Source organism: Lepisosteus platostomus, chromosome 9, assembly GCF_059453375.1.
Source record: "Lepisosteus platostomus isolate fLepPlt1 chromosome 9, fLepPlt1.hap1, whole genome shotgun sequence".
In the NCBI taxonomy this organism is placed as follows: domain Eukaryota; kingdom Metazoa; phylum Chordata; class Actinopteri; order Semionotiformes; family Lepisosteidae; genus Lepisosteus; species Lepisosteus platostomus.
This window is the reverse complement of record NC_142619.1, coordinates 5,673,386-5,817,019: the sequence shown is the minus strand read 5'-3', so window position 1 is coordinate 5,817,019 and position 143,634 is coordinate 5,673,386. Positions and strand designations below refer to the sequence as shown.

The 143,634-nt window shown below is 42.2% G+C and overlaps 4 protein-coding genes across 13 annotated transcripts in view; 1 reads left to right on the top strand and 3 right to left on the bottom strand.

The window, feature by feature from the left end:
• The window catches only part of kdm5a (lysine demethylase 5A), a 52,000-nt gene extending 8,872 nt beyond the window's left edge, over nt 1–43,128 (bottom strand). The window contains exons 1-28 of one of the 4 annotated variants that reach the window (XM_088646659.1): nt 41,601–43,128; nt 38,391–38,468; nt 37,412–37,534; nt 32,225–32,395; nt 31,694–31,876; nt 31,167–31,245; nt 30,167–30,258; nt 29,012–29,170; nt 27,400–27,519; nt 26,571–26,729; nt 25,093–25,274; nt 24,014–24,176; nt 23,279–23,398; nt 22,266–22,460; nt 21,652–21,833; nt 20,991–21,115; nt 20,639–20,789; nt 19,767–19,881; nt 17,571–17,926; nt 15,579–15,717; nt 13,971–14,150; nt 11,394–11,549; nt 9,939–10,490; nt 9,185–9,328; nt 6,205–6,258; nt 4,754–4,916; nt 4,164–4,387; nt 2,850–3,266 (exon numbers count right to left, since the gene is read on the bottom strand). In XM_088646659.1, the coding sequence (XP_088502785.1) occupies nt 2,850–3,266; nt 4,164–4,387; nt 4,754–4,916; nt 6,205–6,258; nt 9,185–9,328; nt 9,939–10,490; nt 11,394–11,549; nt 13,971–14,150; nt 15,579–15,717; nt 17,571–17,926; nt 19,767–19,881; nt 20,639–20,789; nt 20,991–21,115; nt 21,652–21,833; nt 22,266–22,460; nt 23,279–23,398; nt 24,014–24,176; nt 25,093–25,274; nt 26,571–26,729; nt 27,400–27,519; nt 29,012–29,170; nt 30,167–30,258; nt 31,167–31,245; nt 31,694–31,876; nt 32,225–32,395; nt 37,412–37,534; nt 38,391–38,468; nt 41,601–41,747 (4,929 nt within the window). In that variant the 5' untranslated portion in view covers nt 41,748–43,128. The remainder of the gene's footprint in view (nt 1–2,849; nt 3,267–4,163; nt 4,388–4,753; nt 4,917–6,204; nt 6,259–9,184; nt 9,329–9,938; nt 10,491–11,393; nt 11,550–13,970; nt 14,151–15,578; nt 15,718–17,570; nt 17,927–19,766; nt 19,882–20,638; nt 20,790–20,990; nt 21,116–21,651; nt 21,834–22,265; nt 22,461–23,278; nt 23,399–24,013; nt 24,177–25,092; nt 25,275–26,570; nt 26,730–27,399; nt 27,520–29,011; nt 29,171–30,166; nt 30,259–31,166; nt 31,246–31,693; nt 31,877–32,224; nt 32,396–37,411; nt 37,535–38,390; nt 38,469–41,600) is intronic. The other 3 variants (XM_088646660.1, XM_088646661.1, XM_088646662.1) reach the window with 3 other exon arrangements.
• Nucleotides 43,129–45,903: 2,775 nt separating this feature from the next.
• rad52 (RAD52 homolog, DNA repair protein) lies at nt 45,904–63,192 on the bottom strand. Of its 4 annotated transcripts, none has more exons than XM_088646670.1 (12): nt 63,109–63,192; nt 62,531–62,635; nt 61,893–61,994; nt 60,504–60,597; nt 59,512–59,579; nt 57,614–57,732; nt 55,148–55,223; nt 54,088–54,308; nt 52,910–53,103; nt 51,085–51,180; nt 49,047–49,286; nt 45,904–46,727 (listed from the first exon to the last, which is right to left on the bottom strand). In XM_088646670.1, the coding sequence occupies exons 2-12, from the start codon at nt 62,597–62,599 to the stop codon at nt 46,660–46,662; spliced, it is 1,347 nt and encodes a 448-aa protein (XP_088502796.1). In that variant the 5' UTR covers nt 62,600–62,635; nt 63,109–63,192; the 3' UTR covers nt 45,904–46,659. The 4 variants fall into 4 exon arrangements, with proteins under 4 accessions (XP_088502796.1, XP_088502795.1, XP_088502797.1 ...); XM_088646669.1 differs by having other exon boundaries at nt 62,822–63,158; XM_088646671.1 differs by having other exon boundaries at nt 62,882–63,158.
• Nucleotides 63,193–72,370: 9,178 nt separating this feature from the next.
• Nucleotides 72,371–86,938, bottom strand: LOC148654447 (aldo-keto reductase family 1 member D1-like). Of its 3 annotated transcripts, XR_015941452.1 has the most exons (11): nt 86,756–86,909; nt 85,449–85,565; nt 83,418–83,585; nt 82,909–83,025; nt 79,945–80,022; nt 77,242–77,364; nt 75,761–75,870; nt 74,459–74,624; nt 74,272–74,329; nt 73,461–73,543; nt 72,371–72,503 (listed from the first exon to the last, which is right to left on the bottom strand). XR_015941452.1 is itself a non-coding variant. In XM_088646657.1 (10 exons), the coding sequence occupies exons 2-10, from the start codon at nt 85,539–85,541 to the stop codon at nt 72,461–72,463; spliced, it is 981 nt and encodes a 326-aa protein (XP_088502783.1). In that variant the 5' UTR covers nt 85,542–85,565; nt 86,798–86,938; the 3' UTR covers nt 72,371–72,460. The 3 variants fall into 3 exon arrangements, 2 of the variants coding, with proteins under 2 accessions (XP_088502783.1, XP_088502782.1); XM_088646657.1 differs by lacking the exon at nt 74,272–74,329 and having other exon boundaries at nt 86,798–86,938; XM_088646656.1 differs by lacking the exon at nt 74,272–74,329 and having other exon boundaries at nt 86,756–86,908.
• Nucleotides 86,939–96,133: 9,195 nt separating this feature from the next.
• trim24 (tripartite motif containing 24) lies at nt 96,134–142,024 on the top strand. 2 transcript variants are annotated; one of them, XM_088646655.1, is made up of 18 exons: nt 96,134–96,972; nt 106,305–106,423; nt 111,476–111,623; nt 113,442–113,574; nt 121,887–122,003; nt 122,610–122,724; nt 124,234–124,380; nt 126,693–126,807; nt 127,810–128,207; nt 132,061–132,219; nt 132,749–132,863; nt 133,248–133,308; nt 134,455–134,575; nt 137,204–137,442; nt 138,382–138,514; nt 139,204–139,278; nt 139,938–140,090; nt 140,753–142,024. In XM_088646655.1, exons 1-18 carry the CDS (start codon nt 96,687–96,689, stop codon nt 140,936–140,938), a joined length of 2,820 nt encoding a protein of 939 aa, XP_088502781.1. In that variant the 5' UTR covers nt 96,134–96,686; the 3' UTR covers nt 140,939–142,024. The 2 variants fall into 2 exon arrangements, with proteins under 2 accessions (XP_088502781.1, XP_088502780.1); XM_088646654.1 differs by having other exon boundaries at nt 132,058–132,219.
• Nucleotides 142,025–143,634: the final 1,610 nt, after the last annotated feature.

Here is a 143,634-nt window from a genome sequence, read left to right as displayed (position 1 = left end):
TGTTGTATGGCCTTTTCCCTGATCAGGTTGGTTCGAGCTGACTCAAGTGCACTCATGCTAGCTTAAATGTTTCAGCACCTGAGCTGCAAAAATGGCATCTCTAGTTTCTATGTGAACTAGACCAGTTCCACTGATCTTACACCAAGAAGTGAATGGATGTAGCTAGGCAACCACAGTGTAAATATTATCATAATATGCTGTGGCTTACCGTCAAAACATTGTAACACTGTAATCTACTCACGACTACGGATACTAAAACAGTAGCGCAGAAAGTCTTGCCAGCTTGACAGTTCTTATTTTATACCTGATGTACAACCGCACCTAGTCTGTAATATTAAACTTCGCGAACTGGAGAAAACAGAAGCAAGGAGAAATAGCCGATGAGGAAAAGAAGATGCAAAATGATTCTTTTGCGGCCACTGTAGTAGCAGTTATAAGGCAGATGTAAGAATTACTATTAATTCTAATTATTTGTCATAGATATACCTGAAAAGTGTCAATACGTAACTGCACAACTCAAAGAAATGTGTGACTGAATACGTCGAGATGTTTTGTTTTAAACTTTAAAAGTTATTACAGCATAAATCATAGTACTAATACATTCTCTTACTAAAGGATACTTAATAATTATTCCTTACATTTCTCCATATTGCACTTTTCTGGACAGTCTACTAAGAGTGCTTTCCATGTAAGGAGGACACTCCCTCACCACCATCAGTGTGTACCCCCACCTGAATGATGCGCCACAACACTTACCACACATCAGCTATTAATGGGGAGGAGAACAGAGTGATGAAAACAGTTCAGAGATGGGGATTATTAGGAGGTCATGATTGGTAAAGGCCAGGTGGAAATTTGGCCAGGTCACCAGGGTAACACCCCTACTCTTTTCAAGAAACACCCTGGGATTTTTAATGTCCATAGTCAGGACCTCAGTTATACATCTCATCTGAAGGATTTTTACAGTATAGTCTCCCCGTCACTATACTGGGGCATTAGGGCACACATAGACCACAGGGTAATCCTATATCCCCTACTGGTCCCACTAACACCTCTTCCAGCAGCAGCTGTAGCAAAAGATGCTTGGACCAAGTATTAAAACGAGTGGCGTGAATACTTAATTATGGTTTTGTTTTTTTATTTGACATTACACTGCCACTACAGGCCAAGTTCCAGGACTATCACTTTCTATAATCTCTTACCCAGTTCAGGGTCAATTCATGTAGCCTGGAGTCTATCCTGACAAGCATTGGGAGCAAGGAAAAAGATACACCCTGGGTGGGACACCAGTTCATCACAGGGCACACACAGACACAAATACATGCACACATTTACACCAGGGCCAAATTTACAGAAGCCAATTAACCTACCAGCATGTCTTTGGACTGTAGGAGGAAACTGGAGCACCTGGAGGAAACCCATGCAAACCCAGGGAGAACACGCAAACTCCACGCAGATGGTGCCCCAGGAATTGAACCCAGGGCACCAGTGCTATGAGACAGCAATCTTACCCAGTGCACCACTTATGTTTAAGAACTTATGTTCTAAAATACAGAAAAGCAGCAAAAGCAGGACCAATTAGTGTATACACTTGAGATAGCCTGTCCTTTCAAATGAGGTATAATTGCACCGATTTGCAATTATTGAGTTACTTACATTATCCTTTGGATCACTGCTCATAAAGCTTGCACTGCTGCTAAAACGTTTCACCAGTGAAAAAACTGCCCCTGCATGTAATTAAATCATTGCACCCCCACCAAAAGCTCTCTCCACTTAAGCATTTCAGATGCATTCCATTCATTCCAACGCTGTCTGGAACGAATTTGCATCTCTTCAGGCTAAGGTCTCTCATAACAAAGGCCTAAGACATAAGAGAGGTAGGCGGCATCGTGGCGCAGTGGTGACTATTGCTGTCTCACAGCGCTGGGACCCCGAGTTCAATGCTTGTGGTACTGTCTGTGTGGAGTTTGTATGTTCTCCCTATGCTCACCTGGTTTATGTAGAACTGATATGGTGGCATGGAGGAGTAGTGGTTGGAAGTGCTGTCTGCATTTGCGTGTTCTCCCTGCGTTTGCATGGGTCTCCTCCGGGTGCTCCAGTTTCCCCCCACAGTCCAAAGACATGCTGGTAGGTTAATTGTCTTCTGTAAATTTGGCCCTGGTGTAAATGTGTGCATCTATTTGTCTCTGTGTGTGCTCCGCGATGAACTGGTGTCCCACCCAGGGTATATCTTCTTACTTGCTCCCAGTGCTTCTCAGGATAGACTCCAGGCTACATGAATTGACCCTGAACTTGGTAAGAGATTATAGAAAGTGGAAGTTCTGAAACTTGGCCTGCAGTGGCAGTGTAATGTCAAATAACAAACAAAACAATAATGGATTATATAAGCATTCAACAACAACACTATCCATACCATGAAGGAGGGACAGATGCTATCATGCCAGAGGGCATGTGGTAGACCCTCAAACCAAGTGGAAGGAGATCCAAGCGGGCAGAGCAGAGGCACTGTGGCTCAGGATCTGCGCCTGTGGCTGGAAGGTTGCCGGTTCAAATCCCGTGGCCAGCAGAGGAACCCTACTCTGTTTGGCCCCTGAGCAAGGCCCTTAACCCCAACGGCTCCAGGGGCGCTGTACAATGGCTGACCCTGTGCTCTGACCCAAAGCTTCTCTCCCTGTCTGTGTGTTTCATGGAGTGTGTGCCTCTCTGTCTGTGTGTGTTCGTGCCCTGTGGTGGACTGTTGTCCTGCCCAGGTGGTACCCTGCCTTATGCCCACTGTGTGCCAGGATAGGCTCCATATATGGATAAGGAAGTTAGAAAAGGGATGGGTTTGATAGCAGGAGTCCACTCACCTTGTCCTTGCAGGGCCGCTGGCAGTTCTTGGCGGCACAGACGGCGTTCTCGTCGTCCGAGTCTTCGGCGCCGGACCAGTCGTACTTCGAGGGGATGTCCAGCACTTTCTTCTCCCGCTTCTTCTCTGGGCTCTCCCTGGCCGCTTCTGCCTTGGCGGCGACCTTCTCCTTCCTCTTCTTCTCCTTCTCCTCCTTCGCCAGCCGCTTGGCCAGCTGCTTCAGCTCCTTGGACTTCTCCGGGCTCAGCTTCAGCTTCTTCTTCTTGGGCTTGCCCTCCGCCTTCTTCTGCTCCTTGGACTTGATCCGCCCCTCGCTGGCCAGCAGCAGCTGCTCCGCCTTCTCCAGCCTCCTCTTCCTCTTCTTCTCCGGGTCCTTAGCCTTGAGTTTCACCGGCTTCTCCACCAGACCTTCGTCCTGCTGCGGGGACGAACCACATAAGGTGAACGGGACGGCAAAGAAAATGGGGAACGAGAAGGAAAGCTACTCATTTAAAGAGAGGCTTTACAATCCCTCGCACAGAAAGGCTGAGCAACAGATTAGTTGCATTTCTGCACATCACAGATGTGGGATGCGCTTTGTAATCTCTGAAAATGCTCTCTTATCAAATTCCCCCTTACATTTAAATTACTTCAGCAATCTTGGACATTTAATGTAATTTTTTCCCCACAGTTTCAAATGAGTACTATACCACCACGTCACTTTGTGGATAAAAAAAGCCAGCAGCTATATCACCCTACAACTCACAACTGGCAGCCCCACTAAAGCTCAGCAGTTGTGCGCCTGGCCAGTACCTGGATGAGAGACCTCCTGGGGAAAACCTAAGGTTGCTGCTAAGGTGTCAGTGGTGCCAGTAGGGGGCGCTCACCCTGTAGTCTGTATGGGTCGTAATGCCCGTAAAAAGGCGCCGACTTTCAGATGAGACATAAAACCAAGGTTCTGACTCTCTGTGGTCATTAAAAATCCCCGGGTGTCCTTGAAAAGAGTAGGGGTGTAACCCCGGTGTCCTGGCCAAATTTCCCAATGGCCTTTACCAATCATGGCCTCCTTATCATACCCATCAATGAACTGGCTTCATCACTCTGTTCTCCTTCCCACTAAGAGCTGGTGTATGGGGAGCGTACTGGCGCATTTTGGCTGCTGTCGCAATCTCCAGGTAGTACTTTGGTAGTGGGATTCCAAATTACTTATAAACAACTTTGGGTGGAGTGCCCAGAAAAAGCGCTATATAAGTGTTAGGAATTATAATTATAACACAAAATCCCGATCTCTACATCGACCGGCTTGCGTCAGTATCGCCAGGCAGGGCAGAGTTACCTCCATGACCTGCAGGAAGCGCTCCTCCGAAGGCGGGTGCGTGGCCTGCAGGATCCTCCAGATGTGCTGAGTCTCGTCCAGGGAGACCTCCAGCAGGTCGCCCACCATCATCAGCTCCTCCAGCTGGGCTTTGGCAGGGGGGGACAGCTCCAGCACCGGCGGCTCCAGGCTGCGCGGCACCAGGGGGGTCTTCCTGGGCTGTTTCCGGGGGGTGCTGCTACCTGCTGGGGGGCCACACGCCGGGATCATTTATCGCTCGCTTTGAACCGCAGTAGAAAACCCCCTGCGATCCCCTGTACTAACAGCAGACCTGGTTCTCCACCAGCGAGAAATTTAAGAGAGCTTTATTTTAAGCTCCCACAGTGGTGGAGGGGAAAGGACGGATATAGTTTTATAAAAGACTTTATAAAAAGTCTTTACAGGCGTCTGACTTTCATAAATCCATCTAAAGACTACATGACAGGCCTGATTTTGTAGCCTGATTCTTACTTGTGTCACTGAAACTCAATCACAGAATAAGACTTTGATATTTTTGACTCCCCTGTAGGAATGAGAGAGAGAGAGAGAGAGAGAGGGGTGTTGAGCCTTACTCTGCGTGCAGGACTTGGAGGCGGAGGAGTAGGCGTGCTCGGCGCAGAAGGAGGGCGTGACCGGCCACATGTGGCTGACGACCTCCTCCGATTTGACAGGGATCTCCTCGTCGCAGAACAGGTTGGGCTCCAGAGCGCTGAACGGCTTCATGCTTCCAGGATCCTGAAAGGCAAAATACATCACAGTCCATTGCGTCTCGCATGCAGGGGTTATACAGCAAAACTGTCCAATTCTGGCCGCTGTGTTTGCAGATTTTCTAAGGTCTAGCAGCAGCTCCTGAAGACCTGGGAGAAGCTGTTAAATTGATCAATTTCCTCCATTAACCCGCTGGTTTAGCTTTTTCAGATCTTGTTTGGAATGAAAACGTACAGATACACCAGCCCTACTGGACACCCCTGGTTTAATATAACCTTGTCTAGTCACAAATTGCACAATCGGGAAGGACAATGAACAGGTAGCCCCCACATTCCAAGTAAAAGAATGATGCCTCTGAAACTTCTCTGAACAGCTCCAGGAATTTAATGTTGCTGTAGTAACATAATGATACTCATCTTTCCTCTTTGTCTGCAACTATATAATGAAATAAAAAATGCTCCACCTGGGCATTTTTTATAATATTATATTATAAAAAATGTGTCTATAATATTAACGTTTTACTTGAAATAATCTACACCCAAAACATTTATGTCAGTGTGCATAATGAAGGAAATCAGGGCAAAACATTGGTCATATTTTAAATCACTTAAACTTCAATTTAAAGTCAGTCCTTTAAGTCTCAAGCTATTTTAATGCTTGCTTAAAACCGAAATAATCTTACTTTTCCCCCTGAATGCTAGATGTATACACTTAATGATGTTAAATGTAAACCTTCCCAGGTGGTGGTCTAAACTGGCACTTAATAACAAAATATCTCAGGTAGACTCAGCTAGGAGAAACAAATTTAAGACAAATGAAGCAGAATCCGAATTTGTTGATGAGGAGTACTCCACTGAGTTTTAAGTAACCAGATGTTTTTTTTTGTGTGAGGTCTCACTGAAGAAGATATAAAAACCAGCTCAAAATCCCACAGAGGAAGGTTGAGGCTTCTCCAAAAAGTTGCAGGTTGGGCTCTTTTGAGTAATAAAAAACAAAATTCAAAAAGCACGGTGATGTTTATATTCTAAAATTCGAAACATAAATTCATTAACTTGGTTTGACGTTGTAATTCATTCAAGAAGTACTGAGCCCAGTTTTGTTTTTTGGGGGTGGAATGTAACGAATGTAATGAGAAGTTCATGGTTAGCTTACCCTATCTTACACTGTAACCAATCTAAGAACTGACAGAAGGGGATGGAAAACTCCAGGCCTGCCTGAGTGTCACCTGGTTTCATGGCAACGCTGATCTTCATAAAACTAATTCTTGGGATACAAAACACTAGCGCCTGTTTTTTAGCTCTTAATCAAAAAGTACCTGTAAGATGTGAAGGACTCCTGCCCTCAAGCACTGGAGTTCCCCATTCCTGATCTACAGCGACAGACAGGCAGGGAACAAAATAATTACAGGACTATTAAGGATGGCGCACAAGCTGAACCTCTTCAGTTCTGTCACACGAAACGGTCCGGTCCCTCTTCGGTGCCAAACAAATTACACAGCAGGCGAGTTGACCCGGTTAAAAAAATCTTAATTTCTGAAACTATCTCAATGGAAGCTACTGAACAAAGACAGTTATTTATTTGTTTTTCATGGCTGGAAACGTCAGACTAGAGGGCACGTTTAACTGAGTGGAGTTCACATTCATGCTCAGTTGAAGCAACAGTTTCCACAACTTTAAAAAAGGCAGGTCAACAGTATCCATGGCACCTGATGCCTAGGGGCTGTGAAGATAAAAGCCAAACCAAACCCCACCCTTGGGATCGAACTGAGTCAAGGCTATAATCTGTAGGACGGAGATCGGCAAGCCTGGTCCCAAAAGGTCTCATCTCTTAATTGCACCTATCGGTTTTCATAATGGAACAAATACCAATAAAGCATTGTATCCAGGGTTTAAACTGGTGGAGATTTAAAGTGATCTAACTACAATTAGAACTGTGGCTCTCCAAGGGCCTCAAAGGTTCAATCTGAAAGGAGGTCAATGGCAAATTTTAAACGGCAAGGTACAATCAAACAGGCAATGTTATTATAGTCCTACGGTTTTCTGCAAATCTATATCAGATGTAAACTGAAATATATATAGTATGTCAACTATATATATGTAACTGACCATCTTCCACATGCTGTTAACCAAATGACAGGTGAAAACAAAACATGTTCGTGTGACTTGTTAAAAAGTTAAATCTCTCATTTGCAAAAGAACTAGAATAGTACAGTACATATGAATACTCAAGTTAACTACTAAATAGTTAGTACCGGACAAACGAATACAAACAACCATTTCTAACTATTTCATCCAGGGTCAAGGGGGACTCTTAGCAAGCCACTATCCCAGCAAGCAATGGGCCAAAGGCAGGATACACCCTGGACGGGACAGCAGTCCATCACAGGGCACACACACATCTAGCGTCAATTCTCCCAGAGGCCAACTAACCTACCAACATGTCTTGGGTCTGTGGAAGGAAACTGGAAAACCCAGCATTAACCCACATGAACACGAGGAGAACATACAAACTCCACACAGACAGCACCCCTGTCCAGAATTGAACCCAGGACCCCAGAGCTGCGAGGCAGCAGTGCTAACCACTACGCAGCCCAGTAAAAAATAAACATGAAAACTTAATTTCAGGATAAAAAATTGTCCTGTTTCCAACATTACAGTTCATGTTAAATGCTTTGTCTGAAAAGCATTTTACAATTGTCCCTTAATTATCTCCACAGCTACCAATGCTGACCTAAAGAGACCCCAGGCACCTTCAAGTATTTCAAAACAGGTCACCCTATAATCAAGTTCATCCAGAAAAAAAAACATTCTCTTACTCCGTTTAACAGATGTGCACATTTAATGACATTAGAGACAGAGGACATAATGATGTAGAAAGAGTTACAGAAAACTGAAATCCCAAGAGTAGATGAATTAAGATTATGTGTGTTCCTTCAGGTCAGCGTTTGCCCAATCAGTTTGCCTTCAGACATTAACAGGAAATTTAGGAATTTAGGAAAAATCATATACATCTGAGGGGAAAAAAAAACTATTATTTATAAATTATATTGTTTAGATTTGGAGCAATCAAAGCGCCCTGTAGTACAGTCGATGTATACATTCGACACGGGTGACACTCTCTGAGACCAGTGAACTGTGTATGGTGTGAGTCTGTCGTGTTTGATGGACATAAAAATAGAATGCCTGACAGTCGCTGAGCGAAGAGTTTCATGTTTCCTCCATGACATCGATTCCTGCCAGGATAAAGCATAGTGCATATGCACTTTGATGCATGTGTGACAAATGCAGCTCTCACTGACAGCAGATGACTTCAGTCCAAAAGATCGGGTCTTCTGCAGTGGCAGTTTGCCACACCGTCTACGTTTCAGAAGGGGTGACCCCATTAGGGTAACTGCCTCAGTGCATAAGCCATGCTACACACACTCAGATCATCTAAGCAAGCTTGGTTTATGATGGTTACATGCTCGGGCGTGCACATCGACCTGATGGGATTTGATTGACGTTCTTGTGAAAGAATGGCACCACACCCTTCCGATAGAACTCCAAACACTGGTAAACTCTATGCCATGGTGTTTAAGGACCTTTTTGGTTGCAGGAGTTGGCCAAGCACCCTATTAAGCGACTTTAATTAATTGCTTACACTTATATAGCGCTTTTCCGGACACTCCACTCAAAGCGCTTTACAGGTAACGGGGACTCCCCTCCACCACCACCAATGTGCAGCCCCACCTGGATGATGCGATGGGAGCCATAGTGCGCACAGTACTCTCACCACACATTAGCTATCAGTAACGAAGCCAATTCATAGATAAGGATTATTAGGAAGCCATGATTGATAAAGGCTAATGGGAAATTTGGCCAGGATGGAAATTTGGGATTTTTAATGACCACAGAGTCAGGACCTCGGTTTTACGTCTCATCCAAAGGACGGCGCCTGTTTACAGTCTAGTGTCCCCATCACCATACTGGGGCATTAGGATCCACATAGACCGCAGGGTGAGCGCCCCCTGCTGGCCTCGCTAACACCTCTTCCAGTAGCAACCTTAGTTTTTCCCAGGGGGTCTCCCATCCAGGTACTGACCAGGCTCACACCTGCTGAGCTTCAGTGGGGCTGCCAGCTGTGAGCTGTGAGCTCCAGAGTGATATGGCTGCTGGCTTTCCATTTTTTTTTTGGTACCTCCAGCAATACGGCTTCCTGATTTGTTCAAATGAGTGTGCGCCTCGGCCAGAACCGTGACAAATAAGGTTCACGGGCAGGCTAAGAGCGACCAAATCGGTTGAGTGCCGTCAAATCACCTTCAAATCGTAGCCGTACGTTTCCCGTATGTCTTCGTCGGAGTCGGTCTCTTCGTCGTCGTAATCTACAGACTGCCGCGGTGAGGTGGACAACCCCCCCATCACCCTGCTGAAGCCGGCCTGCTGGAAGGTCTGGATGTGTCCCTGGGGAGGTACCACGTAAACAACACGGTTATTCGAAGGGCTCGATCCCAGGAGGCGAAAATAACAACAAAAAAAACCCAGCCCTGCACCGAGCAGATTGGAGCCAGTACAGTAGCTGGCTTGAAGCTAATAAGAACGGCCGATTATCGGAATCCTTCCGGAGCTGAGGGATAAGCAGACTTCCTCGTGAACAAGGGAAAAAAAAAGAGATCGTACAATTGACCAAACAAAAACCCACTGAATAAATTAAAATTTCGCTTGGGTAAGGATGAATAGCTCAACCGGATTAACTAGACGTAGGTCATGTGGGCCAACTTGCATTTCCGCTCACCACTGCTCACCCGATTGCTGACCTAATCAAGTGCAGGGGTTACTGCGGCATATGCCTCAAGAGTACTGGTATGTGCCGAGTGCTCTGGCTCAGTGCTGCCATGGCAAGCTTACAATAACGCACTCCGTTCTCACCCAACAGAGGTAACCGTTTACACGGCTAGGTGGACTAGAGCTATGAGGGTAAATTCGCCAACTCAAAAAACTGAGCAGCTCCCACAGCTCGAAACCCCAGAGCTCCAACGATCGCCTGCTAATGCATCTGGGAAGAGAGTCTCACCTGGAGGTCTGGGTTGGCAGCCGCCTTCTGCAGCTCGGCGTTGATGATCTTCTCCGTCTTCTCCCGAGCCGCCTGCTCCACCATCCGCTGGCTCAGCACGGAGAGCTTGGCCAGGGCCGACGAGAGCTCCTCGGTGGCCAGCGCCTGGCGGGCCCGGTCCTGCCAGCCCATGGCCCGCTCCGTCAGGCACTGCAGGGCCTCGCCCTCGGGCAGCCGCACCGGCAGCTTCTGCAGGGACACCAGCAGCGAGAGGATGGTCTCCAGCCGGGGCCGGCGGGACCGCTGGCAGAGGGGGCAGAGGAACTTCACCTCCTTGCTCTGCCAGCCCAGGCCTTTCTTCTGGGAGCCCGTCTTGGGCAGGGGGACGCAGGCGCTGTGGAACCAGTCCTTGCACAGCTCGCACTGCAGCATGAAGCCGCTGGCCGTCTTGCGGCACAGGCAGAACTTCACCTCCTCGATGCGGTCCGCCATGGCCATCTTGGCCAGGTTGGCCGCCCGCAGGGAGTGCATGGCCTCGATTTCTTTTTGCTCCTTGGTTTTGAAGGCGGCCACCTGCAAAGGGGGGGGGGGATAACGCCAAGCGTGAGAAGGGAGTTGCAGCCTACGGCGATAAAAATTACGAATCCCAACGGGCGCGTCGGCTGTTGGGTTTCACGCGTGGGTCTCCGAACCCAAAAGAAGAAGCCTCAGTACTCTGAAGACCAGAAACAAGCAGACAAAGAAAATACTGAATCCAACAGCAAACCTATGGCCAGCAGCCATATCACCCTGCAACTCAAAACTGGCAGCCCCACTGAAGCTCAGCAGGTGTGAGCCTGGTCAGTACCTGGATAGGAGACCTCCGGGGAAAAACTAAGGTTGCTGCTGGAAGAGGTGTTAGTGTGTTAGTGGGGCCAGCAGGGGGCGCTCACCCTGTGGTCTGTGTGAATCCTAATGCCCCAGTATAGCGACGGGGACACTATACTGTAAACAGGCGCCGTCCTTCGGATGAGACGTAAAACCGAGGTCCTGACTCTCTGTGGTCATTAAAAATCCCAGGGTGTTTCTCGAAAAGAGTAGGGGTGTAACCCCGGCGTCCTGGCCAAATGTCCCATGGTCCTTACCAATCATGGCCTCCTAATAATCCCAAACTATGAATTGGCTTCATTACTCTGCTCTCCTCCCCACTGAGAGCTGATATGTGGTGAGCGTTCTGGTGCACTATGGCTGCTGTCGCCTCATCCTGGTGGGGCTGCACATTGGTGGTGGTGGAGGGGAGTCCCCATTACCTGTAAAGCGCTTTGAGTGGAGTGTCCAGAAAAGCGCTATATAAGTGTAAGCAATTATTATAATTATTATTAAACCTAAATGTGCAAATAAGCAAATTTAAAAGCCAGTGAGAGAAGCAGTAAGGATGGCTCTTCAGAGGCCATTAGATGCTTATTAAACCAAGAGTCTTGCGGCGACTGGGCTTACCACGGTAGCAGGATCCCTGGCCTCCTCTGTTCCTTCATCCAGATCGCTCAGGCCTTCCAGGTCGAGCTCCCTCTCCTTCTCCAGCAGCTCCTTGGCTCTCTTGCGCTTGCTCTTGCTGTTCCCATACACTCCGATATCCTGACGGGGGCTCAGCACCTGCGTGGATCATAAAGCACCTGAAACCCTCCCGTTTCACTGTTCCGCTCTGATCTGCGCATTCAAGGTCACAGTGTCAGCTCGCTGCCCGTTTTGCACAAACGTGTGTCCATTTCCGTGAGCTGTTCAAAGGGGACCCGCAAAGGGTATTTTTTATATTTTGGGGTTAAAAACAAATCAGCATTGAACAATGCATTTCAGACTGCAATGAAAGTAAAATGTACACAGTCATTTGCAAAACCTAAGATGAGATAAGATGAAATTTACAGGTATGTGCAATGCCATATTCTGCGGTTCAGAATGAGTCAACAAAACTTCCGCTGAGGTGTAGAGGCTTTATTGCACTGTAAACAAGCAGGCTTGTGAATACATCTCTTTTAATCCAAACAGAAATACTGTTCTCGACTTTTCCCAACAAATACTACTTGTTAGCTCTGCATGCAGATCACATTGGAACATTTCTGAGGTGAAATGTCTGCTGTACAACCTGTACATCACATTACATTGTTACATTAGTCAGTAGGGTTACTAGTGAGCAGGAAGGACTGCTTCACATCGCAAGTTGTGCGAGTTAGGACAACATGGCGACTTTCACAAAGTTCTCGCTTTTGTGCTTAATTTGAAATTTGTTAATTTTGTCTAGAAAAATTAACAAAAAAAATTTGATTTAATAACCCGTCTGAGAAATTGGGACTGCAGTTCCCCTTTAATACTAGTCGAAGTCCCAGAAACCTACTAGTGGTGGTGACACGAAAGACCCCCTTTGTTCTTCCTAGCTATGGACTGGTGTTAAATAGAATAGGGGCTCCAGACTCAAATCTGAAAATTTAAAAACGTTGGTTTTATAAATATCAAAACAAGTTCATTGGAATTCTCCGAGAGAGACACTCAAAAACTCAACTCAAAAACCCTTCCGCCACGAGCTTATTCTTCCAGAAGACCGTTTCCTTGAGGAAAGAGCTGTGGAAGCTCAGTCTATCCTGTCTAGAGGGACAACACTGTAGACAGGACGCCTAAAGCACACGGGAGCAATTTAAAAAATATGCTGGATAAAATGGTGTTGCCAAAATAATTACTTAATATTAGATATACGGCGCAATGAATTACTTAACTGTGAAATTCTCTGGGATAGTCTAACAAAAATTGAATATTGTGTTTCCGTTTTCATATGCTATTAAAACATTTCTGAAACAATTGAAACCCCCAAAATTCCAATTGCAAAAATGCATAACATAAAGCACCAAAGGGATATATTTATGTATAGAACCATGAAAACTCCATGAGTACTTTTTTCCCCGTTTATGAACAAACGTACGATCCTTAAGAGGATCAACATAAGCTCTTTTGCCCATCTTTTGTCCGGGGTAGATGCAGTGCCGGATTTCCCATGAGGCCTAAGGCCTATGAAATTTTGAGGGCCTACAAAGGAGGGAAACTCTAGTGACTAACGAAAAACGACCTGAAACAACATGCTTGCGATCGACTCGAGGTGCTCCAAATCGACAGTCATACGCTATCCAACGGCTGTTCTAGAAACTAGAAGTATCGAAGTGATGGTGGCTCGACTCGCTCCATCAATCACGTGGTTTTAGCATTAGAATAGTGTAAAGTCAATCGAGGTAATTCAACTGAAAGAAATGCAGTCTGGAGAAGCAGTTCCTCATGAACTTTTACCGCAGCACCACAGAAAGTATCCTCACTAGTTCCAATCAATGTGTGGTACAGCAGTACAGTACAGTACTACAAAGGATTGTGGCAACAGCAAAGAGGATCATAGGATGCGATTTACCATCAACCGGTGAGATTCACACCATCCTCTGTCTCAATAAAGCCCAATCTATCAATCAGGGTCCCAGCCATCCCAGACACAGACTGTTCTCCTCCTGCACTCTAGCAAGCGGTACCAAACTATTAGAGCACAGACCACTAGACAGAAGACCAGCCTCTACCCTACTGCAGTACGCATCCCCAACAACAGCTAACTGCAGGGCAGTTTTTACATAGTCTACCCTTTTTTTCCTCCCCTCGGTCTCACTACTACATATTTATTTATTTTTCCACAAAATATTTGTCGTTCCCGTTGTCTACATTGTGTGGTGTTGTCTGTTGTACTGTGAATGTCCGGAGAGATCAGCGTGATTAAGAATTCCAATGTATGTGTACATATGGCAATAAAACTACTCTACTACTCAGGAAGAAGTAATAGGTTTATTCCATGCTGAAAAGAGAAGAAAGAAAACACAACGTTTCAGCTGTGGAGCCTTCTTCTCTTTTCAGCATGGAATCAACCTATTACTCGTTCCTTTGTAGCCTACGCATGCTGACGCAGCTACCCACCTGAACTACTTACTCTACGCCGTGGCGATGCGTTAAGCATTTCACACGAACGCAACGTTTACCCGCGCCTGTGCTCCGGCCTACCTGCAGGAGGTTGTAGGTGGAGTTCTTCTTGAGGAAGGTCCGCGCGGTCCTCTCTCTCCAGGCGCGGGCGGCGGCCACCTGAGACTCCACCTGCGGCAGGGCGTCCAGGCGCACGGGGATGGACCGGCCTCGCGCCAGCAGGCTCTCCAGCTGCTCCAGGTAGGCGTAGTTGCTCCCGTTCTGCAAATCGGCAGCGGGACGTGAGAACGGAACCGTGCAGAAGCAACCAGCCCCGAGAGGAACAGATCGTGCGTGAACATCGCAGTACGGCACAGGATGAACATAAGAGGTCATTTGGCCTGATGTGCCTTTTTGATAGTAGCTAATTGATCCAAAGATCTTTTGCATTTTTATGTTCTCTTTCAGCCATTTCTTGAAAAAAGCATTGGAATCAACATTGCCAGATTAGTTTGTCCCATCCTATCTCACCTGTTTGCGTAAAGGGCTTTGTATCACCCTGCAACTCACAACTGGCAGCCCCACTGAAGCTCAGCAGGTGTGAGCCTGGCCAGTACCTGGGATGGGAGACCTCCTGGGAAAAATTAAGGTTGCTGCTAGAAGAGGTGTTAGTGGGACCAGTAGGGGGCACTCACCCTGCAGGCTGTGTGGGTCCTAATGCCCCATTACATTGATGGGGACACTATACTCTAAAAAGGCACCGTCCTTTGGATGAGACGTAAAACTGAGGTCCAGACACTCTGTGGTCATTACAAATCCCAGGGCGTTTCTCTAAAAGAGAAGGGGTGTAACCCCGGCATCCGGACCAAATTTCCCCCCTGGCCTTTACCAAACACAATCTAATAATCCCCATCTCTGAATTGGCTTCATCACTCTGTTCTCCTCCCCACTGACAGCTGATGTGTGGGGAGGGTTCTGGTGCACTATGGCTGCCGTCACATCATCCAGGTGGGGGCTACACACCGGTGGTGGTGGAGGGGCGTCCCCATTACCTGTAAAGCGCTTTGAGTGGAGTGTCCAGAAAAGTGCTATATAAATGTAAGGAATTCTTAATTATTATTGTTGTTAAGTGGTTTTAAATGCACCTTCACATAGTTCACACTTATGTCCTCTGGTCTGTGTTTCACTATTCATGCTGAAAACGCTTGCAAGAAGCTCTGAAGAAATTTGCAGGGTTGAACAATGCATTTTAGGATTCTGAATACTTGTATCAGATCCCCTTGAAGTCTACCGTGTTCAAGACTGAAAAGGATTAGTCTTCTTATGAGTTTCAGTGGGCTCCCAGTTGGGAGCTGCAGGGCGATACAGCTGCTGGCTAGGTCTGCTGACTTACATGAAGTTACTATTCCTAGAACATGCAGCACAAGGGACCTGAAGTCACACGAGCCCCAGGAAAGTCAAGTCTCGTGGGGAAACACACACATATATGCCAAAAAAGCAAACGGAAAGAGGTCAAAGCAAAATGATTCTCTCCGTAAATCACTTAAAAATTCCAGTACACCAAACAGTTCCCAAGCCATTACATCTGGACTCGGGGCAACCGCACTGAACCATCAATTTCCTGAATAAGCGCGATAACGGAAAAGCAAACGATTTTGAGGAGCAGCGTTTTTCAGTACAGCGTGGAGGGCAGACAGCTGCTACTCTCACCTGGATGGCTTCCACCTTGGCACTCCACTCCTTGGCTTTCTGCAGGGCCTCTCTCAGAGCCAGGACATTGGGGAGGTAGGCTGGAATGTTTTTTGCTTCCATCACTATGCTCTCCAACGTGGACAGACTGTGGCGCGGTCTATAGGGGAAAAAAAACAAAGGAACTAAAAGCTATGCGTTTCTGTCTAAACAGAATGATATTAAAAATATCCCCATATCACTCTGCTTGGCGATGTCCTGCATTTCAGATATACCGAACACCGACTGGGCTTTGTAAAATCAAATAATTATTCAGTAACAATGTGTCCTTTGATTTCAGCCATATCAGTATGCATATTCACACAATCCTGGCAGTTTTCCTCTTTATACCATTAAACTCAATTCTTAGGAATTTGAAAATTACCAAGGAAAAGAACAGTGCTAGAATACTCATGGTAATATGGTAAGAACTGATTTAGGAGAGGAACAATATTGAGGAATTCAAGAAAAACGTCAAAGAAACATGGAATAAAATGTATATATTTTGTTGAATTTTTTACAACTCACTTTTCTTCTTTTTACTAGTTGAACTCTTTTAATTACCCACTTTATGATGCCACCTTTTTTTATTGCTACTTTTGACCAAGTCCCTTATATGGGTGTATAAAGAAGGATTACAGTACAGGCACAATTAGCTTACACAGAGGTCACCCATGGCATGACTATATTAAGCTGTTAGTGGTGGGTCTAGAATCCAAACCACATTTAATCAAACCACCAGTGTTTGCAGTGAGAGTACCACCTGGAGGCAGACTGGAGAACTGCAGAAAGTCTCAGGAAAAGCGTTCAGGTTAAGAGGCAGATTTCAATGCTGAGAGCACTGGAGGTTGGATGAAATAAATGAAACAAGCACCACACATGAATGCTTTATGTTCACTCAGACTCCCTTTATACCTCACTAAGGGCCCACAGGAAACTCTAATAACATTCAGAGGTGAAAATGTGCAAAAAATTCAGAAAACTGGAAAGAGGGCAAACACTTTTTAACAGCACGCAATATACTCAAAAAAATCTCATCAGCAACCGTATGACTTGTGACAAGCCTCACGATTCAAGTGCAACAGCAGTTCGGGCTGAGACACTAACTTCAGTAATGAAATACTGTGCAAGAGCCAGGCTGGAGAACATAGGTAGAAAATATGGTCGTCAAGGTAAACGCCAGAAGGGCACAGAGCCGCAGGTAGGCCATCGCCATTCTACAAGAAGCACATGGGCGCAGCTGGTTCAGAACTGTAGCAGAAGACAGGCATTTTCTGGCTAGAAGAGTACTACTACTTGCCAGCAGCCATATCACCCTACAATTCACAAATGACAACCCACTGATGTCAAGCAGATGTGAGCCTGATCAGAACCTGGATCAGAGACCTCCTGGGAAAAACTAAGGATGCTGCTGGAAGTGGTGTTAGTGGGGCCAGTAGGGGGCGCTCACCCTGCGGTCTGTCTGGATGCTAATGCCCCAGTATAGTGATGGGGACACTATACTGTAAAAAAGGCGCCATCCTGATCCTTGGTGGTCATTAAAAAAAATCCCAGGGCGTTTCTCGCAAGGATTAGGAGTGTTATCCCGGCGTCCTGGCCAAATTTCCCATTAGCCTTTAGTAATCATGGCCTCCTAATAAACCCCATGTATAACTGGCTACATCACTCTGTTCTCCTCCCCACTGAAAGCTGATGGGTGGTGAGTGTACTGGCACACTATGGCTGCCATCACATCATCCAGGTGGGGGGTGCACATTGGTGGTGATAGTGGGATTCGCCATTAACTGTAAAGAACTTTGATTGGAGTGTCCTACTACTGCTGCTACTGCTACATGCAGGCAGGTTTACCAACAAGCACAGCAACCCACAAGTCCAGCTTTTCATTACCGAAGTGAGTGCGCTCTACTGGAGAACAGACAGGCCGTCCCCATGGGCCCAGCCAGGAGCTGAACGCGAGCAGAACGCGGGCGTTACCTGGCCTGCAGACAGGTGCGGGCCTTGTCCTCCCAGCGCTCCGACACGGTCAGGATCTCCTGCAGCTCGGCCATGGCTTTCTCCACGGCGTGGTGGGGCGCCAGGCCCACGCCCGAGTCGATGAGCCTCTTCATCAGCTCCAGGGTGACGCGGTGGGGCTCGCTCAGCGTCAGGCGCACCTCGTCCAGCCAGCGGGCCTGCTGCAGCTCCTGCTTCAGCCGGGGCAGCTCGGGCAGCTCCACGTCCAGCCCCCCGCCCAGCTCCAGCAGGGCCTGCAGCTTGGAGGAGTCCGGCGTCTCGTCCGCCAAGGCCTCCTGCGCTCGCTCGTGGAAGTCCTCCACGTTCTCCAGCAGCTCCTGGACAGGATGCAGGACAACATCGAATCCTGAGTAAACTAACATTAGATTTTTTAACACACAAGGATACACCAAATACATACAATTTATAAATAACAGCACCCTACTTCAAAGATTGTGCACAGAATTTTTTACAGATTGCGTATTGGTATTCCTCTCCGTCCATCTGTTTTCTAACTGCTTCATCCAATTCAGGGTCATGGGAAAGCTGGAGCCTATCCCAGAAAGCAATGGGTCACAGGTATGATAAACCCTGTACAGGACATCAGGCCATCTCAGGGCACTGAGACACAACCACACTCACACCAGGGTCAATATTCCCAGAAGCCAATTAACCTGCCAGCATGCTTTTGATTTGTGGGAGGAAACCCATGCAAACACGGGGAGAACATACAAATTCCAGAATTGAACCCAGGACCACAGTGTAGTAAGGCTGCCATGGCAACCACTGCACCACAATGCTGCCCTGGTATTCAATTCAAATCAAATCCATCTGCCCGACAGGGTGACCAAAGCTGGCCTAAAAACTGTATAGTCCAGGACGACCCATTTTCTGCTAAAGCGTACTTCTGGTTAGCTTTTCCTTCATCTCAAATCAGCACCAGTCACTGATCCAATAGGTTTCAGATTACTTCTATTAATGGGAGAAAAAAATAAACAATTTTTCAGCTTTGGAGCACTTCTAGAGGTGTCAGGTGTTCTTTGACTCGGACACCACCCAGAGTAACACTCAACAATTTATCAGTAAACGAATGCTTTCTGCCATTTTCTCACTCAAATAACAAATTACTCTTTCTGATTACAATAACATCAAAGAAGGAAAGGATTTTTTATGGCTAACAGCTCCTCCTCATCTTCCATTTATAACTAACCTTATCAGATACCTCAACTCCAAACTTTACCAGTTTCTCACTGCAGAGAAGCATAAAAAACAATCTTTTCCAGAAAAAAAACATCAACAAACCCACAACCTCCACTAATCCTAATCTTGAAAGGACACCCGAAGAAGGCTACACATCCGAAAAGATGTGTTTCTTTTCAGCATGGAATAAACCTTGACTTGTTCCTTTCCATCCTACACTTGCTGACGCTGCTACCTTCATGAAATACGTCTTATCAATTTGTAGCAATAAGACCTCCTACAGACTACCCCGACGTTCTATACAAAGCTGCAAATGTTGAAGTACATTAAAATATTTTGAGCAAAGCACATGCTTGTGAAGGCTTGGTGAGAAAAAAAAGGAAACAGTACAGAGTCATACAAATCGAGTGCGTGTGCCGCAAATGTCTGAACTTTTAATCGCCCTACTCCCCACCTCGTAACCTTCGCTCTTCTAATTCTGCTCTCCTTACTGTCCCCCAAGCCCGTCTACATTGTATGGGCGACAGGACCTTCTCCTGTCATGCCCCCAAGCTCTGGAACTCTCTCCCCAAGGATATCAGAGAGTCACCTTCTCTAAACTCCTTCAAATCCAGACTCAAAACCTTCTTCTTCAGAAAAGCCTTTACTTAACTGGTTCCATTCTTCACCCCTCTGCTTTTCTTAGTACCACCATCCACGGTCTCCTCTGTATATTGGAATTGTGTTTTATCTTGTGTATTCTTCTTATTTATTGTTGTTCTCATTCTGTAAAGCGCTTTGAGAAGCCATTTAAAGGCGCTATACAAAATAAAGTTTATTATTATTATTATTATTATATAAATGCTAAAAGTTAGCAAGAAGCGGACTGTGGTCGACAAAGGTTCAGAGTCACCAAGTCAGAATGTGCCAAAAGGGCGAGGAGAGTTACATGCTCATGCTCTGGGGTGGCATGTTGAAAAGCTGGGCAGCGAGACTCACCCTGACCAGGCGGGCCTGGCTGATCACACAGGGCAGGCAGTAGAGCTGGGTGACGAAGGCCTTCAGCTCCTCCACGGTCAGCTTGCTCCTCCCCCGGCTGCTCTCCGGCCGCTGCCTGCGTCAACGACACGGCACAGCGACACGCCCGCTCACTCACGAGGGTCACGCAAGACGCAAAGCTTGCTCTACTGAGAAAACTGAGCTTTTTATTTGAATTTTTTTTTTCTCCCGGACAAAATGTCAAGGGGGAAACGTGCAGATACATTTCACAGACTCAAAGGAAATACAGTTTACCTTAACCTGCCGTTTAAAAATGGCTTATCGTATACTGGTTTATTGAAATCCAATTTTTTCCCCATATAGCAAAGGCCAAGAATGTACTTGATAAAAACCATATCTTCTCCATATGACTCCAGAGCTCACAGGATAGCACAGAAATCCCTCCTGCGTTATGATCCTAACTGCTTACAGGCAGGGTGGCTGAGCTCTAGTGACACTTGGTAAACTTTGCTTACGTATCAGTTCTGTTAAATACGAGCCGATGTGCTAAGGAAAAGAACATCCCTTGATGTAATTGTCTTGTGCTTGTTTTATCGAAATACCATCCCTACCCTTCCGTCCCCCATCCCACCCCCCCCAAAAACACAGGCATTTTTTAAGCTCAGCATCAGCTGTCCGCTTTAACATTGGAACAGGATTCGGTGCACGTGCCTTAATTTGAACAGTGCTGCATGTGTTCCAGTGTCAAAGACCCCCCTCTGTATGTGAGGCTACAGCCGTCACTGAAGAGATTTTCCTTCAGTAACCACCTAGCTGTGGGATAGCAGTGCAAGCCTGACCGGCAGATGCTCAGAAAATCCTGTCTTCCTGACCTGTGCCTCTGCTTGTGGCTGAGCAGCAGCTGGGCGACCGAGGAGCAGGTCTCTGCCTCCTTCACCATTTCCCGAAGCCGGCGGAACAGGTTGTTCTCTGGGTACTTCCTGTCCTCGGCGTCCTCCAACAGCACCTTCAGCTCAATCAGGTCTTCGGAGGGCGGAGGGGACAGCAAAAAGAACAGAGATGATGATGTAGGCCCAGGTGACTGCTGACACTTCTCCATTTTAAAATGATACCCACTCTAACCCCTTCTAGAAGGTAAAGTTTTCCTACATTCCCAGACGGCCTGATGGTTTTGTATACCGAAAACACCGAGATCATTGCAGCAGATGCAGCAGCACCTCTCACCTTTCTTGTTTTTATGATCCGCATCCAGCGCCTCAGTCACCCTCTTAGCCCAGGTGTCGTAAGACTGCGCCCGAGACTTCACTCCGTACAACATAGAGGGAAACTCCTCTAGGGCGTACCTGTACCTACAGGACAGAGACACAGCGGGCACGGTTGAGACTTCACTTGTGGAAAGGTGGATACGTTTGATCAATGGAGGAACAGTGGATCAACTTCACTTCTAGAGCACTGGCCCTCAAGATTAATATTCTGCATGGGAAACAATTTTTTGGGTCACTGTGTCTGACAGCCCGTAACAATATCATTACTTTTTTTGACCAAATTCTACATTTTCTATTAACATGCTTCAATTCCTGCTTTCCCTAGTAAATGTTTCATTTCAGACATTCAATATTTGATTAACAGTAAGTAAAACTATTTCAGGTGACTGTATTGCCCCACAATCCCCAGAGATGCCCTTGAAATTCCCTCTCTCTTCCAACACCCCTTGGCATGAACTGTTATTCAAAGTTATTCAAGACTGTGCCTTGCCATTTCCCCCATCTTTAGCCATGCTCAATGAACAATCCTAAAGGTAATTCTTCTTCAACTGCGCTGGCCCTGCGTTTGAATAGTTTGCTATTCTGCTACACGAAGACAGCGCAGTTCAAGCCAGCCTCACCTGAGGCACTTGTTGCTCAGCGGGCAGTGGCAGAGGTCGGCGGCATGGTGCAGACACACCAGGCGCTCCGGGTTGCAAGAACAGGTGAGAGCCGACAGGAAGCAGGTGGTCTTGCATTTTGCGCACTGGCGCTCGTCGTCCGGGACAAGCTCAAACACCTCCTGTTCCGAGGCCAGGACGCCCTGCCAGCCCCCCAAAAAAGACGGACAATTATAGAACAATTAGACGTCAGAAGCACTTTATGAGTGAATTCACTGCACAAAGAACAAGTAACGGTTTACTCCATGCTGATAAGACCTTTACAAAAACAAAAACTAGACCTATACAGTTAAATATTAAAACTAGGCAGATTTAGAAGATAGTAGCAGTAATTCAGATTTACTTTTTTTAATTCAAAACTTTTTCTGCGTTGTCGTCTTAACCTTACCTCATCGGATCAATAGGAAAGAAGTGGCTTAAGATATGGGCTACATTTGCCGACAGCTGATTATCTTAACAGCCAAGACGAGATATTTGGTTCATTGGCAAACATTAAATTTGTTTGAAAGCAAAGCAGAACCGCCGGTCGCTGTGTTTTCTTGCACCGCGGGGAAAAGGGATTGGGCGGCACACACCATCTGCTGGACGGCCTGCCTGAGTCGGGTCTCCTCTTCAATCGTCTCCCCCATCTCCCTGAACACAGCGGCCGCCAGCTCCACATCCAGACTCTCTGGGTCGGCCGCCATCTTGCAGAGCAGCTCCTCGTGGGAAAAGACACAGTACCGCTGGAGGCGGCGGTAGTGAGCCACACATTGTCTCCCCATCGGCAGCTGACGGGAGAGACGGCGATGGGTTAGCGCCACAAACATCCCAACTTCCTCCTTATTAATGGAACCCAGAGATCCCATTTCAAAGATCGTTCTTTTTTTAGCAATCCAGTTAAAAAAGGGCTAAACGAAAGCCAAAAAGCCTCAGAATTTCATTATCACTGCGACTTAATGGAAGAAGAGATCGGTGCCTGAATGTAAAATTCCAATGATCGCATTAAGCATAATATCAGCATATTAATTTACTGAAACAAACAGTTGGAAGTTACAGATAACAGCTGGTTAGGCAGATAATGCAATCATACTGCTTGAGAGAGTGTAATAATATAAGCATCCAGACTTTTGTACCTGGGATAATATAACTGATACAAAACAGGACATGTCTGCAGGTGTAAATGTCGCACACAATCAAATCATTTCAGTTGTCGTTATCAGCTATCTCAAACTGTGCTTTATGGTCTACTTTGTGGCAGGAAGTTAGTGTGAAAATGTATGAAGCAGTGCAGATCGGATTTTCAAAATAATTATCTTTGCAAAGGCAATCTCTTTAATGAGAAGAGCACTTCAGCTATGTGCAACCCTTTTCTAACAATGAAAGCCAGTTATGTCTTATATGCCATTATTTAATATTCAATATTCAGTTATCCAATACTCAGGTCCATAGTCAATTTTATTGAAAATATTGCATAGTACTGTTTACGGAAACAAAAGATTTAGACTAATTTATTCAGATATTTCACGTCTCTTTAGCAGTGCGAGAAGACAAGGGATGTCACTGCTATCCCAGGATGCTTGGCGGCATGGAAATTTGAAAGACGTACCCAGTCTGCAGTGCAGAAGTTGACGGCTTCAGCAAAGTTATAGCCCTGGTTAAATCCGCTGTGATAGGCCCTCGGGAAGGTCACCACAAACTCTCCTGCACACTGGTTCGTCCTGAACACCTGCCCCCAACAGGACAGCGACAGGTGAAATGCTTGGAAAAGAATAATCTGGCAAACTACACTGAAAATAGAGGCAGCCTTGGAACTGGTGAAACAGAAACACACGACACATGCACACGGTTTGCTTAATCTCACTCTCGCCTGTCAAAACCTAAGCTAAAGGATTCTGAAGAAAGATGTACACGCAGAACATGTAAGCCAGAGGTTAGCCTTGATGATGCATGCTACTACCGGATGTCTTGGGTGAATTCCTAACAGAGAAGTGGGAAGCAGGATTGGAGGCCTCTATAAATGCACTGTTTATCTGCTGGTGGCTACCCAGAAGCTAAACGTTAACATACAACATCAAGTGAAAACAAATCGAAGCCTTCGCATGTTAACATGTGGTGCGTAACTCCCATGAAAACATTTCATTGCTGGGAGAGCTACCCTGTAAATAGGAGAAAATTGTTATAGTTGTATTAAAGGTGTAGAACCGATTAATAGCGACTGACCACTTTGGCTGTGAACAAGAGTCAGATGGTTGAGCACAAGGAATCCAGAACAGCACCCTGGTACCCTGCCCCGCCCACCCACTGCTCTCTCAACCCCCCCGCGGCGTTCGCAGTGACTTACGGGCACCCCGTGCTCCATCAGGATGTTGGGGTTCATGATGGTGACCAGCTGGTGGAGCAGGTCGGGTTGGGAGTCGAAGAGCTCGGGAGCCAGCTTCTTCATGACCGCCTCCAGCTGCTCGGCGGCGTGGGCCGGCACTCCGTACCACGTCTTGGGCTCTCCCCTGAGAGAAGAGCAGAGACGGGGTGGGGGGAGGAAAAGGAGGATGGGTGCTTTTCATGTTCGCCGAACCCCCCCAAAAATAAACAGCTCAGGATGGACAACGCAGTCTTAGTTGCCTGCATGACTCGCCACATTTGCAAAGAACAAAAGTGTGCACTGTCCAGCAAAGCTGGGCAGAGCATAGAAAAAATGGGGTCAAACACGGTTCAGCCACTTATCTGTGATTCAATGTGCTTCTGCTTCTTCAGATTACTAAATTATATACTTGAAATCTCAATTTGTTTTGCACAGCAACCCTAAAATGATAAATAGATACCCAGGCCCAACCCAGGAGATTATTCCACGGTTCCATTTCTGGAAAAATATTTCCATTTCTGAGGTAACCAGTATTTAATCAGTGGGGGATAAGGAACGTCGCTGCTATCCCAGGATACTTGGCTTTATGGACATTTAAAAGATTAACCCGCTCTGCAGTACAGACGCTGATGTCTAAAGTTAACGCTGAAGTCTAAAATTATAAAAAGTTCAGCCGGCCCACCCCAAAGATTTTGAGTTCTTTGAGTTCAAGATTTATACAACTAAATTTCGGGCCCTTAGTGTTAAAAAAAACACTGCACAAACAGAAATAACGTCAAAAGATACCACGGGTTACGGAAGGAAAAAAATGATTTAGGATCAAGGTTTTTTTTTTAAAGAAAGCTGACATTTTCTTATAGTGGTTGAAACCTTTTGAATACTTAAATGTTCAACCATTCTTAATTAAGTACCATATCTATAGGTAAGACATTCATTCACTAGGTATCAGAATCCACAACGTCACCAACTAATAAAGGCTTTCAGTACATTGTCCTCAATGAGGTATCTTCTGGAGTATTTTGGTAGAACAGTTCTGCTGATTAAATATGCTGTAGACCTACCAGTGCAAGAAGTTGATGGAGTAGCTCCAGTGGTCTTCAATGTGCCAGCAGAAGGAGGAGAAGCACATGCCTACGTAGAGCCAGGGCACCTTCATGCCCGAGATATCCACGTTGATGTGGGTCAGCACCGACTGCTCCAGAACGGGCATGTTATTGAGGTTCCAGCCTGAGTTCGCATACTCCTGATGACAAGGGTAGAGAGCGTCACAAACAGTGCTCATAATCCGGGGAAGAACGTCCATGGAAAGACACCTTCCTTCCTGTTATCCTTGTAGCTTCCCTAAGAAAAGCTGTTTCATTCCCTCCAGGTAAAGTACGTTTTTTTACATGCGCTGTGCCTTGATTACTCCATGTGTGTTGAATTCACGCATCATTTTGTTCCCAGAAAAATGGAACTGGTTACTATGAATCCTATCGGATATTTACATAAAGACTGTTTTTGATTCAAGGAGGCTATCATGGTAAAATGATTAAATCTGCCTTTTCACCTCTGGGGTCCACAAAACATTTTCTCAATGCTGTGTGCCAAGAGGTGACAATTTGGTTTTTGACCTCATTTAGTTTGTGTTGATTAATTTAATGCACGGTTCTTTGCTTTGTGTTTGCAAACCCATGTTTTGTTCTTTGGGCTCCATGAGTCTGCTCTGTCTGTGTAAAACGTTGATAAAAAAAGCAACAATTTTATCTGACTTAGTAATTCAAAATGCATTATTCATCTCCAGGGGGGACAATTTAATCAGCAGGTGATGCAACGTTCAGCACCTGACTAATAAAGTGATGTGAAAAAGAAAGTACACCCCTTTATGATTCTGTGGTCTCACTTATCAAGCGCTCTTCCAGGAAACATTTACTTCAAGATAGTGCTGTTACAGGGGGTTCCACATGTTACTAAATCAAGAGCTTACTTTTCCACACAAGGTTTGAACGTTGGCTGATTTTGTTTAATAAACAGTAGTAGAGGAGTTTATTGCCATATGCACCTGTACGTTATTATTATTCTTATACAATGGACAACACCACACAACGTAGACAGAACATTACGACATCAGAAATAATACAACCAGAACGATAAATATGAAGCAGTGAACGAAAGACAAAATGTGGTAGACCACGCAAAAATCGCACAGTGCAGATGTGCATTGAGTTTAAAGACAAAACAAAACCTGTGTGTGTTGTCACCAAGTCAGATTTATCTACTGTTACGACTTGGTGAGGACTAGGTGAAGATCAGATGTCTTAATATGTAAAACCACAGAATCTTAAGAGGGTGTGCTTTGTTTTTCGCAAATCACGGTCAAACTGCAATGCAAATCTGTAATCTGTAAGTGTAATTCGAGTTTGGCTCAGCCTTATCACGTCCGAGTTTCGGAAAAGTAAAGTTTATCGTAAGCACGAATCGCCAATAAAGGATCTCAGGGACACCCTGCATAAGAGAAGTGAAAGAGGTGACGGGAAGCGATGTTGTCAGGACCGCTCACCTCCTCGTCCGGCAGCAGCTTCCTCTTCCCGTCGCGCACCGGGAACCCGCTGCCCACGTCCTTGGAGCTGATGTCGGCGCCGTACTCCACGATGACGTCCTCCTCGATGCTGCTCACCAGCCGCCAGAACTCCTTCTCCACCAGCTCGGTGGGCACCATCTACGTGCCCAACGGGGCAGCGAGAGAGCAAGAGTCAGAGGGTGGTTGTGGAGAATAAGAGGATGCTCAACCTCCTGCACAGTGTGAGACAGCCCAATCTTGAACTTGTGCACGGTCCAGGACACATGCTTCCCAAAGCCTTTATGTTCCAAAGTACAATATGTTTGAAAGAGAGAACAGAATCGCCAAATGATAGCTATTAACTCGTATAACTGACCGTTCTCCTAAGGAGCAGCAAGCAATAAGAGGCTCGCCAGATCTGTCCCAATTTTTTCGGCATCGTGTATCATATAATCTCATTTTTTTGTTAATTTGCATGTATTTATTATTATTACTTGCGATTTCCAAAAAGAACATCTAGAAGATCTCTTTGCCCTGTCTTGTGCAAAAAGCACTGTCTTGTCAATTACCCAGCGGGGAAAGAAAACCCAAACGTTTGAGTCACCGCAACACAGCTCGAGTCTGCAGACCATAAGCACACAAAACGAGACCCGAGACACATGCAACCACCAAAGACGTGAAAAGAAATGGCCCAAAGAAGATCTCCCCGCAAAACATTGAGCATTTTGGAGTGCGAACGAACGTGTGGCTAAAGGGTTATCCTGACACAGTTACAGAAAGAACAGGAAAACATACCCTTACTTTAAAAAAAGCACCAAACGGTACGTACGTGCACAGGCATGTTAAAATAGTCGGACTTGAAATGATCTGCCATTTCGCCGAAGCTCTGCAGGGAGTACTCCCTCACCGCCTGCTCGAAGCCAAATGCCTCCCGTGGTTTGCTGCACTCCTGGCGGGGGAAACACAGAGCAAATTATGTCAGCTTCAAGATCCACTGTCTTTATATAATCAGCTGGAGGTCCCCTTTCAGAAACCAGGAAAGACCGTTCAAATTGGAGCAAATGGCCTTCATTGCACAGCGTTGTTTTGTACTGAATAAACATTGACACAGGCTAACACTGAGGAGGGAGGGGTGTGCAGCAGCTCTCACTGCTACCTTGGGTTCAATTCCTGTGGAGCGTGGAGTTTAGATGTTTTCTCCCTGTGTGCTCGCGTGAGTTTCCTCCAGCTGTTCCAAAGACAGGCAGGGTGGTTTATTGGCATCTGGGAAAACTGGCCTTGGCGTTAGGCTGTGTACCTAGGCCCTGTGTCCTACCTCCAGGGTTTAACTCCCCCCATGACTGTGTACTGCAAAGGCGGATTAGAAAACAGATGAATGAATATGCTAGTGTCGTCCCAACTATACTTCTTGACTTGATGGCACGTAGCCGTTTGTGTATAACTGTAAGCATCTATTATATGTGACTATAACCAATGGAAGGAAAGGGGGGTCATCAATGAGGAAAGTGGCCTCGACTGACCACACCGGAGAGCTTGGAATTGAATGCCGTACCATTGCCATAGCATTGCTCAACCAAGGGAAAAAGCACTGCGTACTGAGCAACAGAAGACTATTAAGCAATGCATGTCTGTCTCAACTGCTTCAACTCAGTTAAGCACGCCTGCCCAATTTACAGCAATCTACTTTTGTGTGTGTTTATACACATACGCTCGGTCCGTGACTTGGGAATCGGTTATGCTCCCAAGCTTTGTTCACAACTCGAGGTCATTCTCAAGCCGAAAAATACTGGCAGAAACGCGAGAACCCCATTTGCTTCAAAGGTTACTGTTCTAAGTGTTTTTAGGATTCAATACGGCCCTGTCCCTTTCCCCTTTCTCCCGCCTTTTATCAGAGCTATTGAGGTTCAAATTGGCCACGGAATACCACAGCAAATACTGGGATGTCAAAGTCGGAAGCAAAACAAAACCAGGGGGCAAATGAATGCTGAACCCAGCAGCGATATTGGGGAGTGACCTCAGTTCATCGTTCCCATATTCCAAACACATTCGCTGTTCGCTGGCCATTTCTTAATATTTCTTAAGGGAACCAGTTCTTATGCTGTTCATATGTACAGAATATTCATATCGCCAATAACAGTGTTCTCCTACTGTTTTTATATATGTATATGAGTGAAAGAAAACTGAAATATTATGGTAACATGACTATCGATTAGCTCTAGCCGTTTCACAGCACTAGGAAGCAGAACCGTCTAAAACTCCTAATTACTGCTTTGATGTGACAAGATGAATGGATGGGCGAATATTGTACCAAATGACACAACCAGGAGCTGCAACGGTACAGCAAGGTAGGGATGTGAATGCAAAACAGTCTACCTCTGGCTGATGGACGCACGAACCCTGTGAACCACAGCCGCCCGAGCTCCTCCCGGGAATGCCCTTACCTCCGCCACGCACTTGGGGCAGCGCCAGTCCCCCTTGGGCACGTCCTGCAGGGGCGGGATGAGGCAGAAGGTGTGGTAGCTGTCGTCGCAGCCGTCGCACAGGAGCAGCCGGTCCTCCTCGTCGCCCCGGCCGCACACCAGACACACGTACAGGTCGATCTTGGGGAGAAAGAGAGCGGGGCGTGGGTCAAAGCCCCATCCGCGTGGAGGCAAGCACACCCCACCCCCCCCGCCCCCGGGCTTCAAAAATAAAGGTCGCCTGTTCGCTGCCTTGTGAATCACACGCAGCTCTTAATAAAGGCCATCTGTGATAGATCATAGCTGTCATCAATCCTCATTCTGAAGAAACAAAATGTCACTCCACGTATGCATCTAGTTTTATGGAAGTAACCGCAGTCCTTACTTTAAATAATAATTCCTTGCACTAACATAGCGCTTTTCTAGAAACTCCAAAGCGCTTTACAAGTAATGGGGAATCCCACTACCGCCACCAGTGTGCAGCCCCACCTGGATGATGCTCCAGTCCTCTCCCCACACACCAGCTATTAGTGGGGAGGAGAGCAGAGTGATGAAGTCAGTTCAGAGATGGGGATTATTAGGAGGCCATGATTGGTAAAGGCCGATGGGAAATTTGGCCAGGACACCAGGATGACATCCCTACCCTTTTCGAGAAACGCCCTGAGATTTTTAATGACCACAGAAAGTCAGAACCTCGGTTTTACGTCTCATCTGCCTTTTTACAGTACAGTGTCCCCGTCACTACACTGGGATGTTAGGACCCATACAGACCACAGGGTGTGTGCCACCTACTGACCTCACTAAAACCTCTTCCAGCATCAACCTTAGTTTTTCCCAGGAGGTCTCCCATCCAGATACTGACCAGGCTCTCACACCTGCTGAGCTCCAGTGGGGCTGCCAGTTGTGAGATGCAGGGTGATACAGCTGATAAAGTCACCAATAGAGGTGGGATTCAAACCCACATCTCCAGGGGTGACTGTGACCTAATCGTAGTGCTTAGACCGCTTGGCCACTCTAATGCGTTGAAATTCTTTACTACATCCAGAGACAAAAGAAGAACACGGCGAATAACGCCGGTAGAATTGCTTTATCCTGTTTCAGCTTATTAGTGCTTCATACAGCCTGAAGTTCACTCACAAAGTTAACTTCCAGAGTCTCCTTGCGCTGCCGCATCTTAATGGCAAAACCCTGAGACTTGAGGTGACGCTGTTTCTTGGCAAAACCTTCATCTGCAAGTGCGGGAAAAGAGAAATATTCTGTGACACAATGCAGGACAGTGACTGCTCATCAAAACAGAATTCAGAAACCTTGTGGTATAACACATTTTGAAGCTTTACATTTTTCTCTACCTAGTAGACAGAACTCTATCCAGGTTATGCATCAGTGAAGCTGTTACCAACTGCATACAAGTTTGATCCATCAAGGTTTGGCAGCAGCTTTCATATAAAAAAACAGCACTACACCTCGTCAGCTAATTGTTAGTGAACTTCAAATAAGAGCCCTTTTCTCCAGCTTCTTCACGTACCTGCTGTTTTTAAATGCAATTGTGTGGAGCAGTGAGGTCATGAAAAATCGATATCTTAATTTCTTCAAGATTGGTTAAGAAACCGGTCTTAACCAAGGCTTGCTAAGGATGAAAGAGTGTTCCGCAAAGAAATGTTGTCATTGACAAATAAGTACGGTTTAATAAACACGACATCGAAACATTACATTGTAACTACTGAATTACTACAATTTAGATACAGGGTAATACAATTATTTAATTATGGCTAAAAGCGGCGATAAAAAAAACTTTACTCAATGCAACAAGATATTTAACAGGCATTTTAGAGTTTCTTTCATCTGTGAAACCAATCTATTATGTTTTCAGAGTTTTTCATTTTATACTTGCTTAACTTGGAATTGCCATATGCTCCTTTAAAATCTTGGCTCACAGTGGGCAGGCTTCAGATTCGCTGTGGGCTTCACAGATTGGCGTCAAGAGTGGCACATAACTCACCATTCAAGACTTCTGCCAACTGGGAGCTAACTCTCATAGGTCACAGAACTCAACCTGTGCTTGGAGTCGGCCTCTTTTCTAGTTAAAGGACTTAGGAACCCTAGTGCTTTGAGAGAATCAGGATATAAAATGACATACCTGCAGGAACAATTTCCAGTCCCACCATTTTAGGGTTTGTACCAAAGATAGGCAGGTTCTTCAGCTCCTTGTTATCTTGCTAAAGGAAATGGAAAAACGCAATTAAGCAATTAAAAGGCAAACCAGAGTATCATTTCCGAAAAATTTAAAAAAGTAAGCACGCCGAGAGAACAGTGAGCAGGGATGTTTTCTTTTTCATTTTCAGCAACCCATGATAAAAACAGAAATGTTTCATATTTCAAAAACTGTTTGTGGAGAGATGTGACTTAAACATTTTAACGCAAATCTTCATGTGAGCCAGTAACTAAGCATGCATTTTGAGAAGAGGAAAAAAACTAAGCAGCAGAACAGAAAACCATCACAAAAAATAAAGGCGTCAGTGTGTCGTATATACAAATGCAACTGTCCTTGGATTCAGTGATTTAGCAACAGAGGTTTAAAGATGATCTGACTTGGGGCCGTAGACAGTAGACATTTTACAAGACTGCAGGTCTGTGTAAAATGAGTCTCGGCTTGTACTCAGTTACCTCAGCAGACTTCAGACGCCTGGAACGTCGCTCAGGGGCTGGTTGTAATGTGGGAACCAGGGGGTCTTTGGCCTGGGTCCGGTGACACAACACCTCCTCCTCGTCCTCTTCCTCACCAGCCCCTTCTATGCCCTCCTCTCCCTCCTCTCTGTCCTCTGCCTCCTCATAGAGCTTCTGAATTCCCTGAGAGAGGAAGATAGCAGGACAAAGGACCGAGATCAGAAATGCGGCAAAACATGAGACGCCCGAGACCTCACCCCTAACGCTCATCTCTAAGCAACAGACACTGTCTGGAACATAGACTGACTTCTTTCCTGACACAGTCAGTCAGATTCAAAGCACAGGAGAATCTGGTAGAGTCAGGCGGATTTTAGTGACTTGCTGGTTATGCGGAATAGAGAAAATTATTTAAGACACGATTTCTGAGAGTGATTAAAACACATCTGGGCAAGCGATCTGACAAAGGCTTCAATAAATGACCGTCCACAGTTCTTCCAATACTGGCACAATCTGTGAGGCTCCGGGCCTTACCGTCAGGGTGGCTCCAGACTGGAAAAGTTCATAGGGGTACAGGATCCTCTCAAAGTGGGAGCGTAGGAGTGACCCCGTTCCCTTTCCTGGTGGGTAACCCATCCGGTTTGCCACTTTGGACCACTTCTTCTCCTTACACACCACCTCGAAGCCGCCTTCTGCCGACACAATCTGCAAGCACAACATTGTGAAGTCCCCCAAAACAGAAAGGCTTTTATTTTCATTTACAAAAACCTTCTGCCAAACTAGTAAAACCACATATATTGCCCTCCAAAAGTATTGAGTCAGTCAAGTAAAAACTGCTATTTCTGCTGTATGATAATAATTCCTTACACTTATACAGCGCTTTTCTGGACACTCCACTCAAAGCACTCTACAGGTATTGTGGAATCCCACTACCACCACCAATGTGTAGACCCTCCTGGATTGCAACGGCAGTCAAGGTGCACCAAAGTAATGAAGCCAAGAACAGAGCGATAAAGCTAATTCATAGATGACGATTATTAGGAGGCTATGGTTGATAAAGGCCAGGGGAACATTTGGCCAGGACACTTGCATTACTACTTTTACTCTTTTCAAGAAACGCCCTGGGATTTTTAATGACCATGGAGAGTCAGGACCTTGGGTTTACGTCTCATCCTAAGGACAGTGTATTTTTACAGCCTAGTGCCCCTGTCACTGTACTGGGGCATCAGGACCCACACAGACTGCAGGGTGAGCGCCCCCTGCTGGTCCACTAACATCTTATGGTAGCAACCTTAGTTTTCTCCAGAAGGTCTCCCATCCAGGTACTGGCCAGGCCAGGTATAATCAGGAAATTGAAATTTAATGTGAAAAGATGAATATAAGGCAAAAGTACAGAATGTCACCTTTTCATTCTGGGTATTTCTGCACACATATGCTTTAAAGTTTTAGAATAATACATGTTGTCAGCAATTTGGACTTCTCTGTCCCAATACTTATGGAGAGCACTTCATAAGATTGTTGGGGTCCAGCCTTTTCTTCTCAAATTGTATAATTTTTATTATACAATTTTATAATAAATGCTGTGAATGTAAATAAAATCATTTAGGATTAACAAGTATTTATTTTGTAACATAAAAAGACATTACGTTTGTTTCTACTAATAGTAGGGCACGCACAGTGGCTATGTAAGAATCTGGTATGACCTAAAACACATTTTAACACAGCAACGTAAGAATGCTAATAAAATCGGTGTTCTGGGTTTTCTCTTAATTTTTTAATCCATTACAACATATAGGTTTGTTCCTTGGTGCATATATCATTACACTGATAATAAAATATCTTGATAAAATACTCAGAGCCTTTAAAAAAAGGAGGGGGCTTGTTATAACACTCATTTTTTTAAAGTTTAAATCTACACTGCTTCACCGATGTTATGAGTTTAAGAGGAAGAAAAAAGTTAGAAGAAAATACTTTTCAATTGCCAAGCACACGCACTATGGGTAGACTAGTAACATAAAATAACATTTTGGGGGAAAAAGGGCACCATTTTACAGTAATTATTGTTTGGTATGGCAAAAATACAAATGACAAAAATCGACAACTTAGAGCAGAAGTTCTCCCACTGTTTTTCTTGCGACGTGCATGTGGGACAAACAAACGCATGTAGAATTGGGACCAAAAATAGGTCAATACTCCTTAAATCAAAATGCAATCTATAAATAAGAAAAAAAAAATTACCAAGGAACCAGAAGTCAAACATTCGGATTTTGTTTTACAAATTGCCGAGTGGGACATCAGCATGGCACCACTTCTCCAAATAATACAGAAGTTAAAAAGTAGGACAAATTTGCTCGATGAATGAGAACAAAATTGGCACCGGAACCATCTGTGCAAAGAAATGTGTATTTTGACAATTTACTGTTCTTTTTGGCCAATTTCAATTTGTTTATTCCAAACATCACTGTCAGCACTGTGCTTGCAAGGGAAAATAGCATTTATATTTAATATATTGTGAAGCATTTAATTTAATACTATCGTCCAAGAGAAATGGTATAATTACAACCTTGTAACATCTAATTACGATATGTCAATAGTTTTTTTGTTATGAATAGAACGATGCATAAATGGATAAATCAATGTCCCAGCACTGTTGTATGGGACGTTGCAATGAACACTTTACAGAGAACAAGTGTGAAGTTCAAAATATCCCGAACCTTTAAACCGTGACACTGTAAATAATTGGTTTTCCTTTTGAAACAATTTGAAATAAATCACCACCACAATTAAAAAAGAAAAGTATGTTTAAGAAGGAACTATTTAGAAGAACAGCACTACATTTTGTTCTCCTAATACTAAAAGAAACAGACGATTTTTAACAAAATATCCCTGTCAAGTACTAACAAGTACTGAATATTTTTTACTAAAATCTCAATGGAATGACTCTGTTTTAAAAACATCAACAGGTTTTACATTTCCATAACACAAAGCTAATCTGAGGTAATCGTCTTTCAGTAATTCGGCTGATCTCTCTAAATTTTTAATTGAAGTTAAAGAACAATCACAAAACAATCTACATTTCATATGGATGTCTGTCAGATCCATGTAGGCATATTTGCCTAATCTTTAGATTTCTTCAACTGCCACACAAACCAAGCAAACATCACAAGGGCTTCAGTAAGTTTGTCTTGTATAAATGCTCAACTAACGGATTGATTTTAGCCGTAGAAATAAAATCGCATGTGGTGAGATAAGGTACAGAACAATCTGGAGTTAATCCCTACAGGAAGCTCTTACATTTACCGTTTGTGAGACAATTTTCTAGGATGAAACAGCATTCAGCCCTTCGAAAAACAGAGTTTTGTTTAGCGGCATGTTTTTCTGATGACTCAAGTCTTAAGAGCTTCAGACACTCATTTGTCAATGTTTTGCTAGGGGTGGGTACGTTGCGGAGTTTTCCACAGTAGAAACGTTACAGAAGCAAACAAAGGTTTATCTGCTCTACTCATCATCAGTGCGCAGGGCCCTGTGAAATGTTTAAAAGTGCACAGTGGGTTTAAAAAGTGCGACTGGTCTCCAACACTGCCAGTGACAAGATCAAGGCATTCAATAACACTCTTTGAGATTTGTTGCCAAATTCAATACATTTGACTTGAAATACCCTAGGCAGTAACATCCAGGCATATAATTTCGTGAAAGCAGACATGCGGATCAGAACCATTAAGAAAATGTGTAAACGTTGCCTAAAAAGAAAAACCTGCAATTTAAAACCACTTTCGAGATGCAAGCTATTAGGAAGGTAAGCCCTAACCACGTCCAACACTTTGCAGATGAATACCATTCAAGATGCATAATGTTTTACCCAGGCTTTGTGGAAAAAGAAATGGGACATTTTCAAAAACCGTGGTGGTGAATCAGCTCCAGAAATTGCAAATTACTCCCAAAAAAAAGTTAGGTGAAGCTTAGAATGTAAGACTCTCCAAATGTTCTGCAGTGTTCAAGTCATAAAGACAAAGCCCGCAAAGATGTAATCAAGTTGCAGGATGAATAGATACCAACCCAGGGTGTAAAGAGCTGCTCTGAATGGATATCACAACAAAACCTGGTCCTCTTTGGACAGCTGCCATGTGAAAATGACTTTCACAACTCAGGAAGAGGTTTATCTGATCGGTTTTAAGGATAGACATGATTTGACAAGATCACTGTTCTTGGAAAACGTGTTTTGAGCAATCGTGGTTTTCAGTCAGAAAGTGTTCCAATGACTTTGGAAGAGTTTTGTGTCTCGGAGATCTTCATAAATATTAAGACAAAATGCACCGGAAACTGTGCACAAATAAACTGAACATTCTTGATCCAACTACTTTGAAACATTGCACAAATCTCGGTCGTTAAAAAGCTCAGTTAGAGTGCGGATTGAGTCCAGAACTTAGCTGTCCACTCACTGCCAATATCCTTCACCAAGAGCAGCAGCGCAATTAACTGTTCACCATGACGGTCTGTCAATTACTATTCAATAGTGATTCCCACAACTCTCTAAACACTATGGACAATTCTACTCAGAAAGAGAAAATATTATCTGTTCATCCTCTTCCTCACCAGTGCACCCTTCATATTTACTAAAAAATAAATCAACCCAAGTCAAAACAAAAACGCGCACTTTTCAAAAGTACAGCAAATTGAAAAGTTTCCTCACCGATTCATACCTGAAACACACCTTCAAATTCAGCCGATACATCCAAGTAAGACAGAGCAACATCTTGCCCACTGGCCAATAAAAAATGCAAACAAATCCTGTACTATTACTTTGCATAGGCTTTCACACAAAGCGTGTAGTTTGCCTATATGAACATGAGTGAGAAACTGGATCTACAGTGTCAACTTACACAGAATAAGTTGTGCAAAATACTTGCTACTGCACTACTGAGGCCTACAGATTAGGAACCTGACAAAATACTGGCTGGTATACTCACAGCATTATTAAAAACTGAGGAATTATTTATTGCAATAAATATTCATGAACTTGTGCACACAAGAAGTTCAGAGCTTCTTAAACAAATGAACTTCAAACAATATCTAGTTTCATGTTCCTTCCTAAATATAAAAACCGACCTCTTTCAGATCTCTTCTGAAAATGTTACTGCCATCTTATGCTTGTTTCAAAACTGGCCTTATCTCTTAACTTTCAGTGTAATTTGTCAGAAAGGCTGGATTCTCTCCTTGAAATGATGTAAATACAATTTTAAGGCTGATGTCAACACAGAATTTTTCTTTTTGTTTTGTCGGCAGAACTCTTTGGAGTCAATCTTACAACGAAACATCTTTTTAAGTTTTTGAAACCCCCTGCAAAAGGCAGATTCGACAACCTTCACCTTTGAGACTGCATTTGATTTATACAGAGAAAGGTGCTGGGCTTTCTGTTCCACAGTCTATCTGAAAGTTCTGTCTAGAATTTCAAGGCAAATCTTACCATGTTATTACAAGTGATGCACTACAAAGTTATTATATACTATAACACGTGTTATTGATACAATTGTTATAAGGCCATGCTTTCTGTTGGGTTTATTTAATTCATTGTTGAACACATCAATTTCCAAATGGAAAAAAAGCAGTGTATTGCATGTCTAAAATGGCTTATTTGCTTATATGAGAGCTTAGCTGGCAACCTCTAAGTGGACAAGTTTACTCATCGTAATTAACAGTACTCAGTGTTAGTTAATCACGTACCTTACTGAGCATATAGAGATCCAGAATCTTTCTCTCCACATGGGGAATTCTGAGCATAGACCCCTGCAACTCCCAAAACTTGGCAATTTGGTCCAAGAAGTTGAGCTTCACTCGAGTCAAGGCCTAGAAGGAATGCAAGACAAAACATTTTGCATGAGTGAGAAAGAGAGTCACTCTTTGCTAGAGCATTCATTTCAGCAGAGATTTCAGTCTACTGCTTATTAACAATGCCCTGCATCACATTTATCCAAGCTGGACTACTAAAATACCACTACCTCACTGCAGCTTACAAACTCGTACTAAAACAAACCAGAGCTGTGTGCAAACCTCCTTTTCTCCCAGTGAGCCTCATGATCTCTTACTGTCTTATCAAGCTCTCTAGATATTATAGTGTTTCATCTGCTCTTCCAAACTTATAATTAAACCACCCTGGTTATTAACAACACCTCAGTTTTAAGTGGGGTAATAGAAGCTTTGACATGGTCTGCAGCTCCTATGTGCTTTTCAAAACTACAAATGCAAGCTTGACTGGCTAAACCTTAAAACTGCGGTGTGACAGACACACACTGAGTAAGCCGGCACACAGCAGGTCAGCCCATCTCAGTTTATTTGATCGGCATGGTCTTGCATATAACCCAAGGTCAGATACTGAACATACACAAATAAAATGTTGTCCAGTTTAGTTATTTTGCATAACCTTTGCATAAGAAATAAAACTTACAAAGATTCCGGGAGTAGTTCTTCGAAATCCAAGTTTCAAATGTGGCTGAAAGCCTATACAGCTTAACGGAACAAGACAAGTACTTATTTTATACTCGGCAAGTATAACAAATCTACAAACTACCGTATGCTGCATATCCAATAGTTCCTTGTTGGGCACATTACTCATCTTTAGCGGTTCATTTATTATATTTTGGAACTGAAAATGCAGGGTGCAGCAGCAGAAGTTATTCAGCCCGAGTTCAGTATGTGACAGTACCTCCAGTTCGTTCAGCCTCTGGACTCGAGGAATGAATCTGAAGTTCCTCACGTCACAGGCAAAGGGAGGCTGCCAGTCCTGCAGGGAACAGAGAAACAATTAGGAGCCATATCTCCAAATTGCAGTGTTTCTTTTTCAAGAGGTCACACTTGCTACACTTCTGATCAAGCACACAAGGATACGCTCTAAACTAATCCTACTATACTACTAATTCCTAATATCTAGGAAATTAGATATTTCACATGTTTAATAATATATAATATATTTAACATATGCTCCACACTAACCCTACAAGGAAAAGAAATATTTAACACTTTGAAAGCCATCCCATGCTAATTTACAGCATCAGCATCTTCCCCTTTTTGTTCTCCTTTCTTTACAAGATATCCCCTCTCTCAAACAGACCAGAAAAGACACGGGTCATTTTTCCAGTTCTTCTGGGACATATCCGCAACAAAATCTGACCTGCTGCTCACCGTGTATATCAGTCAAGGTAAGGGGTATACTGAATGTACCAAAATGAATAGCTCGCACAGCTACACTGCCAAGATGGCAAAAAGATGGCAAGAAGTAACACAAAAAAAAGGCCTGCTACCACTTGTGGTTAACATTTTAAAACTGCTGAGCTAGCTACCTACCAAAACAGACAAAAGTTATAATTTACACTCTAAAAGTGACAAACATTACCTGGACTATGGAGTTAGTCTAAAGCTTATGCAATATTAGTCTGCTTACAGAGCCAATGAACATCACTGAATGAGTACTAATGGATTACCTTCTAAAACAAGCACTGGAATGAGCACGTGTATCCAGTACCACTTTAACTTGGTAAAAAAAAAACATTTGTTTTACAATCTTTCCACAAGGCAATAACACAAAGGACTCTTGGTTTCCCCAAGCACTTCGCCCATCTCATTCAAGAGGAACTACAGTCCTAATTTCTCAGACAGGTTATTAAATCCCGGTAACAAAAAAGAAAATCACTGACAGTACAGTGAAAAAAGTACATATTTTGAATTGAGCACAAAGTCGTCAACTTGGTGAAAGGAACGCAAGTCGCCATTTTGTCGCAAACTCTTGGTCTTGCCATGGGCGAGTTCCCACGAATCGTGATGTGATGCAGCCCTTCCTGCTCACTAGTCACCGTACTGCCTAATGTGATGGACAGGCGAATAACTACAGGTTGTTCGGCACACACTTCGCCGCAGAAAGTTTCCAACATGATCTTAACATGAGTTAAGAAGCTCCGTTTATCTGCAAAACCATCTCGGAATCCAGAGCACTATTTCTGCTGGATTAAAAGAGACGTATACACAAGCCTGCTTTTTAACAGTGTAACAGGGCCGCTTCACCTCACCAGAAGTTTTGTTGCCTCGCTCTGAATTATAGAATAAGGCGCTGCACGTACTTGGAATTTCCGCCTACTCTGTGATGCAAATTGGAGGTTTTACAAGTTACTGTGCACATTTTGCTTTTATTGTGGTTTGAAATGCACTAATCAATGCTGATTCTTTCTAACCCCGAAATATGAAAATAGCGGCGCAGCACCCCTTTAACGGAGCCCAAAGTAGGTGGTTTGCCCACAACGAAGACAATGACCAAAACTATATCAAACAGAATAGCCTTTAATTTCTTCTGAATCACTACAATATGCATTTCTTTATCAACCTCCTGTAATGTGAGCGCTGGAAAAATGAGCCATGTTTTGCATAGACTTAAAAACATTGAAACATTGTGAAATGACAGCAGTAAAATAAGTGCTTTCCACCAGTGAAAAACTCAATTATATGCCATATGGCAAATTTTTAAAAATAAGACAAAGCTGCTTAAGTATGATTCCGATATACTCAAGCAATCATCTCTTCCAACAAATACATTCTGTAATTCTAAACTTTAGTGATTAGCTTTTTCTGTTGAAGCAATGCTCACTATTGACAAGTTTGAGAGCATCTTTTCTGGTATGCTTTGCAACTGTTTGGCTTTTTGAACCTAAAGGCTGAAAGCTAGCTTTTCCACCAGCTTGGAGTACACACCCACACATTTTTAAATACATTACCCAGTTTAAAAAAAAAAACAAGACATGAAAAGTTGAGGCCTTATGTAAAAAAATCTGCTCTGTGAATCACAACACTGTGGTACTGTGAAATACTATTTTTTGGATCAGCATGTCCCGTTTGGATATCAGCTACTCTTCTGAGTCAGAAAAGAAGCAGGATAGAGACAATAAAGACCTGAGCGTTTATGATCTAGTCCCTATTGATTGTGAAGTGAAAACATAATATCAAAATGGATGAAGATATTACAATAAAGTGGACGTTAACAGAATTTAAGAAACGAGTAGCATGAGGCCTGCGTTCAGACGCAGCTGTTCCCAGGGGGATAAACCATATATTATCAATGTACGTTAAAACAACCTTACGTTTGCTTAATTAATGTGCTTCTTAAAGTCTCGTTTTCCGAGTTAACATTACCTCTATTTACAGATAATGTACAGGGTGACAGTGTTCAGAAAGATGCACTTATTCACCTGAAAAGATCCAGCCCCATTTACTTGAAGAAAAACAGTGTTTTGGTTACGACATAACATTGAAACTTACATCTAAACACCGCTACTTCTGCTACGCAAACCTGAACTCAAAGAACGTGAAACCCATCTGCTGTCTTTTGTTTCAAAAAGCTGCTACATGTATTTATTTGGCTGGAAAGCGAAGGCCTGGCTTTAGATTGAAGAACCTGAAAATGTGTTCATGTTGCAATAAAGACCCAGGCAGCGTGTCCTACACCAATACGGCTTCTGAGAAGGCCTGTTTTTTTTTATTTTACGGGCAGAAGGTTTTTCGTTTCAGGCTCTTTCATTTTTTGTTTTTAATTCTACAAGACACTGAAAGTGGGTTTCATTTAAACCGCGACGATTAAACTCCCTTTTGCGTGACTGCTTCCGATACAAACACTCGAGGGGAAAGTGAGGAGAACTCGACTTCCCCGTTACCTTCACCTCAAAACACTTTTTTTAAACGTTGGAAAAAAAAACCCATCCTGTTCTTCGGAAACCTTAGGTCGCGTCATCAATCCTGAAATCAACTTTCTGTTTTTTTCCCCCTTATTTGTAAACAAACAGAATTAAGACAATTCCCCCATTTTGCGGCAATTGGCGGCTGCTTTAAGTTGAAGAGGTAGATCAGAAGCGATAAACGAAAAGGGGGGGATTACCTCGGGCGGGCGAATTTTGCAGATGCCAGTTTTCTCGGCAATGGGTCGTATCTTGTTAATAAAACCTAAAGGGTCCGAAAAATCTTCCCAACTGGGCTCAAAGACAGGACACTCCGGAGGAGGGACGAATTCAGAGTACACAGACATTACGGGGGGTGTGTGGTTTTTTTTTTTGTTCAGATTAAAATTCAAAGGCGCCCGTTCAATCTGTTTTGTTTTGTTGTTTTTTTTAGTGGAAGATACTCAATGTCTGTCCAAAATGTGCGCGATGCGTTTTCATGCCGTGTCCGACACGCTTCCTTCGAGAAACAATGGTAGCGACGACGTCGGTTTGTCTTCGCGTCGTCCTTTCTTCTTCAGGAAAACTTTATGCATTGCTAGACGTGAATAAAAAGAAGACACGTAAGGTCGGGGAGGAGAGAGCTTAACACGGGCAAACAGACCAGCAAAATGATGCAGAGGCACTCCAGAAACCGGGTGTACCCCTGGAGGTCTACATCACGACAAAATGCAAACCGACCCAGTGCTCCTCTCTGCGCATCAGGCAAGGTAGGGAGGACACGAAGATCAAACAAGCCCGTGATAATCCGGAGGAAAAAAAATAGTAAAATCAGAACAGCAACAGTTGTATCTCTTTGGTTAAAACGCCGGCACGGTTAAATGTTACTAGTATCCTTCCTGAAGGAAAATCCTATTTTAAAAGGCGCAGGAAACTCATTTTGGTGTTCCATCTGTCGTGGATGTCAAATTACTTCATAATTTCAGAGAGGGGAAAAAAAATGATCGAACCTCCTCGTTCAATCCACACGGCCAGGAAGACGTCCATTCGTTTCTTCTATACACTGAAAGTTATTCTGGATGTTGAATTATTCCTCTTTTAAGTGCTTTTTTTTCTGGCATAGATACACAGTAAGGCACACGTCCGCTCATCCCAAAAGATTTGTTTGTTTGTTTTTTTAAAACAAACCAAGCGTCGGGTTTATTAGAGGTGATATCGATCACTTCGTGTAGAGCAATCATTTTCTCGTGTTCTTCCGTTCAGCAGCCAAGCTGGTCGTATATCCATCTTTGACGGTACACCTCTATACTCCAAATAACTTAGCAAGGTGTTTGCAGAACAGCACAGGCACACACACAAAAAAAAAACTTAAAACAGCACGTCAGCTTTCAGGATGCGTAGGTTTATCAGTTGATCTTAGGTCCGTATACCGCATTCCCTTATTTGTGGTTTGTTTTCTGATTTTTTTTTGTCCGGGGAAAAAATACTACTATTCCTTATTTCGTTCAAAATCTTCCTTCTTTCTACGGCCGCCGCACCACCCCCTTAGCAACAACAGCGTATCCATCCTCCTCTTTCCCCGGTGGAAAAGTAAAAATGTTCTTTCCGGACGCTATATTATACACCCTTAGCGTTGCGATTCACTTCGATGGGGAAAAATCTGCTAAGGATTTTACACGAAATGGTTACATAAGCGGAAAAAGTGTAGGGCGATTTCAGCGGAGTTTTAACACGCGGATGGATACAGCCCGTCAGGCGACGCTCTAAGGTCAAAGGGAGGTTCCGGTGCCGATTTATTTCCGGTATGAAGTTGGCAGTCGAGTTTTGGATAAAGATGTTGTGGTTTTACGTGGGATAAAATAATGCATTTCAATCCGATGAAAGTGGTTGGAAGTGCTTATTTCTGCAACATTTTACTCGTTTGCTAAGCAGAATGCCAGTGGCTTCCTACTTTCAGTTTCTGGCGAGAAGACCCATTCCAAAATATCCAGTTCCGCAAATTCCCACATTCTCATATACGATGAGGTATAATAATAATAATAATAATAATATACCAGAGCATACTCGATATGGTTTTGGATAAGTTGTTAAATGTACGTGCTCATATACATTATCACTAGGGCTGTTTGGATTTCACTTGTTTTTTTTTGTCAACATTAACGGCCCTGAAATTGCTAGGTGCACTCAGGTTTATCTAATAAACAACAGGTCATGCAATAATCAAATAACTGGTCTGGCGGAAATAGCGGATAAAGTATTAGAAAGTGTATGTTTTCTTACAGTTATCTTATGTGTGCAATTGTTTATTTGTAAATAGAAAATCTATCAAACATGTTAACATATATTTCTAATTGATGTACAAAGTAATTATGACTTTGTCAGTCTGTATGATGTGAGCCCTGATTTGCCCTAGATAACCTCCAAGAAGTGCTTCCTGTAGCCTTTAAATAGGCTAATTGAATTTTGTATGCGGCTTATGTGACTGTTATTTTAATAGAGAACCTATAAGATGCTCGAGGTTGTGATCAGGTTGCTCAATGCAATCCATACACATTCTATCAGAGACTGCAATAGGTAATTACAAACCCCGAACTTTATTCTGTCTTAAACCATTTAGTGATTGTTCTTGATGCAGGACTTGTACTGTTATCCTAACGTAAGGTGCATTTGTGACTGAACATGAGCTTTGTAACATCGACTGGTATCTTCTGGATAAAACATGCTGGTTAGTATTAGAAACTATCAGTCCCTCGGATCTAACGAGGGTACCAGGGCCAGAGATTAACCCAAAAGCAGGACAGATCCATTTCTGCTATGGAACGAGTAAAGGTCTATTGCATTGGAGCCTTCTTCAAGTGAAGACCCAAAGAAGGCTCCACAGCTGAAACGTTGTGTCTCGTTTCTTCTCTTTTCAGCCTGGAACAAACCTTTACTTGTTCCTTTGCAGCCTACGCATGCTGATGCAGCTACCAACTCGAACCATTTCTGCTATTCCAGTTAGGGATACTATTCTTTTTTTAATCTGCTAATCATACTGCAGGTAAGAAAACATCCAGCCACGTGGCCCCATTTGACTTGGGAGACAATTAGCGTTAGGCAAATATGTGTCTTTTCTTTTAATGTTACCATGGAGGTTGGCCACAGACATCAGATACATGAGGTCAGCATTGAATGGTAGTCTTGGAGATTTTGTATGCTAATGATGACACGGTTTTGTGAAGTCCTTCCATCTGTTACCCTGTGAGTTAACATCCCAAATGACTTCCCTAACCACACATTAAGATTAACCTTTCCTCCTCTTCCTTGTTGTAGCAACCCCTTTTATGGTTTTCAGCTTCAAGATTATGTGCTCAGCCTCTTTAAATACTTGCTTGTTATCAAGGTAGCGTCTGCCAAAAGCTTCTGAAAACATTCTGACAACTAAAACACATTAGGAGATGTAATTTGTTTTTACACATATCCTTAGGAGCGTACACACTGTATAGTCACAAAGAATTTAAGTTAAACTTGTAGCTACCGTTATCTTTGGCACTGTTTGTTATACTTTGTAGTAACTGAATGAGCTGAAACAAAGTAACATGTCGTGATGTTTCATCATTACAAGGTTTAAATGTACCATTATAAGCAATGACTAGAGTTTAGCAGATTGCAACATTTGCTAAATTAAAAACAGGTAATGAGAAATGCAGGACTGTAATTATCATAAATACACCCGATTAGCTGAGAAGAGTACTGGATTATTTGTAAATCATACTTCCAAACACCGTGTTAATACTGCGTTAATGCCCTGTTTGTTGAAATACAGATTGAGAAATAAACTCCGTTTATGTGAACAGCGTTGTTTGGGCTGTGCTCACACTCCGTAAGTTTTCACATTGTGGAAATATCACATTACTGTATGCAGTGGTAATTAGTGACCAGCAGATGGCGTTATGAGTTTTGCTACCAAAAATGTACCTTTGTTTCGATGAAGATGAAGATGACCAAAAGGCTTTTGCAGTATTGTATTGCTCACACCATTCTGTTGGGTCATTGAGGCCCTTGTGTGGTCATCTGGCCTGCAATCAGTGACCATTTAAATCTCCCAAGATTTTTATAATCAGGAATTTCTAATGCAGTGTGATCAACACAACAAAAACCATTAGGAACATTATGGCCATTACTGCTCGTTGCTGGACTGTTTAGCTGTAACATCCTGCCAGGTCAGAAACTGCTGGCTGTGAATGCCCAAGCCTGATTTAGTCCATCTTCCCACATACCGAAAGAACAAAGAAAAAATTGGTTCATTTCCGTTTTTCTCAGTGTTTAAGCCAACACAGGCTTCTTTCAGGAAACGGCTGGATGAGATTCTCAGATTACTTATCTCTTCCCAATCAAACACACTAATGGAGCCGAATTCCCTCCTCTTGCCTGCAACGATTATGTTCTTATTTATGGTATGAAATTGTGCAGAACGATATAATCTCTTTAAATTTGATTTTAAAAAAGGAGGGAAACAACGAATAAGGCAAAGAGTGTATTAAGCACAATAGATTATTTTTCATTTTTATTAAGGCTTATCAATAGCATTTATAAAAATATACAGTTAACCTTAAATGTCTTTAAAACATCTCAAACAACAGAATGACAAAAAGTGTCCCTTCTATGTAAACATTATAAAATACCTCTGCACACCTTGAAATGGCCTAGATATAAAAATAACAACACTGTTTTCGGAACTATGGGTTGTTTTCAAAACATGCACTGGTGCTTTCTTTGAGAAACAGGAAAACATTCCATTTCTTACAGAGTAATTCTGTAAAGTTCAGATCTGAAATCTTTGCATTACAAAAACTTCTCCATGTGTGTAGACTATTCTAAGCATGTGACTGAACTCAAGTTAATTCATTAAAATAATTGGGCTCAATAGACTTTAAAATCCATAAAAGGTAATGATGGAGCTCGAGTAGACTGAGTATATAAAGCGTTATACATATTGTACAGTATCCCTTAACCTTCTTTCGTGAACATCCTGATCTCCGGTGTATCACTTTGCCACTATAGGCTGTTTGCAGGGCTCAGCTGTTTCACAACAAACCTATGGAGGAACTCTCTAAGGACAGAAGATAAAGGAGGTAGCTGATTACTTAGAAAATGTCACGTGAACAATGTAAAAAGATGCCCGCACGTTCTTGTTTTAGTTAAAGCAAGATCTCAGGTTCTTTACCCAGCAGTGACTTCACAATGCAAAATTAAATGTATATATTAATGGACTGAATCATTCGTACACCTTAATATGCATTATGCCAATGTTTCCAGTTTCCGTTTCTTCATATGCTGTCCTTGTCTGTATGGGCTGTGAGGTCCGCCTGTAACAGAGGGGGAGGAAAAAAATTGAATTTATTGACAGCTTACGTCCACCGCTCCACTGTGGTGTTGTCTGTCGTACTGCGTCGTCTGCTGTACTGTGATTGTCCAGACAGATCAGCATGCGGAAGAGTTCTAATAGACATGTACATGTGGCAGTAAACTCCCCTACAGCTCTACTCTACTACTACCGTCCAACGCAAGGTCACAGGGGAGCTCGGGCCTAATCCAGAAAGCAACAGGCACAAGGTAGGACACACCCCCACAGGATGCCAAGGCAGACACAGAGCCAGGGACTGTGTATCGGATTGTATTTGCCCTTTACACAGTCCCCTTTGCTTTCAAACAATTCCCGGGCTTCTCAATCCGACGTACTGAACAGAATCAGAAGCTGTTGACTGACAGAACTGCTGTGTAAGTTCTGATGGCCTTTAACAAGAAATGTTCTAGTGGGGACAAAAGCAATTACCAGGACGCCTATCAAGAAAGACGAATCATTTAAATACATGAAATGAATCAGAAGGAACGTGGATGGAAGTAAAGTTATCCCATTGCAGAACAGCTGGACATTTGCAGTGTCCTCCAGATTTATTCATACCCCGAACCAGAGGGTCCCTCAGGTATCCTCCACCCTGGACATGGGGGCTGATCTACCAACCCTTGGCAAAGACTTGCCGCCCAAGTGACATTTGACAGGGTTCCCACTCATTTTTCCCCACCCAAATTCCAAACCTTTTTCATAACGTCTTTTCCTGCAGGATTTACAACTCGCACGTCCTGGGTCTTCATCTCTTTGGAGCCACAGCTTGTATTTTTCATCTGCTAACCAGAGGTCACTGGAAACACATTTACCCGGCATTTTGACAGGCGCTAGGCTAGCTTACGGCTCACTATAAAATTCCCGCGAGAGGGTCTGACGCGACACTAATTTGAATGGCAGCACCGCAGCCTCTTTTTAAAAGTTTGCTAACTTACGAACAAAATTACATGATACAGCCATGATCATTCTGGGTCAGCTAAAAACAATTCCATGACTTTTCCAAAACTTAATGGATATTTTCTCATCTTCCATAACTTTTCCAGGATTTCCATGACCGTGGGAACCCTGATTTGAGCTCATACACACAGATGACATATATGTGGGGTTCTACATCCATTTACAAGGGTGGCTTCAGGTCTCAAACCCCTTCACAGTGGCACCACTGCTACTGCCACAGATCGGACCTGCCGCCTGCTGTTCAGGAGAGACCTGCTGCCCTCTGAACAGCATCTACACACTCTCATCTGCAGTCAGTTTGAAAACGCAGGAGAGGAGAGCCTCGTGAGGGGCCATTCACTTCTCTCTCTGCTCTCTCTGTCATCAGTACAGTTTGCTGGGTGGTTCTTCTACTAAGCTCCTTGGACTAGGTCAGGAGGGAAGATCTTCACTCACAGGACTGCAGCAACTTCTAGACAGCCTGCCTTGGCTGATTCCACTCCAGGCAGTTACACTGTCTGAAGCCTGGGGCACCCAAATTGTTAGGTTGCAGGACTGTGAGAGGGCAGTGACTACAGACAAAATGGAGATTCTCCTCTGGACCACATGCCCCAGAATGGAGAGAGATATGAATTGCTGTCCCCAGGCTGGCTAAGCTAAGAGTTTTGGAAGAGTTCTGTTAAGAGTCTCAGAGAGAGGTCACTTTGAAAAACTGGTAAGCATCTTAGCTGCCACGTTTGATAGTCAGGGACTTAATAAAGTCAGGAGCGTTTCAGTCTCTATAGTCAGGACCTTAAAGAAAAGCTAGGTTTTTGATTTTCTGTTTTGGTGTTGTTTTTTATGTTCCTGCACACTGTAATTAAACTTTGTACCTTTTGGCTACTTAGCATCTGTTTCACCTTTGCCCACCTGTTAAAATGTCTGTTGTGAGTCACCCCGTACCACAGGGTGTGTCGCAGGTCCCTGTGGGTTTGGCCCAGGAACACTTCTAGACTCTTAGCTTGTTGTCAGCGAATTCGGAGTGCAAGTGCCTCCAAATGGGCGGATCTATTCTTGTCAAAGGCAGCTGTTCTGATGCACTGCCCAGCTGCAGAGAACCTGCAATGTTTTTAATCCCTTTTCGATGAATGCTGATCGTCGCTGACTTTCACAGTTTATCCCGACGCTTTTTTTCTGTTTTTGCTCTGCCCATACTGATGGGGAGTCTTCCTGGATTGCCGGGTTTCTCCGTGGTTGGAGACACCTCAGTGCTCTGTGGTGAAGCCTGCTCGTGAGCTTGGTGCACCCTCCCTCCCCTCAGCCCACAGTTTGAAAGCCAAGCCTGTTTAAAACTCAAATAAAATACCTGTGTTGAAGCTCTGGGCTCCTGGCTGTTGCAGGTTACTGGAGGTCCTGGAGGGGCTCAACATGTGATTAGGCCTGACGGGAGGTCTCGCTGAGGGCAGTCTCTGGGGGGTCTTGCTGCGCGTCATCATGTGGTGCCCACCCGGCGTAGTGGGAGTGCTGCGACCAGAAGCCCGGCTGCTCTTTTCGGTGCTGATGATCTCGCTCTCATCCAGGGGGAAGTTCCACAGCTCTGGGTCATCTACCAGTAAGGACAGTTCTTCATTAAGCAGTACTGTTGCCGGCAGCCATATCACCCTGCAGCTCACCACTGGCAACCCACTGAAGCTAAACAGGTGTGAGCCTGGTCGGTACCTGGATGGGAGACCTCCTGGGAAAAATTAAGGTTGCTGCTGGAAGAGGTGTTAGTGGGGCCAGCAGGAGGCGCTCACCCTGCGGTCTGTGTGGGTCCTAATGCCCCAGTATAGTGACGGGGACACTATACTGTAAAAAGGCTCTGTCCTTCAGATGAGACGTAAAACCGAGGTCCTGACTCTCTGTGGTCATTAAAAATCCCAGGGCGTTTCTTGAAAAGAGTAGGGTTGTAACCCCACCATCCTGCCCAAATTTCCCATGGGTCTTTACCAGTCATGGCCTCCTAATAATCCCCACCTCTGAACTGGCTTTTTTTTCTCTGTTCTCCTCCCCACTGAGAACTGGTGTGTGGTGAGTGTACTGGTGCTCTCTGGCTGCTGTCACAGCATCTAGGTGGGGCTGCACACTGGTGTTAGGGGGGGGATTCCCCATTACCTGTAAAGCTCTTTGAGTGGAGTGTCCAGAAGAGCACTATATAAGTGTAAGGAATTATTACTATCACTAGAGTTGGCCAATAGGAACACCATTCAGGAACACACAAAAACGTCCACTGCTATGTCATTATCTGATGCCTTTCACTGCTGATACGTTGCACAGCCACTTAATGTAGGCGCTCCCTGTCCTGCTCCTTTTGAGTTCAGTGCCTTTTGGGTTTCTTGTTCCAACTGAGCGTTGTTAATGAACTCCACTAATAATTTGAACCTTGCTTGATCAGCTCATGGACATTTAAAGTTAACTTCTCCTCCTGTAGGTACTTATATCACTTCTATGCTGACTGGCTGCACTCAGATCTTCCGCTCTCTTCCCCTGACGTCTCCTTCTGTACATCCTTGTGTCATTCGACCCTCTCATCTTGGGTGTGCTCGCGCCTCCCCGAGCTCATTCTGCACCTGACCTCCTCCTCTTCACCCTCTCCATCCCCCTCAAACCCACCAGTCACGCTCCCCCTTGAATTGAGAGGGAGGAAAACAAATAGGTATCGGAACAGCCACTCGCTCCTCGAGACCGTTTTCTGCTCATATGTGCATCAGGCTTCTCAAAGAACTGTTACCTCCCACACTTGCAGTAAGGTTCTTCTCTACTGGATCGACACCTGTCAAAGGTGTGATTTACTATCGATTTCGGAGACACCGTCTTCCTCAACCTCTTCGATCAGCGGTACCCCTCACACCCCCCATCCGATGGTTTCACACATACCCTCTCCGGGTCAATTAGAATAACCTTCAAACTTTAATTTGAATTCCCTTTTCATTTAGATTCTCTCTCCAAAAGCCACGGTACTCTCCACATATTTTAAAACCCAATGGCAGTATTGCATATACTTAAATAGGCCTTAAGGCAGTGTGGCACTATCGTATATTTATTGCCTAGAATTTGTATTATATATCCACTTAATTATTTCCAATATTGTTTAGTCATCTGGGATAAGGGTAAATAAAACATTTTGCTGCATGTTGGCATCTGAAAACCCCCCCAAAATCTAATTAGTAAATGATGCATACAGATTGAATTCAAAATCTCTCTGAGGTCTAGCAATGGGACACCTGTATTTAGTGGTTAAGAGAAGATGGTAAAAACTAGGCCAGGAAAAGGTCTCAGCTCCACACCATTGTGAGGTTCTGTCAGATTTGGGGGAAAAAAAAGTTTGTGGCAGGGCTGAGAGATGTGCAGGGCACTTTCCTTACCGGTTAGATACTGTTCCTCTGCAGGATTCGCTCGGCTGCTCAGGGGCGTGCTGTGACTCCTCTGGGGGTCTTTGTGGCCTGTTGGGATTGCACTTCCTGGAGAACGACGAACAGCACCCAGATATCAAGTCTAAAGCTCAGCAGCTAACACCAGGCTAACTGATGTGAAAACTGGTTGATCCTAAACTGTTCCTCCAGAGTCTATCCTAAATCTCTTAGGACCTACACCATGCTATGTTCTCAGATGTAGATTCTGAGATATTCAGATCTTGGAAGCAAAGAAAGGCTGAGGCTGGTAGGTACTCCAGGAAAAACCGGATTACTGCTGAAATTTGTTCTGGTGGGCTAATAAATGACATCTTGCCATATGTACCACAAATTCCAGACCACTGTCCTGTGATGGGGACAGGGAACGCTTTGCTGTTGGTGAGATGTTAACATGAGATGTTAAATCCTGACTACGGTCATTAAAGATCCCAAGGTATTGTTTATATATGTAGAGGCGCTGACAGAATCAAGTTGTCCTGGCCAAATTCCACTCTGGGCTTGCATAGTCTGGCCTACCTTAATTAAATACGGGGAGCAATTTCTGGCTTTTCTATCTGATCTGCTTGTGTGGTGGAGTTTCTGGATCCTTTGGCTATTGTAAGTCTCCCACGTGGATCTTTTCCTTAAGTGGAAGATGAAGTGGGCTTCCTGCTAAAAATGTAATGTGTTCTAGGATCCTTCAGAGTGAAATGTACTAGATTAATATAAGGAATTACTAGTATGTTCTTTAAGTGATTCGAGCTATATTTTAAGATGGAGAGAAGGTGAGCATTTTCTTTGGAAATGTATAATAATAATAATAATAATAATAATAATAATAATAATAGGGCCCCCTCTCCACCACCACCCACTTGAAAGATGCGACAGCAGCCATAGTCTGCCAGAAAACTCACCACACATCAGCTCTCTGTGGTGAGAACTGAGTGATGAAGCCAGTTCAGAGATGGGGTTTATTAGGAGGCCATGATTGGTAAAGGCCAGGGGAAAATTTGGCTAGGTCACAACCCTACTCTTTTTAAAAAATGCCCTGGGATTTTCAATGACCACAGAGAATTAGGACCTTAGTTTTAATTAGAACCTTGGTCTCAACTGAAGGATAGTGCCTTTTTTAACAGTATAGTGTCCCCGTCATTATACTGGGGCATTAGGACCCACGCAGACCACTGGGTGAGCGCCCCCTACTGGTCTGACAAACACCTCTTCCAGCATTAACCTTGGTTTTTCCCAGGAGGTCTCTTATCCAGGTACTGACCAGGCTCACACCTGCTGAGCTTCAGTGGGGCTGCCAGCTATGAGTTGCGAGGTGATAAAGCTGCTGTCACAGACTCTGACAAAAGTTGCAGGTCTGATCATTTCAAACTTATCTGACTGAGCCTGACCAGAATGACGGAATACAAGATTTTCAGCAAGTAAAAGCAATGTCTTGCATTGTGTCAACCCCAAAGCCAGCACAGGTTTTCAGTCAAGCCTGAAAACAACAATTCAGTCATACATCCTCATTGGCACCAGTACAAAATGAAAGAATATTACTGCTGCTGTTTAAACCACTTGACCTCAGGCGTATCGCTTTTTCAAAGAAGCATACAAAACTATGCAAGTTATAAGAAGCTTTTTAATTATCAGTGAGTGACACTGGAAAAACCAGCAGGCTGAAAATGTTAAAGGTTGGAGAGCTCTTACTCATAATGTAGATCCCTTCTCTTTGAACTACTCCTTGAAAGCTTTCAACAGGTTAAAAGTGCATTATCTCCGCCGCATCTTTCTCTGTCCCTCTCACCCTGGAAACCGCCAGGCTTGTAACCTCCAGGGGGCGCTGTGACGTCCATGCTCAGCTGCTTTTCCTCCTGCGTCTTCTTTGCCATCATCTGCTCCCGGAACCTCTGCTGTAGCTGCTGCTGCTTGAGTTTCCTCAGCTGCTTGGGATCAGGGTGGTGAGTGGATGAACCCAGGACATCTGCAGTTTCTACTGTCCTGTACCCCCACAAAACAGACGGACAGGTTGAGATAACATTCCTGCCAAGTCATAATTCATCTCACACTCCCATGTTATGCCCAGGTTGACTTAGCTGGATAGTTTAATATGACCTGGCAAGTCTCCAACTGAATCATCTGTTATTTTGAAGCATACAGTACCAGTCAAAGGTACGAGTACACCAGCTTGAAACCAGGTGTTTCATGATTATCTGTGCTTTGAACTGAATAAACTTGTCTATAAACACTTCATATTAAATTACATGATACGTGTACTTATAATCTTAAGGGAACTGGATTGAAAATGTTCATTTTCCATTCCATAAAATGAACACCCAAAGCAAGTGGATTTTAGTCTGATGCCCAGATTAGTTAAAAGTCAGAAATGTGTATAATATGGTGTTAGAACACTTAAAGAAGTTTAAAATGCTCTTTTTTAGATGGTCTCACAGTTAACTAGCATGTTACCTCATTTACCTTTTGTCACCAATTATCGGTAAACAGGCGAGGGTCCACGTTTACTATGAATATAGGGAGCATAGGCAAAGGTTTGTCATTCCTGAATGAACACGGCAAAATGTGCTCAGCAAGCAAGGAGAAAAAGACAGTCAATAATTACTTTAAGAAACAAAGGTCAATCTTTAAGACAAATTGCAAGGACTTTGCAAGTGTCAGTAACTGCTGTGGCCACGACTAGCCAACAATAGGAAGAAACCGGCACTCCTGAAGACTGAAAAAGTTCAGGCCGGCCAAAGGTGACCTCAGAATCGGAGAATACGTTCATTCGAGTCACAAGTCTGTGAAACCAGATTAGGATAGTGTGGCCAGAACAGATGTATCTACCTGGTGGGCCAACACAGAGACACACAATGGCATGTACAGCAAGTTATGATATAAGGTGCGAGTAGGCCAGGCTGAAGTAATAGGTCTTCAGTCTGGATTTGAATACTGAGATGGACAAGATTATCATCCTCCTAGCGTCACCTGGAGGCGCTGTGCGCTGTCTCGGCCTCCTGCTGGCCGAGGCCGGGCTCCGGTGGCCTTTCCTGGGGTCCTGACCACTCCAGGTGGGGGGCGCCGGCCTTTGCTTCGCTGTCCGCCTCTCTCCGCTGGTTTCCCCGGGTGAGGCTGCCGTACCGAGCCTCCTCCACCTGCGGCTCGCGGTCCGAGCGCTTCGTCTCCGCCGGATCCAGGGGGGGCGAGGGCTGAGCCGGGGGGAGCACAGGGCACACAGAGGCGAACGGGTCAGGTTCCTGTTAGCCGGCCTCCGACAGAAGCCTAAAGCCTGAAAAACCTTAAGAGCGCTGCAGCTCGACTCACACAGCCCCGCAGTCACAACAGGTACTGAAATCAGACCAGCGGCGGCGGAAATAATACACCTCAAGATCTTGAAGGAGGAATGGCCTCACCCGTAAACACGTACAGGAGACTCGTGTTTTACGCGGTAGTTAGCTTTCCCGACATACTGCGTGTACCCAAAATCATGTATAATCACAACACCCAATATAATATAATCATAAGTGTATTAGTAGGGAGCTGCGTCAGGCTGCAAAAGAACAAGTAAAGGTTTATTCCATGCTGAAAAGTGAAGAAAAGAAACGCAACATTTCGGCTGTGGAGCCTTCTTCAGGTATTCCCAGTGTATTAATATGTGTATGTAGCTTAAAGTATTATGGATACAGCAATACAGCAAATACAGTAGTACTGTACAGCATACATAACTGATCAAATCAAATTTAAAGGTGAAATTTAAAATGCAGGGAACGCTCACCATAATCTCCTAGTGATGATGTTGAGAGTGATGCCGCACGATAAAGAAAGCACCGATTAAAATAAGGGCACCAGCGTGCTGTAGGCTCTGTAACTAGCTCCCAAGTGAACTCTGGAACTGTAACTCAGTTTGAACATTAGAATTATTTTTCTTCTACTGTCACAAAAATAGACATTTCCAATGCACTCTACAGGAATGGATATGGGAGGAGTGGAGAAGCAGAAGGACATCGTAATTGCCTGCAGAAAAGGCCAGCCCAATCAAAAAGCGCACCTGTTTTGGGATTTTGTTGATGGCCATAAGGTACTCCTTGTTGAGGATGCAGTTTCCCAGGGCATTCCCGAAGCACCTGCGAGCGAAGGAAATCAGTCCGTGAAGGGAGGTCACACCAACGGGAAAAGAAAGAAATTCCCATTTAAATGGAAAATCAGGGTCACCCGGGGAGCCGGAGCCTATCCCAGCAAGCAACGGGCACAGGGTAGGGTACACCCTGGGCGGGTCACCTGTCCCTCGCAGGGCTGGCACACAGACACACACACTGACACCAGGGCCAATTGTCCCATAAGCCATTTAACACTACCAGAATGTTTTTGAACTGTGGGAGGAAACCAGGCCACCCAGAGGAAACCCACACAAACTGAGTGAGAACATACAAACTCCACACAGACAGCACCCCAGGTCCAGAATTGAACCCAGGGCCCCAGCGCTGCAAGGCAGCAATGCTCCTAATCCCTTCCCTCAGAGAAATTGTTTTGTTGCCTTTTCAAACAACAACTCCTTGACCTACATTAACCCTAGGTAATAAGTAGAACAGTGAGTAATAAAGGAAAAAAGAGAATGTGTCTTATTAGGATCAGTAACTTACTGATGTGAAAGAGGCAGCATGTTGTGTGTAACCATGGTCAAGAAAGGGGTAAGATGAGTGAAATGCAGTACTAGGACTGTGCAACGGTTGTGAATAAGTGGGTAATGTTGGGACAGATGACAAAAGTATTAAGACTAACCTATACAAAGGGTTGTGGCAACGGCACAGAGGATTATAGGATGTGCTTCACCATCAATCGGTGAGATTCACACCATCCTCTGTCTCAGTAAAGCCCAATCCATCAATCAGGATCCCAACCATCCCGGCCACAAACTGGTCTCCCCCCCCTACCCTCTGGCAAGCAGTAGCACACTGTTAAAGCACGGACCACTAGACTCAAGACCAGCTTCTACCCTACTGCAGTGCGCATCCTCAACAACAGCTAACTGCAGGGCCTCAGACTCAATACACATCTGCATTACACACTTTTTACATGGTCTGTCATGGTTTTTTTCTCACTACTACATATTCATTGTTCTCCACAATGTTCTGTTCTTATTCTGTTCTGTTGTTATTATTTATTATGTGTGTAATGTACTGCCTACATTGTGTGGTGTTGTCTGCTGTACTGTGGACGTCCCAAGTGAATATGAATTCCAATGTACATGTAAATATGGCAAATAAACTCCTCAACTCTAGTTGAGGCTTATCTGTGCACTGTAATCTTGTCTTGACTTCATATGTTTCTTTTGTCCTTATTAGTTAATAGGTAGCTCAGACCTTAACGTGGTATGGACTGTAAAATGTCTTTTGACATATTTCAGCAAGTTTAAATTGAACTGGCCTTTTGTAATTAAAATTAACTACTAGAAAATGTCACTGCTACATACCTGTCAAAACCACAGATCAGGCCAAACAAGTAACACCCCAAATGAGTAAATTACTTTCGTAATTTCGTAAGGTTTGGTGTGAAACTTTTACAAGGAACGCTCTCCTTTACTACTAATATGTAATACTAATATTAATGCTTCTTTATTCACTCACTTTCATATACAGAAAGTTTTTAACAACCAGTTGTCCTGAGACATCCGCACGATTAAGAATTCCAATGTACACGTAGACTTGTACATATGGCAGCAAACTCCTCTACCTCTCCTCTAAGGAGAACAGTGAGCAATGAAGGAAAGATCTGTCTTATTAGGCTTGGTAACTTGCTAACTGATGTTGAGGAGAGGGCGTGCTGTGTTTAGCAAGGTGTTTAGCAGCCATATCACCCTGCAACTCACAACTGGCAACCCACTGAAGCTCAGCAGGTGTGAGCCTGGTCAGTACCTGGATGGGAGACCTCCGGGGAAAAACTAAGGTTGCTGCTGGAAGAGGTGTTAGTGGGGCCACCAGGGGGGCAGCAGTGGGGCCGCACTCACTCTGCGTTCTATGTGGGTCCTTATACCCTAGTATAGCGACGGGGACACTATACTGTAAACAGGCGCCGTCCTTCGGATGAGACGTAAAACTGAGATCCTGACTCTCTGTGGTCATTAAAAATCTCAGGGCGTTTCTCGAAACGAGCAGGGGTGTAACCCTGGCGTCCTGGCCAAATTTCCCATTGGCCCTTACCAATCATGGCCTCCTAATAATCCCCATCTATGAACTGGCTTCATTACTCTGTTCTCCTCCCCACTGATAGCTGATGTGTGGTGAGCGTTCTGGCGCACTATGGCTGCCGTCGCATCATCCAGGTGGGGCTGCACATTGGTGGTGCTGGAGGGGAGTCCCCATTACCTGTAAAGCACTTTGAGTGGAGTGTCCAGAAAAGCGCTATATAAGTGTAAGCAATTATTATAAGGTCTACAAGGTCATGTATGGTTATGTAGGGTTAAAATGAGGGAAAAACAATGACGGCGAATTAGAGGGACGGCGGGTGTGAAGGTTACTTGAGCGCCCTCTTCAGTCCATCGGTGACGGCCTCCTTCCGGGCCTTCTCCAGGGACAGGGCTTTGGACTTCAGCCCCTCGCTCACTCCATAGCCCACGTCCTCATGGAAACAGCCATCCTGGAGAAGCAGGAAAAGTACCAGTCAGCTACAGCAAAGGGAAAAGGCAGATCGAGACAGCTCTTCTCAGGATCTTCTCACTGCCCCTGGTAGGTGGCTTTCTTTGGGGAAATCATTTTAAAAAGTCTTGGATGCAAAATCTTTCAAGAACAGATAGTAGTTAATCATAATAATAATTGCTTACACTTATAGAGCTCTTTTCTGGACACTCCACTCAAAGCGCTTTACAGGTAATGGGGATCCCCTCCACCACCACCAGTGTGCAGCCCCACCTGGATGATGCAACAGCAGCCATAGTGTGCCAGAACACTCACCACACATCAGCTCTCAGTGGGGAGGAGAGCAGAGTAATGAAGCCAATTCATAGTTGGGGATTATTAGGAGGCCCTGATTGGTAAAGGACAATGGGAAATTTGGACAAGACGCCGGGGTTACATCCCTTCTCTTTTCAAGAAACGCCCTGGGATTTTTAATGACCAAAGAGAGTCAGGCCCTCGGTTTTATGTCTCATCCGAAGGACGGCGCCTTTTTACAGTATAGTGACCCTATACTGGGACATGAGGACCCACATAGACCACAGGGTGAGCGCCCCCTGCTGATCCCACTAACACCTCTTCCAGCAGCAACCTTAGGTTTTCCCCCAGGAGGTCTCTCATCCAGGTACTGTCCAGCCTCACACTTGCTGAGCGTCAGTGGGGCTGCCAGTTGGGAGTGGCAGGGTATTATGGCTGGTGGCTTATAGTTAAAGCCTATAACAGTCCTCGTTATCATCAGGCTAGTTTATCCTGACTTGACTCTGTCAAGAGACCTGAAAACATAGTATAAAAAGTCAAAACAGGGAGAAAGTTAGTTGATGTAGTTTAAATAGGGAGCTGCGTCAGCATGTGTAGGCTGCAAAGGAAAAGGTAAAGGTTTATTCCATGCTGAAAAGAGAAGAAAGGAAACACAATGTTTATGCTGTGGAGCCTTCTTCAGGTGTGAGAGCCATTAGTTTCCTCAAAATTTGTTGAAGAAGTCTCTGAGTATTACTCTGGGTGGTGTCCGAGTCAAAGTGAAAGGTGTTCAGACTAAATCCTTTAGGAATTATATTATAACGACAACACCTGTGAAAGAACAGGAGGTAGTTAGAAAGCCTGGTCTTGAAGCAGATCGCTGGGAAGAGATGGAATGCTGGTTTTGGTGAGATAAGGGGGCAAGGAGCCCAGGGAGGAGGGGAGGAATAATGAAGAGATCTGAAAAAGATTTAGCGGAAGGCTAAGTGGGTTGAAGAAGTTCAAGTAGGTGGCTGCGTCAGCATGCGTAGGCTGCAAAGGAACAGGTAAAGGTGTATTCCATGCTAAAAAGAGAAGAAAAGAAACACAACGTTTCGGCTGTGGAGCCTTCGTCAGGTGTGAGAACATCTTCACCATCATCTTCAGGTCCTCTTACACCTGAAAAAGGCTCCGCAGCCGAAACGTGTTCTCTTTTCAGCATGGAATAAACCTTTACTTGTTCCTTAGTTAAGCCAGAATACTGTGATCCTACACAATGGAGCTCAATTCTGATCTTTCAATTTGACTGTACTGTGTAACCTGCTGAAGAGAGAGTATTTATCCAAACAACCGCTGCAAACCTTTCAAGCAATTTCTCAAGGAGGTGCAATTTCTGTTGAAATCCAGACATCTCTGGGGTTCTTTTCTGAATCACCTTTCTTTTCTTTATATGTGATTGACCTAAACCCCTGTTAAAGAACACCACAGCAAATTTAACATGAGCAAGTGTTTCAGTTCTAGACCTTACCTTGAGCTGAACTTTCACAAACGCGCTAACCCCAACGTAGAACTTGCCATTGATGAGGTCCACAAAATCTAAAGAAGTTGCAGAACAGAAAAATCAATTAAAAAAATCTCGAGGACAAATGTTGAAAAAAGGCAGAGATAGGAATTTAAGGTAGGTCTATGTTGCACATTTAACTTCAGGCTTACATTAACTGAAGTTACATTTAACCAATCATGAGTGCAATATGATCTAAACACATTTAAGATTTTGCTTTTATTTTACAGTATTTCTTTTGCTTTACTCTACTTGTACAGTTTGTTTTACTTTATTATTATTTTAACTACTTAGATTTGTGTTTGCCATGTTAACTAAGCTAACCCACAGATAGCTCTTCTATAGCGTGTGGTAGGACGCATACTGTTCATTTAATTTTAAGCATATTAATATTATAAACCTCAGAAAAGAAGCATTATTCACTAGTACGCCTTGCATTAGAGAAGCTTTTTTTTTGCAGGATCAGGTAAATTGCATGTCACTCTCAAAAGGCAACAACATCATTACTTAGAACAGACTCAAGAAGATACAAATCAATAATTTAGATAAGTCTAAACTGTAAAACATGCTCCTGTAACAGAGCTCAGTGACACTTAACATGCGGAGTTGTAATTATTGCATTATATTAAGCTGTCCGCCTTCCCAGTGTTAAAAGCAACCATAAGACTAACCTATCTTTTGGCAATTTACAGATGTAGTTTTTTGGTTCTGATTAAATAAGAATATATAAACAATCTTGTCCATTTAAAGACCTTGGATATAACACATATACGGTACTTTCATGCAGGGATTTCCTTCTTCCAAATGTATCTGTTTTGCGTGCAGGTAAAAAACAAAGCTTTGAACCCAGGTCTCCAGGAAACAGGACTGATGGCCTCAGCTCACATCAGGGCAATTGGGAATTTCTTAAGTATGAATACTCTAAATCACATCAGAAAGGCTCAACGTTTGTAGCATACCAATATTCTGCTGAGAGATGCTGTGGGACCATCCGTTATAACCAAACATCTCATTGGCCAGACTTATAACCTTGTGGCCTTCAATGTAACACACCTGTAACAAGAAATGAAACAAGAATAGCCAGATTTCCCTTCTAATGAAGTCCTGGAAATCTAAAGGCAAATGTATGTGTTTAATAACATCACAAGGCTGAATTTTAGCAGTTTGTTTTCTATGAGGTTCCAAAAAAGGCAAATCTTAGTATTTTAATCATCATCATCATCACTTTATTAACCCTTTACAATTTCTTGCATGAGGAATGTGTCTTTTTGCAGACCCCAGCTTGCTCTCCATGAAACACCCAGACAGGGAGAGAAGCTGGGGGTCAGAGCACAGGGTCAGCTATTGTACGGCCCCCCTGGAGCAGCTGGGATTAAGGGCCTTGCTCAGGGGCCCAACGGAGTAGGATTCCTCTGCCGGCCGCAGGATTTGAACCGGCAACCTTCCAGCCACAGGCGCAGATCCTTAGCCACAGAGCCACTGCTCCGCCTGTTTCTCAACTTTGTTGTACAGTACAGCACAACATATGTGCTTCTAGGGCATAGGTTTTCTTGCAGTAAAGCATTTTTATTGTTCAGTCGTGTTTTGGCCAGATTGCATGTTAGCTTTTAAAAATAGCTAAATTTTTTTTCTTTGAAAATGTTCTAAAAACAACAAGAACCTCGTTCGTGTTAAATCAGCTGTCAGAAGGCTCCAGGGCTGAAACGTTGTGTTTTCTTCCTTCTCGTTTTTCAGCATGGAATAAACCTATTACTTGTTCCTATGTTCCTTTTAAGACTTTTAATGGGCTGCACGCAGAATACATGCAACCTTGCACATCTAGGCCCAAGCTAGACGAAGCCTGCAAAGCATCGTATCTAATGCTTACTTTTCACAGTAACATACAGTATATGAACTTCGAGACACATGTAACATACAGTATATGAACTTCCACCCTGATTCCATCTAAACCCCCTTCATTCGGTGTTTGTGCCACTTGAACTCCAGCTTTTAGGAATAACATTTAACTGTCTACAGTTCTATCTATATATAGGCATTCTGCTTTAACACAATTTAACCTTTTTTCATACTACCAGGCTTCTTGGCCTGGTGCAGCTTTTATGACAACTCATGGAGTCCATGAGTTACTAATAACTAGAAGAACAACAGGGACAAAATGACCCTCTCTCATCTCTGAAACCTCTGTATTTTTAACGTATGATGTGGTACAGATAGCCTTGGCTCTGTCAATTTTTATGTTTGTTATGCAGTATGTAGTAAAGCAAAAAGAGAGTGAAATTATTCTGGAGACGAGAGCACAGCACGTCAAAAATGCACCCTGCTCCAGTACATGAAAGCAAAAAACGTACCTTTTGTCCCCCTCCAGCCTGTCTGGTACTAATGTATTCCGGTCCCAGCTTCTGTCGCAATGCATTCTGGACAGCTTGGTATTCCTCTGCAGTGTACTGGTACTGGAGAGATCAAAAACACGCAGAGCTGACGTCCTCGTCTCCAGCAGAAATAAAACGACACACTGGGACATTTCCCTAGGCTTCGCAGAAGATGTGTTTTTGGAGTAATGTGTAAACCATCCATCCATTTTGTTACCTCTTCTTTCAATACAGGGTTGCTGGCGAGTCAGAGCCTATCCTGGCAAGCATTGGGCACAAAGGCTACACTCAGACTGAATGCCAGCTCACTGCAGGGCTCACACACACTCACACCAGGGCCAATGTTCGAAGAAACCAATTAATCCACCAGTAAGATGTCTCTGGACTGCGGGAGGAAACCAGAGCACCCAGTGGAAAAGCATGCAAAATAGGGGCTTACCTACAAACTCCTCACAGACAGCACCCAGAACAGGCAGCAATGCTAACCACTGCACACTTTTTTTTTAAATCACCCAACACCCGCCTTCATACCGAGGTATACGACAGCAATAATTTAATCATTAGGACAATATAACACGCGGAGTCTCGGCAAAAGTGCTTAAATTGTGTTGACGGACCTGTCCGAAATACATGGAGTTAGTGTTTGTGCTTCTGCAACCGCTGTGAGCCGTGTTATCGTGCGTCATGTCCTCTCCGTCCTCCAGGGTTTCATTTTATGCACGCTTAAACGAGATAATTCAGTTATAAAACACGAGTAATCAAACCAGCAGTGAGGGTTAAATTAAAAAAAAAGAAAACACCTAAAATATGCATTTCATCAATCCAATCATTTTCCATCATCTTTAAATTTTGAGGTATATTGATCCACAAACACAAGCTTGGAAAGGGTCTTTCTCGTTGCAACTTACTAAAATGTCAAATCTTGTGCAGATCTGTGCACGTTCAACTCTTTTGGCAGGATAACTCACGCCTAAAACAAGATGCGCACTGCTGACAACGTAAAATCTACATTTAAAGGCGATGACTTTTATCTTAAAAAAAAATGCTGGACTTCATGCAAGATATCAATGCAATGTTTTATCGTCACTGATGCACGCATTCCTTTATCTCCCAAGAAATCCGCGTATGTGGTTAAAAATAAAATATACGAGGAGTCTAAAATACTAAATATGCAGATAAAACCGAAAACTCTTACTACGGCAGCACCAGCTCTTGACTAGTCAAAAGTAAACTTTTTCATAACTTCCCGGCAGACATGACAGTTTCCTGTGAGGGTTGCATGCTGGGATCCAGAGCGATCACAGCATTTCATTTACCGCCGCCATATTTGTACAGGCATTGAGGAATTTCTCATTTACACAGATATTGTGCTGTATATTCGCGTTCCCATCTAAAAATTAAATTAGAATTTGCAAATTAACTTTATAGAATACACTTTACTCATTTAACATATTATTTTTTTTCTTTAATCAGTAAACTGTCTAAAGAATCATACCTGATATATGATCTACACTCACACATGCCAATGGTCCTCTTATAAAACCATATGAGCAAAGCTCTGCCACTTTCCTAACACTGGCAACTGATAGAAACTTCTTGCAGGTCTCAGTGACTTTCATATGGAAATTGTCAATGTATCATCTGAACTAGGGGTACATTTAAACAATTTAGAAAGTATGTAGCATTGGTCTGCTCTCTACAGTATCCCAGGGACACTTTTGGCTGAACATGAGGACAGCCTTTCCTTTTGTATCCCAGTAGAACTAGCTTGACCACCCAGATACAGTACCAATGACTTCCAACTTTTGCACGAGGAAAGTATTCTTGGTAATACATCCAGTTGATCTATTCTGAGTTAATAATCGATTGATTGAAGTTTGCTGGCAGTCACTATTTTAAATCATCAGGGCATTGAAGAGTTGGAATCTTTTCCTATATTCTGAAAACTGTTGATCTGAGATCTCTGCATTATTTTGATAAGTAGTAAAAAAACAAATGTTCTGTACTGGTTTTAATAGGGTTAATGTCAGGGTTTAATTTTTCACTCAATATCATATTTATGTACAAATTGTGGATCTGACCATAATTAAAAACAGGGTTATGTTCCATGTTGTGGCCTGTGCCTACTGACTTTGGCTCTGAGTCACTGGTGAGTGGATGATGCCAGCTAAGATTCAAATTTAAAGTTCGAAATTGTCACAAGACTACAGAGGCTGTGGACAGTATTAGATTGGTCCCAGAGATTGCTGTGGCAGGCCAGCAGTGATGAGCAAAGTAGTTTTCGCTGACCTGCCATTAGAGCTAATCGAGGTCTCTTTTGTTGGTATATTGTAAGTTCACATGAGGTGCATTGTTTGATTAATAGGATAATTGGTGAAGGGCTGAGAGCCAAATATCCACGTGGGGTTGATTTAGTTTGGTTTAGTATACAGTATAATGGGAGTCAAATGGGTTTGCTTGAGAGTAAGTCTTTAGTGGTGATCCAAGCTTATGCTTTTTGTTCTTCAGGATGAAGTCTTCCAGCATGTTGTTTTTGCTGGCTGTTGTGGTTTCCGTATGCTCAGACTAAGCTAGTAGGAAGATCATTCAGATAGGTTCTGAGGTGCCAAGCCATGTAGATCCACCAGTTTAGAGGCCTGGCACAACAGTATGTGTGATGGCACAACGTTGTGTAAATTGAATTAGGGTTGTTGAGATCTCTTCTCTTTTGACTTGTTGCAACGTTTTAGAATCCAGGGGAGTTTAAGGTGGCATTTTAGAAAACATTTTACATTTTTATATTTGAAAATTGGTGTTATACCAGGTCCCCAGCTGCTACTTCAGCTTTTGAAAGTAGTCTTCCTCATGCTTCTGACAAAGCCAGTAGTGGAACAAAGTTGAGAGTTTTACTTTTGTTTTTGAAGCCCTGGCCTTAAACTCATAGTGTAGAAGTATTTTCCAAGTAGTCTATGAAAGTAAGACAAAGGAAGATGGGAGAAATTAGCACAAAGAAACACAGGAGATTAGAAAATTAGTAGGAGAATCAAGGAATAGACACAGATGCCCATTAAATACACAGAAGAAGAAGGTTTTGAGCTTGGATTTGAATGGTGACTCATATCATTCAGGATGGCATTCCAGAGCTTCTGGGCAGAATAAGAGCTGGCCTTGTCACCCATAGAGTGTAAATGAGCTTTTGGGACAAGCAGCAGACCAGATGAAAGAAGGTTATGAGGTGGAGAGTAGGAAAAAAATTCAGATCGGTTCTCAGGTGCCGAGCCATATAAATGAGCATGAGGATTCTGAAGTCCACACAAAACCTGAAGTCTTTCAAAGGTTTCTTGGTGGATCCTGAAGTAAATGTTTTCTGTTCATCCAGGCTTATGCTATTTATGTGATGATGAACTAAAATGTTCATGAGAAGCCAAGAATCACAAACCTTGGTAATCTTGGAAACCATGGGCTCAGTTTTTGGAAAATAAATGCAATACTCCTCCAACCTACTGTAAGACATTAGAATATAGTGCATGCATACTGCAGGTAGAGCTATTTTAACACTTTTCTTTAAGTCATTTATAGAAAGTGACTTAATATATTGTCTCACCTGTTGGTTTAGCAACATCAGTACCTTTAACTGGCTGGGGAATTTTATTAAATTAAGTAGCGAGATAATGGGGCTAAATCAAATCCAGTTATATATCCTCTGCAACTAAAAGGTTGTAAAGAAGGCCAAGAGCTTTATGAAGTGCGTCTCACCTCCTCCCTTATGCATTTCCAGTACTCCCATCTGAGAGACACCTTTGTACCCCCAGATGTAAAAGCCACAGAATCAGGAAGTTGTTCATTTCAATGCAATTCAATTCAATTCAAGGTGCTTTATTAGCATGACCGATGAGTACAATCAGTCTTGCCAAAGCAAATAAAAATAATAAAATTAACATGCAACGAAACAAAAAACAAAAGTAAAATAAAATCTACAGACATATTACAGGCATTTACAACAGAGACATATCATAAAATTTACATATATTGTAAACATATGGAGCATTACTGGGAGACAGACTCACTGTTCCTCAGGCTGTGACAGGAGATCACATATTGGGCTGCCAGTTCAACTGAGTTCCCTCCTCCCTCTCCCAGTAGAATATATCACTCTCAAACAATAAAGTAACTCTCTGCTCTCTTATCTCCTATAACACTATTGTTTTCTGTTTTGTCTTCCTTGTTCTATTGAATTGTACCATAAAACAATTTGGGCCAGAGGATATTAAATTGAAAGTAAAAGATATTGCCATTGCAGCACTGTAGTCAAATCTCAAATCTGCCACCAGAGGGCACTCAAATCCTGTTGATAAAGCCCATTCTAAACCTTTCAGGCCAAAAATAGCTCTTGGGAACTGAGGAAACCAATTCACTCACGTACAGAAACTGGTATTGAAACAAACTTTTGTTGTTACTTAACGCATTGTATTTTTTTGTATATCGTTACAAACAGGGGGAAATAACAGAGAAAATCAGGAATTGAACAAGTGACTAAGTGTAAAATAATCATAAGCCCCTACTTGTAAATAGTTTTTCCAAGGACATACCTGAGCGGTTGCTATGATTAGAGGCACGTGAATTCTTTGTTCCCTGGCACAGTTTGGTGAAAACAGTGATTTAGGCACACTTGGTTAAACAAATATTAATAATAATAATTTATTAACAGTGACAAAATACATACACACACACCATAAACATAACACAGAAGTTAATCATTGTACATACCTTCAAATAAGGTGTCCCAGAGGTCTAATGCCCTAACCACCCCCCAAAAAAACCCAGACTGTTACCAAGTATTAGAATCCTTATATAATAATAAAAAGAATAATTGCTTACACTTATATAGCGCTTTTTTGGACACACCACTCAAAGCGCTTTACAGGTAATGGGGACTCCCCTCCACCACCACCAATGTGCAGCATCCACCTATGCACCAGAACACTCACCACACACCAGTTCTCAGTGGGGAGGAGAACAGAGTAATGAAGCCAGTTCATAGATGGGGATTATTAGGAGGCCATGATTGATAAGGGCCAATGGGAAATTTGGCCAGGACGCCGGGGTTACACCCTTACTCTTTGTGAGAAACACCCTGGGATTTTTAATGACCACAGAGAGTCAGGACCTCGGTTTTACGTCTCATCTGAAGGACGGCGCCTGTTTACAGTATAGTGTCCCCGTCACTATACTGGGGCTTTAGGACCTACATGGACTGCAGGGTGAGCGCCCCCTGCTAGCCCCACTAACACCTCTTCCAGCAGCAACCTTAGTTTTTCCCAGGAGGTCTCCCATCCAGGTACTGACCGGGCTCACACCTGCTTAGCTTCAGTGGGCTGCCAGTTGTGAGTTGCAGGGTGATATGGCTGCTGGCAGTATATAATATCTCCAAAGGCCAAAATAAGAGATATACTGCCGTCTAAACTAAATAGAATATAACCTGTAGTCAAATTTCTCTCAGCAAACCCAGATGTCACTAAAACGCATGGAAACTTATCTCCCTATTCTAAAAATGCACTCACTAACCAGGAGAGGCTTTTCTTAACCAAGGGATTCTTCATGCAGGAAATCAGAGTTCCCTAAAATCCACAGAATAATAAGCTCTCTTAACAGGGTTATAATACTTAGCTCCAATCTGGTTTTCCCTGGTGATCTGTGTTACGCTGTTGAACAGCTATTTGCAAGGGATGGAGCCTATGCAGGTAACAGGATCACTGGGAAAGCGAAAAGTTCCGAGAGGCGAGATCAAAAGACGAGCAAAAAAAGGCCAATCAAGCCAAGAGCGAAACGAGACAAAAGGTATCCAAAACAAAGTCTAGAAGTCATGATCAAAAAAGCAAGCCTAAAATCCCCAAAATAAACCCCAAGGAGACTATGAATAGTTCTAAAAAATCTAGCCCAAAACTGAACAGAGTTGGATCAGGGAGCAGGGCTTAAGTATGCTCGAGGGGAGACGTGTTGATGGGTCAACGACGTTTGATTAACCTACACCTCCCCAGAGTGGATGAGGTATGTACTATGGGTTTGGGAGCAAGGAGCTCTCACCTCCAGTATCTTATCTTCTGGCCTGTGGATGGAAAATGGGGCATAGCGAATTAATGATTGTCAGAGTTAGTTCAGCAGTGAAGGTTTGTGGGTTTACTGGATGATTAATGATATGATATGATATGATATGATATGATATGAATAGAAATCTGAGTAGGAGTTCATGGGAAGAGACACTCCTATTGCAGCTCAGTGTCTGAGCCCTGAGGAATGATTCCTCAGGGCTTAAATATATTTAAGGTTCCCTTAATGAAGTCTGAAAGGCCCTGCCTGATCTCATTAAGGATGGCCCTGACAAGCTCATAACACGTGTGGAATGTGTTGTGGAATTTGAAGCTGGAGCCCTGGAGCTCGTCAGGTCGTCTTGTCTAGTGGTCTCTCCTTTTTGACGCTCTGCTCCTGCACTGTTAGTTGCCATTTAATCATTTACCCAGAATGTAATTAACTAAGGTTGCCCAAAGTAGGAGCCGTGGTTGCTCAGACGGCAATGGGACATCTAGCTCCTGACCAGAAGGTCCCGGGTTCAATCCCGGGTAGGGGCAAGCGAGGTAGCTCTAAATCCTTCCAGACGGCTCCCAGGTGCACTCAGCCTGCTTTCCAAGGGAGTACCAGGGATTTATCCTTCCAGGGGTAATAGGCCAGCCGGAGTGTGATGTTGACCACATCACCTCCACCTCCAGTGTTGGATGGTCAAAGAAAAATGATGGCCCTTTCCCTCCATTCCCCATGGGCCTTTATGGCCTGAAAAAGGACCTACCTCCCTAAACCACAGTAACCTTTACAATTGCTTTGATTCTCGTCCACTGAAGCTGGGAATGTTGACACTAGCCAGGTGTCCTCATTGTATTTAGATTCAATTCATAACAATATAATAAAAAACTTTATTTTATATAGCGCCTTTAAAAGTGGCTTCTCAAAGCGCTTTACAGGATGACAACAACAATAAATAAGTAGAATATACAAGATAAAACACAATTACAATATACAGAGGAGATCGTGGATGGTGGTACTAAGAAAAGCAGAGGGGTGAAGAATGGAACCAGTTAAGTAAAGGCTTTTCTGAAGAAGAGGATTTTGAGTCTGGATTTGAAGGAGTTTAGAGAAGGTGACTCGCTGATATCCTTGGGGAGAGAGTTCCAGAGCTTGGGGGCATAACAGGAGAAGGCCCTGTCACCCATACAATCTGGACGGGCTTGGGGGACAGTTCAGAGACCAGAATTAGAAGAGCGAAGGTTGCGAGGTGGGGAGTAGGGTGATAAAAGTTCAGACAGGTACTGGGGTGCCAAGCCATGCAGAGCCTTATAGGTGAGCATGAGGATTTTAAAGTCTACACGGAATTTGACCGGAAGCAAGTGCAAGGACTCCAGGATAGGAGTAATGCGAACACTTCTACTGGACCTGGTCAAGATTCTGGCTGCTGAGTTTTGGACATACTGCAGTTTGTTCAGAGTAGATTTAGATACCCCAACAACAAACAGTATACCCTTCCCATACCAATTATCTTAATAATTATCTTTCCAACAAACATACAGGAAATCCAGTTAATATTTAAATAACAAAATATATTTTTGGTAAAATGTATGACATTTTGTAAATTAACATGTCCTTGCATGTTTCTGGGAATAATATTCACTCAATTAGTTATGTGCTTAATTGTAATTGAGCTTGTAATTGAAATTGTACCTATTTCTGTCTGTTTTAAAAGTTTGATAACTGGTACCACAATGGCTTAATTCCTAGCTGGTTTATTGGATAATATTACATTTAATCAGTGTAAAATCTCAAAGCTCCCGTTAGTTAGTTGTTTGTTGCAACACCAGTGCGTTTCATTGGAAACCTTCTTCAGAATAATAGAAAATAATACAAATTACCATTTTAAGTACACAAGCATAACTACCTTCAGGTTCAAGCACGCGTTATGGTGGTATAACATGTATTTATGCCATTCTGGAAACCAAAAGAATAAAATGTAATGTCTGATCGTATGGTTAAAATTAAAATATCCCTTAGTACAGCTATGGGTGGATACAGTTCACTGTCAGTGGCTGCTCAGTAGCAGTTGAAGTGTTTTACCAACATGAAGACTCAAAGCACAGGCAGTGATGCTATTGTAGTATGGGGAGCACTGTGTTTCTTCAAACGGATATTGAACAATTGCATCCTGATTGCATGTACAGCACTACCAGAGTCTGTTTTCTTTTTTATGTACAGTAAATAGTGGAGATTGATTTTGGCTCAATCTTTAGAGTCCTATTCTTGTTGAATAATATAACCGCCAACAGATGCATCTTTTCCAGAATGTTTTGTGATGAAGAATGGAATGATTGCTCCTTTTATTTCTGTATTTCATGTGTGAACCTTCGTCACTTCAATTTTTTTTTTTTAGCATACCCGTGTTTAACTATATTCACTACAAAAGGCTTGAAATCCTTTTCACCAGATTTCAGGAACTGAAACGTGCAGTTTGTGCTCAGAATTTCCTTCTCCAGTGCTCGCCCAATCTAATTTAATCGTTTAGTGTTCTGAAGTGATCTTTGCTTCTGAGCTCCAATTTCTCAGAACAGTTTTTCTTTACAGGGAGATATTTAATATGGAAGTTAACAGTTATAGTGGCTATCAAAAGTAATCACCAACATTGGACATTTACGCATTGAACTGTAACAACATGAAATCATAATTGATCTCATTTGGATTTTTTGCCATTGATTGATACAAAACACTGCATAGCGTCAAAGTGAAAACACTATTTTACAGATCACCCAGACAGCATCTTGTACCTCCAGCAACCTTATTTACTGTATCTCTTGCAGTAAATGCCCAGCCATCTACATTGGAGAAACAGGAAGGAGACTCGGAGACCGCTTCAGAGAACACGTCAGGGCTGTGAAGATTAAAGATCTCTCCAAGCCCATTGTTTCTCATTTCACCCCTGACGGCCACGACCACTCTAATCTCTCCTTCTGTGTTCTCAAAGACGGTTTTCCGAACTCATACATCAGAAAGACCAGAGAAACCAAAATTATTCTGCAGCTAGGATCAGACATTCTCCCTTCTCTTAACGACAGACTACTGTTCTTTTAAATTTTCTCCATTCATTGGAAGTTTCATTTCACACCTCTCTGCACCCATTCTGACTTCACACCTCTTGATTGGCCTCTCTTTCTGTCCCCTGCTCCCGCCTCTCACTCCTCCTCCCTCCCAACCTTTGTTCTCCCGCTACTTTACCTTTGCCTACTGCCCTGTCTCTCTCACACCTGAAGAAGGCTCCAAGGCTGAAACGTTGTGTTCTCTTTCTTCTTTTTTTCAGCATGGAATAAACCTATTACTTGTTCCTTTGCACTATTTTACAGATACTACACAATTAGTTACAAATATATAATAAAATAACTGTTTGTATTAAGTATAAAATGAATAAAAATTATTTATCAATTTGTATATCTATTGAAAATGAATAGAAATGCACTGATCAGTGAATTTGAGGCTACCACCCCTCTAAACTGAAGAAATTATTGGTTAAATAAAAAGGACAAATACTGCAGAGTATATAAGAAGTCAATGGGTGACAACACAGTACTCTAATGTTTATAATGTAATATAATATACATCTAATATATTTATAATGTATTTTTGTCAGGGAACCTATTAGTAGAATAGGAGGATGCTTATGTGTAACCATGAATCCCACAGAACACAGAGTAGCAAAGGGAAAATCCAAAAGACAAGATCCATAGGCTTGGTCAATTAGGGAAGCAAAGGGTCTGGTAACGATAGATATCCAAAAGACAATCCAAAAACAAAATTCAAAAGGCAGGAGCAAAGATTTAGTAACAGGAGGTCAGCGCACGCACGCACGCGCGCACACGCACACACGCGCGCACACACACACACACACACACACACACACACACACACTACAAGAGGCTTCCCAATAGTGAGCATGGGTTGGTGTGTAAGGGGAGTTTAAATACCGAAAGAAAAGGGATGTGGTTGGATAATTGGTTCGGGGGTGAGAAGTTGTGCAATCTAGTACATGGGTTCGTGGGAATGTGATGGGTTCAATTAGGAATGAGATTGTGAAACAGTGGTTCTGGGAATGCAACGCCGTTTGCGAGGGAGAGTGTGGGGTGAGACAATTTTTTTCTTTTTCTACACCAGGGGCTTTAATAAAACTGGGTTTGAAGAAAATATTAGGGATGAAGGATAAGTTTAACTCTACCTTACTCTATCTATGATTTGATCCCCTACATTACAGTGAGTCCCTAACTGTTGAGCTGCAGATAAATTAGGGGTAAACCGAAAGTTAAAATGTAAAATTAAAAGAAATTTGAGGCTGCGACATGCTACCAGGGCAGAGTAGGAGAAAAAAAGGATCACTATACAATGACACAGAAGGGTATATTTGTTTTGTTTTTATTGGAGTCCACTTCAATTGAAGTTGTATTTTCTGAAATGAGAATGTTTTCTGCAGGATGAAACTCTCACGTCTAGTAATCATCATGGAAAGGATATTCTGGGTGATCACTCCACCTGTATGGGAAAGTAAAAATGTTAGTTGAAGTAATTCAGGTGGGTAGCTGCGTCAGCATGCGTAGGCTGCAAAGGAATAAGTAATAGGTTTATTCCATGCTGAAAAGAGAAGAGAGAGAACACAATGTTTCGGCTGTGAAGCCTTCTTCAGGTGTCTGAGGTGTCACACCTGATAAAAATTGGAATTATGACAGGATTTCGTTTCCCCAGTAAACCTCAAAACCAAAAATGTTTTATAGCAGCATTTTAATAGCTTGTCACAGTTTCAGGAAATGCACAAAATGAAGCCATGGTTTTCTCTAGCGGGGTCAGCAGCAGGAAGGATTTCAAATCATCTAAAAAGCAGCATTTCCAACTTCTAGCCACCTTTCAGAAATCAAGTAAGGATGGGCCAGGTCAGTACTGGGATAAGAGAACTCTACAGAAACCAGGTTGCTGCTCTAAGTAGTGCTGGTGGACCTGTAGGTGGTGCTCTTTCTTCTGAACCACCTGCCCAATGCTTCAGTATGGAGATCTGGTTGTTTAAATTTCCACAACACAGTTTGTTATAACATGGTGTTTTAACCCAGATGGCTTTAATTGCTTTATTTTGTATTTAATTTTATATAGTAGATTGATTAAGGTTTTGTTGGCTTTCATCAAATATTTTATTCATGCAAATATGGGCAAGAAGTAATAATTCTGAAAGATTTGTTCTGTTCTTTTGTATCTTTGTTATATTTCATACATGTCGTGTGGCTTCGGTTATAATAAACTGACAAAAATATGCTTTATAGAAAAAACAGAGAGTACATTAACACACTGATTTTTGATTGAAAGAAAAAAAAATTTAGTGAACGTTCCTGTCTGGTCCAAACTAAACTGTAACTTTTCTTTCAGATGATCTATATTTAAGTAGATTTCCCTTCAGATTCTATTCTATGTAATGTACAGGGGTTATTTTTTTAACATACTTACATTAAAAGCTCCACAAATCTTACATTTTTGTTTAGTCCCTCGATCGCTTTCATTTCTTCTTCAGTAAGAGAGAAATCAAAGATCTGTGACATGAAACAATACACAGTTATCGAGAGAAATAACATCATTTATGGGAGAATACCAAAGACAAGGTGTAGGTGAAATTGTAGAGTAAAAATATATTTTAACATTTTTGCAGAGTGTAAAAATATAGCACTAATGTTTCTCTCACTTGAGTTTCTGGTTCCTCTTTTATTTAAATATCCTTCATCCCATTCATTTTCAGTAACAGCTTTATCCTTACAGGGCCTGGGTGGGTTGGAGTCTAAGCCAGCAGCTGCATGTTTAAATATCATATTTGTTCTAAAATTGAGAAAGTATGTAGGTCATTTTGTCTCCAAAACATCATTCATATGAAAAATAATTTGCATTATTTCTTGATCTCTTCTCCCCAAAGTATCGGTGAAGCAGGAGTAGATCGTAAGATTACTGTTGTGTAAGACTTGCCTGTGAGAGGCTTTTGGTAAGACCATCCACTTGCATATTTTAAAATAATTCGAAACCCCTCATCAGGAAGAGAGACGATCATGTTAAATGGGAGATACAAGGACAGGATCAGAATATTTTGTGGTGCTAGCTAGTGTTTTGATTTGATCCACCTTCTAGACCTAGGGTCTCCAACACAAGACCCCTGTCTTGTGCCCTGTAAGTTATGTACAGGTACATGGTTTCTATTGAACTACCCTGTTGAACCAATCACAGTGAAATCATTCTATTATATCGTTTTAGAAATCAATAACTTAATGGTTACCTATACCACAAAGCCTGCTGGTTAAGGGATCTCCTGATCAGAGCTGGAGACTCTTGTTCTAGATACAAAGTGGAAAGAGTTTTTCCTGTGCTAAAGAGATTTTCCCATTAGTAGGCACAGATTCTCTCCACCTTTAGGTCTTTAGGACCATAGAGACTTTACGGTAGTTACCGCAGTTCATACTGACCTGGAAGTTGTCTTTGATACGCTGAGGGCTGAAGCTTTTTGGAATGACCACAACTCCCCGCTGAACGTTAAAGCGCAGGGCCACCTGAGCAGTTGTCTTGTTGTACTTCTTTCCGATAGCAACCAGGACTTCATCTTCTAACAAAGGCGGGCAAGTTAAATTGACCCTTTCGGGGGAAAAAAATGTCATTGTGGCTTTATTTTTGTTGTTGTTGCTTTTCTAGATGGTCATATGTCATGTACTTTGCTTCATGCTGCAAGGATAAGCTGTGGACCAATAATCAAAATGGGCTTAACCTGTTGCGTAGCTCTGTATATTGAACTACAATACCTGCTGACTTCTGTCACTTCCCGCACTCGCCCTCGCAAACCCCATTACGTTCCCAAACCCACTGTTTCACGCTCTCATTTCTAACTGAATCCATCCCATTCTCACAGGCACCTGATTCCACAGATTCTCACTCCTGAACCAATTATCCTACCACGTCCCTCTCCCTTCGCTATTTAAAGTTCCCTCACGCACCTAACCTTACTCACTATTGGAAAGCCTCCTTTAGAGTTTTCTGGGGCGCGTTATTTTCTTGTTGGATCTCTCGGTTTTTGGACTTAACTTTTCCCCTTTTGATCTCATCTCTTGGATTTTGCCTTTCAGATTGTCTTCTCTGTTTCTCTCGCCACTTTCTGGTTCACGGATCTCTAGCTTCCCCTCTCGACCTTGCTGCTGGATTACGATTTTGGATTGTTTGCCTCTGCATCCTGCAGAATTCACGGCTACGCACAGGATCCCGGTTCCCTGACAACTTCAGGAGTACTCGATTTTAATGAAATTTACTGAAATTTTTATGAAACTGAATTATAGTAAGCTATAGTCCTCAGATGCACTGTTTATTTTTACATGGGTAGTAGGCTTCTCCATCAAATCATTAAAATCCTTTAATCCCTCAACCAGTTTTATTCGTATATAGCACCTTTCAATTTAGAGCATTCTCAAGACACTTCAAATAAATTATAATATATTGTAAAAAATATGGTTAACCAATAATAGAATAAAGCCCATACTGTATGTAAATGGGAAAATCAAAAGAAAGAGATTATGAGTTGAAGGCCGCTGAAAAAGAGTTTTGAGGTGAGATTTAAACACATTAACGGAGGCCAAATTTTTAATATAGACAGGAAGAGTGTTCCACAAGACGAGGGCCTACTGCTGAAATGCTTTAGTTCCCTAAAGTACAATGTGGAATCCATAGCAAAATGCAAAGAGCAACTTTTTTCTTCCCCCAAATACCTCATTGCAGGTACGTACCAAGATGCGTCTCGTGATGTTCCCAATGGGCTGTAGCCTACAATCACGATGTCATTCTGTCGACAATATTCTAGCAGCTTCGGTTGAGTGAAGTAAGGGTGACATTCAACCTGCACAGATAAAAAGTTGGCTTGTTAATTCATAATAATGTGAAACAAAGCTGGGATTGGGCTGCTTTGAATGCAACAGCAAAAATGTGTGAAGCAGGCAAGTGTGCAATTTGTGTCCCATTTTCACTCCTTATATGAACACTATATTGTACATCATTTGTGCAATATCCATCCATATTCTAACTGCTTCATCTGATACAGGGTTGCCGGAGCCTATTCCAAAAGGCAATGAGCACAAGGCAGGGTACACCCTGGACAGGACGCCAGTCCATCGCAGGACACACACAGACACACACACACCATCACACCAGAGCCAATTTTCCCAGAACCCAATTAAACTTCTAGCATATTTTAACTGTGGAGGAAAAGGGAGCACCCAGGGGAAGCCCGTGCGAACTCAGGGGAGAACGTACAAACTCCACGCAGACAGCACCCCAGGAATTGAACCCACTGCACCAGCTTTTGTGCATATGTCTTCAAAGTGCCCTTGTAAAAGATGAAACTTTTTTTATATAAATGTTAATTCCACACAGACCTTCAAAGGCATTAGAAACAAAAATAAAGGATGTAAATATTAAGTGACATAATACATTGGAAGAGCTAGAGCAAGTATTGAGTAGGCTACACAAACTACTTCCTACAGCAGCTAAGCTTAAAGCCTGGTATACATATTTTTTATAAATTTTGTCCACAAGTCTATGAAGACTGAATTTGGGCTTTAGTGGAGGAAGAGAAACTTCCCCAGGAGGAATGACTCTAGACTGCGGAATAAAGGCAGACACTGGCCCGAGCTACTAAAAATTCAAACTGGTCCACATTATCTCTGTGACAATGGAAAAAAAGAAGTGCTGTTTTGAGTTTCACGTCACATAAAATGTGTAAACACCAGAGTCGTTGTTCGTAGCTGGATCATTCTGTATGAGAAATTATCTCATCATCCCTGAGAAACAGTATGAAGCTGACTATTTTTTTTAAAATAAATGCCTTTTAATAAAGCAACGAACCTGATAACATCAGAATGACACAGGTATGTGTATGAAATACAGGTGCAGACAGACCTGTCAAGACAACTCAATTCCACAGCCTGTAAATATTGTTGTGTAACAATAAAACCTTTTATGAGTTCATTTAATAATCTATCCTACAATGTATGTGCACTCCCAGTTTCAGTTTCGTTGGTTACAGAAAAGATGATTTGCCCTCAGTAGTTTTGGCAAACTGCTGGAATTCAGAAGGAGGTCTGAACTCTCATATTACCTTTCATTTATTGCCAGAATTATCTAAGCCCTCTGGATCATTTTTGTCTTCTGTTACCTTTACAGATAGAGCGAGATTTATACCCGTTTGTAATGGCCTGTGAGGGATCTCTACCTGGTTTGAAACAGGCTTGTGTTTCAGGCCTGGCTTGTTCAAGATCATCTCCAGCTGCCTGCGGTTGAAGTTGGAGACTCCAATAGACTTTGTCAATCCTGCATCTTTGCAAGCTTCCAAAGCCTGTTTTGGGAAATATTAAACACACAAAAACCATATAGAGCAGCAGATGTAAGTCTTGGAACCCTGTAATTCTTAAAATATTTCAACTATCACTTTCCAGGATGGCCAATAACACAACGACAAGCATCACACAGTATAGTCTAACAAAATATGTACTTAGAAGTGAAAACCCTTGTGTCCGTTTTAGGATTTTCACACTTAAGTGTGCAGTTATAATTTCTGATGCACAATTCACGTCTCAGCATGTTTGAAACAATAGTTACAGTGAAGTATTTCCATGCTGCGCTTTAAGACAATCATATTGTCTTAAAGAAACAAAATACTGTTTTCTATTTAATGCATTTGTAATTTAATACCATGAACAGTATTCTGGACTCAAATCATCAGTGTTTCTGAGAAAATACTGTGAAATTCCAACCCAAATTAATTAACAGGTGTTCGTTGTGCATCATGTACAATGGATTTACTCTTCTGAGGCTCTTTTGATATTGAATCTGAAGTTCTGCATTTTAAGTGCTGCCAAAAAAGTTCAAGACATGTTGACTGACTGAAAAATGTGCTTATTGAACAATCTTGCTGATAAGACAGTATTGGTTTGTCATTAGAGGTGTAGCGGTGAGGCTTATTAATAAGGCAGAATTAAGTGTTGTGGTGCTTTCCCAAATGAGGCCCCATCTCTCTGTTCTCTGTTCAGCCACAGAGAAACTATTCATGCAGGCTGATTTAAAGATGTTTTCTTTTGATAAGGGACAGCTCCCAAAGGGGGATGCACTTAGCTAAGCCTGGCTATCATGATCAATGGTCATCCATTGGCGCCTATCTGTCTAGGGAGTGCCAGATGGACATCTGGACTGCATTCCTAAGTGTCAGGAGTAAGTGACTCATATCTCACTTTGATCAACCAATCAGGGACTGGTAGGGCCGAGTAACCCACGTGGGACTCTGATGCCCATGGAACTTTCAGACAATGAACGAGCTGAAGTTCCTCCAGGTAAAAACAGGCAACACAGAGGGCCTGGGGGGAATTCTGTGGACTTTTCTAAAGGGAATTCAAAGGAGAATTCCAGGGCAGGACGGCCCAGGAGCAGAAGGCTCCCAAGGGCAGGACATTCTCGCAGCACGCCTCCTGACCATCCTGAGAGACAGCCCGGACAACCACGGAACGGCCAGTGTGTCCGAGTGCCAGAACTTTCCTTTGTTCTAAGAGTCTAGAGCGGAGGTTGCCAGAGAGTAACCAGAGGATCCACCCGAGGTTAGCACCAGCAGCAGGCCTCGTGAGCAGGTCAGAACTGTGGACAGCTGAATCACTATTCAGAACTAGCGCTTCATCAGGAACGAACCGGTCTTCTTCCTGACCTGCTGGGACCCACAGTCATCTTTTCTCCTGTGCACAAACTGTGCTAGTTAAAGCCAACACTAACTAGCCAGTCAGTGAGTATCAGCAGCGCACCGTCGCAAGCCGCACAGCACAGCCTGGCACGGAGCCAGAGAGCCCGCAGGAGATCTGAATCCCCAGAGATTGGATGAGTATTCAACTTGAATGCATTACAGCTCGAGAATTCAATTGTTATCCAAACCAGTTGATATCAATTTAATTCCTAAGAGTTATGTACTTGTTTTGAGTATCTAATATAGAAGTTATAACCAAGTGCATTTACGAAACGGTCTAAATGAATGATATACTGAATGTATGTCCTCTTGATATATGTAACTCTTTGTAACTGACTGAATATATACCTTTTGTATTCTGATAACCCTCTCGATAAGATCTGTTAGGTTTATATGCATATTCTATGCATTAATAAATGTATCCTCGTGTATTAGTACCTGTGTGGGTGCGTTGTTTGTGTTATATCGCATGGTTGGATTCTAAAGCCATCAAAAGAATCAATTTTGTGATTTACTGCTACAATTAATAATTGTCCCAGTAAATGCCCAAACCCTACAGAACTGGTGCCTTCAGAGAGCACACTACAGAGGTAATATTTCAGAACAGCTTCATTTTAAATGTGCTTTGAGCTTGGCAGGGGGCCAACAACATGCACTAAATTCAACAAATTTATGTGTTTCAGGTTAAAGTTGAAGTTCCACTTTTAAAACTAAAGCTAACATGTTGAGTTTAACACAACAGGACATATCAGTGAATGTTTAACATTGATTGTTTATGTTTCTTTAATATTATCTATGATTTCTGCAATAAATGAATACTCCTGTGTGATATCCCCTTAACAAACAATGAGAATTTTCACATTTTTATTGTAAGATTTCTGTATGTTTTCTCTTTGTTAGGAGTTTTGACACTGTCTTTTACTTCAGTAAAAAAATAATCATATTGCTATTTCCCTTTAAAGAGGAATTTTGCTCAAGTAAATTAAATTATATTGTGTAAAAATCCTTATATATTTTTATATTTATTTTATATTTTTAATTGTATTAATTTGTATTGCCTAAGTTCCACGTAACTTCTTGTAGACTTCAATTATCTGGGAATGCAATCCTTTGACTTTGTAGATCTGAATAACAGACTTAGGGGTGTTGTAGAATTTTTCCTGGTAAATGCTGTAAGTATAAATGTCTTACCTCCCACGTAGCACAGAGGTCAGTGTTGTGGTAAATGTGCTTTCCATTCTCATCTCTGGGGTAAAATGTGTCCCCTGGCTGAAAGGCAGAGGCAGCAGTCAGTTTAAGACAATGGCAAAACACTTTTCTGTTTCCATTGGTTTAAATCCCCACAGTGAACATAAAAAATACCCCCCCCCCCCCACACACACACACACACACACAAAAGTGTCATATTTTGTTGAAATACAAACGTGTGCACATTTTTAAAACCTCGAGTGATGCAACTGAGCAATGTTATAGAGGAAAGAGGTTAAATGTCAGCAAAAAAAAAGTGTTCTTTCAGCAGGACAATGACCCAAAGCACAAGGCCAAAACTTCACCCAGAGTGACCCCGTCTAATAGGAATTCTTTTGCAAGACTTGGAAATTGCTGTGAATCAGTGATACTCATCCAATCCTGATGAGCAAAGCTAGTATCCAAAAAGACTGTAGCTGTAATTACTGACAAACTGTTTTCCAGTAAACGGTATTGAAGCCCTCAGTCAAAGATTAACAGATTACGGAACAGCTTCTACCTCCAGGCAATAAGACTGCTAAATAGCCAACCTGCAGCTCCTTTAGCAAATCACCTGTAATGGCTACATGGACACACAGTTTTCACTGTATTCAGCATAACTGCACTACTTGGATATAATGTATTGCATACACCCTGGACACATCGCAGCTCTATTTATATTGAGCTCTCTCTGAGTTTATTTTATTCAATTTCAATTGCACTATTATGTATTATTGTGTAACCTTATTTTGTAACTTTAATTTTATGATCCCCCCCTCCCCCCGGTGAGCTTGCAGAAAAAAACATTTAATTGCCAGCAACTACAGTACTCCTGCACGCTGTATTGTTGTGCATTTGATAAATAAACTTTGAGTGATTGATTGGCAAATGTGCTCCCACTAAGTATCGACTCAGAGGGGTGAATACTTCTGAAATCAACAAACTATATTTGTTTTTGCTGACATTTAACTTCTATCATCCATGAACATGTCCAGTTTTAGCTTCAGTCGTGATAAAAAATGTATACATCATTTTTAATTCGACACAAAAGGACACAGGGTGAATTCTTTTGCAAGGTGCTGAAATACCAAACGACTGTTATTGTATATCAGGATGAGATTAAGATTTTCTAGTGAAGGTCATTTTCAAGTTTATGGCCATCCTATGATTAAACGAGTTCATATTATTCTGTTTTTATACCATTTAAATGCCAGCAGCCATATCACTCTGCAACTCACAGCTGGCAGCCCACTGAAGCTGAGCAGGTGTGAGCCTGGTCAGTACCTGGATGGGAGATCTCTTGGGAAAAACTAAGGTTGCTGCTGGAAGAGGTGTTAGTGGGGCCAGCAGGGGGTGCTCACCCGGTGGTCCATGTGGGTCCTAATGCCCCAGTATAGTGATGGGGACACTATACTGTAAAAAGGTGCCATCCTTCGGATGAGATATAAAGCCGAGGTCCTGACTCTCTGTGGTGTTTCTTGAAAAGAGTAGGGGTGTTACCTCGGCATCCCCATCTATGATGTGGCTTCAACACTCTGTGCTCCTCCTCACTAATAGCTGATGTGTGGTGAGTTGCACTATGGCAGCTGTCACACGGGCTACACACGGATGGTGGTGGAGGGGAGTCCCCATTGCCTGTATAGTGTCCAGAAAAGCGCTGTATAAGTGTAAGCAACACTTTTGTGTTGTTTAATACGATTGTTAAATAATCAGATAAAATGAAACAAAAACTGTTTTTGTATCAGTTTCAGTTAAATAACTACAATAACCCAGAGTGCACAATAAGGTACAGTACATGAAAATTAGATGTTATGTATTAAAATGTGGGTTCTTATGAATGGAAATGCAGGGCAGTGTGTAACTAAATGGTTTATTTTAAAAGCAATTTTAATGTTTTGCCTTTAACTCACATTATTGCACTGAACAATTATTTGTCTATTTTGCAGCACTGAAACCTTTTGTGCTCAACGGTGTGGTGTACATTTATTAAGAAAGCGCTCATCATTTAACATTTAACAAGAAATGTTCTAAGCAACTAGGTTAATTTGAGATCTTTGACGTTACACGTAGGAATCTGTAGGTAGGCTAGTAAGTAGGTAAAAGGTAGTTAAGTAGGCGAAAGGTAAACTTTCATCGACTGACATTGAAAGTACAGTAAAAACAGTTTTGAATGAGAATACTGTATGTAGACTGTCCAAAATTGTAAAACTAAGCTGTCCTCATGAGTCTAAGCATTACAGTGAAAGAAAAATGTTCTTATACATTCATTTATGCTGTTGTTATTATTATTATTAATTAATAATAATAATAACTGCTTACACTTATAGAGTGCTTTTCTGGACACTCCACTCAAAGCACTTTACAGGTAATGGGGACTCCCCTCCACCACCACCAGTGTGCAGCCCCCACCTGGATGATACAACAGCAGCTATAGTGCGCCAGAACACTCACCACACATCAGCTATTAGTGGGGAGGAAAACAGAGTAATGAAGCCAATTCATAGATGGGGATTATTAGGAGGCCATGATTGGTAAAGGCCAGGGGGAAATTTGGGAAATTTGAAATTTGGTTACACCCCTACTCTTTTCGAGAAACACCCTGGGCCTTTTAATGACCACAGAGAGTCAGGACCTCAGTTTTACATATCATCCAAAGGACGGCACCTTTTTACAGTATAGTGTCCCTGTCACTATACTGGGGCATTAGGACCCACATGGACCGCAGGGTGAGCGCCCCCTACTGGCCCCACTAACACCTCTTCCAGCAGCAACCTTAGTTTTTCCCAGGAGGTCTCACATCCAGGTACTGACCAGGCTCACACCTGCTGAGCTTCAGTGGGGCTGCCAGCTGTGAGTTGCAGGGTGATATGGCTGCTGGCATGTTGGCAATGTTGATCAAATAATGTTCTGAAAAGGAAGTCGATGTACCTTAAAGGCTATAGGAAGTTCAATTATGTAGAGATCAACGTAGTCAAGCTGCAGAGTCCTCAGAGTCCTCTCTAAGGCAGGCCTGACCAGCTCAGGGGGGTGGAAGGTATTCCAAAGCTTGAAATGTAATAAAATAAAAGGCTAGAAAACTTTGTGATGATAAAGATTTTCTTCTTTAAATGTTCTGTTAAAGCTGAAAGTGAGGTCTGCTGGCTGACCTGGGTGCTGTTGTTTTGTCGATCGCTTACTCTTTTTCAGCATTCTGGAGATGAATAGCCTGTGCCCACTCACCAGTAAGAGTTCTTGAAAAATCATGAGTTACATCTCATTGACTGTTCCTGTAGCTCTTCCTGAAATGAAGACTCTGGATGTGCGTGTAATCATAGCAATATCCTAACTTCAAGTCTCAGATCAGAGGACTTTTCTGGGCATTCCCTTTGTCCCGATAAAAGAGGATTACATGAGGGTTAAAAAGATGTTAAACATAAGGGTTAAAAAAGAAGCATTACCTTGCCACAGTAAAAGATGTCTTCCCTTTTGACAACACCTTCAGCAATTTTGTCTCGGATAGCCTGTCCAACTTCGTGTTCATTGAAATATACCAGGGCCCCGTCCAAATGTCGGTATCCAACATCAATTGCCAGCTTAACCGATTCATAACAGGTGCCTTTTGGAGTCTACCATAAAAAACAACAACAATAATAATATTTTCTTACACTTACAGTATAGAGCACTTTTCTGGACACTCCACTCAAAGCGCTTTACAGGTATTGGGGACTCCGACTACCACCACCAATGTGCAGCCCCCGCCTGGGTGATGCAACGGCAGCCATAGTGCGCCAGAACACTCACCACACATCAGCTATCAGTGGGGAGGAGAGCAGAGTAATGAAGCCAGTTCATAGATGGGGATTATTAGGAGGCCATAATTGGTGAGGGCCAGTGGGAAATTTGGCCAGGACACCGGGGTTACACCCCTACTCTTTTCAAGAAACACCCTGGGATTTTTAATGACCACAGAGAGTCAGGACCTCGGTTTTACGTCTCATCCAAAGGACGGCGCCTTTTTATAGTATAGTGTCCCCATTACTATACTGGGACATTAGGACCCACACAGACCGCAGGGTGAGCGCCCCCCTACTGGCCCCACTAAAACCTCTTCCAGCAGCAACCTTAGTTTTTCCCAGGAGTCTCCCATCCAGGTACTGACCAGGCTCACACCTGCTGAGCTTCAGTGGGGCTGCCAGCTGTGAGTTGCAGGCTGGTTTTCGGTGAATCTAGATGAGCACTGCAGTAGATTGTCAATGACAAGTTTTAATTTGAGCCATCAGCATCTGGAAAGCTCTCCCAGTGTCACTGACCACTACGGAAATAAAGCAGTTTGGAGTGTTCGGAGAATCCATGTGAAAACATATCTGCTGTTGGGATACATCTTGTTCCGTTCAGCACCTACTGCTCTGTGGTGCTTCAGTTGTGTGCACACTCCACACTTGCTCTGCAGTTGTTTGATATTAATCCAAGAACCCAGTTCTAAACAGAAATGAATGTGTTTGTCTAATCCTCAATGAAGCAATTGTAGTTACAAAGGACCACCTAAGCAAAGCCATAGGAGTAAGCTGGAAAAGAGAGAGGGTGCAACTGAGTCAGAGGCAAATCTGACTGCATTGTGTTTATTTGTTTGAGTTAGCAAAACTCAGACAAATCAGATGAGCTATCAAGTGGCATAACTGATCATAGGGTACAGTGAGCTTTGTGCTGCAGGTGAACTTAAGGAATGCAAAATAGTTGATATACCGAAATATGCCAGTAAATGATTTTGTGAATGCCAGGAAAGCAAGGAATATAGCAACCCCAGAGATCCAAGGTTATAGCAAATAACTCTGAAGACCGATAGTATGAAAAGGGACTGTTGTTCTTACTGTTATTCATTTTCGTGAGATTAGAGTACTGACAGTGCTGACAACTGTTACATTATTATCTTATGAAGTGCTGAAGGCAATTTGTCCATGAAGAGCTACTTAATTACTTGAAGATAGTATCAGCCGTGTCAGCAATTCAAAAGTTTTTTAATCAGTGAAGATAGATTATTTTTGTATTTCTTGAAATACAGTCTCATGGATTACTTGATCACTCTGCTGTGAGAGATACAACGGAACTTGATATTTTGGATTTCCAATTCAAATAATGTTATGAATTTGGGTTTAAAAGTGGCTTTTTAAAACGGCACAATGAATTCATTACTGCACGGTTTTACCTGCAAAATATTGCAGCAAAGGCTCCTTTCACTGCTAGGTGGGTTTTTAACACATAGTTCTAAAAAAAATATCTCAGTTTAAAATAGTTTTAATAGATCCATTTTCAAAATCCACTTCCTGCAGTTCAGAGTCACAAAGGACCCAGAGGCTATCTCAGCAAGCAACAGGATACAATGTAAGGTACACCCTAAGTACTCTTAGACAAGGTGTGAACAAGTGAGCATATTATGCAAGATTATTTCAACTGTCTTTTTCAGCAGAAAGATGCAGAAAAAATGTTCTTACTGTCCGTGGGTCACCGTAGGTCCCCAGTCCTATAAGTGGCATTTTATTTCCATCACTGAGTGGGATGAAGTGTCTCTCAGCAGTCAGACTCATGGTGCTCCAACCAAACCTAGTGAGCTGTGCAGTGTTTAAAACAGACACACCTTGATTTTAACGAATAAACTTGCAATAGCGAATGATTTGCTCAGATTCCAAGAATATCAGATGCAGGTAATCAAGAAAAGTCTTTTACTTCTCTTCATGTGCAATAATCCGGTTAAAAAGTAACAGATGCAGAGACCTTTGCTCCATTTGTTTTTAATCACATGTTCGCTCCTGAGCTCCCAGAAATCCAAATATTTTAGTAATGATAGATTTTTCTGGTTGAGTGACAATCTGAGGTTTGAGGTTGGAATTAGATCATGTCACACATGCTGGGTGATTCTGATCTGCAGCCAAAATGATATTTGCAGATATTTTATCTGAAACATGGTTGATGGTAGATGTTATGGGGTAGATTCTCCACTGCCCTTAGGTATAAAGCAAAGCCAAAAGTATTTGCCCTCTCACGTAAACTATTCAAGTTAAAGAAAACGTGGATAAGGGTATTCTTAATTTCTCCATACATTTAAACTTGGCAACATTAATTTGCAAGTGCCTCGTAGCCACCTGCCTGTCATTATGTTCATCAATTAATAAAGTCTTATCTATCTATATATGTAAAGTAATTACTGAAACAAGGAGCCAAACCACCTGTTTTTTTACATCTTAAACTGCTGCTACAAAACGCATGTTTAAAACCTGCAGGGTGCTGGCTCAAGAATGGCCCATCCCTGCACTTACAGAACACTGCAGCAATATAAACGTTTCTGCTGGTACATGTGAACCACACCTACATTGGATCAATGTCCAGTATTTCTCAGAAGTATAGACATAATTGCATTTTGTACCTTAAACACTTAATTAGACACATTATGATATTAAGCCGCAACTATGTGTTCTTAGAAGATTCGATTATGAATACTGAAAAATATATTTGCACCAATTTCATCAACGGGTATTATTATAATGTTAGGACCATTTAAAAGTTTTGTGTGCTCCAGGAAGACAGAGTATAAAATGTCATTCCTAAACCAGATCCGGGCATCCCTCTCACCAAGCCTGCAAGGTTATAAATGTTGATTTTCCTGTTCATTTTATGGCTGTGCTTTCCATTTGGTTAAGCTGAAGAAACAGAGACTCACGAGAGGAAAAAAAATACTTTGGCCCCGACGAACAAAAAAAACAGAATATTTTTCCCTTCGTAGTAAAATGATCAAAAGACAAACCTTTAGACACCAAATAAATAAGTCTTTGAATCGATGTTCTACCTGAGACACAGGTTCTCAGTTGTAGCTGTAGACTTCTTTTCACGCCCAGTGTCTAGTCTTTCCAGGACTGAAATATTGTGCAGACCTGTTTTGTATTTTTGGTGTGTGTGGTCCTTTATGTCATCTGAGAAAGGGGAGGTCTAAAAGAATAAGTTTCAGATTACTCTACTGTTTCAAATGATGATTCATTACTTGCATAATCCTTTGTGTTTCAACAGAGAAACATCTCCATCTACAGTGCCTTGCGAAAGTATTCGGCCCCCTTGAACTTTTCAACCTTTTGCCACATTTCAGGCTTCAAACATAAAGATATAAATTTTTTATTTTATGTGAAGAATCACCAACAAGTGGGACACAATTGTGAAGTGGAACGAAATCTATTGGATTTTTGAAACTTTTTTAACTAATAAAAAAATGAAAAGTGGGGCGTGCAAAATTATTCGGCCCCTTTACTTTCAGTGCAGCAAACTCACTCCAGAAGTTCAGCGAGGATCTCTGAATGATCCAATGTTGTCCTAAATGACTGATGGTGATAAATAGAATCCACCTGTGTGTAATCAAGTCTCTATATAAATGCACCTGCTCTGTGATAGTCTCAAGGTTCTGTTGAAAGCGCAGAGAGCATCATGAAGACCAAGGAACACACCAGGCAGGTCCGTAATACTGTTGTGGAGAAGTTTAAAGCCGGATTTGGATACAAAAAGATTTCCCAAGCTTCAAACATCCCAAGGAGCACTGTGCAAGCGATCATCTTGAAATGGAAGGAGTATCAGACCACTGCAAATCTACCAAGACCTGGCCGTCCCTCTAAACTTTCAGCTCAGACAAGGAGAAGACTGATCAGAGATGCAGCCAAGAGGCCCATGATCACTCTGGATGAACTGCAGAGAACTACAGCTGAGGTGGGAGAGTCTGTCCATAGGACAACAATCAGTCTTACACTGCACAAATCTGGCCTTTATGGAAGAGTGGCAAGAAGAAAGCCATTTCTCAAAGATATCCATAAAAAGTCTCGTCTAAAGTTTGCCACAAGCCACCTGGGAGACACCCCAAACATGTGGAAGAAGGTGCTCTGGTCAGATGAAACCAAAATCGAACTTTTTGGCCACAATGCAAAACGATATGTTTGGCGTAAAAGCAACACAGCTCATCACCCTCAACACACCATCCCCACTGTCAAACATGGTGGTGGCAGCATCATGGTTTGGGCCTGCTTTTCTTCAGCAGGGACAGGGAAGATGGTTAAAATTGAGGGGAAGATGGATGCAGCCAAATACAGGACCATTCTGGATGAAAACCTGTTGGAGTCTGCAAAAGACCTGAAACTGGGACGGAGATTTATCTTCCAACAAGACAATGATCCCAAACATACAGCAAAATCTACAAAGGAATGGTTCACAAATAAACGTATCCAGGTGTTTGAATGGCCAAGTCAAAGTCCAGACCTGAATCCAATCGAGAATCTGTGGAAAGAGCTGAAAACTGCTGTTCACAAACGCTCTCCATCCAACCTCACTGAGCTCGAGCTGTTTTGCAAGGAAGAATGGGCAAGGATTTCAGTCTCTCGATGTGCAAAACTCATAGAGACATACCCCAAGCGACTTGCAGCTGTAATCGCAGCAAAAGGTGGCTCTACAAAGTATTAACGCAAGGGGGCCGAATAATTTTGCACGCCCCACTTTTCATTTTTTTATTAGTTAAAAAAGTTTCAAAAATCCAATAGATTTCGTTCCACTTCACAATTGTGTCCCACTTGTTGGTGATTCTTCACATAAAATAAAAAATTTATATCTTTATGTTTGAAGCCTGAAATGTGGCAAAAGGTTGAAAAGTTCAAGGGGGCCGAATACTTTCGCAAGGCACTGTATATCTAAAGTAGCAAGCACTATTGGAACTATAAACAAAAGCTACAGACCCTAAATTTCAAGAGAAACACCACTGACTATAAGGATGGTATGTTTCACCCAATAGTATGAAAAACTACACAGTGAAAATGTGTTTTGTCTTGGTGTTAAAAGATTGGGATTAAAAAGTGGTATTCATTTGGTAAAATGTATCAGCAGTGTGTTCCTTCTGCAAACAGGACGTGTATGAGCTGTCATAGAAAGAGCTTATGAAAAGTCAATTGTTTTGTGTTGCAGACAGAAATTAATCTGAGATGATAATTTCCAGAACACAACATTATACTATTTATTGTACCTGAATCGAATATGAAGCAATTTATACTTGCTTAACAACAACTTCCCATCCAGCCTAGAATTCAAGTGAAAAACATGGTACAACTCACAACTGGCAACCCACTTAAGCTAAGCAGGTATGAGCCTGGTCGGTACCTGGATGGGAGACCTCCTGGGAAAAACTAAGGTTTCTGCTGGAAGAGATGTTAGTGGGGCCAGCAGGGGGCGCTCACCCTGCAGTCTATGTGGGTCCTAATGCCCCAGTATAGTGACGAGGACATTATACTGTAAACAGGCGCCGTCCTTCAGATAAGACGTAAAACAGGGGTCCTGACTCTCTGTGGTCATTAAAAATCCCAGGGTGTTTCTTGAAAAGAGTAGGGGTATAACCCCGGTGTCCTGGCTAAATTTCCCACTGGCCCTTACCAATTATGGCCTCCTAATAATCCCTATCTATGAATTGGCTTCATTACTCTGCTCTCCTCCCCACTGATAGCTGATGTGTGGTGAGTGTTCTGGCGTACTATGGCTGCCGTTGCATCATCCAAGTGGATGCTGCACATTGGTGGTGGTGGAGGGGAGCCCCCATTACCTGTAAAGCACTTTGAGTGGAGTGTCCAGAAAAGAGCTATATAAGTGTAAGCAATCATTATTAATTATTAATTATGGTATAGTGTCAAGGCCTTGTGAAGTTGGTGGAAGCTGAAAAGGACATGGTGAGGGTTTAATTGTTGATGTTAAAATTCAAATTTAAGTATCAAATGCCTCTATAGTACCTAGAATCCAGATAAAAGGGAACTGCAAGGCTATTTTTATATTTTGGGGATAGAAAGATTCAGTATTGATGAGTGCATTTCAAGCCATAATAAAAGTAAAATCTACACAGTAACTTGTAAAACCTCCAATTTACATCTCAAAATAGATTTAATTTCCAGGTATGCTTAGCACCATATTCTGAAATTCGGAACAGGGCAACTAAATTTCCAGTGAGGTGAAGCAGCCCTATTAGATTGTAAACAAGTAGACTTGTGAATATATCTCTTTTAATCCAATAGAAATTTCTTTCGACTTCATGACCGTTTTGCTGACTACTACTCGTTAACTCTGCATGCAGATCACATTGAAACATTTCTGCAGTGAAATGTCTGCTGCACGACTTATTTGCTCGTCCATCACAGTACATTGGTCATTACAGTGACTAGTGAGGAGGAAGGGCTGCATCACCTTCCAGTTCTTAGGAACTTGAATGCAAGTTTGCGACAATTTGGCAACTTGCAGTACTTTAACAAAGTTTCAGATTTTCCATTTAATTCGAAGTTTGTAAAATTTTTCTGTAACGTCAATGAATTTTTTGTTACCGAGATTTACTCACCTGTCTGCAGTAAAAAAGGGCCTGATGCTCTGTGGTCATTAAAAATCCCAGGGCATTGTTCGAAAAGAGTAAGAGTGTTAACGCTGATGTCTTGGCTAAATTTCCCCCTGGCCTCTATCAGTCATGGCCTCTGTGAGTAACCTCTCCAATGAGATGGTAAATGCAATGAGTTTAATACAGCAAATTCACAAACCTCATTCTAATTTCCATATTAGGATTTGTTTTTCTCTCTACAAAACATCTTTGTAATTGATCACGTTCTTCTTAAGAAGCAATTTTACCATGTATATAGACAAAAGGAAGTAAGTAAACAGAAGGTGTTGTTACGAAGCGTCTTTCAGGACCCTATGCAGACGACACAATCTGGAAGGCAGTGAACACACACAGGGAAGAGATGAGGAACAGGGCTGGTAGACAAACTGGGGGGGGCGTGGTCCAGGACAAACAGTCCAAAAGGGAAATCCGTGGTGAGGCAAATGTCCAGAGCCGGATGATCAGTCCAAGATGAAGAAGACAAAGTTAAATGCCGGAGCGGAATCCGGCGAGGGGTCATAGACAGATGAGACAAAGTTAAAAACCGGCATGGGATCTGGCGAAGGGTCTGGGGGAAGAAAGGGGGGAATGGAACCAGGAGCTCCAGGTCCCGGGCTCGGCTGGTTCAGGACACCTAGGAGGCGAATGCCCCCCGAGCCGCGGACCTAGGGCGACTTGGTGATACAGTAGGCGACCCTCCGGGCGTCCGTGTTCCAATGCAGAGCCCGGAACAGAGTGAGCGTCTGGTTTTTGTAGGGAGGTAGGAACAGGGAGCAGGTGCACAAAATCAACTAAAAAGTGAATGAGCCGGAGTGCCCTTAAGGTGGAGGGACCACAATCGTGACAGGTGTGAAATGAGCTGCGGTTGAACCATTAATATCAAAAAGTCAAATAATATGCTTCAATTATCCTTTTATACTGTTGCTTAGCAAAAAGGAATATGAGCAAAGGCAAATAGTCACTATATCATATACTTAAGGAAAGATAAATGCTAAAAAGATAAAATCTTCCTTAGCTCCTAATAAATCTGAACTGGCTTCATCACTCTGTTCTCCTCACCATTGCCTGTAAAGCGCTTAAAGTGGAGTGTCCAGAAAAGCAACTACAGTATATCCTTGATTCGAAGGACTGATTGGGTGGAGGGGGTGTCCAATATTGCCAAATGTCCATTAAATATCTGTAAAATAGCGTCTATATGAAACCTTAATCCTTTAAATAACAAATTATATATTTTGAAGCACAACGCCACCCATATTTACGTGAAAAACAAATTCTGCTACATGTATTACGTATCGTTTATTCGGACATAATAATACATAATAGTTAATTACCCACCGTCTTTTAACAAGAAAAAAAAACTGAATATTATGTAGCCTACTCAGAAGAGGAATCACCTTGCTCCTCTTCCATGTTTAACGTCAGTCCTAGCGAGAGATTAACACCATTTGCTGAGGAGGTGCTATGTTGAGGTGACACAGGATTTGGTCAGCTAATTGGCTTGAAGAAAGCATCCAATTTCAATTGTGTTTTGGAAGTTTACTGCTTAATAATCTCTCTGAAAGCTCTGGAAGTGAGAGTAATACAGCTGAACTTCAGGATCAGATGATGAGTCCATAAACCTGATCAAGTCCTCGAGATGAGATCTTAAATCAGACAGTTTGACTTTACAAATTTGAGGTCCCTCTTCCTCCTCCTCATCATTGCTTTCTTTGTCCGTCATATCAACCGGAAAATGAACTGAAGAATTTTGTCTGTTAAATCCGATAAAACTGTATTTCCCAAGCAAATGATCTGTTTAGCTATTGTATGGTAGAGAATAACTAAATGCATAAATGCAAGCCTGTCCATCGGGTTTCAAACAATGTAGTCAAACATGTTTCTTGTTTTGAAACAAAACTGGGTCACAGGTTTGTGTGAAGAATTTAAAATATCGTTCGTCATGGGGTGGAGTGGTGGCACTGTGGCTAATGATCTGTGCCTGTGGCTGGAAGGCTGCCGGTTCGTATCCCGCAGCCAGCAGAGGAATCCCACTCCGTTGGGCCCCTAAGCAAGGCCCTTCACCCCAACTGCTCCAGGGGTGCTGTACAATGGCTGACCCTGGACTCTGACCCCCAGCTTCTCTCCCTCTCTCTGTCTTACGTAGAGCAAGCTGGGGTATGCGAAAAGACAAATTCCTCATGCAAGAAATTGTATATTGCCAATAAAGTGATCTTATCTTATAATCAATTGTCATCCCTCACTTTCTTCCCTGTTTATACCCTCTCACTCCACTCGGTCCCCGCTCACTATTGAGAATAACCCTTGGCTTTCTCTTGTGTGCGTAAACTACTCTCGACCTGATTTCTGTCTACCGACCTTGTTTTTCCTCCTGCTTCGACTTCGCCTCGCCCCTCGTTTTGGATGTGGATACTCTTGTCCTGACTCTTGTGATACCCGACCTTGCTCTTCTACCTCAATGTCACGAACCGCCCTCCGGCGTGCACCTCTCGGCATCACCTGCGCCCTAGTAAGCAATTTGCACTGCCCCCGCCCTTTTCCCCATTTCAACCCGCTCACTCCTCTCAGTCCTCGCTCACTGTTGAGATCGACTTAGCCTTTCTCTTGTGCGCGTACTTTTTGAACTGATCTCTGGATACCGACCCTGGTTTTCCTTCGGCAACGTCTTCGTCTCTGTCTCGCGGCTCTCGATACCTTTCTGACCTGACTACTGGAACCCAATCTAGCCTGCCTACCCGACCTCGCATTCCGTCTTTCGCCCTTTGGATTTCTGGACATCTATTTCTCTCGGCACCGCATAGGGTCCGATCATCTCTTCCACAAGTCCCTAGTGACTATTGTGATACTCGACTACGACTTTTGCCTTTTGCGATTTGGATGCCAAACACTTGCTGCCTACAGTCTCAGCGCCGCATTGGGTCCAACCAGGTGCTCCCAATCATGACAGCGGGCAAACAAGTCCAAAACAGCCCAAATAGGAAAACCAGGGCACAGTCCAATATCCAAAACCGGGAGGTCCACCCAAGACGACGACAAGAGTAAAAACAGGGAACGGGAACATGGAACCAGGAACGTGGAAGCTAAAAGAAGACGAACGAGGCCAGGTGCTCCGAGCCAGGGCCTCAGCTGGTCGGAAGCCAGTGCCCTGAAGCCTGGGGCATGGGGCGACTTGATGCTCCGGGTGTCCATCTTCCAATGCAGAGAGAGCCCTGAGCTTTGCGGGGGCACGGGGCTTAAATAATAAAGGGGAGCTAAGGACAGGTGAACGTAATAATGAAACAAATACAAAAGGGTTGGAGCGCCATGTAGAGGATGGATGGCGATCGTGACAAAATAACAGTCTAAACAGTGCCTTGCAGGAAAGCAAAAAAACAACAACAATGTTGCTGTCCCACAGTTCCCTGGCCTGCCGTATAAGGCCACATTATAAAATACTGACGTTGAACAAATCTAGGACTACTGGCTGAAGTTCAGAACTTAAGAGCAAATGATCGTGTTTAGATCGAGGTTGAGGTTAAGGTACATTTTTAAACACCAAACCCCGAAAAATGGAATTAAGAGGTGGCAAGTACATCTCCAATTTATGCAGTTTCTGTAGGTCAAGGACACCTACTTGCACCACCACAATAAATAACTTTTACATTATTTTAAACAGGTAAACAAAAAAAAAGGTAAACAGTGATTTGAGAATGTTCTATTTTCTCAGTTCTCAATATGTTCTCCATTACTAAAATTAATGTTTTCTCCCTTGAATTCTTAGTTCTATGATTCCTATTCAACCTCCTTTAAGGTACTGAGATAGACTACGTACTCTAATTTCACAATTCTTTGGAAATGAAGCAATCATGCATTATTTATTCTAATCTGCAGTGCAGCTTTGCTAAACTTCTCTTTTTTATTCCTTCTCTTTTGTTTCCCACACTTTTTCCCCACTGCTTTCATTTGCTCTTTTTCAATTCCAGTTTAAGAACTTTACTGGAAAACAATGTTAAGTAAATTTCTTAAACTTAAAACTTAAAAAAAAAACACTTTATGCGGACACAGGGATGGGACAAAACCGAAAGAATGTCCCAAAGTCGTCTGGGAGCTGGTTCAGGGTTCTAAACAAGGAAAACGTGCGCATCTCTCTTCTCTTATGTTCAGTACCGAGGGAAGTTATGGCTCTTACATATTAACAGGTATTTATATCCTTAAAATAGATAAGAAATGACTCAAGCGCCCCCTGCTGACAAGGAGTAGAATTACACTTGTTGGAGAGTCCTGCAGCTCCTAGTCTTCACCCTTTAATTAATAATAATAATTGCTTACACTTATATAGCGCTTTTCTGGACACTCCTCTCCAAGTGCTTTACAGGTAATGGGGATCCCCTCCACCACCAACACTGTGCAGCCCCATCTGGATGATGCAACAGCAGCCATAGTGCCCCAGAACACTCAATCCACATCAGCTCTCAGTGCGGAAGAGAACAGAGTAATGAAGCCAATTCATAGAGGGGGACTATTAGGAGGCCATGATTGGTAAAGGCCAATGGGAAACTTGGCCAGGACACCTACTCTTTTCGAGATTGTTAATGACCACAGAGAGTCAGGACCTCAGTTTTACATCTCAGCCGAAGGATGGCACCTGTTTACAGTATAGCGTCCCCATGACTATACTGGGGCATTAGGACCCACATGGACTGCAGACCATGTGGCCTCACCTTGGGGGTGAGCAACCCCTGCTTGACCCACTAACACCTCTTCCAGCAGCAACCATAGCTTTTGAGGTGGTCTCCCATCCAGGTACTAATGAGGCTTAACCCTGCTTAGCTTCAGTGGGTAGCCAGGTGAAAGCTGCAGGGTGATGTACACTAGCTGCTAGCAATTACAGATCTTTTGGTACCAAAATCTCAGTCCCTTTCAGCTCTCAAAGACCAGAATTCTCTTAATTGAACAAATGGCCAAATTGAATATTTTACACATGTTCCCACACTGTAGGAAGACTTGATCTGTAAAACGAACTGGATTGGAGCTTTTCGGGATTGTAGTCTCCCTTTCCTATTGCTACAATTAAACCAGGGGACTAGTTCCAGAGCTGTGTGGGCTAGAAGGCTTCTGATTTTCCTCCCAGCTGGGCCCTTTAATCATCTAATTGAGCTCATTATGTACTGAATTAAACAAATCTGAGTCATTTCATTGATGGTACGCTGGAGCTTTAGAGACAGAGACCTATTAAAACCCACTGGACACCAGTGTCTCTGTACTAGAAGTTGAAATAGAGTTGTAGCACTGTGGCTAATGATCTGTGCCTATGGCTAGAAGGTTGCTGGTTCAAATCCCATGGCTGACAGAGGAATCCTACTCCTTTGGGCCCCTGAGCAAAGGCCCTTAACCCCAGCTGCTCCAGGGGTGCTGTAAAAATGGCTGACCCTGTGCTCTGAACCCAAGCTTCCCTCCCTGCCTGTGTGTCTCATGGAGAGCAAGCTGGGGTATGTGAAAAGACAAATTCCTAATGCAATAAATTGTACAGGGCAAATAAAGTGATCTTATCTTATTATTGCCAGCCTACTTGGTCAGCTTTTACACTGCGGTTGCTTAAATTGCTAATACAGTACAGGCTTTATTTTTTCCTCTTCAACTCCCACACCGGGCTTCGAAGAGCCCCCACTAACAATACAAAACCCCGCAGTCACTCAGGGAGAGAAAGCAGCGCTTTCTCTTGCTCTGAAGGTTTCTGTTTGTCTCCTCCTACCCAGGGCTGCTGCTGCTGCTGCTGCTGCTCTGCGCTGCAGGGTGCGCGGGGCAACCTGGGAAATGTGTATGTGCTGCGCGGATCCGTGTCTGCGAGGGCCTTGTGGATGCCTGTCGACTGCATAGGGCAAAAGACAAGGCGTCAGCTACATTTGTAGCCCGTGTATGCCGCTGCGGGCACTTACACGGATTTCTTTCATGCCTGACTTCAACACGGACATCGCTACGGTAATGTTTGCGTAACGCATGTGCTGTACGGCGTATATCCATTGCACAGTGACTGTCAATAAAGAGAACGGTCTGGAAAGAACTGGAATCGGAAGTAATTGGGGATTCAGCACTTTGCAGCTCCGTACAGTACTTTGAATAAGCACACGCCGTTCTTTCGGGTTTTATTATTATTATAATAAGCATGGTTACGAGGAGCCATCCAGTGTTCCGTTTGTAAGGTATCTTGGCGTGACCGATGTGAAGTCAGGTGATGACTGCCACCTGAAAACAACAACAACAACAACAACACACCACACACACACACAACTGGAATTCATTCTGTCGATCAACAAACAGTCCGTGGAAAAATATGGATGAGAGCTCGGAAAAAACCAACGGTGACAAAGACGTCGTGCTGATTGCAGAAAACGAAGCAGAAAGCATGCAGATTGAAGAGGAGAGTCCCAAGCTGCGAAGCTCCCTGAATTTGCTGGACACCTGTGCCGTATGCACCTCAAATTTCCAGAGTAGAGAACCCCGACTCCTGCCCTGCCTTCACTCTTTCTGCAAAAAGTGCTTGCCTCAGCCTTCCAGGCATTTGGCGGTAGCCGAGAAGAAAGACCCCTCTCTGCCGGGTGACCATGCATCGAGATCCAGTAAGTTTGCCCTTTCCTAAAAAAATCTAATAAGAGCTTCCTTGTTTGGCTCCAAAACGGGTGCGCAACCAATGTACAGAGCGGGTCTGTGAACCTGGGATTGAAGAAATTAACTCGAGATGGGAAAGAAAAAGGTTGTATATGGGGCTAGTTGCAAAATCACTGAGCCACCGCACCGTGCATTAAATCAAATCAAAGTTTATTTATCAAATGCACAACAATACGGCGTGCAGCAGTAGTTGCTGGCAGTGAAATGTCTTTTTCTGCGTGCTCACATTAACTATTGGATCCCGTTTATATCTACATTACCTTGTAGACCTAGTCTTTCGTTACTTATTATATTAAGATAGATACTTTATTGATCCCGTGAGGGAAATTGCAGTGCAACAGCAGCTTAACACAGACAACACAGCAACAGTGTAACGAATGATACAATAATAATAATAATAATACAATCACTACAGTGAGAAGTACTGTACTAATTGTACAGCACTTAAGTTAGCGTACCTAAGTGCTGGATCACTTGATGTTTGCTTTCAGTTACACCGACTTTAGAGTGGACGTTAGGATCAATAGGAATCAAATTTTTTAAATACAATTACTGACGTCCTATTTCATTGCAGTGTGCTTTTGCTTTTGTTGTGCACTGCCCTACTCAGTGCTGATGCGTTCTGTTTAACTTGTAATGTGGTGAAAGTTGCTTACTCGCCACTTTCAGTTGAATGTAAGTGTTCTGGGGGGTAATTATCTTTAGAAGCAAGAAGAAACACTGTGACTGATGGGCCAAATGTGTTATTGTTTTTCCTCCCGCTGTCAAATTGTGACTCCTCCACCACCAGCCCCCTTGTCCCAGACAGTGACTGTGGTTGAAAGGAACTTGAGGCTGTTATCAGAACTGGGATCTCGCTGTGTCTGGCTTCTGAGCAAAAAGTGCAAGAACTTGGCAAAAACAGAAAAAGTGAACGAAACTAAACTTCACAGTCAAAAGCAAAACAATTTGGTTGTTGAGATTTGACTAAATTAGAAACTTGAATAAACTCTTGCCTGTTGTGTAATCCCACAGTGTTTAGGACTACCTGATGTAATAATACTACTACTAATAATAATAATAATAATAATAATAATAATAATAATAATAATAATTGCTTACACTTATATAGTGCTTTTCTGGACACTCCACTCAAAGCGCTTTACAGGTAATGGGGACTCCCCTCCACCACCACCAATGTGCAGCCCCACCTGGATGATGCGACGGCAGCCATAGTGCGCTAGAACACTCACCACACATCAGCTCTCAGTGGGGAGGAGAGCAGAGTAATGAAGCCAATTCATAGATGGGGATTATTAGGAGGCCATGATTGGTAAGGGCCAATGGGAAATTTGGCCAGGACGCCGGGGTTACACCCCTACTCTTTTCAAGAAACACCCTGGGATTTTTAATGACCACAGAGAGTCAGGACCTCGGTTTTACGTCTCATCCGAAGGACGGCGCCTGTTTACAGTCCCCGTCACTATACTGGGGCATTAGGACCCACATGGACCGCAGGGTGAGCACCCCCTGCTGGCCCCACTAACACCTCTTCCAGCAGCAACCTTAGCTTTCCCAGGAGGTCTCCCATCCAGGTACTGTCCAGGCTCACACCTGCCGAGCTTCAGTGGGGCTGATACAGCTGCTGGCTTCTTACCATTTATGTCTTTTGTTCTCCTATGCCTTAATTATCTGCTGCTTTCCCTGCCTCCCTCCCACCCAAAGAAGGCTCCACAGCCAAAATATTGTTTCTTTTTTCATTACCTTTGAGCAAGGAATTAACTTAGACCTGTTCCTTTGCAGCCTACGCCTGCTGGCGCAGCTCCCTACTTGAATTTCTTCAGGCAGTGTTGTCTGCGTGCTTGTTTTAGCAGTCCAGTGGCTTCATGCCATTGCCAAGAGGCGAGATGCTACAGTGATCCGTGTTCCCTGAGCTCCCTGCTTACGGTGTTTTGGAAAAGGAAGCTGAAGCATCCAGTTTTCTAAACGTGATGAGTGAGAAGTTGTACTGCGCTGTCAAAGTAGCTGCTGAATGCCTGGAGTGAAGGGGAGAGTCAGTGTTCTGACTGGTGATGTTGCAAATAGTGCTGTGCTTTGCTGTAAAGGTTAATTGCAATTTTGGCAAAGTGCAAAGGCTGCACATTCAAACCTGCTAGATATTTTTTTTTCAACTGGACCACAGGTGTAGAGAGTATTATTGTAATGCAAAAAAAAAGATTTCAAGACTTGTTCAAATGTCATCAATTTCTGAGGCTCTTTGCTTTTTTTTAATGAACACGAGCCATCCTTGGTTTGGATGTGCATTGCTTTTGGTGTCTCGGAATTTTCTTGCCTTGCACATCCTGACCACAATTTACATTTTCAGGCATGTGGAGCAATGTCTGATCTCTCCACTGCCAGGAGTAGACAATACAGGTGAAGAGAAACAGGCAGCAGCTTGCTAAAAGTTATGTTATGATTAGCGAGATTGATAGCATAAGGAAGAGAAGAACAAAAATTACAGTTCTGGGAAGATGGCAAGCAAACATCTAATGCTGATTGCTTTGTCTTGTGTCATGAGCATTTGGTTTGTTTTGTCAGGCAAAGATCTAATCAAGGTATAGTATACATTCATTCCCCATTATTGTGCCAAAAAGTGTTTTTCAAAACAGTACTAATTCTGAAGGCCCTCAGTTTACACCTGAAATAAATCCATTACAAAAAGCAACAGGTTTTTGAAATTGATCTAGTTTAATCTGTCCTCTGACTAACTAATGTGCTGATAGAAGAATACTGCATTCCTTGGGAATATGATGATCATGAAGATAATTGAAAAGACACTGCTTGATTTCAGTGTATGTAATAAATAAACAATCCTTACAGTTATATAGCACTTTTCTGGACACTCCACTCAAAGCACTTTACAGGTCATGTGGATCCTCTCCACCACCACCAGTGTGCATCACCCCACCTGGATGATGTGACGGCAGTCGTAGTGTGACTAAGCATAGTCGATTTATAGTGCGACTTAGCATACACCAGCTATCAGTGAGGAGAAGAGCAGAGTGATGAAGCCAGTTCAGAGATGGGGATTATTAGCAAGCCATGATTTATAAAGGCCAGGGAAAAATATGGCCAGGACATCAGGGTAACACCCTTGTTTTTTTTTTTATAAACACCCTGGGACTTTTAATGACCATGGAGAATTAAGACCTCAGTTTTATTATTCAAAGGAGAGGGACATTTTAACAGTATATTGTCCCTGTCACTATACTGGGGCATAAGGACCCACACAGACCGCAGGGTGAGCGCCCCCTACTGGCCCCACTAACACCTCTTCCAGCAGCAACCTTAGTTTTCCCAGGAGTTTCCCATCCAGGTACTGGCCAGGCTCACACCTGCTGAGCTTCAGCGGGGCTGTTAGCTGTGAGCTTCAGGGTGATACAGCTGTTGGTGGTTCCACATCCTGCTCTATGACTGAGTCCTGGAATAGGTGTGGCTGTGGTTGGTTATCTCCTCTGTTGGATTTCTGTCCAATATTTGTTCATTTTATTCAGATAAATCTTATTGAATGATAATGTTTGCTTTTGTATTTCAGAAAGCTGTTCTGGTGAATCCACTATTATAATCAAAAGTGGAATATATATAGAAAAGGGAATATATTTGAATTTGCATAATTTCTAGTGCTAGAATTACAAGTGTTTTACACTGTTTAACTGTTGTATAAGGTTTTAATGAAGGAACAGAATTCAGATGGAATGGAAGACACTAGTAAGACTTAATTAGAAACCAGTTCCACCAGCACTTTTAATCCAGATTTACGTATGAAAAGTGGCTCAAAGCTTCCTTGCTGATCATTCGAAGTGACACATAGTGGCAGCATGACTTCAGGTGGTTTGAATTAAAATAGTTTGAAAGAAAATAGTTCAAATAGATTTACTCCTTTCAAATTTGACAGTTGTAAAGATTTTTTGGGGGTTTCTCAGATGGGATGAGATGCTAGGAAAACCAGTTTGTCTTTGAAGATACTATAATTTGTCACTTATCTATGGTGTTTAAAAATGTAGTCAAAATGGTGAGGTGTATATTTTTTTTAAGAAGTATAACTTTTTTAGCTCTTTAACTCTTACATTTTCACTTTTTTTTAAATGCTGTAAAAAAACATTTTGCAAGTTGCTAATAATTTAATAATGACCTAGAATTATCTGCTTAATTTAAAGATATGTGCTTTGATATGTGTAATTATATTAAGAAGATAATTCTGTTTTTTATGATAAAGATATGATATTTCCAGGTTATGTAAGTCAGACAAGGTAAATGTGCTTTAGAATCCTAAAGTAAACTTAGTTTAGCCCTAAAATGAATTTATTTTAATCCCTGATGATGCAGTCAGACCTGAACTGTGCAGTAAGTTAATAAATTCGGGGGCAGGTCATAGGTTCAATAGACAGTTTTTAGGAAGACGTATATATAGATACATTGAAGTACATGGATGTGAACTATGGTTAAAATTATTAGCTACATAAAATCATTTTCCAAAATCATACTCTGAATTTGCTTAATTTTTAAATGAAAGTGTTGACTAATTAAGATGTGTTCATTATAAGCTCACGAACCATTAGAAAATGAAGAGCAGTAATGTTGATTGATATATAAGAAGTTGAAGCATTTATTAATGCACTGGCCTTAAAGTGTGCATGACTTGATGCTTTAACTTAAATAGTGCATGAATACTTCAGGGATATAGCTCATATATCTGACAGCTGAGATAAGAGTGTCTTGAGCTGGTGATCTGGAAACTACTGTTAGAGCTTTTTTTGTAATTTAATTTATAGGTTTGCTTTTAATAAATGGCTGTTCTTTAATTAAATGTAATCGAATTACATAAAAATAATTGTGAATTACAATAAAACAAAGTATGTCATTTTCAAAGAAGAATGACGATGAATCACTTACATTTAAAAACATTAAAGTATCTTTGTTTTTGGAAGCATTGTTTCTTTTACAGTTCATAACAGGCACCTCCCATATCTTAAACTGGGACAGATGTGTCCTAAGGCCACTGTTGTGTGGTCTTGAGGATTTCCAAAACTGCCTGTAAGCAACTTTGCTGCAGAATGTAATATGTTGCATGGCAGGTCTGGCATTTTGCAATCTCATGGGTGTGTGTGTATAGAAAAAGCATGTTGAAAATCGAAGGGGCAAATGGTATAGTTAAAAATGTGTTTCAAGTGTGGCTAGTCTTCAAATTCAGAAATGGAAAAGGAGGCACAAAATCTGTTCTGGATAAAGAAATCTGTTCAAAATGTACAATGTAAGTAATTGTTATCTGTTACAGTTGCTCATGTTAAGATCTGAATGTTCGTGATGTTGAAGACATTGTTTCAGAGTGGGGGCCGCACGGTGGTGCAGTGGTTGACATTGCTACTTCACAATGCTAGGGCAACGCTGGGACTGGGGGAAGTGTCGATAGACTTTTCTGACCCACCCACCTTCATAGACGTCTTATGACATGTCAAAAGACAACACATCCCCATATCAGAGGATGAATGGTCACTGGTAGTGTAGTATCAGGTACAAGGCAGCAACTCTGGTGTTCATGCAGGAGAAAACACCTTTATTGCATATGCATATGGGAGCCAGGCTTTGTCAAGCAAGACCCAAAGAAGTATTACAAAGGGTGGTCTCTTTATACAGTAAACAGGTTCAATGGTTACTCCCACAGTGGATGGATTACACATGTTCTGCTGTAAAACATGTCCATTAAAGGGATTAAACATTGCGTGTCCACGTGATGAAGAAGTCAAGCAAGTTCCTCATTATGTCTGTAACTCTGCCAGGAACATATGACAGTTATGCCTTGCAACATAACATACGTGACAGGTCAGCATATATAGACAAAAGCGGAACTACTTACTTTCACAACTGCTGGAATGGAAAGTTACAAGACACAAGTGTTTATGATATAAAAGACTTAGAAGACAAGGAATTAAGGACAATTCCCCGAGTAGTGAAGTGAATCTCTTGTTGACAGAACCACATGCCTGTCTTAGCCCTGAAGACTGCAGGGGTAACTGTGTTAATAAGAGCTGAGAGAGCATGGGAAGACTAATCCCACTGTGCACTGTGCTGTTCAGCCAATTGGAGAGTGCCGGTCATAGTTGGCTAGTGACATGATGTGGCCTTAAAAATGGAGAGTCCCAGTCCCAGTGGAATAAGGTAGTTTGTTAAATACTAAAATAATAAAATTGCTCTAGGCTCATGTCATCTAAAAATAAAGATTACTAGTTCCTTTTGCTTATTTAACTGGAACTGAATCATTAATCTGATAAACAGTATAATATTGCACAATACATGACTATATTTTGGGGTCATTTTGGCAGTGCTGTAATGGTGTAACAATATCCTGTGTTACCAAAAAAATTGGTATCTCCATCCTCTTATACTAAATCTCTAACACTGGCCGTCCCAGTGTGCTCAGAATTGGGAATTGGGAAAAGGAGATTTAAGATGGCTTTCATAAACGAAATAATCCTTCGCACCCAATTTGCCTTTTAAACTAAAAATGAAACTTGAATGAAGACAACCTATGGTCCGTAACAAAAATGCAACCAAACAAACCAGGCTGTGCAACAAACGAACACAAGAAACTTAAGTGGGTTTCATTAAAATTTCATTAAGGTGGTGATGCTTTCCCTTTATTTAGTCTGTCAAGTTCAAGTTCAAGTTCAAGTTTATTGTCATTATATACATATACAGGTATATGGTATAACGAAATGCTATTTAGCTAGCTCTCAGATGATAAGTAGTACAAAAAAACAACAATACAATTATATAATTAAAGAAAGACAGAGACAACAGGCAGTGTGCAAAAACAACAACAGGCAGTGTGCAAAACAACATCAGTTGTGCAAAATATGCATCAACAGAATGAAATAAAAGGATAGAAATTATGGGTAGTGAGCTTTTTGACATGTGAGGTAGAGGTAGATTTCAATGTGTGTTTGAGTTTTTGGTAAGAAAGAAGGCACTGTGAGGTTCAGATCGTAGGTGAGAGAGGCTGGGAGTTTAATAGTTTGATAGTGCAGAGGTAAAAACTGTCTCTGAGTCTGGTAGTCCGGGCCCGAATGCTCGGGTACCTTTTTCCAGATGGTAGAGGGTCATACAGTCTGTAGCTTTATATGCCTAATACCTCAGAGGTTTCAGTTGAACAAGAATGAGTCCGCTGGTTTAGGTAGATTGTCCTCTTGATGGTGGTAGTGGGGAGCTGCGTCAGCATCTGTAGGCTGCAAAGGAACAAGTAAAGATTTATTCCATGCTAAAAAGGGAAGAAAGGAAACACGTTTCGGGCCTTCTTCGGGTATGAGACAGGGAAGTCAGCAGCTGATATATAGCATAGGTGAACAGAAGCCGGGAGTGTTGCTATCTACATTGGGGAAGCAGGAAGGAGACTTGGAGACCGATTCAGAGAACCCGCTAGGGCTGTTAGGATAAAAGATTTCTCCAAGCCCATCATTTCACCTCTAACAGCCATATTCACACTGATCTCTCCGTCTGCGTTCTCAAAGAAGGGTCTCTTAACTCCTATTGCAGAAAGACACCCAAAACCAAAAGTATCCTGAAACTAGGTTCACACCGTCCCCCTCCTCTCAACGACAGACTCCTTTCCTTCAAATCCTCTCTATTCATTTGCTGGTTTCGACTTCACACCTCTCTTCACCTCTCTCGACTTCACACCACCTGAGCGTCCACTCCGCCTTTCCCCCTGCTCCCGCCTCCTCTTCACTCCCAGCTTCTGTTTTCCTATGTTGTATCATCTCTGCTGACTCCCCTGTCTTTCTCACACCCGAAGAAGGCTCCACAGACGAGACGTCGTTTCCTTTCTTCTCTTTTCAGCATGGAGTAAACCTTTACTCGTTCCTTTGTCCTCTTGATTTTTTTTTCTCTTCTCAAATTATTTCGCTTTTAAATGCAGATGACGTCTGATCGTCTTTGGAAATTCCCCGCTTGAGCAATCGTCCTGCCTTCTGATCTCAACTGGGCTCAATTTAAATGGAAGCTGTTCTCGAGCTGAGTATCCCTGCAGCTATGCAGATACCTCAGTTCATCCTGCAGCTGTTTACAGCCATACCGGTGCCTGGAGATGCCCCATTACCAGGATAAAGGGCTTTAATTTACATGGCCTTTTTTTCAAAACTTGTAGCACACAGATTGGGGAGGTGTGACATTTGGCACCTTCATAGGATCTCTGAAATGCCTTTTACATTTCTGCTTTGGGCGGTTGGGAGAACAGGAATAAGAGAGGGAAAGAGGGGAAAATTAAAAATGTTACGTAAGTAACAGCAAAAACAAACAGACCCTCACGAAGTACAGGCTCAGTGACTGCAGCCTGGCCATAGAAACGGGGCGACACAGGCAGACCAGGCTGTCCAGAGAGGACAGGCTGAGCTCCCACTGCCAGCGGGGAGAAATGGAGACAGAGGTGCACTTCCTCCTGCACTGTGACAGATATTCTGAGATTATACAAACATTCATCCCTAAATTTTCAAATCTAATCCCGGAATTCCCACACCAGCCAGAATCATATCAAGTCCCAATCCTACTGGGAGAGAACTCGGTTGAACTGGCAGCCCAGTATGTGACCTCCTGTCACAGCCTGAGGAACAGTGAGCCTGTCTCCCAGTAATGCTCCATATGTTAATAGTTTACGATTGTGTCTTTATTGTAAATGTCTGTAGATTTTTGTTGTATGTTAATTGTATTTGTTTTGGTTTGGCAACACTGGTCACGCCAATAAAGCACCTTGAATTGAATTGGAAAAGAGGTGGCGAGGAGAAAGCATAGGGAAGAAAAGGTGGGAGAACCTGGAAGTTTGGATAAAGGGGAACAGTGATCAGACCGTTGAGGATGCACATTTCAGGGGAGGTGTGAAAAACGGCGTTTCCTGATTTGAAAGGAATCCTGCTGCCTTTCACTTTCCCCAATGGAAGCTTGTTATAGTGACAGTCTTGATAGAAGCTGTATATGCATGTATATGGATCAGCAGCCTGGAATATAAATCCCAGGTGTCATAGAATACAATTTAAGAGTCCTAATATAAAAATTCAATGAGTTAAATATCTAAATAAAGATCTTGGGCTGCAAAAAGATCAATTTTAGCCTTTAGCCCCAGTATATGCTGTGGGTTCATGCCATAAATCACACTCAAAATTCGTCATGGAGTTAAGATGTATCCGAACCGAAGTGAAGTGCATTTTTCTGCCGGGAAATTGAACCCAATGTTCATGTCGTTATCTGAGCTTTTTTTTTTCCTTTGATGTTTCAGTTGGTGTTATACGGTGCCCAGTATGCCAGCAGGAGTGTGTTGAGATCGATGTAATGGAGAACTTTTTTGTGAAGGACACAGTAGAAGTTCCCAGCAGCACTGTGGAGAAGACCAGTCAGGTAAATTAACTAGAAGACACACATGCATTTTTTTCCCCAAGTGTAATGTAATTTTTAATCTAATGTCTTTGTAAATGTATTTGAAATTATATAACTTCCATGTGGGGGATGCTTAGAACACATAGATACTTGATTGATCCCGTGAGGGAAATTGCAGTGCACCAGCAGCTTAACACAGTCAACACAGCACAGTGTAACAAAATGATACAGTAATACAACAATACAATACATACAGTACAGTCAGTGAGAAGTGCACTATCAAAATATCATTATTGTTTTGTATGGGCATTTCTTATATAACATATGTGTTCCTGTGTTATACAAAATTAGGTTATAAAAAAACATAGCTTCAGTGGTAATTGAGGGAATATGGGGTAAAATTTGTTCACAATAACAAAGGTATTTTTTTCTATTGTAATTGGTCATATTATTAGTTTGAATCTCTTCCTTCCTAACAATGTGTTTTAAATAATAAGATGATCAGTGTTTGCATCACTAAGAGAGGAGAAATGCTGCAGTGAAGTCAAAATTTTTCATGAGATTTTTTAATTGATCATAAAGAACATAGGAAACATTTGTAAACCAATCAAACATCCTTACACTAATATAGCACTTTATAGGGCTTTTCTGGATTCAAAGTACTTTACAGGTAATGGGGACTCCCCTCCAACTGAAAGCCCCTGAAACTGAAGGCCCCCACCTGGATGATGCGACAGGTGCCATAGTGCACCAGAACATTCACCACACACCAGCTCTCAGTGGGGAGGAAAGCATAGTGATGAAGCCAGTTTAGAGATGGGGGATTATTAGGAGGCCATGGTTGGTAAAGGCCAATGGGAAATTAGGCCAGGACGCCAGGGTTTCACCCATACTCTTTTTGAGAAATGCCCTGGGGTTTTGTGTCTCATCCAAAGGACAGCACCTTTTTATAGTATAGTTTCCCCATCACTATAGTGGGACATTAGGACCCACACAGACCGCAGGGTGAGCGCCCCCTACTGGCCCAACTAACACCTCTTCCAGCAGCAACCTTAGTTTTTCCCAGGAGGTCTCCCATCCAAGAAGTGACCAGGCTCACACCTGCTGAGCTTCAGTGGGGCTGCCAGCTGTGAGTTGCAGGGCGATACGGCTGCCGGCAAAGTTTCCAAAGAATCAAAATGTAGTAGCTGAGCACACAAATTTGTTGCACATGCAGGTAGTGCAAAAACTGACACTAATGCGCAAAACAATACCACACCCTGCCAAGCGTGCGTTTCTGTATGAATAGTTAGGCTATAAATGAGTCACATCATATCCAATATGCACCTGTTTCTGCAAAAGGGTGTTCCGTAATAAATTGCTTTATTGCCAGCAGCGTATGATCTATGCTATTTAAACTAAAATTATATCTAGAACTGATATTTTGAGATTTGTTTCGGAGAATAAAAACACTTCTAGGTTTTTAGGCTTCATGCTCCTCATTGAAATCTACAACTTGCTGACAGCAGCCACTGATTGAAATTGGTAAAAATGAACCCTTCCTGAAATATGACCTTGTTTTGCAGTTTATTGTATTTTATTGTTGCTTGTATTATTGTATTTTAGATTTTAGATTTTACCAAGTGGTTTTGCCAATACTCAAAAGCAAAGAATGACCTTGAAAGATTGTTAAACTGAATTTTGTTCACTCCTTGTTGAGCTTAGTGTTGTGTGCTTGTGAATGTGAATTGGAAGCTAGCATGGCAGGGAATGATGGCTTCAGAGTCCACATGAAATGATCTAGCAAGAGGCATATCCTATAGGGCCATGAAGCAGTCAGAACGGGTGTTCTCTAGAGTGTCTGCTTGGTCTTTTACTTTTCTTTTTTAAAAAAAACTTTTATAAGGCAATTTGTTAGACTTTCTTCATACAGTTAACAGTTTAGCTTTGTTATTTTTCAGGACCTGGGACAATGATCTGTTAAAGAGAACGGTCTAAAAATCCTGTGGGTTTGGAAAGCACCTGGCTGTGTTGTAAAACACGAAAGGGAGAGATGGATGTTTTTGTTGAACTGAAACTCGATAAAACTTGTTAAATCCCAAAAGCCCATCAAATCTAAAAAAAATGAAAAGGTGTTATTCTGTTTGTAATGATTACTAAACCTAAGCTTAATAGCTGTTTCAGTTTCACTGAACTGCATATCTCTGACCACTCTTTATTCAGTTGGGTGGTGATTGGAAACTTGCAAAAATTACAGTTCAACAGGACAAGGAAGCCTAAGTATACAACAGACCTTTGTCCAATGTAAGAAGGTTGATTCAGCAAATCCAGATTGGATAAATTGAACACTTTGTAATAAATAAGGATATATTATCGTGTTCATGTAAAGTCACAGATTTATACCTTTTTACAGATATTGTAAACCACATATGAATGTCCCTACCTATAATGAATGGTACAAAATGAAAATATAATAAATATTTGTAGTACAATAAAAGAATAAACATGCCTAATACTTCTGGCAAAGGCAGATTACATATATAATATGGTTAAACAGAAGCAGTACTAATGCTGTTAGTGCTAAGCCTTTTGTACAAGAATGTCTTTATGTTCTTCTTCTGTCTACAATAATATTTTATCTTTTGTGGTTTATCTGTCCCAGTTTGACAGAGAAAAGCTAAACATAAAATATTAAACAAACACATGTACAAAACTATGCATTTCAGAGGCCTACATTCTACAGACCCATAAACCCAGAATTGCTAGCCCTGTAACACAATTCAAAGCCTTCACGGGCTATAAAGAGAACAAATAAAAGAATCTGATTTAGGACTCAGTCCCCTTTTCTTCAACATGGATATCCAAAAGCAGATGAGAATGTCTCCTTATTCTAAAGATGCAAAACCAAAATAGGAGAGAGAATTTTTAGTCTGTGGATTTCAAAATACAGGAAATGAGAATTTCCTAAAATAAATAGGACTGTAAGCTCTGTATATAAAAGTGTTTGGGCAAGAACATACATTATTATGGTATTGAAGTGGATCTCCTCTTGAAATTATTGTGTAGTTGTACAGTATTGTTTTAATGCAGCAGTAATTTCAGAAATTTATGCATTTTCAGTGGCTGGACCACAATGGGACATCCAAGAATATTGTTACAAATGTTTGAATTATTATCAGTTATTATTATTATTATTAGTTTTAATGACCACAGAGAGTCTGAACCTCGGTTTTACGTCTCATCTGAAGGACGGCGCTTTTTTACAGTATAGTGTCCCCGTCAGTATACTTGGGCATTAGGACCCACACAGACAGCAGGGTGAGTGTCCCTTACTGGTCCCACTAACATCTTCCAACAGCTCACACCTGCTGAGCTTCAGTGGGTGACCAGTAGTTCTTTATAACCTTTTGTTTGTAAAGCATATTTCAATAAACCCCCCCCCCCCCCCAATTATTCTGCTACTTATTTTCACAACCTGTAACAATTAACAATTAACATATTGCTATGCTGTGGTTTTCTTACTAAGTGAGGGAATTAACTAAAATGTTTCATTAAAAGTCTGTATTGTATCTTGTTAACTATGTATCTTTTTACCTATATGTTATTAAATCCATCCCAGGATGTCTGGTCTCAAACGATTACATAGCCACATAATGTTTTTATGCATAGCTGGCATAGTTCTCAGGGAGATGACCGAGTGACCTCTCCTGGAACAAATGGTCTATTCAGCAGAAGGGGCTGCTCTTCATGCAAGCCAGCAGTAGAGAATATATATGTACTGGTCAGCTTTTTAGAATGACCATATAGCCATAAGGTAAACAGAGAGTCATGTGGGAGTGTATCTTGTATAGTTTGTTTCACTATATAAAAGAGCACTGTAAACGTTGTTTTTTAAGACTCCCATATACATATGAAATAAAGAGGACTTTCAACACACAAACTCTCAGCTGATGCCCTTTGTTCGGCACAACATAAGTCAGAGGAAGTGCCGGAGACATGTTTTGCTGAGATGATAAAAATGACGTCTTCAGCAATGACCAAATTAACCATTATTTCTTCAACACAAATTACTCTCGGAGGAGTTATAGAAGCCAGGAGTTCTCACCTAGTATTACTTGATAAGAGGTGTGTGCAGTTTCTTTTAAACATTTTTGCTTAAGATGGTGTCAGGGGTGACGGAATAACTCTTCAACGTTATAACCTAGCCTCTTCCTAACAGTAACTTACCCATAATTATTTCTCAGCATTAGAGCACATTAAACTGAATCTTTTCAGTCCATCCCAGTGGATGTGTTAACATTGCTAACCTGGAGTGAAATTTGGTCTAATTACTGTCCTATTAAGAGGTTTGCAGTTGTGAGGGCAATACAAGTGTGAGATGTTATAAACAAAGTCTTCAACAATGACCAAATTAACCATTATTTCTTCACCACAAATCGCTCTCGGAGGATTTATAGATGCCAGGAGTTCTCGCTTAGTATTACTTGATAAGAGGTGTGTGTAGTTTCCTTTAAACGTTTTTGCTTAAGATGGTCTCAGGACTGAGTGAATTACTCTTAAACATTAAACTTCAACCTAAAATCCTCCTAACAATAACATACCCACAATTATTTCATAGCATTAAAGCACATTAAACTGAATCTTTTCAGTCCATCCCAGTGGATGTGTTAACATTGCTAACCTGGAGTGAAATTTGGTCTAATTACTGTCCTATTTAGAGGTTTGCAGTTGTGAGGGCAATACAAGTGTGAGATGTTATAAACAAAGTCTTCAACAATGACCAAATTAACCATTATTTCTTCACCACAAATCGCTCTCGGAGGATTTATAGATGCCAGGAGTTCCCGCTTAGTATTACTTGATAAGAGGTGTGTGTAGTTTCCTTTAAATGTTTTTACTTAAGATGGTGTCAGGACTGAGTGAATTACTCTTAAACATTATACTTTAACCTAAAATCCTTCTAACAATAACTTACCCACAATTATTTCATAGCATTAAAGCACATTAAGATGAACCTTTTCAGTCCATCCCAAGAGGTGTGTTAACATTGCTAACTTGGAGTGAAATTTGGTCTAATTAGTGTCTTTTTAACAGGTTTGCACAAGCTGCGAGGACAATACAGAGGCCACAGGTTTCTGTGTAGAATGTGTGGAGTTCCTGTGTCTCACCTGCATTGAAGCACACCAGAGAGTGAAATTCACCAGGGACCACACCATCAGACAGAAAGAGGAGGTATCTCCAGGTACTTTGCTTTTATTTGCAACTTTATAATCTGAGGTAGTACTCTGTTGTGACCTATTGGGTCGACAGCCATCGTTGAAACCTGTCTGATTTCCTGTAAAATCAAAATGGAAATCCATCCATCCATTTTCTAACTGCTTGTTCCATTTCAGAGTAACTAGGGCGCCAAACAGCAGGCTCGCTTTAGGGTTTACCCTGGACGGGATGCCGTTCTGTCACAGGGCACACGCACAGACAAGCACACACCCACACCAGGGCCAATTTTTCCAGAAGGCAATTAATCTGCCAGCATGTTTTTGGCTGTGGAAGAGAACACAGGGAGAGCATAGAAAGTTCACACAGACATCGCCCCAGGTCCATTGAACCCAGGGCCCCAGCGCTCTGTGTGGTAGCAATGCTAGCTACTGTGCCGCCTCAAAACAAAAATTGAATCCAAACATATATTACCTTTCAAGGCCCTAAGGAACTGACATCGTGCTAATTTGGTTCCTAGTAGCAAAAACGATCTGTGAGTCATAAACAAATTGGGTAAAAAGTGCCCACTTAGTCTTAAATGCATTTCCTTTCAGTTTCCATTTGAATCCCAGTTCTTAGTTTCCTGCTCTTCCTGGAGAAATTGCCCTAGCAGATGATTTTTTTTATTCTCAAATACCCACGTTTTCTTATATCTAAAGGATTCATGGATCCATTATTTTAAGCTTTGGAATGCTTTTCTTGAGATTGATTTCAAAGCACCAATATCTTTTTATTTAATGACCAAGGTGAATACACCATGTTCAATGCATTAGTAGGACCTCAATAGAATAATTTTAGTATATCATCCCCTTTTATTAACTTTTATCCCCTTAACTTTTGGTTACTTTATATTCTAACATTTTGTTTGCCTTTTTAAAAACGTCCTCACATTGCCTAGAAGATGTAATTGTCTTAATATAATCACCCAAGTCTTTATCATAAGTAGCCTCTTCTTATTGACTTTTTCTCATTTGTATTTGTGGAGTTTTGGTACCTGCAGTTGTCTACATGAAGTCAGCTGCTAGGTGTTTGCACAGTCTTGAATTTAATTTAAGACTAATCTAAGACCCATTCAGGATAGGAAAGAGATTTATAGCAAGAAATTAAAATGTTGTGTAATCTGCAAATGCTATTGGTCAAAGCTATGAATGCGGCAGATAGCAAGAACGTGATGAATTAACTAACTCTTTGCATATATGCATCCCAATTCATGCAGTTAGGGTTCTGATTGAGTGATGTGGTTTTGTTTTATGGTATTGTTGTTGTTCTGTATTATTGTTCGATTGTTATGTTCATGAGCTCTTGATGTGCAAGACAGATTCCCTTTGGGCCAATAAAGTTTAATTAAGTTCAGTTACCTCCTGCAAATTACAGACTGAAAAGGGCTGTTATAGGTTGGGTATGTTTGTATATTTAATTCAAAGCAGCCTATCTCTTTTAAGTAACAGTGTTGCTACTGCTTTCAAACTTTTTTCACTCTGCGTTAAAATAAAAGGCGAGTCTGCCATGCAGGAGATTTCAAACACTTATAAAACTGCTCAGATTTGTAACGTTTGTTTTTCATTTTCTGAACAGAAAACCGATTCCAGGGAAGCACAACATTTTTCCCAACCTCACCAAATAACCACCCATCACTCCCCATGAGGAAACGGTGATAATTGTTCATGTAGGAAAAAAAAACAGCTACAGACGAAGAAAACAAATCGTGGAAGTTTTAATTCCAAGACTGCTTCCGTTAGCTTTCTGCTAAAATAAGCCCCCAGAGTAAGACCTGACCCTGAAATGCAGAATCTCTGTTTTGCAGAAGCCGTCTCCATCTCCAGCCAGCGGCCTGTTTTCTGTCCCATTCACAAGAAGGAGCCCCTGAAGCTGTTCTGTGACACCTGTGACCGACTTACCTGCCGGGACTGCCAGCTGCTGGAGCACAAGGACCACAGGTTCTCACAGCTGCTTCATGTCTTTCTGTCCTCCGACTTCCACTGACCGGTCTGTCCGTCCTCTGACTTCCACCGACTGGCATGTCCGTCCTCTGACTTCCACCGACTGGCATGTCCGTCCTCCGACTTCCACTGACCGGTCTGTCCGTCCTCTGACTTCCACTGACCGGTCTGTCCGTCCTCTGACTTCCACCAACTGGCATGTCCGCCCTCTGACTTCCACTGACCAGTCTGTCCGTCCTCCGACTTCCACCGACCGGCCTGTCCGTCCTCCGACTTCCACCGACCGGCCTGTCCGTCCTCCGACTTCCACCGACCGGCCTGTCCGTCCTCCGACTTCCACCGACCGGCCTGTCCGTCCTCCGACTTCCACCGACCGGCCTGTCCGTCCTCCGACTTCCACCGACCGGCATGTCCGTCCTCCGACTTCCACTGACCGGTCTGTCCTTCCTCCGACTTCCACTGACCGGTCTGTCCTTCCTCCGACTTCCACCGACCGGTCTGTCCGTCCTCTGACTTCCACCGACTGGCATGTCCGTCCTCTGACTTCCACCGACTGGCATGTCCGTCCTCTGACTTCCACCGACCGGCATGTCCGTCCTCTGACTTCCACCGACCGGCATGTCCGTCCTCCGACATCCACTGACCGACCTGTCCGTCCTCCGACTTCCCCTGACCGGCCTGTCCGTCCTCCGACATCCACTGACCGACCTGTCCGTCCTCTGACTTCCACTGACCGGCCTTTGCTACTGTTGCTTAGTTTGGCATGGTGGCTCTTAGCCAGGGATTCTTTGGGGTCCTTAGTCTTTCCACGTATCCCCCCCAAAACAAAGAGAAACACTGTATTCCCCCACCCCTCCAACTAACATTGCACTGGGTAAAATCAGCGGTAGACATGTTGGTGAGCATTTCTGCATTTGAAGCGTATGGTTAACAGTAGCTGTATTTAGAATGAGCAAACATTTTGGCAAAAATGGGGGGGGTCTTACTGAGAGTAAATAGGGATTTTTAGGCTCAAAACCCTATTAGTGTAAAATAAAATGTGTATATATAGCTGCTTTAGTGGGACTAATCTCGGGTATGATGAGCAGTGCATCAGATTCGGCATCCATAAACAATAAGGCATAATTTTATGGTTTATTTTTTGCTTCAGCTTTTAGTGTGTGGTTTGTGTAAGAACATGGATTGTTTCTTTTTTTAACTTCATGGCATACCTGTTTCAGGTAAGAACAGCTATGCTACTAGCGTAAGAGAAAATACCATGAGAAGATACAAAGAGCACTAAGAACATAAGAGAAATAAATCTCGTTGACGGCTTACATTACAAATAATTTGTGCAGTTGCTTGGGGGTGTTTTTGTAAGTGCCTTCTAAAAGCTCTTGTTTGTTATTTATGTAATGGATTATATTGGTTTTTTTGGCGGAACATCTAGAAAATAGTTTCACTGTCTCTTACGTCTTGGTTTAAATTGATAGTGCGGACCTGGCTGAGTTTGTCTGTGGCGCCGTCACTACCTGACGCAGCGATGCGCCGGTGCGTTTGGGTGGCAAAGGCAGAATCAATCGAGTGGGGGAAAAAGAAAACGGCCCTGGAAATAGGATAGAGTAAATCCCATAAATGTGAGGGAGTGGAGTGCCGCTGGGAATTCAGGCTCTTTTCCAAGCGTACGCCAGTATTTCCTGTAAGAATGTAAACGAGAGCTTCAGGAGAATGCGTGGAAGAGCTCCGACTCGACCGCGATAATCCTGTGTGTCTGCTGGATTTCAGCCATGGTGATACAGGAACAACTGGTACGGGATTCATCTTGTACCTCCAGGTTAAGCAGCAATGAAAACCTGGGAGAGCCATACAGCAGTGGACATGGGACCTGCAAAACAAGTAACTTAGGAGCTAAATATAAACAATGGTTAAAAACACTCGTTTCAACCATGTTGACAGTTGCTAATGGATTTGGGCAATGAGTTTTGCCAGATGTGGTGCTTTTGAGTGGAACTAACTCTTAAGTACATCAAAGTGTGCAACAGTATTTCATTTACCTGTCATTAAAAAGCCGTTATCGTTAATTAAACCTTAATAAGAAAAATTGGGCCTAGACTATTAGTGCTGTTTATGTGAGCAGGAAAATCTTGAAAGTGGATTCTAGATTTGAAAGTAGTCTGGGCAGTTTACATAGAATGATATTTGTTGGTTTAAATTGAGCCATTCTGGGCATAACAAAGCCCATTTAGCCTTTATTGGTTTAATTTTGTTAAAATAAAGGTATATATGGCTTAATCCTTATATATCTGAGTCGATATTTCAGTGGTGGATTGCACTGGGGCCTTAATTAAGCAATATTATGCACGTCGTATCTTTATGACTTTATTAACATGGCACTTCAATTGGGTCAACAGTAATGCCCAGGTCTCTCATTTCCATTTGGTGTCTGATTTTGTCTTTGACAACAAGACTACTGATGTCACCATTTCACCAAAAAAATGGCTCTTGGGAACTTAAGAACACAACCTCAGTCTTAACTTTGAGTTGTGTTGCCCCCATACCTTTGAATCACCGGTATGATTGTGAAGGGCAGAGACTGAAGCTGTAGTATCTAATGTGATCTGTAAGTTAATAAGTGAAATCTTAAGTCTGCTGTTACCATGGTCTGACTAAAAGAGCCATTAGTATCCCAGTCATGATGGGAGTAACCAAGATTTGAAACACCCAAGTCTTATAGTTCAACTCCTGGTTACCAAATGAGAGTTTCAGGTGGAATTCAGATTCCATTAGAATTCGTTCTTTGTTTTAAAAAGTTACCCCACCCATTGTGGGTTGAAGGCTTTTATTTAGCTGACTTATTTAGCTCTCAAAGAATGCATGACGGCTCTGAGCAGGTGGATGTCTTGTGAATAAATATATCTATTCCATGTATGTCCTTTTACCCTAACGTGATGTTCAATTATTTTTACAGTAACGCAGGAAGGTTAATCGCTGCATGCAGTGGTGTATAAAAGGAAAGTCCTAGACATAAGATTCAGAGTTAGTTCTGTTGTGGGAAATCCTTCATCAAAGGAGCAGGACCCAGTCTTGCGTGGATTCAGTTGTTTTATTGAGCTCAATGATGACATCAACGCACGTTGGATCTGACCATCCTGCAAGGGTTTCCCAGCTCTTATATACAGTCAGGAGAAAGTTTGTTTCACAATCTGAGTGCTTGTCCTGTTCTTTGATATGTAATTAACTCCGTTTTGCTCTAGGTTCTGTCCTTTGATATGCAGCAGACATTGGTCTGGTATATCCTATTTGTGGGTGTTGTTCCTGTCATTTACTATGTAGCGTTAAGCCACTGGGGCTGCTAAAGCAAGTCAGCTTTAGTGCATCTTAGTGTAACTTTTGTTTGAGGCTAAATTAACAGACCCCATCAACACCTCTCACAATGTGCTTAAGTGGTAATACTTGATGCTAGATAAGTGAGATATATACATGTTCCACTTCAGTTCTGAGGGAACAGACTGGTTAACATTCCTATCTCCTAAAACCTGTGCTTAACTGTGCACTAGACATGGATAAATGTCCCTGTGATCCGTTACTGAGAGTGTTAACAGGTACCTAAGATGAAAAATGAAAGTGATTCAGTTATAATCCACCAGCAAATAATTAAGTATCTCAACAATGGTTCTGGGCTTTGCATTTGTCTAAACCCCAACAGAAACTTTTGTTATATGGAAGATGATATTGCAATGAAGCTGCCATTTTCCATGCATTAACTGTACGGTCATTAAAAATCCCAGGGCGTTTATTGAATCAGGACTAGGGGTGTTAACCCAGGTGTCCTGGAAGAAATTCTCCCCTCTAGATTTTACCAGTCATGGCCTCCTAATAATCCCCATCTCTGAACTGGCTGCATCACTCTGCTCTCCTCACCACTGATAGCTGGTGTGTGGTGAGCCTACAGGTGCACTATGGCTGCCGTTGTAGCATCCAGGTGGGGGCTACACACTGGTGGTGTTGGAGGGGAGTCCCCATTACCTGTAAAGTGCTTTGAGCGGAGTGTCCAGAAAAGCATTATTATTATTAACAGACAAAGACACAGATATTTGATTGCGATTCCTCAAAAGGTACAATGTTAAGTGGCTGCTGAAAAACATGTTTTGACAACTTCTGCACACTGGGGTTTAGGGCTGAGTCAGTGAGCTCTTCTGAGCCTAACAGTTACATTGAGATTCCAAAGTTTGAAAAAACATGTTTATTTCAGCTGAAAAACACGTTTTGAAAAGTGTGCTGTTCCTGCCACATAAGTTACATGGGGGTGACCAAAGTTGCAGAAACATGTTTATTTCTGCTGAAAAACACATTTTGACAACTTCTGCACACTGGGGTTAAGAGCTGAGTCAGTGAGCTCTTCTGAGCCTAGCAGTTACATTGAGATTCCAAAGTTTGAAAAAACATGTTTATTTCAGCTGAAAAACACGTTTTGAAAAGTGTGCTGTTCCTGCCACATAAGTTACATGGGGGTGACCAAAGTTGCAGAAACATGTTTATTTCTGCTGAAAAACACATTTTGACAACTTCTGCACACTGGGGTTAAGAGCTGAGTCAGTGAGCTCTTCTGAGCCTAGCAGTTACATTGAGATTCCAAAGTTTGAAAAAACGTGTTTATTTCGGCTGAAAAACACGTTTTGAAAAGTGTGCTGTTCCTGCCCAATAAGTTACATGGGGGTGACCAAAGTTGCAGAAACGTGTTTATTTCTGCTGAAAAACACATTTTGACAACTTCTGCACACTGGGGTTAAGAGCTGAGTCAGTGAGCTCTTCTGAGCCTAGCAGTTACATTGAGATTCCAAAGTTTGAAAAAACGTGTTTATTTCGGCTGAAAAACACATTTTGAAAAGTGTGCTGTTCCTGCCACATAAGTTACATGGGGGTGACCAAAGTTGCAGAAACATGTTTATTTCTGCTGAAAAACAAGTTTTGACAACTTCTGCACACTGGGGTTAAGGGCTGAGTCAGTGTGCTCTTCTCAGCCTAGCAGTTACTGTACTTGCCACATTAAGGGCAAATTTCCCTTTGAGAATGACTCAAGTACTGTATGTTCCCGGTGGTTTAGAGTCAAGCTGAGATAAAATTGTGATGTAGCATTGATTTTAAGGTTAACGGCATAGACAAAGGTTTACTGTCTTCATAGGGGTTTTAAAATGATGTTTTTTAGGGATATGTAGTTGGATAGAGCAACATGCAAAGGGCTTAGCATTTCTCTTTCTTCTGGGAAGGTGAATAAGACTGGAGAGGCATGAGGTCAGTAGAAGAAACCGTCCACGATTTGATATTAGACCACGTTATTATAGCCTCAGTATTTCTAGAAAAATATCATTACTCTCAGTAAAAGTAGCATGAGGTGAAAGTTCTTTGGTAGTCTAAAAACTATCTGTTTTTGGTTTGTGATATTTTCTATAGTTGTGTACTGCAGTTCAGAAGAAAACGGGAGAATTGGGTCCTAAATGTAAATGGTACTTGAAGGTTCATGAACGGTCAGATTAGTGAACTGTTAAGATTTTTATACACTAGCACTAACCACTTCACCACTGTGTGGTCCGGATCTAGACATATCAGATGCAACTAGGCTACATTGTTATGAACAGTACTGTTGTGTGTTTGATGGGGAAAACCTAATACTTCTTCATACACACGATTCATGATATTTAGAGGGGTTGTTGCACAGTCCTGGAGCTCCCCCTGCTGAAACTGAAACAAATAGCCTCCTGTTTACTGTTTTCTAGAAAGCACAATAAAACACAGTACATGTGCTATTCTTGTAAAATGACATTTTATTTTTAACTATTTGATAAACCAGATACTTTTTTCCCCAATTATAAGTGGATTTGCTAGAGCACTTAGTAATGGCAAGTCTTCTCTGTTGTGTTGTCTTCAGTTGTGTTTGGCTAGAAATCCCTGAAGAAAATGGAAAAACGAAAAACATAGTTATAAAAAATATAGTTTGTACTGCTTAAAATACAGTTTACGTCAGATGTGGCTTTGAAGTTTTAATTTTGTAACAGAGGGAGAGCAGAGAATCCCTGTCTGGACTTTTGAAACTAGGATAACATTCATGGTTTGGTAGTAATTTGATCTGGTCCAAATTAGAGGAGACCTTGTGTTGCATACTGTGGTTTTTCAAGTACACTGTAGGGACTGATTATACTATCCATCATGCTACAGCTCTTCTGGGATTTTTTGCATTATGTTCACTGGTGAAGAAATATAGTTAAAAGAAGAAATCTGAACTTTTACAACTTAAACGTGTAGTGGAGAGGTAATTGGCAGACACAAGTACCATAGTTTTCAAGCGTTCATCACCAATGATACCAGCTTAAGTCAGATCAAAAGGTCAGCTAACTTTTTGGAGTTATCTGATCTGAATAACATACCTGTTCATTTACTGCAAAATCCCGAGTATATAATGTACACAAACTAAATTGTGCATGCTCTTATGTACATGTTTTTATGCAATTCAAGATTTGGGTGGACAAGAAAAGTTCAATTAAAATGGTAAACTTCTTATAAGTCATTGCCTGATTTTGGCTTATGTATGGGAATCTGAAAACAGTCTAACCCTTGAGTACGAGGGAGGTCATCCGTAGTGTCAGGAAAAACAAAATCCACATAATGTCACAAATCAAGAACGATTGGAAACACCCTGTGTGCGGTTTTTGGATTATTTTGTCTACTGCTAATCGGGAATTATACATCTGCATTTGTAATGTATAATAACATAAGAATGGTTACGCATGTCTCATCCAGCTGTTTCTTGAAGAGGTCAGAGTGCTGGCTCCAGCAACATGGTTGGGTAGCATCTCTCCCACAACTGACTGATTCAAGGGCTGCAATATCTTTTCTATAATGTGTCCGTGACCAAAATGGTATATTTTTAAATGGTGTAATAGCTGCATTCAGAATATATACTAACATCCAAAATATATGCACTCAAGTGTTTGTTTCTGCAAGTTTGTACTTCACCCGAATATGCTCTTGCATGTGTACGTATAGAGAAGAGCCATTCGTGATACTGTAGTGATCCTCCCTTATCTGTCCTGGCTGTGTCTGTCAGTGAGATAGGCGGGACAGCAGAGCAGCATTACAGGCTCATCCAGGGTTTGTGCTGCATTGATTAACAAGTTTGTGTTAATCGTGGAGGGGGTTAGAAAGCATGAGCACTCAGTAGAGCTGGGAGGAATTTGCCACCTCCTGAGCTTTAGCAACACAGATAGCTAAACCTCCAATTTGTACAGCAAAAGACGGGTTCTTAATTTTAATGCGTTTTTGTGATGGTGCAGATACCTTGCACTGATTTGATCTTAGCCCAGAAAGCAATAATCATAAAAGTTTCAACGCGCAGAATGAGATTGATCTCGATTGGCGGAATTTGGAACATACAGGGCCTGGGTTCCTCTGCATTTGGGCTGAAGAGCACAGCTCCCAAGTTCATTAATATAATGGGAGTAGACATCATTAACCAAGGGAAATGGTGTCAGGTCGACACTGCCACTCGCTGTTCCCCAGGCTACAAGGAGATCGTAGTTAGAAAAAACATTCTCACCTGGAGCTGAGATTCTGGGGGGATCATCGTGTGGTTCAACAGGTCCATACAGCCTGAGAAGAGAGGAGAGTCGCATGTGTGATTTGTCTGAGATCAGAATAGAAACCCATTTGTATAGGACGTGATCTTTTCCGGAGTAGTGGAACTGTGGCTAAGGATCTGCGCCTGTAGCTGGAAGGTTGTCGGCTCAAATCCTGCAGCCGGCAGAGGAATCCTATTCTGTTGGGCCTCTGAGCAAGGCCCTTAACCCCAATTGCTCCAGGGGTGCAGTATAAATGGCTTTCTCTGTGCTTTGACCCCAAGCTTCTCTCCCTGTCTGTGTGTCTCATGGAGAACAAGCTGGGGTATGCGAAAAGACAAATACCTCATACAAGAGATTGTATATGGCCAATAAAGTGATCTCTTTCCTCTGTGCATTCTACACTCCCCCTGTAAAGTCACCTTTCTACAGCGAGAGAATTCTCTACAACCTCCACATGGTGATCTGTTAATTTCAGGGCCAGAGAAATGAGCTGCTCAACGGCGAGCTCAATGCACGAACAGGCTCGCTGTCAGACTTCACCCGCGCACAGGGAAACACATGAAATATTTGGACATAAACAACATAATATACTTGAACAATCCAGTCTGGTGGGTTTATCAGACTTGGTATCCATTTAGCAAAATCTCAGATTGAAACTCCTGACAGGACAAAGAATGCTAATCCTTGCATTGTCTGTCATTTGGCTTCTCTCCTCAGGTACCAGTTTCTGGAAGATGCTTACAAAAATCACAAGGAGTGTCTTGAGACGATGACGATGCAGTTACAAGAGAAAAAGAAGTCAGTGGAGGCAGTATCTGATGTCATAAAGAGCAGGTAATGCCACAAATCAAGAGCCTTTGTCCTGAGCAGTTCATGATAAAAGTACGTGTGTAGAAATTCTTTTAGGATGGCTTTCAAGTGGACTGTAGTTTTTTTTTGTCTTCCAACAAGACACCAGTGACAGGAAGAAATGATTTTTGGCTGCAAATTGCAACCTTTTGCAGAACTAGAGTTACCTCACCGTAGTTTTTGTCTGATAAAATACCCTGAATACAGTAGTATGATAATTGTCAAAACGGTGGAAATACTTATGGTGTTTTTTAGTTGTGGTTTTATGAACAAATTCCAAAACATTCTTTATGAAAACAAGTTTCCCGTTTTTCTGCTCATGGTTTCAAATTTGAATGTTGTCATGGTGAATGACGACATCTCATGAGGTGATCAGTGTTCTGTTTTAATGAGAGTGTGCTTTTATATATACGCATTTATTTAGTCCTCAATGTCTAGCTTTTTTTTAAGAGCTAAACCACAAAATCTAACTTTTAAACTTTCATTTTTATTGCAGTTACATGATGCTGCTCTGTGCTGTCTTACACGTTTGTTAGTGAGTTACTTAGTCTTACTGAGTATTCCATATGCCATATGTATTTTTTTCCCCAGACTCCAGCAAGTGGATGAGAACCATAAAGCAGTTAAATACGAGATAAACATGTCCATCTATGCTTTGTTTGTGGAAATTAAGAAAAGGGGCAAGGCTTTGATTAATCAGCTCGAGGTGAGTTTGACTTTATTTGTGGATGCAAGGGTTGGCGTTGTGACCTTTTTTGTTAATGGCTCCCACCAAAATTGTATAATTTAGCATTATGAACGTCTTTGAGGAACAAATTACCTTTGCAGACCAAGAAATGTTTGTGTGTAATACAAATTCCTAATACAATAAATTGTGTATGGCCAATAAAGTGATCTTATCTTATCTAAAGAGCTGTTTGGCATCCCCAGTTTCAAGGGTTATGGAAGTATGGAACAAGCAGCATAGCGAGGTTGTTGAAGCTGATGCTCTTATACTTCTTTCAGGAAAGTTGCAGCTGTATCTCCCTGCAACTCACGAAAGGCAGGGTTTACCTAAGCAGGTGTGAGCCTGGCTAGGACCTCCTGGGAAAGCTAAGGTTGCTGTTGGAAGAGGTGTTAGTGGGACCAGTAGAGGGCGCTCTCCCGGCAGTCTATGTGGGTCTTAATGCCTCAGTTCATTATTGGGAACACTATGCTTTAAAAAAGGTGCCATCCTTTGGATGAGATGTTAAACCAAGGACCTAACTCTCCATGGTCACTAAAAATTCCAGGGCACTTTTCCAAAAAGCATAGGGGTGTCAACTCCTGTGTCCTGGCCAAATTGGCCCCTGGCCTTTATCAATCATGGCCTCATAATAATCCCCATCTATGAATTGGCTTCATTACTGTTTTCTCCTCCCTACTGATGGCTGAGCAAATTGGTGCATTTTTCACATTATCCAGGTGGGGGCTCACACTGGTGATGGAGGGGAGTCCTCATTGCCTCTAAAGCACTTTGAGTGGGGTATCCAGAAAAGTGCTATATAAGTGTGAAGATTATAAGAAACAGCTGGGTGAGATCCTTGGATCTTGGATATCTAACAAGATAGATGGACTCCTTAGGAACCTCTCTTAGGTATCCTACTTGAAAGACTGAACAAACACATTCTTAGGGAATGCAAAGCTAGAAGCTCTGCTAGGAAGCAGAGACGCAAATGTTTTAATAAATCGATTCAAATATAATAGAAGGAACATGCTTTGTGCAGGGATTGCAAAAGAACAGGATCCAGTAAAAGTAATGACTTGTAAGCAGGGGTAAATATATAATGGAAATGCTGAGGGAAGGATCTGAAAGAAGGAAGTGTTGAAAACGAAGAGGATTTTTCATTATTACAACAGCAAAGAATGTATTGTCTTAGAGGTAAAAATGTGAAACGTTTACATGGTGGAAGGAAAATGAATGATAAATTAATATTTCACTCAGTGTTTACCACGGAGGAAATTGACTACATGCCTTAGTGCTGAGAAAGCAGGCTTGCACGAAAAGCCAGAAAATGTTAAAAATCCCTTGGTTAGAACTAGAAAATTCCCGTGGCGTTAAAGAATTCACATCGTCCAAATTAGCCATAGAGGTTGATGTATTGTTTTAACTTTGGAAATTAATCTCTGTTCTTTAGGCGTTAGATATTCTTGTATGTTCCAGTTTTTTACCACGGTTGGAACTCTTTCTTTCCAGGCTATGAGGAAGGATCAAGAGGCCGTCCTGAACAAGCAGCAAGAAGACATAAACTTGCTGTCCAAACAGCTGGAATACGTCATGAACTTTACAAAGTGGGTGGCATCTAATAACAGCAGCACTGCCCTTCTGTACAGCAAACGGCTGGTAAGAAGCACTCAGTCTACTGATACCTTCTGCTAAAGAGAAGCTTCCAGACTTTAGATATGACAGCCATTTTGTTTTTTACTTTTGGTACAGTGCTTCTATTGTTCAGCCTTCCTAATCTGTGAGTAACCTAAAATGATTCTTTTTTTATCTTTTCAATTGTAATCGCCACTGGTGTCATTGTTTCTTTCCTTACATGACTCAACTTGTTCAGTGAAATAGTAGGGATCTCTTTGTGCAGGCAAGTAAGCCATCAGTCTTGCTTTTGACTGTTTTCCCCACCAGTGGCCTATATACTTTTACTCTGCCCTTTTCATTTCTTACTAGTTCTCCTCTTTTTTTTTCTATCCACGACCCGCAGCAGACGCAAAATGTGAGTGCTGTGGTCCACCTGCCTTCACTCAAAATGAATGTCACTGGTACCGACAGCTCATGCGGCCTCCCTCCCCTCTCTTAATTCTTTTTGATCTCTCTGCTGCTTCTTTTCACACTGCAGATCATTGGATATTCCTTTCGACACCCACTGATCTGTTTCTGTCCTTCCTTTTTGCTGATTGTACAAAGTGCGATTCCTAGCGTTGCTCGGTCTCCTTCACACTAGGCTATGTCCCTTTACTTTTCTTTAAAACTCATCTGTGGGTCATCCAATGACTTCCCACAGCTTCCTGTGTTGTCTTTATGCTGGTGGTGCTCAAATCTCCCTCTTTTCCTCTCTCTGATGCTCATGTCTCCTTCCATACCTCTGCTTCCAAGAGTCTGTCTTCTTGGATGCCATTTCATCATGTTGAACTACACTCGTAGTTCGTCCCTTTGCCTTTCCCTCCTGCCTCTTTGAAGCTGTCTCGGTTCTTCTTCCATCCTTTCTCCCGTTCCTCCTCTGGGAATAACCACTGACTCACTCCCGGCCCTTCCTTATCCCACCATGCGTCTTCCCCTGGATCGTTTCTCGAGCAAGATGTACAGAATCTTGCCCCTTCGTTGCCAGCTACTCTAGTCCAGGCCACGGTTCTCTCCTGTCTAGAAGATTGGAGGTATCTTCTGGCTGACCTCCCTGCAAGTGTCCTTGTCCGATTCAAGCTCGGCGAGATGCAGAATTCTGGATTCGTCCTATTTCTTCCCCACTTTCCCCATGCTACACCCCCACCCTCTGCCACAGCGCGATGCGAAACCCTTCATTTTTCCCTGCTGTGTTAAACTCTTTCCTCCTGCCCATCTCCACCCTGGACCCTCAATCACATTCTCCACTCCTCCTCTGCTGCTAGGTGTTTCTCTCCACCATCTCCTTTTCCCCCACTCTGCCAGCCTGTGCATTCTCCACCCTTTCTTTACAGTTGTGGAAAAACCTCCCCATAGAAATGCTTGGTTCCTAACCTCCTTTCAGCACCTCTGAAGACCGGTGACCAATTGGCTCTCATCTACAGCTTTCATTAACATTTACACTATTTTGCATTAATCCTGATTCTCAAACACTTCGTGTAATTTACTAATTGCATTACTTTCCTCATGGAACTATATTGTCCATATCGCCGCTTTGCATCTGTTCTTTTAGTATCTGTTGACATCATTTTAGTACTTCATATTTATACACTTTGCTTTTGGAATTTGAAAAGTTTTCTTTGTACTTACACTTAATGTAAACTTCATGTACATTGTAAGTTGATCTGTATTCAAGATGTATTGCATACGTATCAATATTGTTTAAATCTGTTAATGTATTTTGTTGATAGTAATCTGACTAGGTTTTATACTGTACTCACACATATTTGGGACATAAAGTTGTTCCTGTCATCTCAAATTTTTCTAGTTCAAGAACCTAGATTTAGTTTTTTAATTTACCAATAAGAGCATGAAACTTCATGAACAGTTTTAATTTATAAATCCATATTTCTTTGAAACTTCTCATTCTTGACTCCTGAGACTTTTTAAATTATATTTCTTGTGGCTGAGTGTGTATCGTTATCAACTTTTCGCAAGAATAGTCATATTAGGAAACTTAATGTAACTAATTTCTCCAGTTGGTAATAGGCTACAGAGCTCAAAAAGTACAAAAAGTATTTGTATTTAACCTTGAAAAACTGGACTTTGAGAATAACCTGAAATGAATTATATTTATTAAAAGTCATATTCTACAGCTAAAATTATAGAAAGCAACTTTTTAAGTGCTCCTTAAAGTACACAAATATTTGCTACTATATTCTTGGGAACTATTGGAGGAATGAATGTACCTTGGAGGACACATTTATAGGTTTAGGAATACTTAACAAAGCACATAGGTTCTACCTATTCATTTGTTGTTTTTCCTTTTGTTTCAGATTTTGTTTCAAATCCAAAACCTTCTGCGGGCCAAATGCGAGATGACATTTATACCCCAAAATTCTGTCCGATTCCAGTCCGGTCTTGCTGCTTGGGCTAGAAATATCGATTTTGGTAAGATTCAAAATAAATTCAAATATACATTGTATCAGTAAATATGAATGGCTTTCAAATAAATCTTAAAGATCTTGTTATAAAGTTTACATTTCACTTCTGGTAGCAATATACCTGTTATACACTTTTAAATATGTACATACTGTATATACTGCATTAGTAAATATCCTTGGAAGTTTAACTCCACTTAAACTGTTTGGAATCTGACTATATCGGATCATCTGGTGAGTTTTGTGGGAACTTTTAAAATGGTTCCCACAAACATTCACTACGATGTCAGCCTCTTAATACTGGACCCAGATAAAATTCAAAAGGATCTCTTCACTTTTGAGTTTGGATAAAGGAACTCCTTGTTGAATGAAACAAGTTGTGGCGTTGGAGTATTAACATAAATGTGCACAAAGCAAGTCCAGAAACAGATACACAAGTATTATTAGAGGCAGTTGTTATTCATGCCTGTCACTCTGCTTTGTATCAGTTCATTCTTTCTGTTTATGTTTTAATTCATTCAAATGCCTCCTACAATATTCAGTTGATTGCATTGCTTGGACAAAAATCTTGCCATTATCCACTATTTTAATTAGAAAAGTGCTGTATATGCAGTGGTCGTCATGCTGGCAGAGTAGTCAGTGTTACTGCCTTGCAGCACGAGGGGCCCTGGGTTCAATTCCGGACCTGGGGTGCTGTCTGTGTGGAGTTTGCATGTTCTCTCCTGTTCGTGTGGGTGTCCTCCGGTTGCTCTGGTTTCATCCCACAGTCTAAAGACACACTTGTACGTTAATTGGCTTCTGGCAAAACTGGCCCGGCTGTGAGAGTGTGCCCTGTGATGGTTTGGCATCCCATCTGGTTTGTACCCAGCCTCGCGCCCGTGGCTTGCTGGGATAGGGCCCCCCTTTCCCCCGACACACCGAACCGCAAGAAGCGGTTTTGAAAGGGCATGGCTAGAAGCACATGCTGCGTGCTGAGGCTCCAGTCGGGTGTTTTCTTTCTGGTCCCCCACAGGAACTCTCATGATCGATACGGACCCCGCCGTGCAGCAGAGCAACTTCCAGAACGCCCAGGCCGCGCTGAATGCCGCTGCCCAGAAACCAGGAGCGTCTCCGCCCAGCTTCCCCTCCGTCTCCTCCTCCCAGCCGGCCCCGGCTGTGCCCCCAAACACCCTGGCTCAGCTCCAGAAGCAGGTGGAGCGCTTGTCTTACCGCCCTGGCCGACAGCGCCAGCCCAGAGGCTGGGTGTGGCACATCCACGAGCCCCCTGTGCTCAAGCCTCAAGGGGGCGTCCAGGGGTCCCGAGTTCAAAGCCCGTCTGTGGGGTCCCAGCAGGGCCCAAGATTTGGCGCCCAAGGTCTGGTTCCTCCAAGCCCGACTTCAAACCCACAGAACCCTGGATTCCTCACCCATGTGAGTTGTTTCTGCAATTACTTGTCCCTTTTTAGGCCACAAAGATCTACAGAAATCATAGATCACAGCTCGCAGGCATTAGATTAGGAAGACATCACTCAAGCCCAGTGTTTTTCTTAAAGGTCGACAGATCCAAGATCCAAGACTAATTAATTGCACCACAATCTATTTGCCCTCCAAGCTTTCACTCTCTATGTGAAATTATATCCTCCCTACTAATTTGTTGCTGTTATATATTTTTTTTAAAGTGGCTTAAATGCAAAATGGGGTGTTAGTATGGATAGTATTGCAGGTTATTTGAGATTTTTTTTAATGTCTTAAATGCTCCACGGTTTCTGTCCTGTTCCTCCATATTATAGTATTTGAACACCTTGCATGCAAGTACTTTTGTTTTAGTCTTTTTTGTATCTTATGATTTGGGCATAACTGCTTTTCAGCCTGTGCAGCCGTGCAAAAACTTAAGACATATTAGACACAAGCAGGACTTAAAATATACAGTGCCTGCTAGACGGTCTACAGCACCCTTTCCCAAGTAACACATTTTGTGACTGAAATCAACTCTAGAATAAATAAGAATCAACCTTTTTGTACACATTGTAACACTCCACCTCCAAGTGAAAAACAGACGCTCATACATTGTGAAAAGTAATTACGAATGGAAACCTAAAAAAATGGGCTGGATAGGTGTACATTCTCCTCAGTAGTCGCAATTGAATCGGCAATATCTAACTTATCTCATGTGTTCAGGCGATTCTTGTTATGAACAGAATTTGTTCCTCTCTAAAAGGCTAGTGGGCATAATTTTTGCAGTGTTGTTCACTGTCTTACCAGCATAGGAGATATAGACTAGATATTCCCCAGTCTATACTATACAGTAGATGCATTGCCATAACCATGGGACATGAGCAGAAAAGAACATCAATCCGAAGATGTGTTTTCAGTTCCAATTCTTGTTTTCCAGTTCTGTTAATTCACGAGCCCCTGGAGTCTACGATTGCAGTGACCCTTTTACACAGTCATAACAAATGACAGTGTTATAAGTGGAATCTCTTCAAGCACATACATCTGCTGTTCGTGGTTTGCTGATGTTATGTCGTAGAAATACACAGAGTGTTCTTCTTCTTTGAAGAGGCCACTAGCACTTGATCTAGATGTAGCATTTTTGCCAAGTTTTAAACATTTTAAATAATGTCCTTCTATCTGTATCGGGGAAAACTTATCCACTCCAGTTTATTTGAGAGAAAAGATTGAAGTTGAGAAAGGAAATATGTTTATGGTGATAGCTTGAACTTTTGACTGTATTCAGACTGTCGGTGTAATATATTTGTAATAATTTTTACAGTTTTGAACTGAGCCAGACAGGGTTCATGCATATATTCACCTTGTTCAGCTGCTCTTCAGTTCTCTCCTAAAGTACAATTTGCTAGATAAAGAGTGACATTCATAACTGCAGAAAAAGCCCTTTGTGTAAAGTAACTGGTCGTGACTATGCTTGTTGATAATGTGTATTTTATCTGTTACCTGCTCGCTCAGTTATAATAATAATAATAATAATTGCTTACACTTATATAGCGCTTTTTCTGGACACTCCACTCAAAGCGCTTTACAGGTGATGGGGACTCCCCTCCACCACCACCAATGTGCAGCATCCACCTGGATGATGCGACGGCAGCCATAGTGCGCCAGAACGCACACCACACATCAGCAGTTATGCAATCAGTGGACACATAAAACCAATCAAAATGAAAAGCTTAACTTGACATTTTACCATATATCACCACATTTTTTGTCAAAAGTTTTAAAGTAGTGTTTTAGCAAATTTTGGGAGGGCTTGTATTGGAGATACAAATGGCATGTAATTTGAGTTGCAAATGAAGCTAACTGAGTGGCATGCTGACACAGTGGTTAACATTGCTGTCTCACCGCCCTGGGGCCCTGGGTTCAATTCTGGACCTTGGGTGCTGTCTGCATGGCGTTGGCATGTTATCCCTGTGTTTGCGTGGGTCTCCTCCTGGTGCACTGTTTCCCCCCTCCCCACAGTCCAGAGACACGTGGGTACGTTATTTGGCTTCTTGGTTGTGTGTATGTGTTTGTGTGTGTGTCCTGCAATGGACTGGCATCTCATCCAGGATATATCCCTCCTTGTGCCTGTAGCTTGATATTAGTGCTGCAAAATTGAGTTATGCAAGTATACTGGGGCATGCACAGCCACAGTATCAAGGGGTTTATAAATGATGTCTTACAAGTTAAGAACTTGGAGACCCCCAGGACTGAGGAAATGAATAAGACATTTGTTTCAATGCTGAAGTAATAGGAAAAAATAAAATGTCCAACCCCTATGGCTCTCAAGGGCAGGAATAATAATAATAAGTAGATAAATAAAGACAGGACAGAGATGTCCTTTGATAAGGGAGTGTTTTTAACTCTGCTTTCCCCAGACAGGAAATAATGTAACCAGGAGACTTGTTTTGAGGTGTTTGAGCTTTTACAGTCTCCTATTGGACTGTATTCCAATAAACTCTGGAGTCTTTGGTCTACAGTCAGCACTGAATTCCTAACAGGCTTTTCCTCCCTTTAAAAAAAGGCTTTACAACTAAGAAGCAATGACATACTGCATGCTGTTTACATACCATGAAGAAAATTAATGTAATGTTTCAGACCTTAATGGCCAGCTGTTTATATTGCGACTTGGGAGAAGAAATGCTAACTGACCCAAAGGACCAAGAAAACAACTGTTTCATTGTCGCCACCCCTCCCCAGTGTTGTCAGCTGTAAGATATTGTTTAGTCTGAGGTGTCGAATTCAAATTTTGCTCCATAGACTGATAGGATGAGTCCAGTACAATGTAAGAAGATTGAAAGGATGTTCAAGAATTCTGTCCAAAATTGTTTAGGAAACATTGTTTGCTCCAATCTTTCTTGAAGAACTGCATATGTTGAAAGTGCTCTAGGAATGTTTTTATGTAAAATTAATTCCTAATAGAAAGTAACCAGTTAAGACTTCCAGTGTGCACAAAACATATGCAGCAGGCTGTTGTATAATTGTGAACCAATGAAGCACAAAAACTTTGTATTTACAGTAAGTGCATCTGAACTTACTTGTTCTTTATGGAAACTCAGTCCAACTAAATGAACAAACTACCACTATACAGTGCCTGGCACTGGGCTTATAATAAGAATCTTTAACTCCAAAAACCCATGCTTGAACTATTATTCATCTGATTCCATATACTGACAGTAATGTTTTACAAGAGGTTTTTCCTCTATGTGTTAGGTTTGCTCGTCTATTTTGACATTTCCAAAGTGGTGAATACCTTGCGTTGAAGTTACAGTTATAGAATCATCATCATTTAAGAAGACAACATGGCCCTCAGATGTGTTCAAACAACAGGAGTTTGTAGTATAAAGAGCCACAAAGAGAAGGGTTTCAGATTTGTCTTTGTTTTTACATGTAAATTCCCAACTAGTACAGGAGATATAAAGGCCGTACACACATTCCTCTGAAATTTGCACTTCACGGATATCTGCAAGAATGACAAGGCAGGCACAAGCCCATTCAGTCTCTGAGTCACTTGGCGGTCTGTGGAACTTCTGTTGATGACTTAGCACTTAAAATGCCTGTTTTTCCTAGGTTATTTGTAATTAAAAAAAAATCTTAAATATGTCACAGACATACAGTAAATGAACAGTCCTTCATTGTACCAAAGGGTACGTTAACAACAAGGCAATTTAGATCTTGTTTCCTTACTAAATAAAGTGCTAGCCATTTAGCTCAAATAGATCAGAAGAAGTCGGCATCAAGCAGTACATGATTCTCGGCACCAAGTCAAGTGATTTCTCTTTTTCTAAAGCAGCCTCCTCACCCGATTAATGTCCAAAATCAGAGACGTGCTGGAAACTTCTCCAACATTACAGTCAAACAGGGAATCTCCCAGCAGTCCCAGAATGCCCTTCGGAATCCCCTGCCCCACCCCAGTTCCAGCAGCCCCACGGCGTATTCAGCATTCCAACAGGTGAGGCTTGGAGTTGAGCACGTCTGTCAGTCACATTAACTAATTTTTACTTTAACTAGAGATCTATTCTGGTGGCGATTTATCAAAACGCAGACTAAAATCCCAGTATGATCTGATTTAATCAGTAACGTCTTAAAGCTTTTCATTGTAAAGGTAAATCTGAATTAAAAGTACACAGGTCCTTTTTGGATAGAATTTACTTCCTTAATGTGGCTAGTTTTTGTTTCACAAACCCTGCATTTCCCTCCAAAAATCTCTCTCAAATGTTCGTTCTAAAGCGAGTTAAAATATCAAGACACGAATTGTACTATTCTGGCCTATGTTGAGAGAGCTAGTGTTCAGTTTTTATTCCCTTATTCTATTTCAAATGTATGTCAGGGTTTATGACTGCATTCTCCTCCTTCAACCTGAACTGGATATGGCTTTCTGAAATTATTCGAAATACCTGATCGTTTTCGAAAACAAACTTGTTGTTTATAAGCATTATATTAAAAAAAATGTTTAGGACAGTGTTGTGTTCTGTTCTCAGTTAAATAGGATGGAAGCTGTATATCTGGACAACAGGAAAGAAAGGAATGGCCCAATAACAGTTCCTAAAACCATCACTTCTCAAAGCTTACCAATGTCATCCACAGATAAAAATGGTAAGACTGAATACTCGGGTGGGCACTGTACAAAGTACTGGACCAGTTAATGTCCAAGTGTGATCTTTATCTGTTTGCTAAATTGGTTTGAAAAGTAAGGACAGTGAGTATGAAGGGACTTTTTTTTAATGTAATGCATGGTTATAACAAATGCCATATGTACTGTATACATTCTCTGGTCAAGTTTCTCCTGTGAATCGGAGGCATACGCAAAGTACAAGCATATCCATGTTTCTGAAGTGGGCATAATACCAGCATACATGAATGTAGGGTTCTTGTGTTCCTAAATTCACTAAGAAGTTGACCGTTTATAAAGCAAAGCATATTTTAATGCTATACTATAACAAGTAATATGAAAGTAAACTTATTTTCTCTTCTTCACAGACCAACAAAGACTGAATTTCTTGATGCCCTCATCTGCCACTTCCAGTGAGATCAGCGCATGGTGAGATACAACACTCTTATTCTTCCTTTAAAAAGCAAAGGAGCTCAATTGTGCTTGTACTAACCACAGGTTCGGTGCTTTACTACAAATACTACTGGAATACTGCTGGCTAGAGTTTGGCCTGTGCTATGAACTAACTTGTCACCCTCACACAGAGTGGTATCTGAAGAGTGGCTTCACTGGATCTGGGTGGGCTTTAGTCTGGTATTCTCAGCTTGATAGGTTCCTGCAAACAGGCCATTTTGTCACAGAGATGCATTTGTTGCTCTGGCTTTATAATTGGCTGTTTAAACTCATAATAAAAAGATAAAGGCCATGTGGCAGAAGCATGCTATAGAGTACACAAGTGTAACCTTCATCACTACTGAGCAAATGGAGTGGTGGCTCTGTGGCTAGCAGGTTGCCGGTTCAAATCCCGTGACCGGCAGAAGAATCCTACTCTGTTGGGCTCCTGAGCAAGATCCTTAACCCCCAACTGCTCCAGGGGCGCCGTATAAATGGCTGACCCTGTGCTCTGACCCCAAGCTTCTCTCTCCCCATCTGTGTGCCTGTGTGTCTCATGGAGAGCAAGTTGGGGTATGCAAAAAGACAAATTCCTAATGCAAGAAATTGTATATGGCTAATAAAGGGATCTTATCTTTTGTGTTTATCTCAGTCAGTTAAAAATTGGCTTTTTTTAAACTGGCGTATGTTGAGGGCAGGTTGAATTTTTTTTTTTGTAAAACCCATTAAGGCATGGTTAATTTGAAAAGTAGTGCCATTAGTAAAAGTATTTGCCGATTGGCAAATGTAGTGTGCCGTCTCCATTACGGTTAAAGAACTGTCAGATGGATTAATTTTTTTTTTTAATGTTTCAAATTAATCCTTTTTGTTATTTGTACATACTTATGCTGTGTGCTTCCAGGAGAGGAAGTGAAGGCATATGCACTTGATTCAATAACCTTAAATAAGATTGACTAGCTCACTATTACCTCTCTTTCAAGATCTTCTCTTGACTCTTGATTCTCTTCAGCTGATCTTGACTTTCTCAGAAGTGAAGCTGAACATGAAGTTGGGCGCACACAAATATAAACTTTTGGACAGGAGCTAAAGGAATAAATAGAGAAGCTGGTTGCTGTTGCTGATTTTTGTTGTTCATCTGCCTAGGTCGTCATCCTGTAAATCTTCACAGTCTCAAAATAAGGATTCCTTTAAGCAGAAGAAGAGTACTTCTCCCTACCCTGTTATCGTTGTCAAAGATGAGCCTGATGATGATGACCTCAGTTTGGTAAGATGAGCATAAGAACAGTCACAAACAAGAGTAGCCCTCTAACTCCTTTAATACTTGATAGGTACAGTATAGTCTCGATTATCCAACCTTTGATTATCCGACATAGCAATCAACATGGTATATACATATATGCTATGCACTGTATGCATGCGCAAGCATAATATTTTGCCCAATCCCATGCTGCTTTGTCTCTCAGTGCGTCAAATACTGCCATTGACGTAGCTTCGCTTGTTCGTTTGCGCTCGTGTATATATAATTTTATTATTTGAGAAACATGACAAGTGCGAAGAGAAAGAATGTAGTTTTTTCAATGGAACAAAAGCTTGAAGCGTCAAAAAGACCAGACTAGACAAAAGCGTGTCCATGCATAAACTTGCATCGGAATTCGGTGTGGGACGAGATACAGCTGGTGACTGGAAGAGGAAAAGAAATGAGATAGAAAAGTGGTGCTCTGATCGGGCCTCAATTGAAGGACAGAAAAACGATGAAGAAATGTGAAGATGAAAAAGTCAGTGAAACTTTGTTCTTGTGGTTTACGCAGCAAAGGGATAAGGGAATGCCTAGCACAGGTCCGATACTTCAAGAGAAAGCTCTGATTTACAGAAGATTAATAAACCAGATTTCATACTTATACTGCACTTTCATTAATCTATGATTTGTCTACTCAGTTTCGGCATTATCCGACATTTTCAATTAATCGATACACTGTTGGTCCCATTTAGGTCAGATAATCGTGACTCTCCTATAATTGGTTTAAGTATCTCATTCAGCAGTTTCTTGAAAGAAGGCAGGATACTGGCTTCAACACCATGGCTGTATAGCTTACTCCCACAACCCTTTGGGTCAAAAACTTGTTCTTGGTCTTAAATACAATTACTGTACACATGTCCTCTGGTTTGTGGTTTAGTGTTCATTCTGTAGAAGTGCACTAGCTTGACTGGAATTAAAAGAAAAATCCCTTTGAGCATTTTGAATACAGGTGGCATAGTGGCTCTTCAGCATTGCTGTCTCGCAGCACCGAGGCCCTGGGTTCGATTCTGTACCTTGGGTGCTATCTGTGTGGAGTTTGCATGTTCTCGCCATGATTCCTTGAGTTTCCTTCTGGTTTCATCCCATAGTCCCAAAGACTTACTGGTAATTTAATTGGTGTCTGGGAGAATTGACCCTGGTGTGAGTATGTGCCCTGCGCTGGCATCACACCCAGGGTGTACCCTTCCTTGTGCCTGTTGATTACCAGGATGGGCTCCAGCTCACCCGCAACGCTGAATTGAATGAAGTGTCTGGAAAATGGAGGAAGGATGGATTTCTGAATACTATATTAGGTCCACTAGAGGTATTTTCTTTTTGAGACTAAAAACATTTCTTCATCCTGTCAGTGTAGCAAATTCCCTCTATCACTGGAAAATATGTGGCTGGTCTTCTCTGCACTGATGCCAGAGCAGCGATATCTTTTCTCTAATGTGGTGACCTAAAGAATACATCTTAATTTTACAGAAAGACCTTAATGGTACAATTTTTAAACGCTTTTAACTACATATCATAACATTTTCTTACACTTTATAATTGCTTTCCCCACATTATCTGGAAGATGTGTTATCAAAAAGCCTCTTCTAACTCTTTTCCAATTTGAATTTATGCTTGATGATTTTTTTACTCACCAGCACCTGTCTGCACTGAACATCATCTGCCATGTGTCGGCTCAGTCTTGATATGTGTCTTTTTGAATTTCATTAGCTGATTCTACAGTGTTTGCTACTCCTCCTGATTAAACAGGAGAAAACATTACTCACCATACCCATATAGAAATTTGATCTAAATTAGTATGATACTGATCTAAAACAGTAAGTACAGTTTACTCTCACTGTACTCCGTTTTTTATTTATTGGCCAACTCTTAATCCAAACGTCCCTAAATACCTACTGCCTGTAGTTTGAAAATTAATCTTTTATGAGGAACTGAAAGCAAAATGTTGTGCGCATTCATTATAGCTGTTGCTCGTTCAGAGAAATCAAATTATGATTCAGCTTTCCATTTTCTAAACACTTTATGCAATTCATAATTGCAGGAGAGCCAGAGCCTATCCTGGCTCACTGAGAGAACCTACATCCTGAGAAAACATGCAAACTCCACACAGACAGCACCCCAGGGATTGAACCCAGGGCCCCAAAGCTGCAAGGCAGCAATGCTGACTACTGCACCAACATGCCAGCATTTCATATAATCTGTGAAATTTATAACAGGACCAGAAGGCAGCAGAGCACAAAGAATTAGTAAGAAACAAGACTCAGTATTGAATCTGACAGCGTATGACAGTATTGTTCACATGCAGTATTGTCCTTTTGTGTTTTGTGCTTGTAGCCTTTGTAGGCAGTCCAGCAACACTCTAAATTTTCCAGCTGTTCATGTGAACTTTCACCTGGAGCTCCGCTACTTGCAAATGACTAATGAAACTGTAGAAGAAGTGACAGTGCAGTATTGAAAAGCTGTGTGATAGAAGCTTCCTTTCACATTTTTAGACGTTCGCATTACATTAAAGAAAATTTGATGAAAGGCACAGATAAAGGGTCCTGGGATGTCCTCAGCTTCTCAACTCTCACAATTCTCTGCTCTGCCTTTGGCTCTCAGGGCCAATCGCGCGTGAGGACCAATGTCCCGGACAGTACGGAGGACCAAGCCAAGGCGGTGGAGGAGCGGCTGTCGTGCTGGAGTCCCTCCTCCGCCGGGAAGACGGGAGGCGCCGAGGAGGACCCCAACGAGGACTGGTGCGCCGTGTGTCAGAACGGGGGGGAGCTGCTCTGTTGCGAGAAGTGTCCCAAAGTCTTTCACCTCGCCTGCCACGTGCCCCCTCTCCTCGCCTTTCCAAGGTACTGAAAAGCACAGTTGTTTCGAAAACCACCATGGAGGGGTGAAAGACTGTTTTTTTCTTTCCTCAAGAGTGCGGGGGGGTGGCGTAGCCATATCACCCTGCAACTCACAACTGGCAGCCCCACTGGAGCTCAGCAGGTGTGAGCCTGGTCAGTACCTGGATGGGAGACCTCCTGGGAAAACTAAGGTTGCTGCTGGAAGAGGAGTTAGTGGGGCCAGCAGGGGGCATCTACCCTGCGGTCCATGTGAGTCCTAATGCCCCAGTATAGCGATGGGGACACTATACTGTAAACAGGCGCCGTCCTTCAGATGAGACGTAAAACCGAGGTCCTGACTCTCTGTGGTCATTAAAAATCCCAGGGCGCTTCTCGAGTAGGGGTGTAACCCTGGCATCCTAGCCAAATTTCCCATTGGCCCTTACCAATCATGGCCTCCTAATAATCCCCATCTATGCATTGGCTTCATCCCTCTGCTCTCCTCCCCACTGATAGCTGATGTGTGGTGAGCGTTCTGGCACACTATGGCTGCAGTCGCATCATCCAGGTGAATGCTGCACATTGGTGGTGGTGGAGGGAAGCAATATATAAGTGGAAGCAATTATTAATTTTTATTATTTTAATGTGTATTTGTTTTAAAGACATAGCATTTATGATATGAAGCAACGAGAAGTGTGCAGTATTGTCCCAGGTGGAAAGCAAATGCATTTATTTAGGTGGAGTCACCCGTATGGTAGGACTCCAATACAAATTGCCAAAAAAAAACACAGCACATAGTGTATAGAATTCAGGAATGGCAGAAGTTGTAGATGTGAGGTTATTGTACTTGAAGTTGAAGTATTGTGCTTCAATTTGGCTTAAATGATTCACTGGTAAATGTGAAAGTTGAGGACAGTGGCACATGGACATGTGTTCATCTTTGTGGCTTTTCTTTTTCCGAAGCGGAGAGTGGTTTTGCACATTTTGTCGTGACCTGTCCAAGCCAGAGCTGGAGTATGACTGCGACAGCGCCGTTGAACCCACAGGAGCCAAGGATAAGGAATCATCCAGGAGACTACCTCCTTTGGACAAAAGGGTATGCAAGCTTAATCGTCCTTTTAAGACATACCTGTATCAAATCTATACACACTCATAAAATAACTAAAACTCTTAATCCTAGACCCTAGGAAGGTTTAGAATTTTTTTAATTAGTGGTCCTTTGTTTAATTTTTTTTATTTTGGGAAACAGATAATACTGTTTTAAATGCAGATGACATTTCACATCAACCCTTTTATAATACAAATTTACCAATATACCTCACACGTGAAAATGTAGTCTATTCTAATATGTTCCCTCAATATTTTTTGTGGGCATGTTTTATTTGTTGACATTAATAACAAAGAGAACAACACTGTAAATGACATTGTTAAGAATTATACCAATGCTGCACTATGTTTTTTACATGCGTCTCATCTGTGTCTTCTGTTCCAAAGTAAGTTTGTGGGTATGATGGTGAGAAATAATATTGGCCCTACTTAGACTGAAAAAGTTCAAGCAATTAGCTGGTGGGTATGCCAGTAGGAATGTATATATACACTAAGTATATCAAGTAGGTATACTTGGGCTGATGCTTCTCAAAACAACAAATATCTAGCAGTATCCACTGGACTATTATATAGGTCATCCTCCAGACCGAAATGACTGTTTTTTCCCGTTTGCATCACGCGAGAAGCTGCAGAATGTTTGTAATGCGTGGTACATTTTTTTTTCCTCGACTTTTCTAGAAATGTGAAAGACTTTTACTTTACCTCTACTGTCACGAACAGAGCGCCGACTTCCAAGAGCCTGTCCCACCATCCGTAAGTAATCATGGAGAAGAAAGAGATCCCAAAGGAGCACATAGGAGTCTTTAACAGAGGAGAAGCGTAATATACAGTCATATAAATTATCCTTCGCCATGTTCTGGACAAACAGAAGTGTGCACATACAGTGCCAACCTCTAAAAGCCACACCGAAGTGCATGGTTCCAGCAGTAAAGGGTTCTGGTGGTTCTGTAATACTGCGAAATGGATTTTCTTGGCATAGATTGAAAGCACTCATTTCCTTAGGAGACCTGGTCAATGCCTAACGCTACTTAATGGTGCTCATTGATCACCTTCAACCCATGCTGCTAGGAGGGCTGTCTGCCATGATGACAGTACCTCCATCCAGACAGCCCATGTGGTCGCCCCGTGATTTGATGAGCTTGACACTTGTTTGGTCACCAGATCTGAACCCAGTTGAGCGCTGGGATATTATAATATTGCCTTATCATAGTGTTTTCCTTCTCCATTAAACTGCCATATATCAACTGATTTCTTGTGAAAGAATTTGCAGGACAATCTTAGAGACATCTACAGCCATTTGGTGGCACTGTGCCCTATTAAGTCTCTTTAACATCGCTGTTTCCATTTTTTTTTCCGTTGGTTCGTCATTGATGTCAATATTTTATAAAAAGTGACCTGCCTTTCTTGTTTAGATTGTGCCAGACTACTACACAATTATCAAGACGCCAATGGATCTGTCCCTTGTGAAGGAGAAACTTCAGGCACAAAAACAGTGTTACAGCGACCCAGAAGAATTTGTTGCAGACATCAGGCTTATCTTCCTGAACTGTGCAGAGTTTAATGAGGTACGACAGAATCTCAATGTACCTGTGAACCCAATAGGTTTCCAATTGTTAAAATCAATATTAAAGCTTAGAAATTCATCATAAAGTCTATTGTCTTTATTAGTCTTCTTTTTCCAATGTCAGGTGTTGTGTTGAAAACAGAGACCAAGAATCTTGATCATTTTAATGGGTATAAAGTTTGCTGTTTTACCACTAATTTTTTCACATAAGTTAAGATCAGTGCTTTACCTTTCTGTTGTAAGAAACATTTTACAAGTGGGTTACATTTAAATGTTAAAGATTTAGTATGATTTATTTTTCCTTTTAAAATAGTGTAATCTACCATAAAGGCAAAAGCGAGTGATAGAAATAAAATAATGATCTAAGTCGATCATTTCAGTCCTGTATTGTGTGTTGAAATAAAAAAAAGCATTTTGCAAGGTGAAAAATTTATGTTTTCTTACCATTTTAGCGAAACCTCGAGGGGAGCATATTCCCAGAAGTCCCTGACATCTTGTATTCCTAGCACGGATATGTTTTGTCTCTTTTCTCAAATTACTGCAACTGTGTGTAACATTTAACCTTTCTTTTGAGGTCTGCAGGGAGTTGCACAGTAATATGGGCGGTTTTGATTTGTCTGACCTGCACTCTCCCCTTTCTTCACTCCTCTACGCGCCTTGTAGCCAGACTCTGAAGTTGCTGCGGCTGGCAAGACCTTGCAAAAGTTTTTTGAGGAACGCCTGAGGATCCTGTATCCGGAACGGAAGTTTCCCGAACCGAAAGTCGAAGGAGTGGCCAGAGAGGGAGAGAACGAGCCTTCACAGCCCAAAAAGAAACTGCGAAAGTGTGCCGATTCCCAAATTGGATGATGATGCTACCCTGCGTCTGTTTAAGCTGAGAACCAATCTCAGAATCAGAATAGATGTGTTTTTTCAGACCATACCAGTACTTTGATTTTGGTGGGTCTGGGCCACATTTAAAAAAATCAATTTTCTCTGAACACACTTGTGCAGGTCTGAAGTCTTCACACTGCAAATTTATATAAACCCTAAACAGTGATCTAAGCAGAATTTCCAAGGTATTTTAGAATGTGTTCCTGTGTTTAACATTTGCTGAAACAGCCATGTTATGTTCATTAATAGACTAACTTTGTCCAAAAACTAACCTTTTCAGGTAAATGAAACATGTCAAATGGTGTCTCTTGTGTGTATCCTGTTTAATTATCTGTGAACAGCCTTTTCAACCTAAGATATGCCTAAGTTGGACACTTTTAACATGAGAAACCAATTTTTAAGTATTTTTTTAACTTCAAAATGTTTTCCGGAAAACTCTATGATGTGTATATACTGTATCTACACAAAAGTTCTAAGATTGAATTGCCAGTAAACCTGCTGGCATGCAATCATCATAATAACTGCTCCCAATATAATGTTATGAAGGTTTGTTGTAACATAAAAGAAAGACAGTTTTGTAATGAATATTTATTTTTGTGCATTTTCATTAGGTTTTGTAGCGATACTATTTGATTAGTATGTGAAAGCTACATTAGTACAGTATGTGCTACCAACCAGGTTTTAACTTGCTGCTTTTTTGTATTTAAAATTTTAACTGCAGATACCAAGTTATTGTAAGTACAGAAAGGGAAGTAATGTGAAACAGGTTGTTTAAACATTTTCTCTCAGTGTTCTCAGTCTTTGGGATGAAACCAAAGCATTTTTTTTAATTTACCAGTGCCAGTAATTTAATGAAAGCAGCCATGCAAGAGAACTATCTGTTAGGTCATGCCTCTGGGTCTTAATCATAGGGAATTAAGGTGCTTAATTGTGAGAATAAAAAAAATTAAAATGTAAGCAATTAAAGATCTAGTCTTTTATTATGTCACAGTGTATCTGTAACCTTGTTGCCAGGATAGATTTCCTGTTATGAAAGAGCATAAAGCATGAAAATAACTCAAATTTGTCTTAAAAATGTGATTTTGTTTTTAACGCTGGTATCATGTGTATATATATTGAATCATTACTCAGCCAAGAGATTTTAACATGTATTTGCAAACCACAGGTCCAAGTAGTTTTGTGATTGTGTTCATGTTGGTCCTGAGGGTGAAGTAATTTTGCCTTTGAAATAATTAATTGGTTTGGGTACCTGCTTTATAATAATAATTAATAATTGCTTACACTTATATAGCGCTTTTCTGGACACTCCACTCAAAGCGCTTTACAGGTAATGGGGACTCCCCTCCCCCACCACCAGTGTGTAGCCCCACCTGGATGATGTGATGGCAGCCATAGTGAGCCAGAACGCTCACCATACGTCAACTATCAGTGGGGAGGAGAACAGAGTAATGAAGCCAATTCATAGATGGGGATTATTAGGAGGCCATGATTGGTAAGGGCCAATGGGAAATTTGGCCAGGACGCCGGGGTTACACCCCTACTCTTTTCGAGAAACGCCCTGGGATTTTTAATGACCACAGAGAGTCAGGACCTCAGTTTTACGCTTTGAACAAGTCAGTGCCCTAATGAGTGAAAAGCTGGTGTTGCCAAAAGCAATGGGGAAGTACATGAATTTGCACATTTAAGGATTGCAAGTTGGGGAAGCATTTAAGTTTGACATTTTTAATTGAAAGTCATCTTCTAAGGAACCACAATGTGCACTACTGTGTCTGTTTTACTGTTGAAATGTAGCAATAACAAATTCTCATTATAGCTATAAAATGCTTTGCTTTGAGGTTTGTGTGGCATTCAACACTGTTTTTGTGTTGGAGTTATTTTATATGCACTGTGTCCATTTGAGAATATGGTCCATATTGACTAATCACAGCGGAGTATAAGGTTGTAGTGTTCGTACAAGGCTTTTTAAAATCATTCTCTGTATAGTGCCCTACCGGAGCATTAGAGTATGTCCCTACTCTTTTAATTAGCTTTACATGTGACACTTTACAGTCCATCGTCTAGTGATCCACAAGACCTGTGATTTTCATCCTGTGGTCTGGGAACTCTCACAACTACCTTTAGAATTGAACTAAATAGGAAAACTCCTAGCACAACCTGGTACTGTGTAAACTCAACACTCTCCCTGAATCTACAGAGACTGTATGTGTTGGATTTGTTCATGTTCAGTTTTCCTTTTATAATTTTTAATGCCGTATAATGCATTATATGGTTTAAGCTATAAAAAAATCATCTTCCTAATGCTTCTTTTATCAACCTATTCAGCAATTATGGCCATTATGGCCTTTGCAGACTACTGTTTACTTAACATTGAATTTGTGCCCCTAGTATTACATTTTTCTAACAGTTTTCTTCTCACGATTTCTTGTCAGACTCCAGACTACTGATTTTAAACTCGCATTACGTTTCTGTTCATTTCATCTCAAATTATAGATCACGAAACCTTATCTCAAACTGTACAGCCTATTAACTGCTCCCAGCATAGTGTCTTGAAGGGGTGGTTGTTTGAGAAACATGTCAGCGCAGGCCTTTGGTACAAGCAGTATCTCTTGGGCAAAAAATGGCTGATAACTTCTTATAACTACAAATTCATTTTCAGTCCTGCTAAAGATTAA

Bases quoted from the DNA above. Each gene is read 5' to 3' on its own strand.
- rad52 (XM_088646670.1), bottom strand. From the start codon at position 62,599: ATGACGCACGATAACACGGCTCACAGCGGTTGCAGAAGCACAAACACT. The intron at 59,580-60,503 runs GTATGCTACAAA...CAACTTCTTTAG, and splicing joins CATCTCTCAGCAGAATATTG to ATTTTGTGGACCTCATCAAT. The intron at 49,287-51,084 runs GTAAGGAAAGTG...CCTTACTGGTAG, and splicing joins AGAGGAACAGTATCTAACCG to ATGACCCAGAGCTGTGGAAC.
- LOC148654447 (XM_088646657.1), bottom strand. From the start codon at position 85,541: ATGAGTCTGACTGCTGAGAGACACTTCATCCCACTCAGTGATGGAAAT. The intron at 75,871-77,241 runs GTAGAGATCCCT...TTATCTGTGCAG, and splicing joins ACAAGCCTGTTTCAAACCAG to GTTGAATGTCACCCTTACTT. The intron at 72,504-73,460 runs GTAAGTATGTTA...TTTCCCATACAG, and splicing joins AGATTTGTGGAGCTTTTAAT to GTGGAGTGATCACCCAGAAT.
- trim24 (XM_088646654.1), top strand. From the start codon at position 96,687: ATGGATGAGAGCTCGGAAAAAACCAACGGTGACAAAGACGTCGTGCTG. The intron at 96,973-106,304 runs GTAAGTTTGCCC...TTGATGTTTCAG, and splicing joins TGACCATGCATCGAGATCCA to TTGGTGTTATACGGTGCCCA. The intron at 134,576-137,203 runs GTAAGATGAGCA...TTTGGCTCTCAG, and splicing joins ATGATGATGACCTCAGTTTG to GGCCAATCGCGCGTGAGGAC.